Source organism: Xenopus tropicalis, chromosome 9 (assembly GCF_000004195.4).
Source record: "Xenopus tropicalis strain Nigerian chromosome 9, UCB_Xtro_10.0, whole genome shotgun sequence".
NCBI lineage: Eukaryota > Metazoa > Chordata > Amphibia > Anura > Pipidae > Xenopus > Xenopus tropicalis.
In genome coordinates this window covers 6,645,943-6,775,797 of record NC_030685.2, presented here as the reverse complement: position 1 = coordinate 6,775,797, position 129,855 = coordinate 6,645,943, and the positions used below count along the sequence as shown (strand labels likewise).

At 43.2% G+C, this 129,855-nt stretch overlaps 5 protein-coding genes across 13 annotated transcripts; 4 read left to right on the top strand and 1 right to left on the bottom strand.

Annotated features, from left to right (window-relative positions):
- Nucleotides 1-9,586: 9,586 nt before the first annotated feature.
- On the top strand, nucleotides 9,587-12,794 carry LOC100493300 (perforin-1). Its single transcript, XM_002941483.3, has 3 exons — nucleotides 9,587-10,122; nucleotides 10,949-11,315; nucleotides 12,102-12,794. Exons 1-3 carry the CDS (start codon nucleotides 9,587-9,589, stop codon nucleotides 12,792-12,794), a joined length of 1,596 nt encoding a protein of 531 aa, XP_002941529.3.
- Nucleotides 12,795-40,254: 27,460 nt separating this feature from the next.
- LOC100493140 (perforin-1) lies at nucleotides 40,255-47,252 on the top strand. The gene is made up of 3 exons (XM_012970775.2): nucleotides 40,255-40,799; nucleotides 44,267-44,633; nucleotides 46,481-47,252. Exons 1-3 carry the CDS (start codon nucleotides 40,270-40,272, stop codon nucleotides 47,189-47,191), a joined length of 1,608 nt encoding a protein of 535 aa, XP_012826229.2. The 5' UTR covers nucleotides 40,255-40,269; the 3' UTR covers nucleotides 47,192-47,252.
- Nucleotides 47,253-54,527: 7,275 nt separating this feature from the next.
- On the bottom strand, nucleotides 54,528-58,951 carry LOC100492973 (perforin-1). The gene is made up of 3 exons (XM_031893357.1): nucleotides 58,388-58,951; nucleotides 57,363-57,729; nucleotides 54,528-55,328 (listed from the first exon to the last, which is right to left on the bottom strand). The coding sequence occupies exons 1-3, from the start codon at nucleotides 58,924-58,926 to the stop codon at nucleotides 54,609-54,611; spliced, it is 1,626 nt and encodes a 541-aa protein (XP_031749217.1). The 5' UTR covers nucleotides 58,927-58,951; the 3' UTR covers nucleotides 54,528-54,608.
- Nucleotides 58,952-66,795: 7,844 nt separating this feature from the next.
- Nucleotides 66,796-91,235, top strand: LOC101734827 (neurofilament medium polypeptide-like). 3 transcript variants are annotated; one of them, XM_018097162.2, is made up of 13 exons: nucleotides 66,796-67,043; nucleotides 70,502-70,818; nucleotides 71,875-71,910; nucleotides 72,695-72,739; nucleotides 76,204-76,239; nucleotides 76,676-76,720; nucleotides 80,204-80,239; nucleotides 80,985-81,014; nucleotides 81,311-81,355; nucleotides 86,722-86,757; nucleotides 87,503-87,532; nucleotides 87,820-87,864; nucleotides 91,037-91,235. In XM_018097162.2, coding segments are annotated over exons 2-13 (660 nt in total). In that variant the 5' UTR covers nucleotides 66,796-67,043; nucleotides 70,502-70,544; the 3' UTR covers nucleotides 91,039-91,235. The 3 variants fall into 3 exon arrangements, with proteins under 3 accessions (XP_017952651.2, XP_017952650.2, XP_031749527.1); XM_018097161.2 differs by having other exon boundaries at nucleotides 66,797-67,043; nucleotides 70,505-70,818; XM_031893667.1 differs by lacking the exons at nucleotides 80,985-81,014; nucleotides 81,311-81,355; nucleotides 86,722-86,757 and having other exon boundaries at nucleotides 66,797-67,043; nucleotides 70,505-70,818.
- A 10,183-nt stretch (nucleotides 91,236-101,418) lies between these two features.
- Nucleotides 101,419-125,152, top strand: LOC108644487 (neurofilament heavy polypeptide-like). Of its 7 annotated transcripts, none has more exons than XM_031893278.1 (15): nucleotides 101,419-101,503; nucleotides 102,749-103,064; nucleotides 107,350-107,394; nucleotides 109,259-109,294; nucleotides 109,800-109,853; nucleotides 110,939-110,974; nucleotides 111,480-111,524; nucleotides 112,619-112,654; nucleotides 114,411-114,446; nucleotides 115,033-115,068; nucleotides 118,131-118,172; nucleotides 119,608-119,652; nucleotides 122,463-122,630; nucleotides 123,394-123,561; nucleotides 124,352-125,152. In XM_031893278.1, exons 2-15 carry the CDS (start codon nucleotides 102,791-102,793, stop codon nucleotides 124,612-124,614), a joined length of 1,284 nt encoding a protein of 427 aa, XP_031749138.1. In that variant the 5' UTR covers nucleotides 101,419-101,503; nucleotides 102,749-102,790; the 3' UTR covers nucleotides 124,615-125,152. The 7 variants fall into 7 exon arrangements, with proteins under 7 accessions (XP_031749138.1, XP_031749137.1, XP_031749139.1 ...); XM_031893277.1 differs by having other exon boundaries at nucleotides 111,480-111,533; XM_031893279.1 differs by lacking the exon at nucleotides 112,619-112,654 and having other exon boundaries at nucleotides 111,480-111,533.
- Nucleotides 125,153-129,855: the final 4,703 nt, after the last annotated feature.

Below are 129,855 nucleotides of genomic sequence, written 5' to 3'. Positions count from 1 at the left end.
CTAAGTCTGACATTTGCCTAAAACATGGTCCTTTGATCTAGAAACATCAACTAGATAAAAAGGTCTAAAGCAGAACTAAACAGCCACCAACAGCTTGGTGTTTGGTTCCTGCTGAAACATTGGGGTAACAGTCACCCTGCTATAGTTCCAGGGGTACCCAGGGCACAAATAAGCACTCACCCCAAATCCCCCCTAACTGGCCTTCAGGCTGGGCCCACTTAGCCCATAACAAGGTTACAGATATATAGAAACATTGGGGTAACAGTCACCCCGCTATAGTTCCAGGTTACCCAGGGCACAAATAAGCACTCACCCCAAATCCCCCCTAACTGGCCTTCAGGCTGGGCCCCCTTAGCCCATAACAAGGTTACAGATATATAGAAACATTGGGGTAACAGTCACCCTGCTATAGTTCCAGGGGTACCCAGGGCACAAATAAGCACTCACCCCAAATCCCCCCCTAACTGGCCTTCAGGCTGGGCCCCCTTAGCCCATAACAAGGTTACAGATATATAGAAACATTGGGGTAACAGTCACCCCCCTATAGTTCCATGGGTACCCAGGGCACAAATAAGCACTCACCCCAAATCCCCCCTAACTGGCCTTCAGGCTGGGCCCCCTTAGCCCATAACAAGGTTACAGATATATAGAAACATTGGGGTAACAGTCACCCTGCTATCGTTCCAGGGGTACCCAGGGCACAAATAAGCACTCACCCCAAATCCCCCCTAACTGGCCTTCAGGCTGGGCCCCCTTAGCCCATAACAAGGTTACAGATATATAGAAACATTGGGGTAACAGTCACCCCCCTATAGTTCCATGGGTACCCAGGGCACAAATAAGCACTCACCCCAAATCCCCCCTAACTGGCCTTCAGGCTGGGCCCCCTTAGCCCATAACAAGGTTACAGATATATAGAAACATTGGGGTAACAGTCACCCTGCTATCGTTCCAGGGGTACCCAGGGCACAAATAAGCACTCACCCCAAATCCCCCCTAACTGGCCTTCAGGCTGGGCCCCCTTAGCCCATAACAAGGTTACAGATATATAGAAACATTGGGGTAACAGTCACCCTGCTATAGTTCCAGGGGTACCCAGGGCACAAATAAGCACTCACCCCAAATCCCCCCCTAACTGGCCTTCAGGCTGGGCCCCCTTAGCCCATAACAAGGTTACAGATATATAGAAACATTGGGGTAACAGTCACCCCGCTATAGTTCCAGGGGTACCCAGGGCACAAATAAGCACTCACCCCCAATCCCCCCCTAACTGGCCTTCAGGCTGGGCCCCCTTAGCCCATAACAAGGTTACAGATATATAGAAACATATAAAGTCATGCTGCACATAACACATATTTATTTCCTATAAGAGAGTATCTGTGGTTGTGAAAGAAGTGGCTGATATACAGAGAAGCAAATGCTTGAGCAACATAATAGGTGAAACACCCAGGGAACTGACACCTTCATGAACGCCAGTTATATAAATAGCCTGCTGATTTAAAAAGAATAAAGTTAAATAATTTCAATAAAAATCCTCTTTTTTATTTCATAATAGATATAACCCTATCCTACCTTTTTGGAGCGAGTACCTGGCAAACTGGGTATTATGCAGAGAGCTTTGTAGAGGATTATTGTGCCTTTATCTAGAAAGCCAGTATTTTCTTGTTATCAGGTAGAAAGACCCATTGGCTTTTCTAGCAGTAAGAATACATACAGAATGTACAGTACAGGTATGGGATCCCTTATCCGGAAACCCGATATCCAGAAAGCTCCGAATTACGGAAAGCCTGTCTCCCATAGACCCCATTTTAATCAAATAATTCAGATTTTGAAAATTGATTTCCTTTTCCTCTGTATAAATAAAACAGTGCTTTGTATTTGATCTCAACTAAGATATAATTAATCATTACTTGATGTAAAATAATCCTACTGGGTTTAATTAATGTTTTATTGATTTCTTAGTAGACTTAAGGTATGAAGATCCAAATTACAGAAAGACCCCTTATCCGGAATACCCTTGGTCCCGAGCATTCTGGATAACAGGTCCTATACCTGTACAAGGTTTCTGGTTGCTCAATAAACCCTTATAATACACTAATCTAATCTAATGGAAAAAAAATGAATACAATAAAACAGTAATTTTTTCCCCCCCAAAATATATGTTATATATCTCTATCATCTAGTTAAAACGAGGCATATTATATTTCTGGAGTTACAGTAAAACATAATGGAAATGACAGTATATTAGTTGTAGTACCGCTTTATCACCAGATGTGGGCAGCAGCCATTTTTTTCTATTGAACTGCGGCAGAACTTCACTAAAGTTCAGTTTCTGCAGTGAAGGCATTGATGGAATAATGGAAGCATGTTCCTAAAATCGAAAAAAAAATGAAAAAAACCCAAGTTTATTTAAAGGGGAACTAAAGCTTAATAAAGAAGTAGGGTTGATGAGCTACACATTAAGCTTCTGTACCAGCCCAAGGCAACCACAGCCCTAGGCAGGGAAGATCTGTGCCCCTGAAGATGCCCCCAGTAGCTCCACATCTTCTTTTACCTGAGCTTAAGCACCCACTCGCAATTTAGTGTATATATAGAATATAAAAGTCACTGAAAGTTCTGAAGACTCTTAAGCTCAGCTTCTCAACTACAGCTCAGAGCCCACTGAGCATGTGCAGTGCCACAGACGCACATACAATGGCCTAACAAGATCCATGATGGGGAACTGCTGTGCACAACTATGGAAGCCTAGGTCATGGGGCTTCTAAACCTCTCAGTAAGTTCAGTAGATAAAATGCAACATTTTAAGATACTGTATATTCATGTTTAATATGTAGTTCCCCTTTAGATACAAATTCAGGGCATAGAAATGGTTAAATTTATAGTTTTGAAAAGCCAATGTATCTCATTGTCACTTAGTGATCAGCATTGAGGATACTCAGGATCTGAGATTCCATTTCATTCCAACCTGGACACTATCTACAAGGGGTTCTCCTCAATGTGAGTTTTCCACAAATATATACAGAAAGGTTAACTGGCTTGTGATAATATTTACCTTAGTGTTAGTTATGGGATGGGACATAAGATTGTAAGCTTCACTGGGGCAGAGACTGTCTACATTGGGTAAATGTGTCATCAACTGCACTGGAGCCCTATCGGAAACAGAAAGCCACCAGTGTCCATAGGGGCAAGGCCAAATTTACCATACAGGCACTAGGGCAGCAGCTGTAGTAGGGTGGCCCTTGGATGCCTATATGGCAGGGGTCCACAACCTTTCTTACTCGGGAGCCACAGTCAAATGTAAAAAGACTTGGGGAGCAACACAAGCACCATAAAAGTTCATGGAGGAGCCAAATAAGGGCTGTGATTGGCTGTTATACAGCCTCCATGCACCCTATCAGCTTACAGGGGCTTTATTTGGTAGGAAATCTTGTTTTTATTCAACCAAAACTTGCCCCCAAGTCAGGAATTCAAAAATAACTCCCTGGTTTGGGAGCACTGAGAGCAACATCCAAGGGGTTGGTGAGCAACATGTTGCCCCTGAGCCACTGGTTGGGGATCACTGCTATATGGTAAACACAATCCACTGAGCAGTGAATGACCCCAATGTATGTATTTCTGTAATGAATGGTTGCCTAGGTAACACAGCAATACCAGGAACACAAAGAATGGTTATTTCCAAAGTCCTTTCTTCTGTAAATGGCTCAGTTAAACAATAGCCCTATAGACAAAATGAATTTCTTGTAAAACCCAACGTGAAACGAACCTTCTTCCTTTCCTCCCATATTTCTCCTTTTTACTTATTTATAAAGCCTATGTCTGTGATAAATACATTAAAGAAACTCTTTGCTGTTGTACTTTGGTTGTAATTAGAAATAAAACTCAGTACAGATCCAAAAATCAAATTAATTTTGCAAGGAGACAATGTTATCAGCAGTCGTTTGATGAAGCACCACACAAAACAATTCCAATGCCGCATCAGAATGCATAGATTTTTTGCATTGCAATGAAATCTCCTTCCCCCAGGCTCCATCTTCCATTATCCAGGATCTAGAACAACGGTTCTCAACCTGTGGGTCGGGAACCCTTTGGGGGTGGAACAACCCTTTCACAGGGGTCGCCTAACACCAATGGAAAACACATATTTCCGATGGTCTTAGGAATAATTTTATGGTTGGGGGTCACCACAACATGAGGAATAGCCGCGTGACAAAAGAATAGCCACGGGCGACAAAACAATAGCCACGGCCGACAAAACAATAGCCACTGGTGACAAAAGAATAGCTGCGGGCGACAAAAGAATAGCCGGGCGACAAAACAATAGCCGCGGGCGACAAAACAATAGCCGCGGGCGACAAAAAAATAGTCACGGGCGACAAAAGAATAGCCACGGTTCGCGGATAGAATATTGGGGACATTCCTATGGCCTGGCAAAATATACTAATTTGGTAAGGAACAATGAAGAATTTCAGTTTCACAAGGAAGAGAGGTTGTCGTTCTTTTACCAATTGTTTGGCTCTGCACTTCTCCAGTTTGGCGATATGGTATACAAATCTAGTGATGGGCAATGTTAGTGATGTTTCGCCAGGCATGGTTACATGGCGAATTTCCACATTTCACCACTGGCTGATTGTTTCGCGAAACGGATGAAAAAATTTGCAGCGGAAAATTCACTGCGCATCAAAAACTTGTTGACTGCGTCAAATAGTCACGTGTCAAAATAAATAGTCACGGGCGCCAAAAGAATAGTTGCGCATCAAAGCTAAATATGACATCATTATCTCTATATGTAAAATAATATCAAAATGGCTGATATAGTGCTGGGAATCTAATTAGCATTCTCATTGGTCAATGCTCTTGTGTATATATTTTTTTTCCTTCAACCTCCATAGAGAACTAGGTGGAACCTACAAATGATCCCATTGGCACAGAGACACAGGTGCATCATGGGTACAGGTACATATAAACTAGCGCTGCCCTATTATACACATTTTATTACAGGATATCAATAAAAACAAGCTTTAGCTCAGTATTTAGACATAACTTGTTTACAACAGACTCCCAAATATTCCCATATCCCCATCCCCCAAAATATCAGCTCAGAAGATAATTGTGGCTTTTTCTAACTGAAACACATTCTGAATTCTATCCTTCTACAAAGACACTTTCATTACACTGACAACCACAACACAACCAAAGCAAAGGGTTGCTGAGCAGCCTGGGGGTTCCATACACAGCCTGTTTATAATAGTGAGAGCCCAAACTCTGAGCTCAGTGTCAGTCACTTTGCATCCTGGGAAGGAACATAGTGTTTGTGCAGAGGTTCCCCTGTACATATCATGTTGTTCTGCCTATACACCTACTGGCACAGTTTGGCCTCTCCCCGTGTGTAATGCACACAAACCCCCATGCAACTGCTTCATAAACACTTTGAGAGAAATTATTGGTGTGTTTAGTCAAGGGGGGGGGGGTTGTAAGGTGCATTTGCAAGTCATTGTATTACATACAGAAAAGCCTTTATAATGTAATAGCAAAGTGACTAAAGCTTTTGTCACAGCTTCTGCCTCTGTTTCCAACCTTTGTAACTTATATTTGTTACACAGCTCAGTATTTGGAATCATGACAAGGGGGAAAGAACAGTCACACTAAGGATTCAGCTAAAGTCTCGCCCCAAGCTCAAAGTGCCAGAGCAGGACTTGAGTTTTTTAGAGAGCAGTCAGACAGGACTGTGATTGGTTGGCCTGTATGCATGTTTAATAGTGACCAGGCAGAGACTAGAGCAAGCAGGCAGGGGAAAGAAGAATATTGTGAGTCAATCCCTAAGCTCAGGTCACTGACATCAGCCAAGAGCAGACTGAGCATGTGCAGTAGTTGGGTAAGGCAAAAGATGGAGAGCTACTGTGGGCATCTTCAGGGGCATGGGGCTTTATTTCTATAGAGCTTTGGTGGCTTTGGGCTGGTACAAGAGCTCAAAACACATAGCTAAACATTTCTAGCCATATTCTTTTTTAGGCTTTAGTTGTCCTTTAATTTTTAAACTCTGTACTTCTCCAGTTTGGCAATATGACAAAGAAGTATGTAACCCCTTATAAGTGAGGAAAGACTACACAGCGATGAAGCCTTATCATGTGTATAAAGGCTCAAAAAGTGCTTTATATAAAAGTGTTAAGAATAATACTTTCATTCAGTCCCTGTGGCCTGAGTGTGTTCAGTAAAAAGATTTCACTTTCCCTTTTCAATAAGGCAGTATCGAGGTCACTTCCCCTAATGCCAAGAGAGATTCTAAGGCACAAAACCTTAAGTCCAGAACTTTTTCCATTGTGACATTCTAAAAAGTGCCTACTAGTGATTGGCGGATTGTTTGGCGAAATGGATGAAAAAATTCGCCATGGAAAAATTTGCGCGACAAAATAATAGCCGCAGGCAACGAAATAAAAGCCGTGCGACAAAAGAATAGCCGCGGGCGACGAAATAATAGCCGCGCCACTAAATAATAGCCGCAGGCGACGAAATAGTAGCTGCAGGCGACGAAAGAATAGCCGCGGGCGACGAAATAATAGCCATGCGACAAAAAAATAGCAGTAGGCGACAAAATAATAGCCACGTGACAAAAGAATAGCCGCGGGCGATAAAATAATAGCCGCGCGACGAAATAATAGCCGCGGGCAACAAAATAATAGCCGTGTGACAAAAGAATAGCCACGGGTGACAATTTCTTTTTGCGAGCGTCATTTTCGCCGTTTCGCGAATTTTTCGCTGTTTCGCAAATGTTTTGAAAGATTCGCAAATTTTTCGCCGAAGCGAAACGGGACAGATTCTAAATAAGATCTGGGATTCATAGTTACCCCCTCCATCCCCTACAAGGCCTGCTGAAGGTTCATTTAGGCACAGCCCTTCAACCAATGAACTTGCCCCCCTCTATGGCAAGAGAAGGAATGTATTAGGGCAGTAGCAGTGAGATTCTAAACATGAGATTACCCCTCTGTCAGTACTTCCCATACTAAATAAGATCTGGGATTCATAGTTACCCCCTCCATCCCCTACAAGGCCGGCTGTAGGTTCATTTAGGCACAGCCCTTCAACCAATGAACTTGCCCCTCTCTATGGCAAGAGAAGGAATGTATTAGGGCAGTAGCAGTGAGATTCTAAAGATGAGATTACCCCTCTGTCAGTACTTCCCATACTAAATAAGATCTGGGATTCATAGTTACCCCCTCCATCCCCTACAAGGCCGGCTGTAGGTTCATTTAGGCACAGCCCTTCAACCAATGAACTTGCCCCTCTCTATGGCAAGAGAAGGAATGTATTAGGGCAGTAGCAGTGAGGTTCTAAACATGAGATTACCCCTCTGTCAGTACTTCCCATACTAAATAAGATCTGGGATTCATAGTTACCCCCTCCATCCCCTACAAGGCCGGCTGAATGTTCATTTAGGCACAGCCCTTCAACCAATGAACTTGCCCCTCTCTATGGCAAGAGAAGGAATGTATTAGGGCACTAGCAGTGAGGTTCTAAAGATAAGATTACCCCTCAAGCCACCACCACTACCACCAAAATATCAGAAATGGTCATTATTAGCCAGAGGGTGTTTTTTTAAGACCTTGATCAACAAATTGACTACATTCCCTGGAAATTTTACTTGACTACATGTTTGTAGGTGGTATCATTCCTGAAAATGGATTAGTTATATCAGAGGAACCCAACTGTTCAACTCACTGATACCCAGAAGAGTCTTTAATATTCCTATTGGTGCCAAAAAAGTTCAGAGGGACCCAACTTGCTCTGTTTCAACTGTTCAACTCACTGATACCCAGAAGAGTCTTTAATATTCCTATCGGTGCCAAAAAAGTTCTAAAATGTCACAGTAAAGGCTCTATTTTTTAATTGCAACAGTCTGTAAGGTTTTAGAGCTAAGTACTAGCTTGAAAAAAGACTATTTCCTATTTCAAACAATATTCTCCTAGCACCAATGCTATTTATATTTCATATTGAGAAGAACTGACAAAAATGCGTTGTGTGTTTAGTCCATAAATAACGTGCCTTACCGGATCCCTCTGCTCTCACTTTATTTATGGCATGTATTATACAATAACAATCATTATATTTCCTTGTTTATGAATGGGGGTTTTCTTTAGGTTTTTTTGTCGAACCAGATATTTGATTTGCTCCTCCCAGGCTGTCATTGGTCAAACCTCACCCATGTAGTACATATAGGATAGAATGCTTTTCCCTGTAAATGTTTCTGGGCCGGAGACAGTGGAATTACTACTAAGGTGAGTTGAATTGTCTCTGTATTGCCCATATCTGTTAGTATTTTTGTGTAACAGTGTGCAGTAATGTTGTGATAACACAAAGCCATAGGTTAAACATCCATTCCATATATTCAGCCATTCTAGGATAGAACCTGACATACCGTGATCACATTTGTCTTGCTTTGTTATCATTTAAACACGTGAGTTTGAGTCATTTCTATAAAATTTCTTGATTGTACAAAGACACCAAGAATTATTAGGAAGGTAAAGGCTTGATAGGAGTTTTTAAATTACAATTTGTTGACATAAATGTAAAATACTCTCAGCTTACAAGTTTTCCATTCTACAAATGTTCAGATAAAGCATTAGCTTGGTCAGCAGTGGGAGCCAATTGTGTCTGTATGTTTGTGTTTATACAGTATAAGAAATCGTAACTACGGTTTAAAGTCGTCTAAAACCAACAGTGGTCTCTAGTGGCCTAATCATCCGCCCAACTGACTCTCCCTAAAGTGACAATAAATGAGTTTTGAAAGCTGAACGCTCTCGTTGTGAGTGTTCTATGGAGAATGTGAGCTTGGACTTCACTATAGCTTTTCAAGATATGTTGCCCATTGTGATACCTTCTGTTATTGCCATAACTGTACTAATTGTAAATGTCATAGCATAGAGGTGACTTTAGGTGGGTCAGATTGGTCGTGACACACTAGGCCTTAGTTACAATGCCCCACACAGTGTGCAAAGTGCAAATAAAGGCTGTATTTGGCCACAGGCCTCTGCACTCCTTTTGCTTCTGCCCTTGCACCCCCCGGGATGGTAAATGACCCCTACATTGTGGCAGAACAGCTGTTGTAGGTTAAAAGATCAATGAAACACTCAACACCCGTCAATGAAACACTCAACACCCATCAATGAAACACTTATCACCAAAGGCAATAGAGGATGTAGTAGTTTAATTACAGCCAAATGGCCATTGTTTCTACAACCTTAGATTTCTATGCATAATGGGACCCACAAGCTGGGTCCCACAACCACTAAAGGTGGGTCACACAATGATCTTTAATATTTATTGGTGGCATAATATTCCCCACAGCACTGGCCTTAGGGTAAGTCAAGGGCAAGTACCAGTTTCTCTCTTGCCAAACCTCATCGGAATTTTTCCCGGTGTCCCGGCGGCCCAGTCCGACCCTGCACATGTTTGGTGAATGTGTGTTGGGCATAACTATGATAAAAGACTTCTACGGTTTGCACATAAGGTTTTCTATAAAATACATACAAACTATTCCCTTTATGTCAACATTGTTCTCTGTTTCCAGGCAGATTCCCGCTTCTGATGTAAGATGCTCCATTTCTTCATGACCACCTGTTTCATCCTTGTAATATGCTCTTCCAGTCCCACCCTTCACACTATTAGCTGTAAGCAAGGGACAAAGCCAGAATGTCTCAAGGCCTCCCACGTGCCAGGGCGCAACCTCTTGGCAAGAGGAATAAATATAGTGACCATGAAGAGCGCTGGTAATGTTCTGTTCAACACCCAGCAGTACATGAAAAATAATACCTGCAAATTGTGCCAAGATCCTCAAAATAAAGACGCATGGTGGAAAGTCCCTAGTACCCTGAAGCAATGGAATATGCAAAGTTCCTGCAGAAGGATGATGGCGAGCAAGGTTTTACAATCTCCAGTCTTAGTGGCCAAGGAAGTGGCATCAAGTGCGCAGAATGACTGGACATATGATCTGAATATAACATGTAAAGAACTGCAAGGAGGCATAGTCATGGCTGGTGCCCAATCCAAATTGGCTGAGTTTGCTGTTGAGAAATGGCATTTGGACAAGTATTCCTTCCTCAACCACAAGTTTGAATGTGAATATTACAGGTAATAGCAAACATGGACACCCTACAGGTAGACCAAGGAGCAGGCACATTTATAAAAATAATGGAACAGTCTTAGGTTAAGCAGTCTTAATATTCAACATATAAAACTACAGATGTGGTTCAGGTTGTGTTCATGTAGGGATACTTTGCAGTACGTAAGAGATGCTCCAACAGTGTGCAGAACCCAACATGCAGATCTCAATATGAGGAGTTGTTCATCTCTAGATATGATTGCACATTTATTCACGAAACACCCCAACAGACACATCAGCAACATTCCCCCATATCATTAGCTTCTTGTAGGAGATAATAACCACCCCTTTATATATCTCAACACATCTTGCCCACTCGTGTTTTTCTACTCTTTCATGGCCCTCTGTTTATTTCTCCTATATCTCAAGACTGAGGCAAGATTGAGACAAGGATAAATGACATGTCTTTGCCTCAACCTTCTAGTGACTCAATTGTAATGCAAAGGAAACTAAATGAAGTCAGCATTTCAATTCTCATGTTCTCTAATCATTCACGGGTCCATCAGAATCCTTCATTCTTTGACTAAACTTCTAGCCTATCTATTTGGCTTCACTTGGAGACCCAGGGCTGCTATATATCAAATTCATTTAGAATATATTTTCAGCACGGATAATGTCAATAGAAAAAGAGAACAAGGAGATGTTTTCAGGACACCTGAGGTCCTAGGAGGACCTGCGGACTAGGGGCACAGGGCAGACTAGAGTTGCAAAGGACAGATTTAGGAAAATGGCCCTACTGTTGGAAAAAGGACCTTGCAAGGAGGATACCTGTTTTAATGCTGTTGTCTATTTCAGTTTTCAGATGTCTAAGGATCAGGATCTAAGTCCACATTTTTTGAAAGCTGTGGTCCAGCTCCCTAACATCTATAACCAAAGAACCAAACTTCAGTATCATCAACTGATAGCCTCCTATGGGACACACTATATCACCGAGGCAACAATGGGGGGACGGCTGTGGGAAGTGACTGCATTAAGAACCTGCGAGGTGGCTTTGAGTGATGTCACGGTGGAAGAGGCGAAAGAATGCTGGGAAGCAGAGCTGATGGCTGCCGGGGTTGGTTCAAACAGCACAATGCAAAGAAATCAGAAATGTATGGTTTCAAGCAGAAAATATATTTATGTAAAAAACTTCCATCAGAAATTTAATGAGAGGTTCCAGGAGGTAAGGTACCACAAATAATATAGTGGGCTTATATGCTGTATTGGTATTGGTTGCAAGAAGGCTATTTCTTGTCAAAGCCTGCTTTCATAGTGGGCATCTAGATATTACAGATGTAAAAGGATTCTCCAGTGAGGGTCACCAGAGCAGGGAGGATTCTCACTGGAAGAGCTTTTTGTATTATTGTACAGTCTAACCTGCACTCCAAACATTCTGAAAAATGCTTAGAGTTATAGTCCAGCAACATTAGAGTTACACAACACTGCTCTGGAAGGTTTATGTCCTCTTTAAGAATAGAATGTTACTAGGGGCTGGTGGAGCCAATTTACAGACTTGGTCTTGGGGACTTCTTCCTGCCACCCACGCACCCATGTCCTGCTGCTCCCTCATTCCTCCCATAACCCAGCACTGGGCCAAACATTTAATGTGCCCAAGGCAGGACCCAGACCCTCTTATCACCCTCCTGCATCTCCCAACTAAAAACACTTCTTCCTGATTTCCCCCACAACCAACCGGTCAAAGTGCCTCCCGAAGGCCTGCCACATACTGTTACTGTTAAAATATACAAGATCAGCCAGTTTCATAAAGTTATGGCCACTTTCAAATAAGCATTTATGGGATAAATTTACTAGACCTAGACTTTCCATTCAGCATTTTGTCCATAAAACATGGTGGGTTAAACAAAAGGTTGATTGCCCGTGTAGAAAAATATGAAGAATTGAAGAATTGTAGAAGACACCTGTGGTCAGAGTGTAAAACAATAAAATTCATTGGATTTCTTACTTTCAGGTGGTAGGAGGAAATGGAAGATTCGATCTTCCTGATTCGTCTGGAGAAAACAAGTGGTTGAAAAGTGCTAAGAAGGTTCCTGCTCTACTGAATTACTCCTTGATGCCCATACACACCTTAATTAGGGCCAGAAGTCCCAAGAGAGAAAGCCTAAGGATTGCTATCAGTGAATACATCAAAAGGAGGTCCATGAAGATTGAATGTTCATGTTTAGGAAATGCGAATCCTAGCCATAGGGACGATTGCTCCTGTTCTTGTCCTCCATCCAAATACACCAACTCAGACTGCTGCCCAACAAGGAAAGGATTAGCAAGGTTAATTATTGAGATTAGATTTGCCACGGGTCTATATGGAGACGTTTGGACATCAACAGACAGCTATGTAAACTTCTACTACAACGGATATGAAAAAGAGACTCAAACTATATGGGACAATAATGATCCCATGTGGGGTGAAAAGCTTGATTTTGGGATGGTGGAGCTTGGTTCTCAGAGAAAGTACACTTTAGAGGTGTGGGATGAAGATATGACGGATGATGACCTACTCTTGCAGTGTAAAGGGATTCTAAGAGCAGGGAATACAACAAGAGTATGTCATTACAGCGATATGAAAATAGTGTTCAGTCTTTACACAACCTGTGCCCCTTTCCTTGGAGGTGAATATTGTGATGAATACATTCCCAGCCCACCATGACTACTTTCTTCTCTATACCTTTCCTTAAAATCTGCATCTGCTGAAACCAACTCAAGTTGGTTAAGGCTACATTTAGGGCTTTTCCTTTCTTACTGGGGTCTTCATCTTTCCCAACTCTATCTACTATCTGGATTCAAGAGAGATGTAAGTAGACCCATACAACTCAGCAATAGGTGGCAATAAGGCACCCCATTAAGCCACAGGTTCCACTGGAGTTGGCATGGAGGGGTATGGAGAAGGATTGTGGTCAATGGAGAAAACCTGCACTAAATTCCCTTCTTTATATAAATATTTACATCTGCTACTTCTAACAGTAACACATTAAATCTTTTTAATGATCATGTTGTATTCTGTGATGGTCCCTACAAGAAATATAAAATGCTTAACTATTCATTTTTTTTTCATTAAGACCCTTCTATTGTATCAAATTTTAGATCCACTTTGGTAACACCAGGGCATAAACAATACATAAAGGAATACCTATGTAACACTTGTTTGGCTTAATAGGGGTATTATTACCAGGCTAGTTTGGGCTTAGAGCATGTGTTACATGCAATCCCCCTTTCCCAGGATGGGCCTCCGCTATATGGGAGCTATGTCAGGGGCTAGATGATGTAGTAGAACTACAACTCACACTGGTGTTGTGCATAGGTTAAAGTAATAGGACGCCAGGAGCTCTTGCAGAATAACTGGATAATACTTTATTGTCCAAGACAATGGTAGAATAGTGCAACAGGGTATTATACTCACAGACACAGCAGGTATAGATGATCACAGTAGAGAGTAACAGTTGTGACCCTTAGGAAAAGTTAACCCACTGGTGGAGAGGTGCAGAGTATTAGCTGGATACCTGAGATGAATACCCTCACTGTAGAGAATGCTTCCGGCCGACTATGGTCCAGGGGCACAGCACCTGCCTGAATCCTGCGTCTAAACCGGTCCCTTCAGAAAGGCAAACAGAGCCGGGGTAGGCTAAACCCTTAACAACTCCTTTGATGGGGTTAAATAACTGCGCTTTCTTGCTAAGCTGACTATGCTCACTTCTCCTAGAGAGTGCTATGAAATAAAACTCACTGTGCTGGCTTGTTCTCATTCACGGGGCCCTGTCCCCGACTTAATTTGGGTGGATGTGGCTACTGGGCCGGATCTGTACCCAGGCTCAATGGAGTGCTGCTTCAGGTAGCAGCCAAAGTGGAAGACACTCTTCCTTACATGACACTATATCAGTCTGCAGGGGGAGTGGTCAACCTAGCTAAACCTATAAGGGATAGCTTAAGAACTGCAACCTGAGTGTAGAGGGCTCTGCCCTATAACAGTACAGATAAGAAAGATAGGGATATAAAGCCACAGGGCACTTAACCCTATGGGTCCCTACACCTATATAATGTCGTTGGTTTCCATGATTTTTGTTCAAAATATGCCAATCCCTCTTTATAATATTCTCAATGGTCTGTACTATACGGTACTTAATGTCTCTTCCAGTTCATGCCCTAAATTCATCATTTTATCCATCACTTCTAAGGGCCCCACCAGGGCTGGTAGACTCGGGACAAGCAGTAAAAAGAGACATTTTAGTGGCAGTAAAAACCCAATGGAAAAGGAATTCCAATCTATGACAATTTTAACTGTTGTTAATATAGAACAAACATTACCCTTCAGCAACTTTTTATTTGATAGTGAAATTTTATTGACAACTGAAGGATGATTGGTTTGGCAATGGCAAGTGTTGATTCGGCCAACTTTCCCTATGGTCTATATTTTGCCAAACTGTCAATATTATGCACTGCCTTCATCATAATCTTGCTTTACTGTCACCCTTACTGTCACCCTCTTAAATTTCTGTCTCCACCTTTCCTACGAATAGGGATGTAGCAAACCCGTTCGCGAACTTACGCCAAAAAGTGCGAATATTCGCGAACTTTGCGAACCCCATAGACTTCAATGGGAAGGTGAACTTTAAAACTGGCCAGAAAACTGATTTTAAAGTTGTTTAAAGGGTGCCACGACCTGGACAGTGGCATGCAGGAGGGGGATCAAGGGTAAAAATTTCTCTGAAAAATACTTTGTTGACACAGCGTTGCGTAAAACCGCAAAGGCAACTGGGATTTGCTTACACCAGTACTAGGCTGAAAAACGCCATGTGTAGCTTGTGCGTTGTTTTTAGGCCGAGAAAAGACGCAGCGAAAAAACGCCGCGGAAAAAAAACGCAGCAAACCCAAATTGCGAACATACGCGAAAAGTTCGCGAACTTCCGAACTTGAGCACCTGATGTTCGCGCGAATTAGTTCGCCGGCGAACAGTTCGCTACATGTCTAGTAACTTACAATTTTCAAAAGATTTTGCTTCATTTCTTCTTTCATGATATTTTTACTATTCAGTAGTGATGAGCAAATTTTTTTCGCCAGGCATGGATTCGCAGCGAATTTCTGCATTTCGCCATTGGAGAATTGTTTCGCGAAGCTTCCGTGAAAATTCGTCGCAGAGAAATTCATTGCGCTGAATTTTTTTTTTTTTTGCCGTCCACAAAAAAGGGTTGCGGGGAAAAAAAGGTGCGTCCACGTCAAAAATGGGCGTGGTCGCGTCAAAAAAAAGCATTGTCGCGTCAATATTGGGCGCGGTCACATAAAAAACCCGTGGGCGTCAAAAAATAGATCCGGGCATCAAAATATAGATGCGGGCATCAAAAAATATTTTTCACCAGGCATGAATTCGCAGCAAATTTCTGCATTTCGCCATTGGAGAATTGTTTCGCGAAACTTCCGTGAAAATTCGTTGCGGAGAAATTCGCTGCGCTGAATTTTTTTTTTTGCCATGCGTCAAAAAAAGCATTGTCGTGTCAAAATTGGGCGTGGTCACATAAAAAACCCGTGGGCGTCAAAAAATAGACCCGGGCATCAAAATATAGATGCGGGCATCAAAAAAATGTTTTCGCCAGGCTTGGATTCGCAGCGAATTTCTGCATTTCACCATTGGAGAATTGTTTCGCAAAACTTCCGTGAAAATTTGTTGCAGAGAAATTCGCTGCGCTGAATTTTTTTTTTTTGCCGTGCGTCAAAAAGGGTTGCGGAAAAAAAAGGTGCGTCCGCGTCAAAAATGGGGATAGGTCGCGTAAAAAAAAGCATTGTCGTGTCAAAATTGGGCGCGGTCACATAAAAAACCCGTGGGCGTCAAAAAATAGACCCGGGCATCAAAATATAGGTGCGGGCATCAAAAAATAGATGTAGGTGACAAAAAAGATGCGGGCGTCAAAAAATTGACGTAGGCGACAACAAAGACGCGGGCGACAAAAAAAAATCACGCAACAAATGCGTTTTGCTAATTTTTTACCGTTTCGTGAATTTTCCTGCCGTTTCACAAATTTTATGGCGAAGCGAAACGGGACAGATTCGCTCATCGCTACTATTCAGCATGTTTTGTACTAATGTAGTAAATCTTCATGATTTGAGTCATAAACATTGATTGCGTAATTTTCCACTGAACACATGAGACATTTTGAGAACATATATAGGCAAAAACATGAGCTTGTGGCCAACGCTACAGTAAAAATTAGGATTTCTGCTTAAAAGAAAATATTTTTACATGGATGGGAGAGATCACTGCCGTCTATATCTTCAAATGTCTATCTTTGTATATTGGCCATTTATAATCCAAGAGTACATGGAAATGCTGCCGGAGACTGGGACTGGGACTGGGACCCACCATTCCCATCCACAGGCATTACACTAATACTTACAATCTACGCTCTCAGTGGGATCACATGATGTCTGTACATACAATAGATACATTATAGACATTAAGGGGCACATTTACTAACCCATGAACGGGCCGAATGTGTCCGAATGTGTTTTTTTTGTAATGATCGGTATTTTGCGGTTTTTCACAAAATTTTCGCGACTTTTTCGTAGCCATTCCGAATGTTTTGCAAAATGTCGCAACTTTTTCATAGCGTTACGACTTGCGCGAATTGTCGCAACTTTTTCGCAGCCTTCGCGCCGGGTACGAAAGTTTCGGATTCATTCAAGCTTCAGTATGGTGACTTTCCTTGGGCCGGGTTGGAGCTGCAGAGTGCCATTGAGCCCTATGGGAGACTTTCCTTGGGCCGGGTTGGAGCTGCAGAGTGCCATTGAGCCTTATGGGAGGCTTTCCTTGGGCCGGGTTGGAGCTGCAGAGTGCCATTGAGCCCTATGGGAGACTTTCCTTGGGCCGGGTTGGAGCTGCAGAGTGCCATTGAGCCCTATGGGAGACTTTTCTTGGGCCAGGTTGGAGCTGCAGAGTGCCATTGAGCCCTATGGGAGACTTTTCTTGGGCTAGGTTGGAGCTGCAGAGTGCCATTGAGCCCTATGGGAGACTTTCCTTGGGCCGGGTTGGAGCTGCAGAGTGCCATTGAGCCCTATGAGAGACTTTCCTTGGGCCGGGTTGGAGCTGCAGAGTGCCATTGAGCCCTATGAGAGACTTTCCTTGGGCCAGGTTGGAGCTGCAGAGTGCCATTGAGCCCTATGGGAGACTTTTCTTGGGCTAGGTTGGAGCTGCAGAGTGCCATTGAGCCCTATGGGAGACTTTCCTTGGGCCGGGTTGGAGCTGCAGAGTGCCATTGAGCCCTATGAGAGACTTTCCTTGGGCCGGGTTGGAGCTGCAGAGTGCCATTGAGCCCTATGAGAGACTTTCCTTGGGCCGGGTTGGAGCTGCAGAGTGCCATTGAGCCCTATGAGAGACTTTCCTTGGGCCAGGTTGGAGCTGCAGAGTGCCATTGAGCCCTATGGGAGACTTTCCTTGGGCCGGGTTGGAGCTGCAGAGTGCCATTGAGCCCTATGAGAGACTTTCCTTGGGCCAGGTTGGAGCTGCAGAGTGCCATTGAGCCCTATGGGAGACTTTCCTTGGGCCGGGTTGGAGCTGCAGGGTGCCATTGAGCCCTATGGGAGACTTTCCTTGGGCCGGGTTGGAGCTGCAGAGTGCCATTGAGCCCTATGGGAGACTTTCTTTGGGCCAGGTTGGAGCTGCAGAGTGCCATTGAGCCCTATGGGAGACTTTCCTTGGGCCAGGTTGGAGCTGCAGAGTGCCATTGAGCCCTATGGGAGACTTTCCTTGGGCCGGGTTGGAGCTGCAGGGTGCCATTGAGCCCTATGGGAGACTTTCCTTGGGCCGGGTTGGAGCTGCAGAGTGCCATTGAGCCCTATGGGAGACTTTCCTTGGGCCGGGTTGGAGCTGCAGAGTGCCATTGAGCCCTATGGGAGACTTTCCTTGGGCCGGGTTAGAGCTGCAGAGTGCCATTGAGCCCTATGGGAGGCTTTCCTTGGGCCGGGTTGGAGCTGCAGAGTGCCATTGAGCCCTATGGGAGACTTTCCTTGGGCCGGGTTGGAGCTGCAGAGTGCCATTGAGTCCTATGCGAGGCGTCAATACGAAAAAATTGTGACTTTTCGCGCAAGTCGTAATGGTTACGAAAAAGTTGCGAAAATTTCCGAAAAATCGTAATGGCGACGAAAAAAATCGCAAAAAATACGAAAAAATCGCAAAATGTTCGTTTTCCAATCGGAATTTTTCGGATTCGGATTCGTGGGTTAGTAAATGTGCCCCTTAGTGTAGCAGTGAAGGAGTGGTGCCTATGAAGATTCTCATTCATCCAGGTCAGTATATAGAATTAAGTCTAAAACAACTGGGGGCCGATTCACCAAGATGAGTTTTAACGCGCGCTATTTATAGCGCGCGTTAAAACTTTTATCGCGTCTTAATTTTCGCGACTTTTCACACGATTCGCTATCAGTACACTTACTATTTTACGCGCGGTATTTCATGCGATATTTTTGACGCGATAAATAACGTGCGCAGTATTTTACGCATGCACGCTATTTATCGCATGCGCTAATTGTCGCGACATTACGCACGCGACAATCGGCAGCATAAAACTGGCGACATTTTGCCCTGGGAGAGCACAGAGTGCTAGAGAGGTGCTGTATAAATGTTTATTTGCAAAAAAAACCCCCAAAAACCAATAAAAATATAAGTAAGAAAAAAAAAGAAGTGCTAGAGTTATCACACTCGGCAGAAAATCCGCTACGTACTTATTTTGAAAGATCCACGAAACGGCAAAAATGTTGTGCGGGGAAAAAATTTGTTGCCCGCGACTATTATTTTTTGAAGCCTGTGTAAATTTTTGGACGTGCGGGGAATTTTCACGTGGCAAATTTTTTTATGCGTTTTGCCATTGGCGGATTGTTTTGCGAAACACATGAAAAAAATTGCTGCACGTCCAAAAATTCGCTGCGAATCCATGCCTGGCGAAACATTTCATCACTTGTAACCGCATATAAATAGTCGCGCAAATGAACGCACGCCATGTTAGCCAATACTTGCGGAAAATTACTGGATTAAAAATGCCCATTTCCCTGCAAACTGGCGGCTGCATCACTCTAGGGGAAACACAGACTTGAATAAATAACACTGTAAGTCCATATTTTATTGGCAAAAGCTCATTTACTGTACTTTTCTATAATTTTTCGCCTGCCTGAAGTAGTTGTTAATTTTCGCATAGCCGAATGCGATATTTAGTGCGCCTAAGTGATAGTGAATCATGTGATCGTATTCTTTTCAGCGCAGAAATTAACGCATGCGTTAAAACTAGCACGAAAAATACCGCATGCGAAAATGGCGACCTAACGCATGCGATAATACTGTGGTGAATCGTGCGCTAATTATCGCGACTTATTTAACGCAAAAAAGCGTGCGATAATTTTTATCGCACTTTAGTGAATCAGGCCCTTGGACTTTTCTGAGTTTTTTTCTTCACCACTCATCCGATTGGCTTCTTCAGTTCATATAACTGGTAGGTAAGTGAAGGAGTGGATTCTTCTATAAGTGGCATCTGATTAAGGCTACTCTTGGCACCCAGTTCTTTAGGGACAGGCTTGTAGTCTGGTGAGGCCATGGATTATATGGTATCATGTTCTTGTCAGGTTCTATTAGCAGGTCCTATTAGAGGTTATGGTTGAATGTGATGTGTATGGTTGAACGTGATGAACGTACGTCTTTTTTCAACCTAACTTACTATGTTACTATGTAGGACTATGGAGGTTAGTACTGTACTGGGAAATATCAGATGTCTATATGTGATAAAACATCTGGTGCCATCAGTCTGAATAAGCCCTATGGTATATACTACAACCTATGACTAGTGATGAGCGAATCTGTTCCGTTTCGCTTCGCCAAAAAATTCGCGAATCTTTCAAAAGATCCGAGAAACGGCGAAAAATTCGCGAAACGGCAAAAATGACGTGTGACCAAAAAAATTGTCGCCCGTGGCTATTATTTTGTCGCGCAGCTATCGTTTCGTCGCCCGCGGCTATTATTTTGTCGCGCGGCTATTGTTTCACCGCCCGCGGCTATTATTTTGTCGCGCGGCTATTGTTTCATCGCCCGCAGCTATTATTTTGTCGCGCGGCTATTGTTTCGTCGCCCGCGGCTATTGTTTTGTCGCACGGCTATTGTTTCGTCGCCCGTGGCTATTATTTTGTTGCGCGGCTATTATTTCGTTGCCTGCGGTTATTATTTCGTCGCGCAGCTATTATTTCGTCGCCCGTGGCTATTATTTTGTCGCACAGCTATTATTTCGTCGCACGGCTATTCTTTTGACGCCAGCGACAATTCTTTTTTGACGCCGGTGACAATTTTTGGACATGTGACGAATTTTTCCGCGGCAAATTTTTTCAGCCATTACGCGAAACAATCCGCCAATGGCGAAACGCGAAAATTTGTCGCGAATCCATGCCTGGCGAAACATTTCGCCCATCACTACCTATGACCCAAAGAAAACAGAAGGTTTTCATCTAAACCTTTCATTGCCCAGGGTCCTATGGGAGGGGTAAATAGAGCCCCAGGTAGAACATAATTAGATGTTCCTTTAGTTAAGTCAAATACACCATTTAGTGATGAGCGAATTTTTTCACCAGGCATAGATTCACAGTGAATTTCCGCATTTCGCCATTGGCAAATTGTTTCGCGAAACTTCCAAGAAAATTTGCTGCCAAAAAAAAGTCGCAATCACCTCAAAATCACCTCAACGTTTCACGAATTTTTCGCCGTTTCACTAACACCATTCCCTTGAGTTGCTCTAATGGTATAGGACTGCTTAATGACACCCAGTGAACATGAGATCTGTACAGTCAGTGCCCAACCAACCTTCTCTGGCCTTTCTCCGTGGCTAGTGCTTGTTCAGTTTGTTTGTTTGTGGGAATTGTAGGTAGAACCAGTGTAAATTACTAAACTCCAATAGGCGATGAAACGCCCAAAATTGCCCAATAACTATGTGAACAAAGGCTAAAATACTATATCAATGTATTCTGATTCGTATGAAGGTAAGTGTACCAAACAGAAAGCTAAGGTCCGGGTGTAAAACCCCAAACCTTTCACCAGTGCTACACAAGAACACGGAAATCAATCAAGTTAACTCAGGTCAGGAATCCCTGGTTGGTCCGGGTGTTCGGGGCCCCGAACCCGCAGCTGGAGGGAAAATTCCAAATTCAAAAACGAAGAACACCAAGTGCTCCGGACTCTGGGGTCTCACTTTAAAAGCAGGTCTTTATGAATCCATTAAAAGAAATAAACACCTGACGCATTTCGTGCGCTTGCGCACTTACTCATAAGCACACGAAACATGTCAGGCGTTTATTTCTTTTAATGGATTCATAAAGACCTGCTTTTAAAGTGAGACCCCAGAGTCCGGAGCGCTTGGTGTTCTTCGTTTTTGAATTTAGAACCAGTGTAAAACTCACGCAATGTGGGGAATTCACTAAAATTGTTGGTAAAGGAAAACGTTGTAAAAATGTTGTATAAAAATGTAATTATGGAAACAGAACAATTTTCCGTCATTTTTTCTGCCTCTACCGACAATTTTCAAAAAAAATGTTGTTTAAAAGTGGGCACAACCTTTTTGAGAATTACCCACATTTTTTACCCCAAAATGTCTCCACCATAACAAAAATGTAGGGGAAATGATGATGATAGGTTAACTTGGCTTAAGTCTGTAAAAACAAAGTTATTTTGGCGCACAAACAACTTTTTCATGGAGCAATAACTACAATTTTTTACTGTGTAAATGACACTTTTTGACATTTGTCAGCATTAGGAAAAATCCATAAAACTATAAGATACATGTGATCTAAGTGTATAGCAGGCGTTAAAAACAAAAAGGCGTTGGGGGTTACTGTGCATGCTGGGAGTGCTGGGTGAAGTGCAATTAACTGACTGCTGTGTGTTTTCTAAGTGCTACCTGGCTGACTGAGCATACTTATTAAGGGGGAGGAGTAAATCTGGTAAATTCTCAGCAGACTTTTGGCTGTTTGGTTTGAACCTCAATAAGTTTCTGACTGCACAGCGAGTGTGGGAGCTGCTAAGCGAGTGTTGCATGTGAGCCAGTGGGCCAAGTCCCGCCCAATAGCTGCACTGTTGCCTCAGCTCCAACTACACAGTGGTTGGCACAGGATATGGTGCTTAAAGGGTTACACATGATAAATGTAAACAAGGCACCTGGGCCAGATGGAATACACCCTCGGGTACTGAGAGAGCTAGGGGCAGAATTGCAGTGGCCCTTGTTTCTGATATTCTCAGACTCTCTTTCATCAGGTATGGTACCTAGGGATTGGAAGAAGGCGAATGTCACTCCCATATTTAAAAAGGGAGTAAGATCTCAGCCTGGCAATTATAGGCCTGTAAGTTTGACATCGGTGGTGGGCAAGTTATTTGAAGGCTTGTTAAGGGATCACATACAAAATTATGTAGTGGAGAATGGCATTATGAGCAGTAATCAGCATGGCTTTATGAAGGACAGGTCATGTCAGACCAATTTAATTGCTTTTTATGATGAGGTAAGTAAGAAGCTGGACAGTGGGGGGCAGTAGATATAATCTATTTGGATTTTGCCAAAGCATTTGATACCGTTCCCCACAAACGACTGCTTTCTAAGCTAAGGTCTATTGGTCTTAGTGAAGTCGTTTGCACATGGATAGAAAACTGGCTACAGGATCGGGTACAGAGGGAGGTTGTTAATGGCACATTCTCTACTTGGAGTAAGGTTCTCAGTGGGGTCCCTCAGGGTTCTGTACTGGGTCCACTTTTGTTTAATTTGTTCATAAATGACTTAGGGGAGGGTATTATGGGTAATGTATCAGTGTTTGCAGATGACACAAAACTCTACAGACCAGTCAATTCTATCCAGGATGTGACATCCCTGCAGCAGGATCTTGACCAACTGGCAATCTGGGCAGCTAAGTGGCAGATGAGATTTAATGTGGATAAATGTAAGGTCATGCACCTGGAGTCCTTGTAGATAATAAACTTGGCTGTAGCAAGCAATGCCAGGCAGCAGTTGCAAGGGCAAACAAGGTTTTGAGCTGTATTAAATGGGGTATAGATTCACGGGAGGGGGGTTATTCTTCCCCTTTACAGAGCGCTGGTAAGGCCCCATCTAGAATATGCTGTTCAGTTTTGGTCTCCAGTGCTCAAACGGGACATTATTGCAGCTCTCAGTACAAGTGAGGGAATACAGGGGTAGGGGAGATAGCTCTCAGTACAAGTGAGGGAATACAGGGGTAGGGGGGATAGCTCTCAGTACAAGTGGGGGAATACAGGGGGAGGGGAGATAGCTCTCAGTACAAGTGAGGGAATACAGGGGTAGGGGAGATAGCTCTCAGTACAAGTGAGGGAATACAGGGGTAGGGGGGATAGCTCTCAGTACAAGTGAGGGAATACAGGGTTATGGGAGATAGCTCTCAGTACAAGTGAGGGAATACAGGGGTAGGGGAGATAGCTCTCAGTACAAGTGAGGGAATACAGGGGTAGGGGGGGATAGCTCTCAGTACAAGTGAGGGAATACAGGGGTAGGGGAGATAGCTCTCAGTACAAGTGAGGGAATACAGGGGTAGGGGGGGATAGCTCTCAGTACAAGTGAGGGAATACAGGGGTAGGGGAGATAGCTCTCAGTACAAGTGAGGGAATACAGGCGTAGGGGAGATAGCTCTCAGTACAAGTGAGGGAATACAGGGGTAGGGGAGATAGCTCTCAGTACAAGTGAGGGAATACAGGGGTAGGGGAGATAGCTCTCAGTACAAGTGAGGGAATACAGGGGTAGGGGGGATAGCTCTCAGTACAAGTGAGGGAATACAGGGGGAGGGGAGATAGCTCTCAGTACAAGTGAGGGAATACAGGGGTAGGGGGGATAGCTCTCAGTACAAGTGAGGGAATACAGGGGGAGGGGAGATAGCTCTCAGTACAAGTGAGGGAATACAGGGGTAGGGGGGATAGCTCTCAGTACAAGTGAGGGAATACAGGGGTAGGGGAGATAGCTCTCAGTACAAGTGAGGGAATACAGGGGTAGGGGAGATAGCTCTCAGTACAAGTGAGGGAATACAGGGGTAGGGGAGATAGCTCTCAGTACAAGTGAGGGAATACAGGGGTAGGGGGGATAGCTCTCAGTACAAGTGAGGGAATACAGGGGTAGGGGAGATAGCTCTCAGTACAAGTGAGGGAATACAGGGGTAGGGGAGATAGCTCTCAGTACAAGTGAGGGAATACAGGGGTAGGGGGGATAGCTCTCAGTACAAGTGAGGGAATACAGGGGTAGGGGGGATAGCTCTCAGTACAAGTGAGGGAATACAGGGGTAGGGGGGATAGCTCTCAGTACAAGTGAGGGAATACAGGGGGAGGGGAGATAGCTCTCAGTACAAGTGAGGGAATACAGGGGTAGGGGAGATAGCTCTCAGTACAAGTGAGGGAATACAGGGGTAGGGGAGATAGCTCTCAGTACAAGTGAGGGAATACAGGGGTAGGGGGGATAGCTCTCAGTACAAGTGAGGGAATACAGGGGGAGGGGAGATAGCTCTCAGTACAAGTGGGGGAATACAGGGGGAGGGGAGATAGCTCTCAGTACAAGTGAGGGAATACAGGGGTAGGGGGGATAGCTCTCAGTACAAGTGAGGGAATACAGGGGTAGGGGGGATAGCTCTCAGTACAAGTGAGGGAATACAGGGGTAGGGGGGATAGCTCTCAGTACAAGTGAGGGAATACAGGGGTAGGGGAGATAGCTCTCAGTACAAGTGAGGGAATACAGGGGTAGGGGAGATAGCTCTCAGTACAAGTGAGGGAATACAGGGGTAGGGGAGATAGCTCTCAGTACAAGTGAGGGAATACAGGGGTAGGGGAGATAGCTCTCAGTACAAGTGAGGGAATACAGGGGTATGGGAGATAGCTCTCAGTACAAGTGAGGGAATACAGGGGTAGGGAGATAGCTCTCAGTACAAGTGAGGGAATACAGGGGTAGGGGGGATAGCTCTCAGTACAAGTAAGGGAATACAGGGGTAGGGGGGATAGGTCTCAGTACAAGTGAGGGAATACAGGGGTAGGGGAGATAGCTCTCAGTAGAAGTGAGGGAATACAGGGGTAGGGGGGATAGCTCTCAGTACAAGTGAGGGAATACAGGGGTAGGGGGGATAGCTCTCAGTACAAGTGAGGGAATACAGGGGTAGGGGGGATAGCTCTCAGTACAAGTGAGGGAATACAGGGGTAGGGGAGATAGCTCTCAGTACAAGTGAGGGAATACAGGGGTAGGGGGATAGCTCTCAGTACAAGTGGGGGAATACAGGGGGAGGGGAGATAGCTCTCAGTACAAGTGAGGGAATACAGGGGTAGGGGGGATAGCTCTCAGTACAAGTGGGGGAATACAGGGGGAGGGGAGATAGCTCTCAGTACAAGTGAGGGAATACAGAGTTATGGGAGATAGCTCTCAGTACAAGTGAGGGAATACAGGGGTAGGGGGGGATAGCTCTCAGTACAAGTGAGGGAATACAGGGGTAGGGGGGATAGCTCTCAGTACAAGTGGGGGAATACAGGGGGAGGGGAGATAGCTCTCAGTACAAGTGAGGGAATACAGGGGTAGGGGGGATAGCTCTCAGTACAAGTGAGGGAATACAGGGGTAGGGGAGATAGCTCTCAGTACAAGTGAGGGAATACAGGGGTAGGGGAGATAGCTCTCAGTACAAGTGAGGGAATACAGGGGTAGGGGAGATAGCTCTCAGTACAAGTGAGGGAATACAGGGGTAGGGGGGATAGCTCTCAGTACAAGTGAGGGAATACAGGGGGAGGGGAGATAGCTCTCAGTACAAGTGAGGGAATACAGGGGTAGGGGGGATAGCTCTCAGTACAAGTGGGGGAATACAGGGGGAGGGGAGATAGCTCTCAGTACAAGTGAGGGAATACAGGGGTAGGGGGGATAGCTCTCAGTACAAGTAAGGGAATACAGGGGTAGGGGGGATAGCTCTCAGTACAAGTGAGGGAATACAGGGGTAGGGGGGATAGCTCTCAGTACAAGTGAGGGAATACAGGGGTAGGGGAGATAGCTCTCAGTACAAGTGAGGGAATACAGGGGTAGGGGAGATAGCTCTCAGTACAAGTGAGGGAATACAGGGGTAGGGGAGATAGCTCTCAGTACAAGTGAGGGAATACAGGGGTAGGGGAGATAGCTCTCAGTACAAGTGAGGGAATACAGGGGTATGGGAGATAGCTCTCAGTACAAGTGAGGGAATACAGGGGTAGGGAGATAGCTCTCAGTACAAGTGAGGGAATACAGGGGTAGGGGGGATAGCTCTCAGTACAAGTAAGGGAATACAGGGGTAGGGGGGATAGGTCTCAGTACAAGTGAGGGAATACAGGGGTAGGGGAGATAGCTCTCAGTAGAAGTGAGGGAATACAGGGGTAGGGGGGATAGCTCTCAGTACAAGTGAGGGAATACAGGGGTAGGGGGGATAGCTCTCAGTACAAGTGAGGGAATACAGGGGTAGGGGGGATAGCTCTCAGTACAAGTGAGGGAATACAGGGGTAGGGGAGATAGCTCTCAGTACAAGTGAGGGAATACAGGGGTAGGGGGATAGCTCTCAGTACAAGTGGGGGAATACAGGGGGAGGGGAGATAGCTCTCAGTACAAGTGAGGGAATACAGGGGTAGGGGGGATAGCTCTCAGTACAAGTGGGGGAATACAGGGGGAGGGGAGATAGCTCTCAGTACAAGTGAGGGAATACAGAGTTATGGGAGATAGCTCTCAGTACAAGTGAGGGAATACAGGGGTAGGGGGGGATAGCTCTCAGTACAAGTGAGGGAATACAGGGGTAGGGGGGATAGCTCTCAGTACAAGTGGGGGAATACAGGGGGAGGGGAGATAGCTCTCAGTACAAGTGAGGGAATACAGGGGTAGGGGGGATAGCTCTCAGTACAAGTGAGGGAATACAGGGGTAGGGGAGATAGCTCTCAGTACAAGTGAGGGAATACAGGGGTAGGGGAGATAGCTCTCAGTACAAGTGAGGGAATACAGGGGTATGGGGGAGAGCTCTCAGTACAAGTGAGGGAATACAGGGGGAGGGGAGATAGCTCTCAGTACAAGTGAGGGAATACAGGGGTAGGGGAGATAGCTCTCAGTACAAGTGAGGGAATACAGGGGTAGGGGGGATAGCTCTCAGTACAAGTGAGGAAATACAGGGGTAGGGGGGATAGCTCTCAGTACAAGTGAGGGAATACAGGGGTAGGGGGGATAGCTCTCAGTACAAGTGAGGGAATACAGGGGTAGGGGAGATAGCTCTCAGTACAAGTGAGGGAATACAGGGGTAGGGGGATAGCTCTCAGTACAAGTGGGGGAATACAGGGGGAGGGGAGATAGCTCTCAGTACAAGTGAGGGAATACAGGGGTAGGGGAGATAGCTCTCAGTACAAGTGAGGGAATACAGGGGTAGGGGGGATAGCTCTCAGTACAAGTGAGGGAATACAGGGTTATGGGAGATAGCTCTCAGTACAAGTGAGGGAATACAGGGGTAGGGGGGGATAGCTCTCAGTACAAGTGAGGGAATACAGGGGTAGGGGAGATAGCTCTCAGTACAAGTGAGGGAATACAGGGGTAGGGGGGATAGCTCTCAGTACAAGTGAGGGAATACAGGGGTAGGGGGGAAGCTCTCAGTACAAGTGAGGGAATACAGGGTATGGGGATAGCTCTCAGTACAAGTGAGGGAATTCAGGGGTATGGGAGATAGCTCTCAGTACAAGTGAGGGAATACAGTGGTAGGGGATAGCTCTCAGTACAAGTGAGGGAATACAGGGTTATGGGAGGATAGCTCTCAGTACAAGTGAGGGAATACAGGGGTAGGGGGATAGCTCTCAGTACAAGTGAGGGAATACAGGGGTATTGGGGGGATAGCTCTCAGTACAAGTGAGGGAATACAGGGTATTGGGGAGATAGCTCTCAGTACAAGTGAGGGAATACAGGGGTAGGGGGGATAGCTCTCAGTACAAGTGAGGGAATACAGGGGTAGGGGGGATAGCTCTCAGACAAGTGAGGGAATACAGGGGTAGGGGGATAGCTTCTCAGTACAAGTGAGGGAATACAGGGGTATGGGAGATAGCTCTCAGTACAAGTGAGGGAATACAGGGGTAGGGGGGATAGCTCTCAGTAATAGTGAGGGAATACAGGGGTAGGGGGATAGCTCTCAGTACAAGTGAGGGAATACAGGGGTTATGGGAGATAGCTCTCAGTACAGTTGAGGGAATACAGGGGTTATGGGGGATAGCTCTCAGTACAAGTGAGGGAATACAGGGGTAGGGGAGATAGCTCTCAGTACAAGTGAGGGAATACAGGGGTAGGGGGATAGCTCTCAGTACAAGTGAGGGAATACAGGGGTAGGGGAGATAGCTCTCAGTACAAGTGAGGGAATACAGGGGTAGGGGAGATAGCTCTCAGTACAAGTGAGGGAATACAGGCGTAGGGGAGATAGCTCTCAGTACAAGTGAGGGAATACAGGGGTAGGGGAGATAGCTCTCAGTACAAGTGAGGGAATACAGGGGTAGGGGAGATAGCTCTCAGTACAAGTGAGGGAATACAGGGGTAGGGGGGAGAGCTCTCAGTACAAGTGAGGGAATACAGGGGGAGGGGAGATAGCTCTCAGTACAAGTGAGGGAATACAGGGTTATGGGAGATAGCTCTCAGTACAAGTGAATGAATACAGGGGTAGGGGGGATAGCTCTCAGTACAAGTGGGGGAATACAGGGGGAGGGGAGATAGCTCTCAGTACAAGTGAGGGAATACAGGGGTAGGGGGGATAGCTCTCAGTACAAGTAAGGGAATACAGGGGTAGGGGGGATAGCTCTCAGTACAAGTGAGGGAATACAGGGGTAGGGGGGATAGCTCTCAGTACAAGTGAGGGAATACAGGGGTATGGGAGATAGCTCTCAGTACAAGTGAGGGAATACAGGGGTAGGGAGATAGCTCTCAGTACAAGTGAGGGAATACAGGGGTAGGGGGGATAGCTCTCAGTACAAGTAAGGGAATACAGGGGTAGGGGAGATAGCTCTCAGTACAAGTGAGGAATAACAGGGGTCAGGGGGGATAGGTCTCAGTACAAGTAAGGGAATACAGGGGTAGGGGGGATAGGTCTCAGTACAAGTGAGGGAATACAGGGGTAGGGGAGATAGCTCTCAGTAGAAGTGAGGGAATACAGGGGTAGGGGGGATAGCTCTCAGTACAAGTGAGGGAATACAGGGGTAGGGGGGATAGCTCTCAGTACAAGTGAGGGAATACAGGGGTAGGGGGGATAAGCTCTCAGTACAAGTGAGGGAATACAGGGGTAGGGGGAGATAGCTCTCAGTACAAGTGAGGGAATACAGGGGTAGGGGGATAGCTCTCAGTACAAGTGGGGGAATACAGGGGGAGGGGAGATAGCTCTCAGTACAAGTGAGGGAATACAGGGGTAGGGGGGATAGCTCTCAGTACAAGTGGGGGAATACAGGGGGGAGGGGAGATAGCTCTCAGTACAAGTGAGGGAATACAGAGTTATGGGAGATAGCTCTCAGTACAAGTGAGGGAATACAGGGGTAGGGGGGGGATAGCTCTCAGTACAAGTGAGGGAATACAGGGGTAGGGGGGATAGCTCTCAGTACAAGTGGGGGAATACAGGGGGAGGGGAGATAGCTCTCAGTACAAGTGAGGGAATACAGGGGTGGGGGGATAGCTCTCAGTACAAGTGAGGGAATACGGGGTAGGGGAGATAGCTCTCAGTACAAGTGAGGGAATACAGGGGTAGGGGAGATAGCTCTCAGTACAAGTGAGGGAATACAGGGGTAGGGGAGATAGCTCTCAGTACAAGTGAGGGAATACAGGGGTAGGGGGGATAGCTCTCAGTACAAGTGAGGGAATACAGGGGGGAGGGAGATAGCTCTCAGTACAAGTGAGGGAATACAGGGGTAGGGGGGATAGCTCTCAGTACAAGTGGGGGAATACAGGGGGGGGAGATAGCTCTCAGTACAAGTGAGGGAATACAGGGGTAGGGGATTAGCTCTCAGTACAAGTAAGGGAATACAGGGGTAGGGGGGATAGCTCTCAGTACAAGTGAGGGAATACAGGGGTAGGGGGATAGCTCTCAGTACAAGTGAGGGAATACAGGGGTAGGGGAGATAGCTCTCAGTACAAGTGAGGGAATACAGGGGTAGGGGAGATACAGGGGGGGAGATAGCTCTCAGTACAAGTGAGGGAATCAGGGGTAGGGGGATAGCTCTCAGTACAAGTGAGGGAATACAGGGGTAGGGGAGATAGCTCTCAGTACAAGTGAGGGAATACAGGGGTAGGGAGATAGCTCTCAGTAACAAGTGAGGGAATACAGGGGTAGGGGGGATAGCTCTCAGTACAAGTGAGGGAATACAGGGGTAGGGGGGATAGCTCTCAGTAAAGTGAGGGAATACAGGGGTAGGGGAGATAGCTCTCAGTAGAAGTGAGGGAATACAGGGGTAGGGGGGATAGCTCTCAGTACAAGTGAGGGAATACAGGGGTAGGGGGGATAGCTCTCAGTACAAGTGAGGGAATACAGGGGTAAGGGGATAGCTCTCAGTACAGTGAGATACAGGGGTAGGGGAGATAGCTTCAGTACAAGTGAGAAAGGGGTAAGGGGGATAGCTCTCAGTACAAGTGGGGAATACAGGGGATGGGGAGATAGCTCTCAGTACAAGTGAGGGAATACAGGGGTAGGGGGATAGCTCTTCAGTACAGAGATAGAGAGAGGAATACAGAGAGGGAGGGAGATAGCTCTCAAGTACAAGTGAGGGAATACCAGAGTTATGGGAGATAGCTCTCAAGTACAGTGAAGGGAATACAGGGGTAGGGGAGGGATTAGCTCTCAAGTACAAGTGAGGGGAATACGAAGGGGTAGGGGGGATAGCTTCTCAAGTACAAGTGGCGGGAATACAGGGGGTAGGGGAGATAGCTCTCAGTACTAAAGTTGAGGGAATCAGGGGTAGGGGGGATAGCTCTCAGTACAAGTGAGGGAATACAGGGGGTAGGGGAGATAGCTCTCAGTAACAAGTGAGGGAATACAGTGGGTAGGGGAGATAGCTCTCAGTACAAGATGAGGGAATACAAGGGGTATGCGGGGAGACTCTCAGTACAAGTGAGGGAATACAGGGGGAGGGTGAGATAGCTCTCAGTAACAAAGTGAGGGAATACAGGGTATGGGGGAGAGCTCTCAGTACAAGTGAGGGGAATGCAGGGGTAGGGGGATAGCTCTCAGTACAAGTGAGGGAATACAGGGGGTAGGGGGGATAGCTCTCAGTACAAGTGAGGGAATACAGGGGTAGGGGGATAGCTCTCAGTAAAGTGAGGGAATACAGGGGTAGGGGGGATAGCTCTCAGTACAAGTGAGGGAATACAGGGTAGGGGGGATAGCTCTCAGTACAAGTGAGGAATACAGGGGTAGGGGGATAGCTCTCAGTACAAGTGAGGGAATACAGGGTAGGGGATAGCTCTCAGTCAGTGGGATACAGGGGTAGGGGGATAGCTCTCAGTAACAAGTGGGGGAATACAGGGGGAGGGGAGATAGCTCTCAGTACAAGTGAGGGAATACAGGGGGGGTAGGGGAATAGCTCTCAGTACAAGTGAGGGAATACAGGGGGTAGGGGGGATAGCTCTCAGTACAAGTGAGGGAATACAGGGTTATGGGAGATAGCTCTCAGTACAAGTGAGGGAATACAGGGGTAGGGGGGGATAGCTCTCAGTACAAGTGAGGGATACAGGGGTAGGGGGAGATAGCTCTCAGTACAAGTGAGGGAATACAGGGGTAGGGGGGATAGCTCTCAGTACAATGAGGGAATACAGGGGTAGGGGGGATAGCTCTCAGTACAAGTGAGGGAATACAGGGGTAGGGGGGGATAGCTCTCAGTACAAGTGAGGGAATACAGGGGTAGGGGGGATAGCTCTCAGTACAAGTGAGGGAATACAGGGGTATGGGAGATAGCTCTCAGTACAAGTGAGGGAATTCAGGGGTATGGGAGATAGCTCTCAGTACAAGTGAGGGAATACAGGGGTAGGGGGATAGCTCTCAGTACAAGTGAGGGAATACAGGGTTATGGGAGATAGCTCTCAGTACAAGTGAGGGAATACAGGGGTAGGGGGGATAGCTCTCAGTACAAGTGAGGGAATACAGGGGTATTGGGGGGATAGCTCTCAGTACAGTGAGGGAATACAGGGGTATGGGAGATAGCTCTCAGTACAAGTGAGGAACAGGGGTAGGGGGTAGCTTCAGTACAGTGAGGGATACAGGGGTAGGGGGATAGCTCTCAGTACAAGTGAGGGAATACAGGGGTAGGGGGGATAGCTCTCAGTACAAGTGAAGGAATACAGGGGTAGGGGGGATAGCTCTCAGTACAAGTGAGGGAATTACAGGTGGTATGGGAGATAGCTCTCAGTACAAGTGAGGGAATACAGGGGTAGGGGGATAGCTCTCAGTACAAGTGAGGGAATACAGGGGTAGGGGGATAGCTCTCAGTACAAGTGAGGGAATACAGGGGTTATGGGGATAGCTCTCAGTACAGTTGAGGGAATACAGTGGGTTTATGGGGATAGCTCTCAGTACAAGTGAGGGAATACAGGGGTAGGGGAGATAGCTCTCAGTACAAGTGAGGGAATACAGGGGTAGGGGGATAGTCTCTCAGTACATAGGTTGTGTGTAAAGGGTATGTGTGAGATAGCTCTCAGTACAATGTGATAGGGATACATGGGGTAGTTGTTGTGAGATAGTCTCGTACAAGTGATGGGTAATACAGGCGTTATGGGGAGATAGCTCTTCAGTTACAGTGAGGGATATCAGGTGGTAGGGGAGATAGCTCTAGTACAAGTGAGTGGAATACAGGGGTGGGGATGATAGCCTCAGTCAAGTGTAGGGAATCAGGGGTAGGGGGGAGAGCTCTGCAGTACAGAGTGAGGGATAGATGGGAGGGGAGATAGCTCTCAGTTACAAGTGAGGGAATACAGGGTTTATGGAGATAGCTCCAGTACAAGTGTAATGAATACAAGGGGTAGGGGGATAGCTCTCTAGTACTAGTGGTGAATACAGGGGGAGGGGAGATTAGCTCCTCAGTCATAGTGAGGGAATACAGGGTAGGGGGATTAGCTCTCTAGTACAAGTAGGAATACAGGGGTGGTGGCGGATAGCTCTCAGTAAGTGAGTTGGAATTACAGGGGTAGGGGGTGGATATAGTTCTCTCAGTAATAGTGAGGGGGAATTACAGGGGTATTGGAGATAGCTCTCTAAGTACATAGTTATATGGGATATCAGGGTAGGGAGATTTGCTTTTCAGTACAAGTGAGGGAATACAGGGTAGGTGGGGTATAGCTTCTCAGTAGCAAGTATGGGGAATACAGGGGTAGGGGGGATAGCTTCTTCAGTACAAGTGAGGAATACAGGGGTAGGGGAGATAGTCTCTCAGTACAAGTGGGGATACAGGGGTAGGGGGGATAGCTCTCAGTACAAGTGAGGGAATACAGGGGTAGGGGGGATAGCTTCTCAATACAAGTGAGGGAATACGGGGGGGGATAGCTCTCAGTACAAGTGAGGGAATACAGGGGTAGGGGAGCTAGCTCTCAGTACAAAGTGAGGAATACAGGGGTAGGGGAGATAGCTCTCAGTACAAGTGAGGGAATACAGGGGTATGGAATGCTCTCAGTACAAGTGGGGAATACAGGGTAGGGGAGATAGCTCTCAGTACAAGTGAGGGAATACAGGGTAGGGGAGATAGCTCTCAGTACAAGTGAGGGAATACAGGGGTAGGGGAGATAGCTCTCAGTACAAGTGAGGGAATACAGGGGCGTAGGGGAGATAGCTCTCAGTACAAGTGAGGGAATACAGGGGTAGGGGGGATAGCTCTCAGTACAAGTGAGGGAATACAGGGGGTAGGGGGGATAGCTCTCAGTACAAGTGAGGGAATACAGGGGTAGGGGAGATAGCTCTCAGTACAAGTGAGGGAATACAGGGGTAGGGAGATAGCTCTCAGTACAAGTGAGGGAATACAGGGTAGGGGGGATAGCTCTCAGTACAAGTGAGGGAATACAGGGGTAGGGGGGATAGCTCTCAGTACAAGTGAGGGAATACAGGGGTATGGGGTAGCTCTCAGTACAAGTGAGGGAATACAAGGGTAGGGGGGATAGCTCTCAGTACAAGTGAGGGAATACAGGGGTAGGGGGGATAGCTCTCAGTACAAGTGAGGGAATACAGGGGTATGGGGGTTAGCTCTCAGTACAAGTGAGGGAATACAGGGGTAGGGGGGATAGCTCTTCAGTACAAGTGAGGGAATACAGGGGTAGGGGAGATAGCTCTCAGTACAAGTGAGGGAATACAGGGGGTAGGGGAGATAGCTCTCAGTACAAGTGAGGGAATACAGGGGTAGGGGGGATAGCTTCAGTACAAGTGAGGGAATACAGGGGTAGGGGGGATAGCTCTCAGTACAAGTGAGGGAATACAGGGGTAGGGGGTAGCTCTCAGTACAAGTGAGGGAATACAGGGGTAGGGGGATAGCTCTAGTACAAGTGAGGAATACAGGGGTAGGGGGGATAGCTCTCAGTACAAGTGAGGAATACAGGGGTATGGGGTTAGCTCTCAAGTACAAGTGAGGAATACAGGGGTAGGGGGGATAGCTCTCAGTACAGTGAGGGAATACAGGGGTAGGGGAGATAGCTCTCAGTACAAGTGAGGATACAGGGATAGGGGGATAGCTCTCAGTACAAGTGGGGGAATACAGGGGTATGGGAGATAGCTCTCAGTACAAGTGAGGGGATACAGGGGTAGGGGGAGTAGCTCTCAGTACAAGTGAGGGAATTACAGGGGTAGGGGAGATAGCTCTCAGTACAGTGAGGGAATACAGGGGTTATGGGAGATAGCTCTCAGTACAAATGAAGGAATACAGGGGTAGGGGGATAGCTCTCAGTACAAGTGAGGGAATACAGGGGTATGGGGGATAGCTCTCAGTACAATGAGGGAATAACAGGGGTAGGGGAGATAGCTCTCAGTACAAGTGAGGGAATACAGGGGTTATGGGAGATAGCTCTCAGTACAAGTGAGGGAAGTACAGGGGTAGGGGAGATAGCTCTCAGTACAAGTGAGGGAATACAGGGGTAGGGGAGATAGGCTCTCAGTACAAGTGAGGGAATACAGGGGTAGGGGGGATAGCTCTCAGTACAAGTGAGGGAATACAGGGGTAGGGGGGATAGCTCCTCAGTACAAGTGAGGGAATACAGGGGTAGGGGGATAGCTCTCAGTACAAGTGAGGGAATACAGGGGTAGGGGAGATAGCTCTCAGTACAAGTGGAGGGAATACAGGGTTATGGGAGATAGCTCTCAGTACAAGTGAGGGAATACAGGGGATAGGGGGGATAGCTCTCAGTACAGTGAGGGAATACAGGGGTATGGGAGATAGCTCTCAGTACAAGTGAGGGAATACAGGGGTAGGGGGATAGCTCTCAGTACAAGTGAGGGAATACAGGGGTAGGGGAGATAGCTCTCAGTACAAGTTGAGGGAATACAGGGTTATGGGAGATAGCTCTCAGTACAAGTGAGGGAATACAGGGGTAGGGGAGATAGCTCTCAGTACAAGTGAGGGAATACAGGGGTATGGGGGGATAGCTCTCAGTACAAGTGAGGGAATACAGGGGTTAGGGGGGATAGCTCTCAGTACAAGTGAGGGAATACAGGGGTAGGGGGGATAGCTCTCAGTAGAAGTGAGGGAATACAGGGGTAGGGGAGATAGCTCTCAGTACAAGTGAGGGAATACAGGGGTATGGGAGATAGCTCTCAGTACAAGTGAGGGAATACAGGGGTAGGGGAGATAGCTCTCAGTAGAAGTGAGGGAATACAGGGGTAGGGGGGATAGCTCTCAGTAGAAGTGAGGGAATACAGGGTAGGGGGGATAGCTCTCAGTACAAGTGAGGGAATACAGGGGTAGGGGAGATAGCTCTCAGTACAAGTGAGGGAATACAGGGTTATGGGAGATAGCTCTCAGTACAAGTGAGGGAATACAGGGGTAGGGGGATAGCTCTCAGTACAAGTGAGGGAATACAGGGGTAGGGGAGATAGCTCTCAGTACAAGTGAGGGAATACAGGGGTAGAGGGGATAGCTCTCAGTACAAGTGAGGGAATACAGGGGTATGGGAGATAGCTCTCAGTACAAGTGAGGGAATACAGGGGTAGGGGAGATAGCTCTCAGTACAAGTGAGGGAATACAGGGGTTGGGGGGATAGCTCTCAGTACAAGTGAGGGAATACAGGGGTAGGGGGGATAGCTCTCAGTACAAGTGAGGGAATACAGGGGTAGGGGGGATAGCTCTCAGTACAAGTGAGGGAATACAGGGGTAGGGGAGATAGCTCTCAGTACAAGTGAGGGAATACAGGGGTAGGGGAGATAGCTCTCAGTACAAGTGAGGGAATACAAGGGTAGGGGAGATTGCTCTCAGTACAAGTGAGGGAATACAGGGGTAGGGGGGATAGCTCTCAGTACAAGTGAGGGAATACAGGGGTATGGGAGATAGCTCTCAGTACAAGTGAGGGAATACAGGGGGAGGGGGGATAGCTCTCAGTACAAGTTGCCCCAGGGACTGGTCCGATTGCCATCTTGGAGTCAGGAAGGAGTTTTTTCCCCTCTGCGGCAACTTAGAGAGGCTACAGATGGGGTTTTTTGCCTTCCTCTGGATCAACTAGTAGTTAGGCAGGTTATATATAGGCATTATGGTTGAACGTGATGGACCTATGTCTTTTTTCAACCCAACTTATTATGTTACTATATTACATTCCGTGCTTGCGACATTTTTACTATTTGGCAATCGATACTTCGGGAACTGTGTATTTACCGAAACTTTTGTGAATTCCCCCCCATAGTCTTATTTTTACATAAAAACCCCAAACAAACCCCAAATAATTGGAAAGGAAGTTAGGGTGATTTCCATTTGTGTCCACAAATATACAAAAATAAACTTGGTGAGACAATAACCCTGTAGTTTGCAACTTCATCTCATTTATATACTTTGTGTGCAAATCTGATGACAATAAAGCTTGACTTTTTTCAGAATTTTTCTTTTAGCATTGTATAGCTGAGTTGCCTTTATGAAACTCACCGAGCAAATGTTTTTCCTAATAAATCTCCCTGCCTTGCCCCAGCAAAATGCTCACTGCTGATTTGTGCCAATGGTTCCTGGACTGAAGCAAATCAATGCCATTGTTACATAGTTACATAGGGTTGAAAAAAGACCAGTGTCCATCAAGTTCAACCCATCCAAGTAAACCCAGCACACTTAACCCACACCTACCAATCTATACACTCACATACATAAACTATAAATACAACCACTAGTACTAACTGTAGATATTAGTATCACAATAGCCTTGGATATTCTGCTTGTTCAAGAACTCATCAGGCCCCTCTTATAGGCACTAACAGAGTCTGCCATTAACCCATCACTAGGAAGGGCATTCCCCAACCCCCTCACTGCCCTCCCCGTGAGGAACCCCCTACGCTGCTTCAAATGGAAGCTCTGTTCCTCTAATCTAAAGGGGTGGCCTCTGGTGCGTTGATTGTTTTTATGGGAAAAAAGAACCCCCCCAACTGCCTATAATCCCCTCTAATGTACTTGTACAGAGTAATCATGTCCCCTCGCAAGCGCCTCTTTTCCAGAGAAAACAACCCCAACCTCGACAGTCTCACCTCATAGTTTAACCCTTCCATCCCCTTAACCAGTTTAGTTGCACGTCTCTGCACTCTCTCCAGCTCATTAATATCCTTCTTAAGGACTGGAGCCCAAAACTGCACTGCATACTCAAGGTGAGGCCTTACCAGGGACCTATAAAGGGGCAAAATTATGTTCTCATCCCTTGAGTCAATGCCCTTTTGTTATTTGTTACTTATACAGCCCCTTTATTTCCATAGTGTACCACCTAATACCGGTAAAAACAAGATTTATTAATACTAAAATGATATATAATTACAGTCTAAATGACTAAATTCCATTATGAAGTTTAAAAATATTTGACATCATTTTATCATAATGATATAAAAATATATAAATAATTGAATAATGTATAATTGTTACTTAGTGTATTTATTTTATCCTTTCTTGCATTTTTATTGTTTCAAAATACCAAGTAGTTCCGTTATTTGCAGTAACACAATTGTCATTATGCTTCCCTATTTAACACAAAGAGACAGTTTATATCCGTTTATAGCCTCAGGCAGCCTGGGATACATAAAGGGCAAATTAGCCGCCTCCTATCTAAATCCTTCTTTGACACATATATTGGTTGCTGCATTATTAAGTGATTACCGGCAAAAGGTGAGTAGAGATCTGTATTGTCTGCAAAGCCATTGTAACTATAAAGAATCAACTATTTATTTAGAAAAAAGCACTATTATATTTGACATAATGTGTTGGGGGGCTCTACTGTTTCTTCTATGTATTTCCTGTACTAAATATTCATTGATATCAGTATTACTGATTATCTGTTGAGCCAAACGTCTTGTACAGGTATGGGATCCCTTATCCGGAAACCCGATATCCAGAAAGCTCCAAATTACGGTAAGCATGTCTCCCATAGACCCCATTTTAATCAAATAATTCAGATTTTTAAAATTGATTCCCTTTTTCTCTGTAAAAATTAAACAGTGATTTGTATTTGATCTAAACTAAGATATAATTACCCCTTATTGGGGGCAGAACAGCCCTATTGGGTTTATTTCATGGTTAAATGATTCCCTTTTCTCTGTAATAATAAAACAGTACCTGTACTTGATCCCAACTAAGATATAATTACCCCTTATTGGGGCAGAACAGCCCTATTGGGTTTATTTCATGGTTAAATGATTCCCTTTTCTCTGTAATAATAAAACAGTACCTGTACTTGATCCCAACTAAGATATAATTACCCCTTATTGGGGGCAGAACAGCCCTATTGGGTTTATTTCATGGTTAAATGATTCCCTTTTCTCTGTAATAATAAAACAGTACCTGTACTTGATCCCAACTAAGATATAATTACCCCTTATTGGGGGCAGAACAGCCCTATTGGGTTTATTTAATGGTTAAATGATTCCCTTTTCTCTGTAATAATAAAACAGTACCTGTACTTGATCCCAACTAAGATATAATTACCAGTTATTGGGGCAGAACAGCCCTATTGGGTTTATTTAATGGTTAAATGATTCCCTTTTCTCTGTAATAATAAAACAGTACCTGTACTTGATCCCAACTAAGATATAATTACCCCTTATTGGGGGCAGAACAGCCCTATTGGGTTTATTTCATGGTTAAATGATTCCCTTTTCTCTGTAATAATAAAACAGTACCTGTACTTGATCCCAACTAAGATATAATTACCCCTTATTGGGGGCAGAACAGCCCTATTGGGTTTATTTCATGGTTAAATGATTCCCTTTTCTCTGTAATAATAAAACAGTACCTGTACTTGATCCCAACTAAGATATAATTACCCCTTATTGGGGGCAGAACAGCCCTATTGGGTTTATTTAATGGTTAAATGATTCCCTTTTCTCTGTAATAATAAAACAGTACCTGTACTTGATCCCAACTAAGATATAATTACCCCTTATTGGGGCAGAACAGCCCTATTGGGTTTATTTCATGGTTAAATGATTCCCTTTTCTCTGTAATAATAAAACAGTACCTGTACTTGATCCCAACTAAGATATAATTACCCCTTATTGGGGGCAGAACAGCCCTATTGGGTTTATTTCATGGTTAAATGATTCCCTTTTCTCTGTAATAATAAAACAGTACCTGTACTTGATCCCAACTAAGATATAATTACCCCTTATTGGGGGCAGAACAGTCCTATTGGGTTTATTTAATGGTTAAATGATTCCCTTTTCTCTGTAATAATAAAACAGTACCTGTACTTGATCCCAACTAAGATGCCTGTATTAATAGATAGCCTGTATTAATTAACCTCTCCTGCTGTTCCTATCACCGTCAAGGCTCCTGCTACCTTATAGGTATGGAACACCCTTCTTAATATTTAGTCTTTGGAAATGTTTTCTTCCTATTCAATGAATTTTACTCTTTTTGGATACATTAGAACTGGTTCCAATAACACTTGTGATTTTTTTAATCTTTCCAGGCACAATTTTCCACTGTTACGATGGTCCTGCATCTTGTAGTCATCATGGTGCTTCTCGTCTCTCCCATAATGCCACTGTACCACAACAGTGTATGTAAAGAAGGCTCTAAGATGGAATGTGACGATGCGCCCTTGGTGCCAGGGCATACGCTCTTGGCGGGGGGAATCGATATAGTCACCATGAAGCATATGGAGGCGTTCCTGCTTGACATGACCGAGTATATGAAGAATTCAAGATGCACATTGTGTAAAGATCCTCAACATAATGCAAAATGGTGGAAATTGCCAAGAGCCTTGGAAGGCTGGAAATATCATGGTCCATGCAAAACAGAAATTGAAAGCAAAACCTTACGATCTACTGTCTCTATGGCAAAGGAAGCTGCTTCTATTGTGCAGAATAAGTGGGACATGATGAATTTAACCAGTGCAACAACTCAAGGCAGCCTGTTATTGGCCGGCTCACATTCTAAAATAACTGAGTTTGCTTTGGAAAAATGTCATTTTGACAAATATACCTTCATCCAACACCAGCTTGAGTGTGAATTATACAGGTACTGAGTAAGCCGGATCTGGGTAGGAGTATACAGGCTTTTTATCCATGATTTTCAGTTACAGCTAGAAGATAATAAGCAATTCAGTCTTCTAACAGGGATTATTATGTAAAGCAAAGCATGTCTTCTAGGGTGTCTTTGTTTTGTACAGGATTGTACCATAGTGATGTTTACCATAATTGTGCATGTATGGGACCTGTTATCCAGAATGCTCGGGACCTGGGGTTTTCCAAATAAGGGATACTTCCATACTGTAAGTCTACTCAAAAATAATGTAATCATTAAATAAACCCAATAGGATAGTTTTGCTTCCAATAAGGATTAATTATATCTTAGTTGGGATCAAGTACAGGTACTGTTTTATTATTACAGAGAAAAGGGAATCATTTAACCATGAAATAAACCCAATAGGGCTGTTCTGCCCCCAATAAGGGGTAATTATATCTTAGTTGGGATCAAGTACAGGTACTGTTTTATTATTACAGAGAAAAGGGAATCATTTAACCATGAAATAAACCCAATAGGGCTGTTCTGCCCCCAATAAGGGGTAATTATATCTTAGTTGGGATCAAGTACAGGTACTGTTTTATTATTACAGAGAAAAGGGAATCATTTAACCATGAAATAAACCCAATAGGGCTGTTCTGCCCCCAATAAGGGGTAATTATATCTTAGTTGGGATCAAGTACAGGTACTGTTTTATTATTACAGAGAAAAGGGAATCATTTAACCATGAAATAAACCCAATAGGGCTGTTCTGCCCCAATAAGGGGTAATTATATCTTAGTTGGGATCAAGTACAGGTACTGTTTTATTATTACAGAGAAAAGGGAATCATTTAACCATTAAATAAACCCAATAGGGCTGTTCTGCCCCAATAAGGGGTAATTATATCTTAGTTGGGATCAAGTACAGGTACTGTTTTATTATTACAGAGAAAAGGGTATCATTTAACCATGACATAAACCCAATAGGACTGTTCTGCCCCCAATAAGGGGTAATTATATCTTAGTTGGGATCAAGTACAGGTACTGTTTTATTATTACAGAGAAAAGGGTATCATTTAACCATGACATAAACCCAATAGGACTGTTCTGCCCCCAATAAGGGGTAATTATATCTTAGTTGGGATCAAGTACAGGTACTGTTTTATTATTACAGAGAAAAGGGAATCATTTAACCATGACATAAACCCAATAGGACTGTTCTGCCCCCAATAAGGGGTAATTATATCTTAGTTGGGATCAAGTACAGGTACTGTTTTATTATTACAGAGAAAAGGGGATCATTTAACCATTAAATAAACCCAATAGGGCTGTTCTGCCCCAATAAGGGGTAATTATATCTTAGTTGGGATCAAGTACAGGTACTGTTTTATTATTACAGAGAAAAGGGAATCATTTAACCATGAAATAAACCCAATAGGGCTGTTCTGCCCCCAATAAGGGGTAATTATATCTTAGTTGGGATCAAGTACAGGTACTGTTTTATTATTACAGAGAAAAGGGAATCATTTAACCATGAAATAAACCCAATAGGGCTGTTCTGCCCCAATAAGGGGTAATTATATCTTAGTTGGGATCAAGTACAGGTACTGTTTTATTATTACAGAGAAAAGGGAATCATTTAACCATGAAATAAACCCAATAGGGCTGTTCTGCCCCCAATAAGGGGTAATTATATCTTAGTTGGGATCAAGTACAGGTACTGTTTTATTATTACAGAGAAAAGGGAATCATTTAACCATTAAATAAACCCAATAGGGCTGTTCTGCCCCCAATAAGGGGTAATTATATCTTAGTTGGGATCAAGTACAGGTACTGTTTTATTATTACAGAGAAAAGGGAATCATTTAACCATGAAATAAACCCAATAGGGCTGTTCTGCCCCCAATAAGGGGTACTTATATCTTAGTTGGGATCAAGTACAGGTACTGTTTTATTATTACAGAGAAAAGGTAAATCAATTTAAAAAATTTTTGATTAGAATTGAGTCTATGGGAGATGGCCTTCCCATAATCCAGAGCTTTCTGGATAACAGGTTTCCGGATAATGGATCCTATACCTCTACTATATTTAGATGGGTTCTTTGTAGAAGTCAGCTACATGGTACAGTATATGCCTACACACCTTTCCTTAATAGAGAAATGTTATGGTGCTAATGTTACCTGGATATCAGGCTAGGCATCACTATTACAACAAGAAATGTCACATACAGATTATTGCTGCACCTTTCACAATTATTTAAAAAAGAACTAAAGTTAAAATCACTTTATCAGGTAATATAACCACTTACCTGATACCCAGGGGGGATAACTATAGAAGATCCTTGTTGCCTTCTTCTTTTTGTTCTGGTCAAGGCAGTCAAAGCCTACTGTATGCCCATAGAGAAGAAGACAGAAGAGGAAGGAAGATTGTGCTGATAAGCTTCTATAGAACTACCCTGAGCCGATGCTGTTTTTTTATTAAATCATGCCCAGGGTATCAGGTGCTAACATTTGCCACCCCCCCCCATTGATTTTATCATTAGCACTGGTGGCGTGCCAAGCCTCACTCTGAATATCAAGCCGTGTTTTGGAACCATTTTGAGACTCTTAGGGGCACATTTACTAATCCACGAATCCGAATCACAAATGGGAAAAAATCACATTGGAAACAAAAATTTCGGAAGATCGCATATATCACGAAAATGCTTACGAAAAAATCATATTAGTCACAATAATATCGTATTGGGGAATCCGAAAGTCCCGAAATTTTCGTACTGAACAATTGTAAACAGTGGTAAAACCTTCCCGATTTTTTCGTGCAAACGTAACGAAAAAGTTGTGCGCCGTACGAAAAAATCGGCGAAAATACGCTCGGAGCGTTCGCATGAACGCTCGAGCGTTCGTGCTTTTGTAAATGTGCCCCTTGGAGTAAGGTGGAACTTTGTATGCTTTAAAGGTGATTTTGAAGTCAAAAAGTGGATTCGGTGCATCCCTAGAAAAAAATATCAAAACTTGCCACCAGGTGGCACATTGTCTATGGCATTTTCTATTTTACTGGCAAGTCTTTGGACTCTAGCACCATCTTAAGGCAGGATTTAATGCTCAAAAGATGGTGAGATAAAATGTGAAAACTTGCTGGCTGCATCTGTACTTTTCTTTTTAGCGAAACAGGCTTGTAGCCACTTTATTTCAGCCCTAGATCTGTGGAAGAAGCTAAGCTAATCCAATATATAGCAATCAAGGAGTCAGGTCAAGCCTCAGCAGATTCCTGGGAAGCACTGTACTGCACAATAATTTAATAGGTAAAGACAGTTAATATGAATAGTGTAAATGAACCCCAAAACTGCTGTGTGAAGTTGAAGGCCTAGACTACACTGGTATAGTTCTTGGATAAGGTCAAATGCTCTGCAGAGTATATCTAGAGTAAATGAACTGTAATACTAATGTTATTCCATGTTTTTAATATTTTTCTCCATTTCAGTTTCCAGTTGTCTAAAGATTATGAAGTCTCTCACCATTTTATGGAAGCATTAGAACAGCTCCCTGGCGACTATAATGCTAACACCAAAGTAAGCTACTTCAATTTGATATCCACCTATGGAACACATTTTATCTCCAAGGCAACAATTGGAGGCAGAGCCCAAGAAATAGCTGCTGTCAGAACCTGTGAGGTGGCCTTGAGTGGCATGACTATGGAACAGACAAAGGGCTGCCTGGATGAAGAGGTGGCCACTGCTGTACACAACATGGGAAGTCCATCATTAGGAAGCAAGGAGTGTGCAGACTTAGCTGTAAAATACAATTTTATAAGGAACTTCCACCAGGCATTCTCTGAACGAATATGGCAGGTAAGGCACAGTGATGGGTTGCACAGCCAGCCTCCGGCAATATTGTACCATATGGCATAAGGGATACTATTAACTACACCTAAAAAGGTGTATGTTGCACCAAATAGGTCCACGTTTGGCCTTTGTAAAATTCTCTCCTTACATCAATCCATTTCTCTCTATTGTGTAAATGTCTACTTGGGTTCTGTTCTTGGAAAATGGCCCAAATTATGTTTTGCGCTCACTTGAAGTTGCTCTCAAGATCTGGTAAAGTAATTGTTGGTTAATATCTTGGACCTGGCTCTAAAGTACTTGACCTCAGCTAGTGTACCTACTCCTAGAATTGATCCTGAGAAAATGGCTCTGTTATATGCATCCAGTTCTTCCAGTAACATTGGCAGATGGATGGTGAACCTCCATTTTCATGCAAGGGGAGGGGAGTTATGTTTGTACAAGTTGTCTGTCCATTCCCATCTCTAATAGTTTTCTATTCCTTCTCCCATAGAGCATTGGGGCTTCTTCCTGCAAACCAGCTGGAACTATTTCATAAAGAGGCATTGTTCTGTCCATCATGCACATTGTTTATCATAGCATATAGTCCATTGCCCCATGCTAAGAGTTACTTTACCCATTTTCGTGTTTTCATAAGATTTATTTCCAACGGGAGTGTGGGCCCCTTAGGTGGGTTCCCATTTAGACAGGCACTAGAGGGTGGCCTCATGGGATTTGGACACCTAAAGGTGGTCCTAGATGTTTATGTGCTAAAAGGGCATTTCCCTGCAAGTTAACAGCAACCACTAGGTGGCGCTGTGATAAAAGTATAAAAGGGAATGACACACACTTCTGTGTGGTTTTTCTCCTGGAACCCAACCTCTTTACAGAGGATAGCTACAGGCTGGAGTTTATAGTTCAGGAGATATTGTAATAGGTCACTCTAGGAGTGAAAGGCAGGATAGCAAGAATGGGCAGATATAGCCCCACCAGGAGTAAGAGGGGTTAAGACTCCCCAGCAATCTATGTGCTGGAGTTCAGGGCATGTAGTGTCTAGTTAGGTGGAGCAAGTGGCCACCAGGGAGATTCCTAATCAAGGGGTGCAAGAGTACTGGGGTGAGTCCTTGTGGAGGGTCAGCCTGGTGTTAGTACCAGGGAGAGCCCTAAGAGAGGGTCTCCTGGCGAGAGTACCGGGGGGAGCTCCTAGATAGGATCACTTGGCGGGAGTACAGTGGGTAGCCCCAACAGAGAGGTTCTCTAAGAGAGGAGTAAAGGAGGTGTAACCTGAACTGTTTGTGTAACATATCCTGGAAGTCCTGCCTGCATTTAATAAAGTAAGTTCATGTGGTTCATCATCAAAACCAGTGTCTTGGCTGTTCATACACAGAGGATCCTCAACTGCCTGGTAAGCAGCTACCCCAAGGGAGGGGCAAGCTACCGGGAGTTGCAGGGAGTCCCTACACAAGGAGGACAGAATAGAGTTTCACAGAGAGGGGTGTTACAGTTCTACCTGTCCCTGCCCTGGGTGGAGGCATGCCAGGTAACAGCAATATTATACCTGCCCCCCATAGTAAGCGGGGACACAGGGCTCCCATAGCACCAAATGCATACAATTGCGTGTTAGAAGTAGCAGCTCCGTCTAAAGTGGGCTACAGGAGTCTTCACTTTTCATTACAGTACGGGGGCGAGGGGAGGCTACAGACTAAATGATAGGGTTGACTGGATAAAGATATGGACATTTATAGCTGCAAACAAAGGATGTTGTAAAGCTATAAATCCCATTACAAACTAAAATGGGAAACTTTGCCAAAAATCTAAATGTCATTTATGACTTACATCTGTTTATTAATCATTTACATTGATTTCATTTTTTTCAGGTAACAGGAGGAAATTCAACATTCAATCTCCTTGATATCAATGCAGGAGCCAATCAAGACGCTGCAACCAGATGGATCAACAGCACTGAGAGATTCCCTGATCTGCTTCGTTACTCACTAATCCCTATTGACGCTTTATTAGATTCTGAAAGCCCTGAGAAATATAATCTAAAGATGGCTATTAGAGACTATATCAAAGAGAAGTCCATGAACCTGAGATGTCCTTGTCCAGAAAAAGCCCACCTTGACCAAACAGAGACTTGTACTTGTTCCTGCCCCCCTTCCCAGTACACAAACTCAGACTGCTGCCCAACAGTGAAAGGATTAGCCACTTTAAAGGTGAAGATTAATTATGCCTTGTACCTAACGGGGGACCTACTGGCGGCCGATGGCTATGTGAAGTTCTTTTTCGACATCCTCGAAAAGAAGTCACGGACTTTATGGAACACTCAGAATCCCATGTGGAACGAATGGCTGGACTTTGGAACGGTGGTGCTCAGCCCTGAGAAAAAGTACAGATTAGAGGTGTGGGATGAGGATTTCATATCTCGTGATGATTTAATTTTCGACTGTGAGGGCAGTTTAACAGCAGGAAATACTGAAAATATAAGATGCTCTTTTGGTAGGATGGTGACATATTTCTCTCTGTACGTCACCTGTGGTCCATATCTTCACGGGCAGTTTTGTGAGAAGCATTACAGGGCGGCCTGACCATGACTGCCCAACTCTCTACTGATGCCTACTAGTGATGAGCGAATCTGTCCCATTTTGCTTCGCCATAAATTTCGCAAAACGGCAAGAAGATTCGCGTAACGAAGAAAATTTCGCGAAACGCATTTGTCTCGCAATTATTTTTGTCGCCCGCATTTTTTTTGTCGCTTGTGCTTTTTTTGCCGTGACCGTGTCAAATTGGGCCCTTTTTTGATGCGGCCACACCCTTTTTTGACATGACCATGCCCAATTTGATGCGGCCATGCCCCTTTTTACACGACCACACCCAGTTTGTCACGCAACAAAGTCTTTTTTTACATGTGACAAATTTTTCAGACGTAAATTTCGTGAAACGCATTTGTCTTGCAATTTTTTTGTCGCCCGCATTTTTTTTGCCGTGTCAAATTGGACCCTTTTTTGATGCGGCCATGCCCTTTTTTGACATGACCATGCCCAATTTGATGCGGCCATGCCCCTTTTTACGCGACCACACCAAGTTTGTCACACGGCAAATTCTTTTTTTACGCGCAACAAATTTTTCTGATGTAAATTCCGTGAAACGCATTTGTCTTGCAATTTTTTTTGTCGCCCGCAGTTTTTTTGTCGCTTGTGCTTTTTTTGCTGCGACCGCGTCTAATTTGACACGGTTGCACCCTTTTTTGACACGGTTGCGCCCTTTTTTGACTCGCCTGCACCTTTTTTGACGGCAAGAAGATTCGCGAAACGGCGCCCAATTTGACGCAACCATGCCCTTTTTTATGCAACCACACCCAGTTTGTCACATGACAAATTCTTTTTTTCAGCGCGACAAATTTTTCTGTGGTTAATTTTCACAGAAGTTTCGCGAAACAATTCGCCAATGGCGAATCCATGAATGCCGAAAAAATTCGCTCATCACTAATGCCTACCATATAAAGGCCAAATGCTGGAAAACCCTGTTTTGGTATAGCTTAACCTTTATTGCTTGGCTCCACTTTAGCTCTATCACTGTTTTATCAGCCATGATTTTCCTTCATGGTAAAATGTATTGCGATGGCATCATTTTACACATGGTCTGTATAACTAATAAAGCATAATAAAATTAAATCGTGCTCTATCAGTGTCTACAAACACATGAAATAAATCTATCCTGATAGAAATTTTGGATGGTATATAACGTAAGGTGTCAATGACACAAAGTAGGTCATCTTCTCACTACCAGGTTAGCACCTAAACCATAGAAACAGCCAAGTACTTCAGGGACATCTACAAGGTTATAGAGAGTAATTCTCACAGCTATTTTTGATCAGCACCTTCTAGAGCAAGGATTCCCAACCTTTCTTACTCGTGGGACACAGTCAAATGTCTTGGGGAGCAACGCAAGCACCATAAAAGTTCATGGAGGATGGAAATAAGGGCTGTGATTGGCTATTAGGGGCCTCTATGCACCCTATCAGCTTACAGGGGGCTTTATTTGGTAGGAAATCTTGTTTTTATTCAACCAAAACTTGCCCCCAAGTCAGGAATTCAAAAATAACTCCCTGGTTTGGGGGCACTGAGAGCAACACCCAAGGGGTTGGGGAGCAACATGTTGCCCCTGAGCCACTGGTTGTAGACAATAAACGTAATATTCGGTGCAAGTCACACAATGGCCACATTCATCCGATCCTCCAGTATCCTTTCAATGGGCAGCACCACTAAGGCAATATCTTCTTCTAACCCGGGCACTAGCAATGTTTCAGGTCTTTTATCAAGGCCGATGTTGGTCTGAAACATTGCCCAGGGCAGAACCCTTACTTCAATAAAGGCTTTTTAGGAAAGGGTAATTAGTAGAGACACATTCCAAATGAGATTTTTTTTTTTCAGCAACAGTCCAATCACTTTTGATCAATGGGCATTAGACATATCATCTGCTATGACGTCTGCATGAAGTATCCCCCACAAATGGAAGACCCCTTGTTGGAATCAGCTGTCAGAGACCTACAACTAATTTCTTTAACTATGATTTACTTCTACTATCTATCGCAAAACCTTCCCATATGGTCCTTCTTATGAAGGTATGAAAGTTGGTATCATTAGTGGAGATGTTTTTCTTGTGGGGTCCCATGCAGGGTCCTGCTAGTTTGTTTTCCAGCAATGAGCGCACAATGAGAAGATCTCTTGGTTGCTAACTTTATAAAATAGTGCTGCCATATATTATAGATAAGTTGTAGAGATCCACCAGTAAAATTTTTGCCCTGGGCTTACAGGTACCTTAACGTGGACATAAAAATGTATTAGTTTGGTTCTTCATATTTTGACGCTGGCAAATAAACCAAACTCTGCTGGGTATCTTCTAACCTTCCTACATCTTTAATGGCAGAATTTGGTGGGACACGGGGATGGAACTAAGATACGTACCTCAGCATAGTCATAATGCCCCCGTGCTATTGGCTAAAGGTTAGTTGTTCTATAGAGTAAGGCTTCTGGATAATTTAACTGTGCTTTATGTAAATATAAGAAAACCCCTAAGTGCAGGGTGTTGTAATATATCAGTAACAGGTCTTACCCACCGATGATACTATATAGCAGTGATCCATAACCAGTGGTCCTTGAACATGTTGCTCCCCAACCCCTTGGATGTTGCTCCCAGTGGCCTCAAAGCTGGGGCTTATTTTTGAATTCCTGACTTGGGGGAGTTTTGGTTGCATAAAGGCCATGGGTACTGCCAAACAGAGCCTCCTGTAGGCTGCCAGTCCCCATAGGAGCTATCAAATAGCCAATCACAGGCCCTGTTTGGTACCCTCATGAACATTTTTCATACTTGTTGCTCCCCAACTCATTTTACATGGCTCACAGGTAAAAAAAAAAAGGTTGGGGATCCCTGGTATATAGGGTACAGCCTTCAGAAGACTTTTCCCTAAGATGTCCCTACTAAAGTCTCTCTGATCTTCACTATAACAATACAGTTACCTTCCCACTGACCAAAATATGGACAAGTTAATAAATCAGCCCTTAAGTATAAAACAAACAAACTTATTATTCTTTGACAATTTACCCTTTTGGGGTTTTATTGTACATGGTAATGCTAAATCTGTTTCAGTTGAAGTTGCTTATCCTTCTATCGCTTACATCATGCTCACAAACCCTGGTATGGTTGTGTTTCTGCTTGTGTATTAAATAATTAAGCTATTTTTACTGCAACATCATCATCATACAAAATGGGCTACTAATACACTAAAGCAAATATCCAAAGATCAATGCTGCATTCTATTTGGCAAGGAATAAGGTTAGCTCTATTTCATTGGTGGGGGTGTACTGATTAAAAATCATAGGGGATATACATATAGAAATGGTCCCTAGAGGGCTCTCCCTTCCAGGGATCCCAAGGAGGAGGGCCATAAATTGCACACCCAAACATTCTCAATTGAATACAAAACATGCTCAAGGCTAACACACCCCCTGCAAGCCCTGCCCCCTTTGCAACCAACAAATTGGATCTTTGCATCTCTTAGGTTCCCCCTGCCCTTTCTGTTCTCCCCTCTGTCCCCACGGGATGGTAGCCCTTGCTGGTGTGCAACAAAAAAATGTGCCTTTTTACTAAATATATGTCCTACAGTATCTTGTAAGTGCCCAGAGAAGCATTGGCTTTGGACACCCTTCTCCAGATGACCTTGTTGACATAATACACCCACTCCCCACCCAAACCATAAGTGGGAAACGAGTCACAAAGTGAAAAGCGAGAGTGAAAATGAATGGGGTGGAACTGAAAGTCTGAGTGAATCCGCAGAAGAAATGAGGAAGATGGGGGAGCAGAACCCAAGAAGGTCATAAGAGTTTGCAAGGTGAGAGCAATGGAGAAAGGGTCCAACGTTATGATGGAAGATGGCTGATCAGTTTAATGGCCCATGTTTGGATTGGTGCTTATTATATTTACCTCCAGTTACCCCCTGTATTATCGATGCTCCCCAATATCCCTTCCCCTTGGTTATTTATCCTTTTTTACCATATAGATCCTCTGAGTCTTGACCCATGGCAAAGCTGAAGGCTACAAGGTCCATGTAATGGAACGCTCAGAGGCCAAATTACACATGAATACAGTTCCTACTAAGGGGCACAGAGGTACATAGGGGGCTCATAAAGACATGGTTCTGTCTTGTGTGGTTCTTGGGTACATCTGATTGTCCCACCCCATTTGACTTCAGCTCACACTTCATAGATAAAGGGAGCCCCGAGAATCAACACCATCAATGAGAATTGGGGGATTCTAGGGCTTCTACCTTATGGTGGCCAAAGCAGCAGTACGTATTGGCAGAAAGGAAAATGGGGGGCTACCGGGGGGCATCTCCTGGGGCACAGACCTTCCCTGCTAAAGGGCAGTGGTAGCCTAAAACACAAGCATTTCTACTCTAGCATTTTCTACTTCCGTCACTACATATTAGGAACCAAATAATTGCTACCGATATCTGTTTCTGTAGGGGAAATGAATCTATTCCAACTACTTTGTGGTTGCCATGGTCACTGTCTCTAGCAACCTTGAAACATTTTAGTTTCACATTGGACAGATTCAGAAGGGGAAATACTTAAAAACCCACAAAATGAACAAACCACAAAATGACTTCCCCTCTACAGCTTGCAAGAGTCATTTAAAGGGCCACCGCCCAAATAAGAGAGCCTTCCTTATGTACAGACACTACTGTGTGACAAACAGGAATCTGCTGTAACGGCAGCATCAACGTGGCTGGGTGTATTTACCTATGGCAGCAGCATTACGTGTGGGTGGGGCCATGCTGTACGTTAGTTACAATTTCAACTTCGCATGTTTAATAATATGCATTAATATTGTTTTGTATTGTTTGTATTATAAGGGATAATGTACCCCCTACTGTAAATGATAAGGATATTAGCAGTCACTGAGGGGTTCTGTGCCCATATAAAGGCACAAGGCTGCAGGCTGAGTTATACAGGGAACTCTGAGTATCACTCATGTATTATAAGGGATAATGTACCCCCTACTGTAAATGATAAGGATATTAGCAGTCACTGAGGGGTTCTGTGCCCATATAAAGGCACAAGGCTGCAGGCTGAGTTATACAGGGAACTCTGAGTATCACTCATGTATTATAAGGGATAATGTACCCCCTACTGTAAATGATAAGGATCTCACAATAACAATAACAGAAGTCAGAATTAAAGGGACACTAAACCCTGCCGCACAGCGCGGCTCAACCAAACGTTACTCAGCTGTTGCTGGACTACAAATCCCAGAATAATGTAACATATAATGAAGGGTGAGGCATGCTGGGAGCTGTAGTCCAGCAACATCAGGGTTGTATTCTTAAAGCAATATTGCACAATAAAACTTTCCCAGCTCTCTAGGGCCCGCATTGGCAGCATTGAAATGCAAAAGAATCCTCCAATGAGAATCCCAGCTGATCTGTATAAATCTGGCTCCCTGTTCTCTGTTCCTGCAATTGGAGTTGGGAGCATTAAGCACAGTTTCCCAGCACTGAACAAGTCTGTCCCTTTATCCCCATGTCTGATTCCTGTGCCATATAATGACGGGAAAATGACATCATTATCTCTATATGTAAGGTACCAGCAAGGGGCCTGACACAGTGCTGGGAATCAGCATTCTCATTGGTCACTTCTCTTGCATCTATAATTAAGTTTTGGGTCAGTAGAATTCTCATTGGTGAATTGGTTTCCATGTGTAATTACGTTTTTCATCAACTTCTATAGAGAACTAGGGGGCGCAGTGGGGCAGCTTTATAGTTGGGTTTAGTGTCCCTTTATCTCAGTGTTTCTGTGCAGCTGCAAAGCTGAGAGATCTCCTGTTATGTCTGTGAGCGCTGATAACCACAATCCGGTTGAACACAATTCTGTATAAATAGAGTGCGACTCACAGAATGAGAGGCCGAGTCTCTGCACAGACCCTTGTGTTTTGATACTCTGTGGATCTACAACCAATTAGATCTTTGCTTTCATTTTCCAACTAATAATAGACTGTTGAATGTTAAATTGTACATTATATATGTTTGTGCTTTTTTTATGACTCATCGAGTTATAGGAAATGTATATTTTTAGTTCATAAACATTTATGGCTGAGATTCTAGCTATCTGTATAACAGAGCATTCTGTCACAGTGGCACAGATCCTATCTGATCCCCCCATTGTAAGCAGCAGTCCTGCCCTGCTTTATGGCTGAGATTCTAGCTATCTGTATAACAGAGCATTCTGTCACAGTGGCACAGATCCTATCTGATCCCCCCATTGTAAGCAGCAGTCCTGCCCTGCTTTATGGCTGAGATTCTAGCTATCTGTATAACAGAGCATTCTGTCACAGTGGCACAGATCCTATCTGATCCCCCCATTGTAAGCAGCAGTCCTGCCCTGCTTTATGGCTGAGATTCTAGCTATCTGTATAACAGAGCATTCTGTCACAGTGGCACAGATCCTATCTGATCCCCCCCATTGTAAGCAGCAGTCCTGCCCTGCTTTATGGCTGAGATTCTAGCTATCTGTATAACAGCATTCTGTCACAGTGGCACAGACTCAAAGACCAGTTTAGTTCTCTGCTATAGTCTATATCATATTATATATATATATATATATATATATATATATATATATATATATATATATATATATATATATATATATATATATATATATATATATATATATATATATATGTTTATATAAGAACTGTACTATTGCTGTAATCTAAATGAAACATTGGACACTACTTCTGCTCCATTTCTTTATTTCATCTTTTAATGATAAAATGTGAATGAGCATTTGTTTTTTGTATATTAATATTATATATATAATAAATTATATTATTATCATTATAAGATAAATTGGACAATGAAGCTTTGCTTTCATACTGCTACAATAGATATTGTTCTCATGTACAAGTAAAAACACATTTGATCAGTAGTGATGAGCGAATCCATGCCTGGGGATAAAATCCGCTCATTATTATTGATCAGAAGATTAATGGCTTTATAGTGGCAGGAATAACAGAAATCAGGGTTTTTAATAATAAAACAGTACCTGTACTTGATCCCAACTAAGATATAATTACCCCTTATTGGGGCAGAACAGCCCTATTGGGTTTATTTAATGGTTAAATGATTCCCTTTTCTCTGTAATAATAAAACAGTACCTGTACTTGATCCCAACTAAGATATAAATACCCCTTATTGGGGCAGAACAGCCCTATTGGGTTTATTTCATGGTTAAATGATTCCCTTTTCTCTGTAATAATAAAACAGTACCTGTACTTGATCCCAACTAAGATATAATTACCCCTTATTGGGGGCAGAACAGCCCTATTGGGTTTATTTAATGCTTAAATAATTTTTGAACGGATTTAAGATATGGAGATATAAATTAAGGAAAGCCCCAGGTCTGGATAACAGGTCCCATACCTGTGTATATACAAGTTGGGGGGCTATTCTTTAGAAGGGGCATAATCTTGGCAGTAGGGCCCGGAGAGGTGAGGAAGACAAGCCACGTGCAGAGTATAATCTAGGCGGCCATGGTCACAGTAGCAGATTTGTTTGTTTAAGTCGCTGGTCAGGGTACGTTTACAAAACCCAATGCGGTCATCGTCATATTTATTATCTTCGTCCCAAACTTCGATCTTCAGCTCTTCCCCGGGGCTCAGTTCCACGACTCCCAGATCAAAGCGTTCGTTCCAGACGGGGTTATTATTGTTCCACGTGGTGGGTGTCACCGCCTTTGTAGAACGGAACAGGACTTGCACATACGCGTCGGTTTTAGACCCATAATCCCCCCAGAGACCTGAGGCTCGATTGATGGTCACCGCCAGCTTAGCAAGCCCTCTTCTGGTTGGGCAGCAATTTGCATTTCTGTCAGGGCTTTGGCTACAGACACACGAACACTCCGCCCCCTGGTTTGGGTAAGTGCCCCCTGGGCAGGAACAGTTCTTCCTCAGAGCCTTCTCCATGATGTAATCACTGATAGCTTTCCTCAGATTCTCCTTTTGTGGCCCTTTGAATCTCACTAGGTTGTGAACGGACTCCAGGGAGTAGGTGACAATATCTGGGTGGGACTTCAGGCTCTCCATCCATTCTCCGAAAGCGGCCGTACTGCCATCTTTACTGACGTCGAAGGAGAGGAGATCAAAGGTCACTTTGCCACCAGATATCTGAGATGCGGAAAAGAGAGAGAGTACATTTTTTTTACATACTTAATTGATATTTAAAGGGGAACTACGACTTCCAAACCAAAAAGAGCCCCACACAACACAGAAACCCCCAATATACCTGTCACTGTAACCAGTTCCTTCAAAAAGTAGGAATAAATCCCATTTTTATCCAGCTACAAAATGGTTCTTCTCTTTCTGTATCATTTGAAATCCTGGCAGGGGAGGAGGGACTAAAACCCTGATGTTACAAATTGTAACAACTTCTCCACAGCTTACAGACAGCATGCAGGAACTACTAACCCACAATGCATTGCACTGGGATGTTCCTTTCCTTATTGACATCACGTGTGCAGCAGGGGATTGTGGGATTGGGAGGAGGCAGGCTGAAGGCAGGCTGAGGGACAGGCGACTACTGTTACATTTTATTTGAGTCACAAAGTAGTCAGCCGGACCAACAGGGGGCGGGGCTTATGGAACTGTTCCAAACCATATTATCATGCAAAATTGCTTGAAATTATGTTTATTTTTCAAAAGTTTACATTGTGTTTGGGTGGAGTTCCCCTTAAAGGATAAAGAAACCTCCCGTAGACCGTTTTTTTTTTCATTCCCCAATTCTTCGCCCATAAAGGGCCTCTTTCCATCACCCCAACCCCATCTAATGTTCCCCCATAGGTTGCCCCGTTGCCTCTTACCTGGCCCAACAAAGCAGAATAATGGTGTAAGCCCGTGCCGGAACTGATTGGTTAGATGGACCATTCCGACTGGAAGCTGATTGGGGTCTGGTTTCTATTGGACAAGTTCCTGGTCTGCAATCAGTGCCATGCAGATGGATGTGTTGCACCCCAAAAATGCTGGGGCATCAACCCCATTGCTCTACTGCTTATTGGGCTAGGAATGCATATTTCATTCTTTTCCCCTATAAATGGATAATACTCATCCTTGGTCTGGTAATTCCGGGACTTTTAAAAAAATAATGGCATTTTTTTTCTCTATGAGAAGCTTAATGCATTTTGTTGATATCAGTGGTATCAGGCTGCCAATTACTTTCTTATCTGTGTTCATTCAAACCCAAAAAAACATCATTTATGTCTATACCACAAAGCCACGAGAGATGATAGAGACCCAGATAAGAGAAGTCAACATTTAATCTCTGTGGTATCACTTGGCTTAGGTTCAGCCTTAATTATATCAGTTTATTCATCTCTGAAAAGGGCTTAATGACAATTTATATGGGGGCAATAGCTGGAGCACTGAGATGTATTAAATTGACCCCCCTACGGGTCATACACAGTACTTTCCCCATCATGCAGAACCGCCCTATTGGGTTTATTTAATGGTTAAATGATTCCCTTTTCTCTGTAATAATAAAACAGTACCTGTACTTGATCCCAACTAAGATATAATTACCCCTTATTGGGGGCAGAACAGCCCTATTGGGTTTATTTAATGGTTAAATGATTCCCTTTTCTCTGTAATAATAAAACAGTACCTGTACTTGATCCCAACTAAGATATAATTACCCCTTATTGGGGGCAGAACAGCCCTATTGGGTTTATTTCATGGTTAAATGATTCCCTTTTCTCTGTAATAATAAAACAGTACCTGTACTTGATCCCAACTAAGATATAATTACCCCTTATTGGGGGCAGAACAGCCCTATTGGGTTTATTTAATGGTTAAATGATTCCCTTTTCTCTGTAATAATAAAACAGTACCTGTACTTGATCCCAACTAAGATATAATTACCCCTTATTGGGGGCAGAACAGCCCTATTGGGTTTATTTCATGGTTAAATGATTCCCTTTTCTCTGTAATAATAAAACAGTACCTGTACTTGATCCCAACTTAGACATAAATAATCCTTATTGGATGCAAAACAATTATATTGGGTTTAATTAATGTTTTATTGATTTTTTAGTTGACAATGTATGGAGATCCAAATTACAGAAAGACCCCTTATCTGGAATACCCTTGGTCCCGAGCATTCTGGATAACGGGTCCTATACCTGTACTGTATCTTTTGTTATTACTAACCTGCCAGTCTTTTTCATTGAAGGTCTTGTGGAAGCTCTCACCACGGGTGGCTTTCTGGCTCATTTCCTTGCAGGTTTTGGCTTCAGCGTTGGCCTCCATTTTGCCTGTGACAGAAGCAGAGGCCTCCAAGCTGAGACAGTCCTTCAGTTCATCCAAAGACAGGCCATCCATGGTCGCTTGGCAGGTTCTGATGGCTGTGACCTCTGACACTTGGCCTCCCACCTCAGCTTGGCTGATATAATGAGTGCCATAAACTCGAATGAACCTGTAAAACGTTTGCTGTGTGCCGGTGTCGTAAGTCTTGGGCAGGTCTTGTAGCTCCTTCCAGAAATGATTGCTTAATGGAGGCTTGGGTGTGAGGCGTAAGCTAGTGATTGGAAGAACAATATCACGTGTCACTATATCTATCTGCATTTCTGTTCTGGGGAGCTGTAGTCCAGCAACCTCAGGGTTTTATTCTTAAAGAAATAAGCACAATAAAACTTTGCCAAAAATTTTCCCCAAATCTCCAGCTTTAAATTTGAAAAAATCCTCCAGCTGAACTGTGTAAATCTGCAAAAAAGTTTTATTGAGCAATATTGCTTTAAGAATACAACCCTGATGTTGCTGGACTACAGCTCCCAGCATGCCTCCCCCTTCATTATATGTTACACTATTCTGGGATTTGTAGTCCAGCAACAGCTGAGTAACGTTTGGTTGAGCCGCGCCAGGGTCGGACTAGGGGGTGAAGGGTCCACCGGCGCTCCTGCCCCTCCCCTAATTCCCCCCCCCCACAGGGGCCCCCTAATCCCCCTTGCAGGGCCCCCCACCCAACGTTCTCCCCCTAGCACGTGTAATTTAACATGTCGGGAGGAGCGATCGGGCAGGGGGAGCACCGGCAAGAGTCAGGTCTGGGCCCAGTAGAGCCGGGGCCCACCGGGATTTTTCCCGGCGGCCCGGTCCGACCCTGAGCAGCGCTGTGCAGCAGGGTTTACATCCCCTTTATCCAAATTAATAGATTATTTTGCAAGGGTTGAGGAACTTACCTGTAGTAGAGACATTTGAGCTGATGTCGAAGAAAACTGTAACGGTCACGATTAGTTTTACTCTCCACAAACTTGGCCAGCTGGGAGTGGGATCCGGCTAGCACTGCTTTTACATTTCCCACGGGAGCCTGAAGCTCCAAACCTGCCTTCCAGTCATTTTGCACTCCTGATGAGGCATCCTCGGCCAATGAGACGGAAGAACGGGAGACGTCACTGGTAATCTTCCTAGAGCAGGAGCTGTAAGGCCTCCAATCGGCAATAGCAAGGGGCAGCTTCTGCCGGGCATTGTTCTTGTGTGGGTTATTGCACACCCTACACTTCTTGTTCTTACCGGAAAACCTATGCATGTCTATTACGTAGGCCTCTGTCCTCTTCAAGGTTACAATGTCAAATCCTATTCCCAAAAGGCTGTGGCCGGGAATGAAGGTTGATTTGATGCATTCATCACCTTTGGCAGGTTGACATCCGTAGGTAAGCGGTGGTGGAGTAGAAGAGACACATGGATGTAGGCCCAGAAGGATGAGAAGGAGAGGAAACATGCTTTGGTGGTTGTCTGGAAGGTTCTGTGCTAGAATAAGAGAACACAGATATCGTGTTAGGGACGTCTATCAGAAGTCTAAGGGTGAAAAACCAGCAGTTTGTTCATTTATTATCTGATGCTTGGTTGACATTTGCAACTTTCATAACCACTGTTGTGATAAGTCACCATGGTCTCGTGAATAAGTACAAATGTACAACTCTGAGTAGATGCTGTCCAGATAGAGGCTCCAAAACTCTTGATGCATCAAGTGCACCTTTAGGTTGTGGGTATAGAGGCGAGACATTTTGATATTATCTTCTTTAATCATTGGTTTGAAAATAACCATAAAATACTGTCAGTAGATGTATATGTATGTATAGTTTCATTTATAAAGTGATGTACAGTCTTACTAAATACACACAGGGAGGACAAGGGTTATAATAAATACAATAAATAAGTATAAATACTCAGGGAGTAAGTGCCATGGGGTATGAGACACAGTAGGAAGGAGGTCCCTGCCCCATAGAGCTTACAGTCTGTGGGTGGGTAACATACAGGCACAAACTGGAAGGTAAGAGTGCACCAGGTATGGGCATTTGCCCTTAAGTGCAGAACTGGGCAAAATAATGTTTTAGTGCTCCAGAAGGTACAGTCTGAGTTTTATCTAAAAGAGAGTGGGTGAGTGTTCCCTACGGAGGGATCAGGGATAGAGTTCCAGAGGGAAGGAGCAGCGAGATAGAAAGGGTTAAGCCGAGAGAGTGCAGTGGGTGTGGATGGTGTAAAAAGATGAAGGCTCTGAGAGGAGCGGAAGAGACAACCAGGAACGTGCAGGGAGACCAGTGAAGAAATGTAGTGAGGAGCAGGGAGACCAGTGAGGGAATGGAGTGAGGAGCAGGGAGACCAGTGAGGGAATGTAGTGAGGAGCAGGGAGACCAGTGAGGGATGTAGTGAGGAGCAGGGAGACCAGTGAGGGAATGTAGTGAGGAGCAGGGAGACCAGTGAGGGAATGTAGTGAGGAGCAGGGAGACCAGTGAGGGATGTAGTGAAGAGCAGGGAGACCAGTGAAGAAATGTAGTGAGGAGCAGGGAGACCAGTGAAGAAATGTAGTGAGGAGCAGGGAGACCAGTGAAGAAATGTAGTGAGGAGCAGGGAGACCAGTGAAGAAATGTAGTGAGGAGCAGGGAGACCAGTGAAGAAATGTAGTGAGGAGCAGGGAGACCAGTGAAGAAATGTAGTGAGGAGCAGGGAGACCAGTGAAGAAATGTAGTGAGGAGCAGGGAGGCCAGTGAGGGAATGTAGTGAGGAGCAGGGAGGCCAGTGAGGGAATGTAGTGTGGAGCAGGGAGACCAGTGAGGGAATGTAGTGAAGAGCAGGGAGACCAGTGAGGGAATGTAGTGAGGAGCAGGGAGACCAGTGAGGGTATGTAGTGAGGAGCAGGGAGACCAGTGAGGGTATGTAGTGAGGAGCAGGGAGACCAGTGAAGAAATGTAGTGAGGAGCAGAGGAGTGAAGGGCTTTGAACATTAGCAGAGGGATTTTTTAGGCTAACCTTTGCTTAACAGGCAGTCAGGCTATAGAGAATATGGGGGGCTGAACAGGTTCCCTCTTAGGAGAGAACAGGAGAAGTCTAGCAGCAGAGTTTAAGGAGTCTGGGAGGCCGGTTAGTAAGAGATTGCAGTAAGCGAAACAGGAAAGGATAAGGGCATGGATTAGTGTTTACTCGTGAAAGAAAAGGGCGTATTTGGCAATATTGTGTAGGAACAAGTGGCATACTGCAAAAGAAGCATTGGGGGTATGGAGAAGATAGTGGATGGGTAGTGTAAAGGACAGAGGAAAAGTAGATAGGAAGAAAAAAATGGAAGGAATTTGGAAGAGATAATAGGAGAACAGAAGAAACGGGAATACAAGAGGGGAAAGGAAGGGAGGTTAGGGCAGAAGATGGCATGGAAGGCAATAAAGTTATGGAGAGAAGAACAGAAGAAAACAATATGAAAGGAAGGGAAATATATGGCAAGTATATGGAAGACTTGAAATGGCAGAAGGGAGGAGCAAGATGTGTGGGGGGTAAACTAAGAATGGGTTTCAGAATGAATTAGTCGAACACTGGTGACCCTTATTGTTGGCTTTCAGAGGCAGAGCAAAAGGAAAATATATATATATATCTCAGCAAGGATTATGCATAATGAAAAATGTTCAAGATGAGATCAGCCCACTAGTGGCCCAGCTGGGGGAATAACACGTAGGCTTCTGAGGTATTACTCGGTAGCATTCAGCTGTGGGAAATGGTGAGGTTGGGGGCATTACACACATCCTTCCCAGAGGTGATGGGAAATATAACCCCCAGCTCAGGATGTGGCTGGATTTCCTTGCTCTCGGGCTCACTCAGTGGTTGACATAGATGCGACATAGAGCAGATCTGATTCATTCTAAATGGGTAAACATGGTTTTCTGATCCAAACTACCAAACTGAAAAGCTTCCCCACATCCTTGGGCGCTAGGATAAAACATCCTACCTGCCAATAAGATGAGTCTTCTGAACAGTTTAAGGACTAATACGTATAGAATTACACAACTGTGTTACATGGAAAGGCTCCCAAATGATTATAGCGCACACAAAATATTTACTAGCAAATACTTGTACAGATATGGGATCTGTTATCTGGAAACCTGTTATCCAGAAAGTTCAGATTTCGAAAAGGCCATCTCCCTTAGACTCCATTATAAGCAAATCATTTTTAAAAATGATTCCCTTTTCTCTGTAATAATAAAACAGTACCTGTACTTGATCCCAACTAAGATATAATTACCCCTTATTGGGGCAGAACAGCCCTATTGGGTTTATTTCATGGTTAAATGATTCCCTTTTCTCTGTAATAATAAAACAGTACCTGTACTTGATCCCAACTAAGATATAATTACCCCTTATTGGGGCAGAACAGCCCTATTGGGTTTATTTAATGGTTAAATGATTCCCTTTTCTCTGTAATAATATAACAGTACCTGTACTTGATCCCAACTAAGATATAATTACCCCTTATTGGGGGCAGAACAGCTCTATTGGGTATATTTAATGGTTAAATGATTCCCTTTTCTCTGTAATAATAAAACAGTACCTGTACTTGATCCCAACTAAGATATAATTACCCCTTATTGGGGGCAGAACAGCCCTATTGGGTATATTTAATGGTTAAATGATTCCCTTTTCTCTGTAATAATAAAACAGTACCTGTACTTGATCCCAACTAAGATATAATTACCCCTTATTGGGGCAGAACAGCCCTATTGGGTTTATTTAATGGTTAAATGATTCCCTTTTCTCTGTAATAATAAAACAGTACCTGTACTTGATCCCAACTAAGATATAATTACCCCTTATTGGGGGCAGAACAGCCCTATTGGGTTTATTTAATGGTTAAATGATTCCCTTTTCTCTGTAATAATAAACAGTACCTGTACTTGATCCCAACTAAGATATAATTACCCCTTATTGGGGGCAGAACAGCCCTATTGGGTTTATTTAATGGTTAAATGATTCCCTTTTCTCTGTAATAATAAAACAGTACCTGTACTTGATCCCAACTAAGATATAATTACCCCTTATTGGGGCAGAACAGCCCTATTGGGTTTATTTAATGGTTAAATGATTCCCTTTTCTCTGTAATAATAAAACAGTACCTGTACTTGATCCCAACTAAGATATAATTACCCCTTATTGGGGGCAGAACAGCCCTATTGGGTTTATTTAATGGTTAAATGATTCCCTTTTCTCTGTAATAATAAAACAGTACCTGTACTTGATCCCAACTAAGATATAATTACCCCTTATTGGGGGCAGAACAGCCCTATTGGGTTTATTTAATGGTTAAATGATTCCCTTTTCTCTGTAATAATAAAACAGTACCTGTACTTGATCCCAACTAAGATATAATTACCCCTTATTGGGGCAGAACAGCCCTATTGGGTTTATTTAATGGTTAAATGATTCCCTTTTCTCTGTAATAATAAAACAGTACCTGTACTTCATCCCAACTAAGATATAATTACCCCTTATTGGGGGCAGAACAGCCCTATTGGGTTTATTTAATGGTTAAATGATTCCCTTTTCTCTGTAATAATAAAACAGTACCTGTACTTGATCCCAACTAAGATATAATTACCCCTTATTGGGGCAGAACAGCCCTATTGGGTTTATTTAATGGTTAAATGATTCCCTTTTCTCTGTAATAATAAAACAGTACCTGTACTTCATCCCAACTAAGATATAATTACCCCTTATTGGGGGCAGAACAGCCCTATTGGGTTTATTTAATGGTTAAATGATTCCCTTTTCTCTGTAATAATAAAACAGTACCTGTAATTGATCCCAACTAAGATATAATTACCCCTTATTGGGGCAGAACAGCCCTATTGGGTTTATTTCATGGTTAAATGATTCCCTTTTCTCTGTAATAATAAAACAGTACCTGTACTTGATCCCAACTAAGATATAATTACCCCTTATTGGGGCAGAACAGCCCTATTGGGTTTATTTCATGGTTAAATGATTCCCTTTTCTCTGTAATAATAAAACAGTACCTGTACTTGATCCCAACTAAGATATAATTACCCCTTATTGGGGGCAGAACATTATGTGTACATAGTAAGACCTCTTATATGTACCCCATTCCCTGACTCTCTACCTACTCTAGGCCAGGAGTCCCCAACTTTTATACCTGTGAGCCACATTCAAATGGAAAAAGTGTTGGGGAGCAGCACAAGCATGAAAAAAGTTCTAGAGGTGCCAAATAAGAGCTATTTGGTAGCCCCTATGGGCACTGGCAGCCTACAGGAGGTTCTGTTTGGCATTATACTGGGTTTTTATGGAACCAAAACTTGCCCCCAAGTCAGGAATTAAAAAATAACTCCCTGGTTTGGGGGCACTGAGAGCAACATCCAAGGGGTTGGGGAGCAACTTGTTGCCCCCGAGACACTGGTTGGGGATCACTGCACCTGTATATAACTGTATGTATGGATCTGCTCTCTTGCCCCCCCCCCCCCACAGATACCCAGTGTCAATAGCCTGATTCTATAAGTTCTATGGTCTCTAAGCAAACCCCCAAGTATATTTATATATAAAACAGAGAAGCAGACCTACCTGAGCCTCTCTCTGCGCTTCTGCTAAAGGGAAGATAATGTTCTTTGTAAATGGACCTGAGACAGGATGTGGACGGGGTGTCAGTTTGTGACGTGATATTCAGACACTGAAACTACGGGGGCTGCTCTGAGGGGCCCGGGTTCCTAGTGAATAATACTGATACAAACAAATAGCAGAGAGGATTCTAAGTGTTCCAGGGTGCAGACCTACCTACCTGCCTGAGCAACTTCCCCTGCTCTATAAATGTGTTACATAGAATATAGCACCTTTCTTATTTGCCCTGAGCTGTTACAGATACTGTTAGCCACAAACGGCTTTGTCTTAATTCTGTTTGTGAGATGGCAGTAGGTACAGAGCCACAGAACCAGGCAACGCCAAAGGCTATTTACATTCTGTGGGGCTGATTTTTTTTAAATTAAATGGGCACTAAACCCTGCTGTACTGCACTGTTTAATCAAACTTTACTCAGATGTTGCTGGACTACAGTACAAATCCCAGAATAATGTAACATATAATGAAGGGTGAGGCATGCTGGGAGCTGTAGTCCAGCAACATCAGGGTTGTATTCTTAAAGCAATATTGCACAATAAAACTTTCCCAGCTCTCTAGGCCCGTGGCAGGAGAAGTCAAAGATCTGAAGGAAAATCTTTCCAAATCCAGTATTCCAGTTCAGCTAGCTCCTTCAGGCAGGCTGTGCTCCTGTTGTAGCACTAATTGCATGTAGACATCATATAGGATAATGGAGGACACCTGACACTGCAGGGCTTTGCTGCACATTAGTGTTTATTAGTGGGTTCCACTACATGTTCCGGGCAAAGCGCTTTTTCAAGTGAACAACATAACATCTAAACAAATAACATTTAAGTGTTTACAAGACTCAAGTCCAACCTCCCCTATCACAGCATTGGTTCCAATCCATCCAAGGGAGGGGTTACTGCTCCAGGGTAGTGATGGGCGAAAAGTTTCGCCAGGCATGGATTCGCGGCGAATTTCCACGTTTCGCCATTGGCGGATTGTTTCGCGAAACGGATGAAAAATTTCGCCGCCGAAAAATTCGCCGCACGTCCAACAATTGTCGCCGGCGTCAAAAAAGAATAGTCGTGGGCGACGAAGCAAGAGCCGCGCGACGAAACAAGAGCCGCACGACGAAACAAGAGCCGCGCGCGACGAAACAATAGCCGCGCGCGACGAAACAATAGCCGTGCGACAAAATAATAGCTGCGGGCGACGAAATAATAGCCGCCCGACAAAACAATAGCCGCGGGCGACGAAACAAGAGGCGCGCGACGAAACAAGAGCCACGCGCGACGAAACAAGAGCCACGCCTGACGAAATAATAGCCGCGCGACAAAATAATAGCCGCGGGCGACGAAACAAGAGCCGCGCGACGAAACAAGAGCCGCGGGCGACGAAACAAGAGCCGCGCGCGACGAAATAATAGCCGCGCGACAAAATAATAGCCGCGGCCGACAATTTTTTTTTGTCGCACGACATTTTCGCCGTTTCGCGAATTTTTCGCCGTTTCGCGGATCTTTTCAAAGATTCGCAAATTTTTCGGCGAAGCGAAACGGAACAGATTCGCTCATCACTACTCCAGGGCACTCAGTTAAGAGCCTGAACCCCAAGAAAGTCCAAAGTTATTTTTTATACATGGCCCAGGAACTACCAAGCAGCTTGATCATGGATACCAAAGAAGAGAAACTTTATGATAAAATCCTAGTAGGATAAACAGAGGATAAATCCAGGGGAAGGAGGAATTGAGTACTGTCCTTTGGCTTTGGGCATCTGGAGATCATTTGCAACTCTACCCAAGAGGGCCAGAGAGGCTGAAACGTCAGACTTAGTGACATGAAATTGAACAATTAAAGAATACACAAGAAGGATTTATAATTAGATTTATTCTGAAGATGTTTGCACTGTGAAGAATGACTGAATTTGTAAGGGATGTAGAAGGGATTCCATTGTAGGCGCTTCATGCCTTCTTAGGAAATCCAGCGCACTAAAGGGACACTAAACCCAACCATAAAGCTGTCCCACTGCGCCCCCTAGTTCTCTATAGAAGTTGATGAAAAACGTAATTACACATGGAAACCAATTCACCAATGAGAATTCTACTGACCCAAAACTTAATTATAGATGCAAGAGAAGTGACCAATGAGAATGCTGATTCCCAGCACTGTGTCAGGCCCCTTGCTGGTACCTTACATATAGAGATAATGATGTCATTTTCCCGTCATTATATGGCACAGGAATCAGACATGGGGATAAAGGGACAGACTTGTTCAGTGCTGGGAAACTGTGCTTAATGCTCCCAACTCCAATTGCAGGAACAGAGAACAGGGAGCCAGATTTATACAGATCAGCTGGGATTCTCATTGGAGGATTCTTTTGCATTTCAATGCTGCCAATGCGGGCCCTAGAGAGCTGGGAAAGTTTTATTGTGCAATATTGCTTTAAGAATACAGCCCTGATGTTGTTGGACTACAGCTCCCAGCATGCCTCACCCTTCATTATATGTTACATTATTCTGGGATTTGTAGCCCAGCAACAGCTGAGTAACGTTTGGTTGAGCCGCGCTGTGCAGCAGGGTTTAGTTTCCCTTTAACTTAGCATATTGTGGTAACCAGGGGCTTTCTCGGAATGATTCAAACATTAATGTTTATGAGTAAAGATTGGAATTGACTGTATTTACAATAAATGTGTTTAAAGCATTTACACTGGATGCCAATAAGGAACAGTATGTATGTGCCAGATAGGGATGTATGAGATACAGGTCCCCGCTTTGTACTTGTGAGTAAAGGAGTTTTGCAGGTTTTTTCTGCTGTTGCTGAAATTCTTCTGCCCGTGGGTTGGTTTAAAAAAAAGGCGCAAAAATAGAAAGAAGCAGCCGGAAATCACTGTGTAACGGCAGAGAGAGAGAGACAGAGAAAGAGGGACAGAGAGACAAAGAGAGAGACAGAGAGAGACGGCTGCTACGGAGTCTCCCTGAAGACTGACAACCAGGTGAAACCTTTATTGTTTTTCTGTATCTCAGGCACCATTGTGGCCTCAGGGGAAGTGCAATAAACAACCAGGTTCCTTCTAAAGAGAGACCATCTCAGCGCCACCGGCGAATCATTTCCTCCTCTATCTGCAGCACTCCCTTCTTATTTACTTGCCGTTAACATCACTTGCTCGTCTCCATATATTACAAGAAAAAAAAAATAGAGATAAAAACTAAAAGGCCAAAATATTTCTTATAGTGTTTTATTATTTAGACTAATTGCAGTTTTGCCCCGTGCCCTTCAGATCAGACTCACAGGGGAGAAGGTTGTTATAGTTCAGCACAGACGGTGCACATTTCCTTCCATTGATTGGAGAAGGCCTTCTGCTTATGGTCCTCCTTTCAAAGAACTTGAACACTCGCTTGTGTTCCCTTAATGCAATTAACTACCTGCACTTTCTTAAGTTCTAACCAAGTGCTTGAGTACCAACGTAATACCAACCGTCGGTAGATTGGCTGCAATTGCTCAGATATAGTTGTTCCTTGTTCACCGACATCAGAACCCAACCTTCAGGGATGCTCCCCAGACTCCAATGTGCATTCAATTTCTTTATTCGGCTTTAAAGTTTAGATCAACGCGTTTCCTGCCCCCCTGGGCACTTTCTCCATACGAATTGCACTTGGGATGGAGATCTGGGTTAGACGATCCCTTATCTTCAGTTATCATAATTGATGCATTCCAAAGTTTTTTCTTCATATTCAGAGTCTGCGTGAGAGATTTGCGTTAACTACAAGTGAATAAGAAGGAAACGGTTTGGCTCAAAGACATTATTCATGCTGTAGAAAAATAAGTGGCTCTATATGCTGGCAGCTTCCTTGGGAAGATATTCTTGCTATAATATAGTGGATAATGCACCCCTTATTGTAAAATACAGGGATATTATAAGTCACCAAAGAGTTCCTTATAATATATAGTGAATAAAGTACCCCCTATTGTAACATATAGGGATATTATAAGCCCCCGAGGAGTTCCTTATAATATATAGTGAATAAAGTACCCCCTATTGTAACATATAGGGATATTATAAGCCCCCGAGGAGTTCCTTATAATATATAGTGAATAAAGTACCCCCTATTGTAACATATAGGGATATTATAAGCCCCTGAGGAGTTCCTTATAATATATAGTGAATATAGTACCCCCTATTGTAACATATAGGGATATTATAAGCCCCCGAGGAGTTCCTTATAATATATAGTGAATATAGTACCCCCTATTGTAACATATAGGGATATTATAAGCCCCCGAGGAGTTCCTTATAATATATAGTGAATAAAGTGCCCCCTATTGTAACATATAGGGATATTATAAGCCCCCGAGGAGTTCCTTATAATATATAGTGAATAAAGTGCCCCCTATTGTAACATATAGGGATATTATAAGCCCCCGAGGAGTTCCTTATAATATATAGTGAATATAGTACCCCCTATTGTAACTTATAGGGATATTATAAGTCCCCGAGGGGTTCCTTATAATATATAGTGAATAAAGTGCCTCCTATTGTAACATATAGGGATATTATAAGCCCCCGAGGAGTTCCTTATAATATATAGTGAATAAAGTACCCCCTATTGTAACATATAGGGATATTATAAGCCCCCGAGGAGTTCCTTATAATATATAGTGAATAAAGTGCCCCCTATTGTAACATATAGGGATATTATAAGCCCCCGAGGAGTTCCTTATAATATATAGTGAATAAAGTGCCCCCTATTGTAACATATAGGGATATTATAAGCCCCCGAGGAGTTCCTTATAATATATAGTGAATAAAGTGCCCCCTATTGTAACATATAGGGATATTATAAGCCCCCGAGGAGTTCCTTATAATATATAGTGAATAAAGTGCCCCCTATTGTAACATATAGGGATATTATAAGCCCCCGAGGAGTTCCTTATAATATATAGTGAATAAAGTGCCCCCTATTGTAACATATAGGGATATTATAAGCCCCCGAGGAGTTCCTTATAATATATAGTGAATAAAGTACCCCCTATTGTAACATATAGGGATATTATAAGCCCCCGAGGAGTTCCTTATAATATATAGTGAATAAAGTGCCCCCTGTTGTAACATATAGGGATATTATAAGTCCCGGAGAAGTTACGTGGCCATATAAAGGTACGAGGCTGAAGGCCTTTATACAGGTCATGGATCTCCAAGGTGCCTTCTAATATCCTCATATTTTACAACAGGTGGTACTTTATTCTGCAAGTCATGTGGCAGAAATTACATCCCTAAACTCCAATTCTAACTGATGACATCACTAAGCACCGTTTATAAGGATATAATTTACAGTTTGGTCCCATAGGGAAATGACCCAACTGTATATTATATTGAGATATTGTATAATTCATACAGGAAGAGGCACACAGATTGTATGAAAAGTTTATTTTATAGTGAGTTAGCTGTTAATCTGGGCAAAGCCACAGGCTGAGAGAATAAATACAGGCACCTTGGTGTATAGGGCTTTGTAATGGCTGAAAAGGGACAAGATGAAAATCACTTTATGGGAGTTATTCCTGTGGCTCTGTAGCAGATAATGACATTTAGTAGCAGTGATATGGCACTGACTTGAGTCATAGTGAAACTGCCTGTTTTGCATTTCCCGTCAGTCCGAGGGGCTTAATATGAGCAGAGGGCGGAGCCAAGCAGCTAGTGACATCCACCTTAAAGGGGCACTAAACCCTGCTGCACAGCGCGGCTCAACCAAACGTTACTCAGCTGTTGCTGAACTACAAATCCCGGAATAATGTAACATATAATGAAGGGTGAGGCATGCTGGGAGCTGTAGTCCAGCAACATCAGGGCTGTATTCTTAAAGCAATATTGCACAATAAAACTTTCCCAGCTCTCTAGGGCCCGCATTGGCAGCATTGAAATGCAAAAGAATCCTCCAATGAGAATCCCAGCTGATCTGTATAAATCTGGCTCCCTGTTCTCTGTTCCTGCAATTGGAGTTGGGAGCATTAAGCACAGTTTCCCAGCACTGAACAAGTCTGTCCCTTTATCCCCATGTCTGATTCCTGTGCCATATAATGACGGGAAAATGCCATCATTATCTCTATATGTAAGGTACCAGCAAGGGGCCTGACACAGTGCTGGGAATCAGCATTCTCATTGGTCACTTCTCTTGCATTTATAATTAAGTTTTAGATCAGTAGAATTCTCACTGGTGAATTGGTTTCCATGTGTAATTAGTGCCCATTAGGAGCATTTTTTGCACAAAATGGTATTGTTTCCCCCAACCAGAGTGTGGGCTCTATTAACCTGCACTTCCAGTGGGGTAAACAATGTTCCACTGATAGGTGCCCAAGTTTTTGTTCTCTCTAATCTGTTTTTGGAATTTTATATTGATAAAATAGATAATATCTTGGTTTTATTTGCATTTAATCTTTCTTTGCTTTGATTCAAAGCAGACTCCCCCCAAATCTGAGTGATACAAATACTAAATAAAAGATGGAGGCGACTAGAAAGCTGGAGACCCTACTGGGGAGAACACTGATGAATCTGCCGAGCAGCAGCTTAAAATCCTTCATAAACAAGCTCATAGGGTACAAAGAGATCACGATGCACGATTTAGGGGGTGCAGGCCCAGAAGAGGTGGTAAAGCAAATCATCCGTTACTACACAACAAAGCGGGGACCAAAGTTAGTTATACAGATACTGGAAGAAATAAATGAAAATCAGGCTGCTCTAGAACTGAAAACGGAACTGAAGACAATAAGTACAGGTAAGTACAAAGCTTTCTGTAGGTAATGAGGCCTCCTGCTCTATGGGGCATTTCAGTTTAAAGGGGATATAAACCCAGCCATGATTCTGTCCCACTGCGCCCCCTAGTTTTGCTATAGAAGTTGCCAAAAACCATAATTATAGATGCAAAAAGAAAAAAATCACCCATATTTTCACCTATAATAATTATATAATTCACCTATAATTAGTGATGGGCGAAATGCTTCACCAGGCATTGATTTGCGGTGAATTTCTGCGTTTCGCCATTAGCAAATTGTTGTCGCGGGTGTCAAAAGAAGAGTCGCATGTCCAAATTGTCGCAAGAATTGTCGCAAGAATAGTCGCAGGCTTCAAAAGAATAGTCGCACGCCCAAATTGGCGCAAGAATAGTCGCAGGCGTCAAAAGAATAGTCGCATGTCAAAAGAATAGTCGCAGGCATCAAAAGAATAGCTGTGCGTCCAAATTGTCGCAAGAATAGTCGCAGGCATCCACAGAATAGTCGCACATCCAAATTATTGCAAGAATAGTCGCATGTCAAAAGAATAGTCGCAGGCGTCAAAAGAATAGTCGCGTGTCAAAAGAATAGTCGCGGGCGACAATTTTTTTCCGTGCGACATTTTCGTTTCGCGAATTTTTCTCCGTTTCGCAAATCTTTTGAAAGATTCGCAAATTTATTGGCGAAGCGAAACGGGACAGATTCGCTCATCACTACCTATCATTACAGTTTATCAACTTCTATAGCAAAATTAGGGGGCGCAGTTGGGTTTACAACCCCTTTAACTTCGGAACACTAGCCCCAAGCACACTGAGCATATGAAAGATTCCCAGTTCTCATCTCGCTGTCAAGATGGCAGCCTCCTGTGGATAGTATTAAACGGGATGAGTTATTATTTGTATAGGGCTGCTAAACCTTTGGGCTGGTGCATTATGTTCTGTGTATAGCTTACACCATTTGTAGCCTTGTTCTATTTAGGTTTGAGTTAGGTTTTGCCTGTGCATAAAGCTCTGCTACTCTCTAAAGTAACCATTACTTTGCTCTACGGTTCTGTTTTACAGTTACTGCTACGAAAAAGAAAACCCCAGTGACAGCATGTGAGTTTGGGGGATTATGGGAAATAATGTACATTAAAATATGTTGGCCAGATCTTGGGTGGGATGAGATTTTGAGTGCATGTTAGAACATATTCTGCTCACCACAGACTAAGGGGAACATTTTTCAAAATGGCAGCAAAATTGTCATGGAACACGCCACTCCCAGACGCACGTGACACCGGGACGGGGAAACAAGGGGTTACACTCAGTCACCTTTCACACAGGTTAGACTAACGTCAGGCACCCCCAAACACACCCCCCCAAATAACTATTTGCTGCCACCATCTATCATAAACACCAACTGGTGTCTTTGCAAGAAGCCCCTACACAACCAATAGAGAAGGCACAGGACCTGTGCTGACATGGAATTTATCCAGAAAAACAAAATCATAGCACTTTATGTAGACTCATCCATGTCAGCAAAGCTCCTCCCATAATGGGAGGGTCCAGGGAAATAGTCTTTAAATTTAAACCATAATTCTTCATGTCTCTACATGAAGAATTCTGTAAGACTGGAACCCCCAGGAAGGACCAGGAACAAATATACAGTATAGATATGGGATCTGTTATCCAGAATGCTTGGGACCTTGGGTTTTCTGGATAAGGGAGAATAGCAAAATACTCTTTAAAAATTAGAATTATTCGCTTCAAATTGGCTATATGTGAGATGGCCTTCCCATACATTAGGACTTTCTGGATAATGGGTTTCCTGTTGTGTCTGTGCATGAAGCCCTGATGCCCTTTAAGCAACCAGCAGTTTGATTTTCCATTTTTGTGTTTTTAGCTGCTGCAACTAAAAAGAAAACCCCTGGGAGCCAGAAGAAACCACGTAAGTTGGGGAAATAACGAACATGGAAACAGTTGGATCTCGGGTGGGATGAGAAAGTAAGAGACTTGCCTGATACACTGAGAGGAGCAACAGGGAGGCACAAATAAGGCCCAAACCCTAAATCCCCACACACAGTTACACACTGAGGCACAGCATTACCGGATACACAAAATTAGGATCCCTAAGGGAGACTGGAACATGAGACCTACCCTGGGTGAGAAGCTGATGCCCAAGGTGAGAGGGGAAGAGCATTAAATTCACCCAAATAAACACTGATTAGAAGTACTTGACTTCCTCCCTGGGACAGTTTTCTTACACCGAAACAGAACCTTGAATGGACAATACACCATACAGCACATACGGCACATACAGCACATACGGCACATACGGCACATACAGCACATACGGCACATACGGCACATACATACGGCACATACGGCACATACAGTACATAAGGCACATACGGCACATACATACGGCACATACATACGGCACATACGGCACATACAGCACATACGGCACATACGGCACATACGGCACATACAGTACATACAGCACATACAGTACATACGGCACATACAGCACATACGGCACATACAGCACATACGGCACATACATACGGCACATACGGCACATACAGTACATACAGCACATACAGTACATACGGCACATACAGCACATACAGCACATACGGCACATACGGCACATACGGCACATACGGCACATACAGTACATACAGCACATACAGTACATACGGCAAATACGGCACATACGGCACATACATACGGCACATACGGCACATACATACGGCACATACGGCACATACAGTACATACAGCACATACAGCACATACGGCACATACAGCACATACAGCACATACAGCACATACGGCACATACATACGGCACATACGGCACATACAGTACATACAGCACATACAGCACATACGGCACATACAGTACATACAGCACATACAGCACATACGGCACATACATACGGCACATACGGCACATACATACGGCACAGACGGCACAGACAGTACATACCAGGGCCCATAAGAATAAGGGACCCGGAGTCTGTTAAGAAGGGTCGAGGCTTTAGTAGCTCAGGGGTGGAACTGGGATGAGCCAGGGAGGAGCCAAGTGTGTCAGAGGAAAGGCAGGGAACTACACAGGGAGCCATCACAATGGATAAAGCCTTACAGCTCTCTATACTAACCAGCAGTTCACACTATTTTGGGGGGGATTATGGGAAATAATGTGCATGGAAATATGTTGGCCAGACCTTAGGTGGGATGAGAATATTAGCTAATTTCTTATGTTCTTGGCAGTTTCTGAGCCATACAGTTCCTTAGTAAACGTACAGCCTTTCCATAGTGATTAATAGCATTCCTTAGGCCAGTAGATGTCTGGCAATGAGACCCATAGAGCTTTTCATCGACTAAAGGGCACGTTTTTCAAAAACTGCTGCAAAAGGTTGAGGTAGACTATGACTATTCATATATCAGCAATAAGTGTCAGGGGTACTCATCCAACATTTCCTGCTACTCAAAAAAGTGGATATATAATAAATACAAAATGTATTCAAAATATCTCATGAATCCAGAAAAAAAGCCTTTATATATACAGATGCACATGGTGCCCCGCCTTATGTGTTTTGTACCCCCTGGTACTTATTCATAGGCAGTAGTTACTTTCAGGAAAGAAAAATCACTGTAATTACAATTCCCTTTTGCATGGACTCCTCCATGTCAGGAATCACTGGGATGTAGCAAGCTCCTCTTTCCTCAATCAGAGGGTAATAGGCTTTATACAAAAAGCCCTGGGATAAAGAATTCCATAACATTGCATGAAACAAGCCACAAGTATCAGACTTCTATAGGTGAATAGAACAGATAGGAACTCCTAGACAATAGTATTGTTAGTTACCGATTAAATACAAGGTACTGTTTTATTATTACAGAGAAAAGGGAATCATTTAACCATGAAATAAACCCAATAGGGCTGTTCTGCCCCAATAAGGGGTAATTATATCTTAGTTGGGATCAAGTACAGGTACTGTTTTATTATTACAGAGAAAAGGGAATCATTTAACCATTAAATAAACCCAATAGGGCTGTTCTGCCCCCAATAAGGGGTAATTATATCTTAGTTGGGATCAAGTACAGGTACTGTTTTATTATTACAGAGAAAAGGGAATCATTTAACCATTAAATAAACCCAATAGGGCTGTTCTGCCCCCAATAAGGGGTAATTATATCTTAGTTGGGATCAAGTACAGGTACTGTTTTATTATTACAGAGAAAAGGGAATCATTTAACCATTAAATAAACCCAATAGGGCTGCTCTGCCCCCAATAAGGGTTAATTATATCTTAGTTGGGATCAAGTACAGGTACTGTTTTATTATTACAGAGAAAAGGGAATCATTTAACCATTAAATAAACCCAATAGGGCTGCTCTGCCCCCAATAAGGGGTAATTATATCTTAGTTGGGATCAAGTACAGGTACTGTTTTATTATTACAGAGAAAAGGGAATCATTTAACCATTAAATAAACCCAATAGGGCTGTTCTGCCCCCAATAAGGGGTAATTATATCTTAGTTGGGATCAAGTACAGGTACTGTTTTATTATTACAGAGAAAAGGGAATCATTTAACCATGAAATAAACCCAATAGGGCTGTTCTGCCCCAATAAGGGGTAATTATATCTTAGTTGGGATCAAGTACAGGTACTGTTTTATTATTACAGAGAAAAGGGAATCATTTAACCATTAAATAAACCCAATAGGGCTGCTCTGCCCCCAATAAGGGGTAATTATATCTTAGTTGGGATCAAGTACAGGTACTGTTTTATTATTACAGAGAAAAGGGAATCATTTAACCATTAAATAAACCCAATAGGGCTGTTCTGCCCCAATAAGGGGTAATTATATCTTAGTTGGGATCAAGTACAGGTACTGTTTTATTATTACAGAGAAAAGGGAATCATTTAACCATGAAATAAACCCAATAGGGCTGTTCTGCCCCCAATAAGGGGTAATTATATCTTAGTTGGGATCAAGTACAGGTACTGTTTTATTATTACAGAGAAAAGGGAATCATTTAACCATTAAATAAACCCAATAGGGCTGCTCTGCCCCCAATAAGGGGTAATTATATCTTAGTTGGGATCAAGTACAGGTACTGTTTTATTATTACAGAGAAAAGGGAATCATTTAACCATTAAATAAACCCAATAGGGCTGTTCTGCCCCCAATAAGGGGTAATTATATCTTAGTTGGGATCAAGTACAGGTACTGTTTTATTATTACAGAGAAAAAGGAAACCATTTTTAAAAATTGGAATTTTGGAATTAAAGTGGACTCTATGGGAGATGGTCTTCCCCTAATTTGGAACTTTCTGGATAATGGGTTCAGATTGTGTGCACTTTGGAATCATTTGTTTCTCTTGTTCCATGTTTCAGCTACTGCCAAGGAAAAGAAAACTACAGTGAAAACATGTGAGTTGGGGACTGTGGGAAATGATGTACATGGGAATATGTCGGGCAGATCTTAGGTACGATTCCCAAATAAGAGAGACGCCTAAAAAATGCAAATAGCAAGGGGCAAGTACTTAGCAGAAGTGAGGAATGTACCCTAATATATAACTGGCTTTCAAGATGGCCACCCCCTGTGGAAAATATTAAAGTAATTCATTATTATTGTTATCGTGTTGCTAAACCTTGGGGCTGGTGCAATAAACTCAATATATCAAATACACCATTTGTAGCCTTAACCTACCCTGTGTGGGAGAAGCAGATGTCCAAGGTGGGAGGGGAAGAGCACAAAATTCACCTCAATGAACGCTAGGTTTTAGTTCTCCTTTAAATGCCAGGAAGCCCTGGTGTTCTTTGTATTATTTTGTATTATTTTGTTTCTCTTGTTCTGAATTTTCAGCTACTGCTACAAAAGAGAAAACCCCTGGAGAACAACAGGAAGCATGTGAGTTGGGGGCTATGGGAAATAATGTACATGGAAACATGTCAGCCAGCTCTTGGGTGGGATAAGAAAATAAGAGATATGCCTAAAACAATGTGAAGAGCACCCATGAGGTATGTACTCAAAATCCCCACCAAAAGCTAGACCATGATGTCTATTATTACTAAATCTTCTACACTTAAAAAGGAAAAAAAAATTCAGTAAAAGACCTGAAAACCGACCCTGGGTGAAAAGCAGGACCACAAGGTGAGAGGGAAGAGTATATAGTAAGCGGAGGGAAGCACAACTAATCAAAGAAACAAAACCTTAAATGGACAGTAGAACTAACATACCAGGTCCATAAGAATAAGAGACTCAGCATCTGTAAAGAGGGGGAGGGGCTTTGGCAGATAGAGGGGTGGAGCTGGGGTGGGCCAAGGGTGGAGCTGGGCAGAAACTTCTACCAAATTAAACAAATAAAAGAAGATTGCATCTCTGGCAACCTGTGCTGCATGGCATTCCAGAAGGATTGTTAAAAGTAAAACAGATACATAAAGTAGTATATTTAATAATAAAACAGAAGCAAGGCCCGGCTCCACCCCTGGCCCACCCATCTATCTTCCCAAGCCCCTCCCCCATTCATACGTCACATAAGATATCCTAAAATGGTTAACGATTGATTAGGACTTCAACCAATTGTACAAATATCAAAATATTACTTCTGATAGCAAAGAAAAAAGTTACAGACTAGAAAGCAGATATCATGGGCCAATACCACCATATGTGGGAAAAGGTTCCCGCCTGGTTACAATTTCTCCAGCATTTATTGGATGATGTGGCAAGGAAAATTCAGAAAATTTTTGTGGGGGTCATATACCATCTGTACATTAATTTCACGCTGGATTCCCAGAGGTGAATTGATTTCACAGATAAGTGAAGTAATCAAAACGCATTTTTCCAATCTATTGGGTCAATTGAAGAATCCCATTTTTTAGTATGGGGATCAACTTCTTGTAGGTTTATATAAAATTGAGAAATTTTTGATGGTTGTTGTATTAGAGGAGAAGCCGGATTTGGTCTTTTAAGTAGCTTGATAATTGTAAGTAAGAAAAAAAAAATTGGAACATTAAATTTTTTCCTTAGGTAAGTAAAGGGTTGAAATACTGCTTTTTGAAAAAAAATCAGAGAAGATATTAATATTCATTTGTTTCCATAAGGTTTAATTCAGGTTGTCAATTAGTCTGTGAAATCCAAGTAAGGGAAAAAACGGGTGTAGACTGTTCTTTCGATGGTCTGAATGTTGATATAAGTCCCAAATTTTCAGTGAAGTTATGGTAGAAGGCAAATAGGTTTTAGGTATCTTTCTCAACTGGGGGGGAATCCAGATCATAGAGGTAATGGGAAGTTCCAGTTGGAGTATAACCAAAAGTTCTGGTAATGTCCATTGAGGAGGATGTTCTGTGTAGAAAATTGAGATGGCATGCTTGGTAATACTTCATAAAAATGGGAAGAGCTAGCTCCACTTTTCTTTTCAGTTTTGTCATTTCTGTTATACAATCTGTTATATGAAATTCTAGGTTTCCGTTTTTGCCAAATGAATTTGGATAGTAGTCCTTGTAGGGATAAAAAATTGCTAACCAATTGATAAAAAATTACTTTTAATTGCTGCTAAGCGACCAAGCTATCAGATATCTTTATACATCCAGTTTGTGTATGTTTTTTAAATAATGAGAGAATGGGAAATTTTCTTTAAAAAGGCCCTTAACAGAAAGATTTAAATATATACCCAGGTATTTTGTGGAGGACTGCTGCCAATCAAACCTATAGGAGATTTCAGGTGTTACAAACATTTGTTCAGAATCCAAATGGGAAGTGCTTCTGTCTTTGTAGTATTTATCTTATAGTAAGAGACTGCAGAAAATTGTTGGAGCGTTTGAAATAAGGTTGGTGAAGAATTGGTAGGATCAGTGATTGTCAGGATGACATCATCAGCAAATTATTACGTTTTGGGTCCCGATTGTATAACCTTGAATTAATGGTGACTGCCTAATTGTTTCAGATTATGGTTCCATAATCAGTGCAAATATTAGAGGGAAAAGAGGGCAGCCTTGTCTAGTGCCATTGCTTAAAAAAATGAGGAAGAACTAAATCCATTTGTGTACATTTTGGCTGAAGGCTTAGTATATAAAGATAAAAGAGGGGACAAGAGGGCAGCCTTGTCTAGTGCCATTGCTTAAAAAAATGAGGAAGACCTTAATCCATTTGTGTACATTTTGGCTGAAGGCTTAGTATACAATGATAAAAGAGGGGAAAAGAGGGCAGCCCAATAGGGTCAATTATATCTTAGTTGGGATCAAGTACAGGTACTGTTTTATTATTACAGAGAAAAGGGAATCATTTAACCATTAAATAAACCCAATAGGGCTGTTCTGCCCCAATAAGGGGTAATTATATCTTAGTTGGGATCAAGTACAGGTACTGTTTTATTATTACAGAGAAAAGGGAATCATTTAACCATTAAATAAACCCAATAGGGCTGTTCTGCCCCCAATAAGGGGTAATTATATCTTAGTTGTGATCAAGTAAAGGTACTGTTTTCTTATTACAGAGAAAAGGGAATCATTTAACCATGACATAAACCCAATAGGGTTGTTCTGCCCCCAATAAGGGGTAATTATATCTTAGTTGGGATCAAGTACAGGTACTGTTTTATTATTACAGAGAAAAGGGAATCATTTAACCATTAAATAACCCCAATAGGGCTGTTTCCAGATCACTGTGCAATTTGATGCAAACAACTGCACCTGGTTTATTAACTTTCAAGACTCTTAGGCAGTTGTTCTTCTAACATCAGTATTTCACAATTCAGTTGCACACAATTTACGGATCCCACCCCCAGTATATTCTTAACAGCTTCCTTGGAGGTTGCACAGACCTGCCCGGTGTCCCTGTCTCTAGAATAAGCTGAGGTCTTGCTCCCTGGCAAATCTCCTGCCCCTGAGCTCACACACATGTGTCCCTTTTCTGGCGGCCTTGACCACCCAGGGTGCTACCCCTCTAATCTCCTTGGTGGGGAGATTAACTGCCCAAATACCTTGTCTGCCTATCTCTTGCTCCTAGAGCAACTCCTTTCAAACTGCCCTCTCTCTATCTGATGCTGACTAGCACTCTGACCTGTAATCCTCTCCAGCAGAGAGGTGAGGTCCCAGGCAAAAGACCTCTTGAACATGTGACACATCCCTTTTATATTAGAGAACATTGCTCCCTAGTGGGCATTTCTGAACTGCAAGGGAAGCTCTCTTTAAACCTGGGAAGTCTAACTTCAACAAGCACACAATTAGGACCAATGAAAATCGTGGGTTGCTACACAGGGATTTGTCATCCAGAAACAACTGAGTTTGATTGAGCAGTGCAGCAGGGCTTAGTTTCCCTTTAATGCTACTCAAGTGAGAACTACCAGAGTGAGGAAAACTATAACTATATTTGAACAATTCCTCTGTGTTTCAGCTACTGCTACGAAAAAGAAAACCCCCGTGGAAGCATGTGAGTTGGGGACTATGGGAAATTATGTAAATGGTAATATGTTGGCCAGATCGTGGGTGGGATGACAAAAAAAAGTATGTCAAAGACACTGAGAAGAGCAAGGGGCAAATATTTAGCACAAATGAGACATGTACCCAAAGTCTAAAACTAGTGTTACCACATTCTCTACAAGTTTAACTGTGGTACCTGACTCAAGAGGCCATCCCTGCTCCATGCTCCACCCCCAGCCAGCACGTCTCCAGCTCCAGGGGAGCCTAACACCTATCCTGGGTAAGAAGCAGCACCCCAAGATGAGAGGGGAAAAGCACCAAATTAAACTAAATGAAATTGTAACAAAATTATCCAAGGGAGGAAGTCAAGAACATCTAATCAAAGAAAGAGAACTTTCAATGGACAATAGAACATACACATGAGTAACCATAAGAATAAGAAAGCCAGCATTGCAGGCATGGACCAATCAAAGCAAGGAAATGGGCTAAGTCAGGGTGGGAAGCAGGTGTATCAATCACCAATCATTAATCAGCCCTTGCATGACAGGAATACATGGTTAAATACTGTATAGGTCAGGTCCTACTAGCACTCTGGACCTCTAGGCGGGTTCCGTATATAATACAGCATTTGTAGCCTAATTCTTTTAGGTTTTAATTATATTTTATTTGATGTTGTGTCAGTTTATAAAGCCTTTTATGCTCCCTAAACCTACCACCACTTTGTACTATTGTGTTTCTCTTCTTCTGTGTTTCAGCTACAAAAAAGAAAATGCCAGTGAAAGCATGTAAGTAGGGGATTATGGGAAATAATGCTCCATGGATAGAATCCCTTAGGCCAATAGGTAGAAGGATAGACACTGATGCCTAGCATTACCCAATCTGCTACATCAAAAAAGAGAAACATTCCCAAGGAGAGAGGGTAAACCCAAACCTACCCTGAGTGGGAGAAGCAGATGTCCAAGGTGGGAGGGGAAGAGCAACAAATTCACCTCAATGAACGCTAGGTTTTAGTTCTCCTTTAAATGCCAGGAAGCCCTGGTGTTCTTTGTATTATTTTGTTTCTCTTGTTCTGAATTTTCAGCTACTGCTACAAAAGAGAAAACCCCTGGAGAACAACAGGAAGCATGTGAGTTGGGGGCTATGGGAAATAATGTACATGGAAACATGTCAGCCAGCTCTTGGGTGGGATAAGAAAATAGAGAGATATGCCTAAAACAATGTGAAGAGTACCCATGAGATATGTACTCAAAATCCCCACCAAAAGCTAGGCCATGATGTCTATTATTAATAAATCCTACTAAAACCTACCCTGGGGGAAAAGCAAAACCACAAGGTGAGGGGGAAGAGTATATAGTAAGAAGCACAAATAATCAAAGAAACAAAACCTTAAATGGACAGTAGAACAAACATACCAGGCCCATAAGAATAAGAGACTCAGCATCTGTAAAGTGGGGGAGGGGCTTGGGCAGATAGAGGGGTGGAACTGGGGTTGGCCAGGGGTGGAGCTGGGCAGAAACTTCTACCAAATTAAACAAATAAAAGAAGATTGCATCTCTGGCAACCTGTGCTGCATGGCATTCCAATTTCATGCTGGATTCCAAGAGGTAAATTGATCTCACAGATAAGTGAAGTAATCAAAACGTATTTTTCCAATCTATTGGGTCAATTGAAGAATCCCATTTTTTAGTATGGGGATCAACTTCTTGTACTTTTATATCCAAAAGTATAATATAAAATTGAGCAATTTTTGACGGTTGTTGTATTAGAGTAGAAAGCCGGATTTGGTCTTTCAAGTAGCTTGATAATTGTAAGTAAGAAAAAAAAAATTTGGAACATTACATTTCTTCCTTAGGTAAGTAAAGGGTTGAAATACTGCTTTTTGAAAAAAAATCAGAGAAGATATTAATATTCATTTGTTTCCATAAGGTTTAATTCAGGTTGTCAATTAGTCTGTGAAATCCAAGTAAGGGAAAAAAACGGGTGTAGACCGTTCTTTAGATGGTCTGAATGTTGATATAAGTCCCAATGAAGCTATGGTAGAAGGCAAATAGGTTTTAGGTATCTTTCTCAACTGGGGGGAAATCCAGATCATAGAGGTAATGGGAAGTTCCAGTTGGGGTATAACCAAAAGTTCTGGTAATGTCCATTGAGGCGGATGTTCTGTGTAGAAAATTGAGATGGCATGCTTGGTAATACTTCATAAAAATGGGAAGAGCTAACTCCACTTTTATTTTATTTTCAGTTTTGTCATACTGTTATATGAAATTCTAGGTTTCTGTTTTTGCCAGATGAATTTGGATAGTAGTAGTAGTAGTCCTTGTAGGGATAAAAAAAAAAATGTAGCGGGAATAGAAATTGGAATGGTTCTAAATAAATATAGTATTTTCGGTGACAAATTGCTTTTAATCGCGCTAAGCGACCAAACCATGAGATATCTTTATACATCCAGTCTGTGTACGTTTTTGATAATGAGAGAATGGGAATGACATTTTCTTTAAAAAGGCCCTTAACAGAAAGATTTAAATGTATACCCAGGTATTTTATGGAGGATTGCTGCCAATCAAACCTACAGGAGATTTCAGGTGTAACAAACATTAGTTCGGAATCCAAATGGGAAGTGTTTCTGTCTTTGTAGTATTTATCTTATAGTAAGAGACTGCAGGAAATTGTTGGAGCGTTTGAAATAAGGTTGGTGAAGAATTGGTAGGATCAGTGATTGTCATGATGACAACATCAGCAAATTATTAAGTTTTGGGTCCCGATTCTATAACCTTGAATTAATGGTGATTGCCTAATTGTTTCATCTTATGGTTCCATAATCAGTGCAAATATTAGAGGGAAAAGAGGGCAGCCTTGTCTAGTGCCATTGCTTAAAAAAATGAGGAAGAACTAAATCCATTTGTGTACATTTTGGCTGAAGGCTTAGTATATAAAGATAAAAGAGGGGAAAAGAGGGCAGCCCAATAGGGTCAATTATATCTTAGTTGGGATCAAGTACAGGTACTGTTTTATTATTACAGAGGAAAGGGAATCATTTAACCATGAAATAAACCCAATAGAGCTGTTCTGCCCCAATAAGGGGTAATTATATCTTAGTTGGGATCAAGTACAGGTACTGTTTTATTATTACAGAGAAAAGGGAATCATTTAACCATTAAATAAACCCAATAGGGCTGTTCTGCCCCCAATAAGGGGTAATTATATCTTAGTTGGGATCAAGTACAGGTACTGTTTTATTATTACAAAGAAAAGGGAATCATTTAACCATGAAATAAACCCAATAGTGCTGTTCTGCCCCAATAAGGGGTAATTATATCTTAGTTGGGATCAAGTACAGGTACTGTTTTATTATTACAGAGAAAAGGGAATCATTTAACCATTAAATAAACCCAATAGGGCTGTTCTGCCCCCAATAAGGGGTAATTATATCTTAGTTGGGATCAAGTACAGGTACTGTTTTATTATTACAGAGAAAAGGGAATCATTTAACCATGAAATAAACCCAATAGGGCTGTTCTGCCCCCAATAAGGGGTCATTATATCTTAGTTGGGATCAAGTACAGGTACTGTTTTATTATTACAGAGAAAAGGGAATCATTTAACCATGAAATAAACCCAATAGGGCTGTTCTGCCCCCAATAAGGGGTAATTATATCTTAGTTGGGATCAAGTACAGGTACTGTTTTATTATTACAGAGAAAAGGGAATCATTTAACCATGAAATAAACCCAATAGGGCTGTTCTGCCCCCAATAAGGGGTAATTATATCTTAGTTGGGATCAAGTACAGGTACTGTTTTATTATTACAGAGAAAAGGGAATCATTTAACCATGAAATAAACCCAATAGGGCTGTTCTGCCCCAATAAGGGGTAATTATATCTTAGTTGGGATCAAGTACAGGTACTGTTTTATTATTACAGAGAAAAGGGAATCATTTAACCATGAAATAAACCCAATAGGGCTGTTCTGCCCCAATAAGGGGTAATTATATCTTAGTTGGGATCAAGTACAGGTACTGTTTTATTATTACAGAGAAAAGGGAATCATTTAACCATGAAATAAACCCAATAGGGCTGTTCTGCCCCAATAAGGGGTAATTATATCTTAGTTGGGATCAAGTACAGGTACTGTTTTATTATTACAGAGAAAAGGGAATTATTTAACCATTAAATAAACCCAATAGGGCTGTTTCCAGATCACTGTGCAATTGCTCCCGTTTACCTTGTCCTTTTTTCTCTCTGGGTGAATCCTCTTGCCGGGGTGTCTGGCACTTTAAAAATGAAGCACCAGAACCACTGGACTTTGATGCAAACAACTGTAACTGGTTTATTAACTTTCAAGACTCTCAGGCAGTTGTTCTTCCAATATCAGTATTTCACAATTCAGTTGCACACAATTTACAGGTCCCACCCCCAGTATATTCTTAACAGCTTCCTTGGAGTTTGCACAGACCTGCCCAGTGTCCCTGTCTCTAGAATAAGGTGAGGTCTTGCTCCCTGGCAAATCTCCTGCCCCTGAGCTCACACACATGTGTCCGTTTTCTGGCGGCCTTGACCACCCAGGATGCTACCCCTCTAATCTCCTTGGTGGGGCCAATAACTAAAACCAATAGAAGTATTATCACATGTTACTAGATGTGCAAATATCTCTTACCCACAGTTATGGTGGGTCCAGGTGCTCATGCCCCAGACCTTTCAGCATAGGGAGCCATCATAGGAAAATAGAAATAGAAACAGGTAGGCACTCTGGATTTTTTCAAAACGTAGAAAAAGGCAGCCAAAGGAAAATTTACATTAAAAAAGTGTAAATTTTATTTGATCCATATGTAAAAACAAGAAGCCTTACGCGTTTCGTACCATGGGGTACTTAATCATAGGCTGAATTCATTAAGCACAGTACACATTATTTAAAGGCAAATTAACCAATACAAAGGGTTTTACAATTAACCAATCAGACCAAAGGGTCATGTGGCTAGGGATAGTGAATAAAAAGTCACTAATTCACATGTTCTTCCTTGGATACCCTCTGTCAAGTAATCTATAACAGAGATCAGTGGATTTAGACATGAATTCTGAATCCTCAGAACAAACCCGTCTAATACGCAAAAATTGGCTATATGGAATATAGCGTATTAGACGGGTTTGTTCTGAGGATTCAGAATTCATGTCTAAATCCACTGATCTCTGTTATAGATTACTTGACAGAGGGTATTCAAGGAAGAACATCATAAAAGCCTTTGAGAGGGCCGCATCCGTAGACAGATCCTGCCTTTTCGATAGATATCAAACAAGTGATCCAAAAATAACTAAATATAAGAAAAATGTGCATAAAAAGGATAATGAATTTTTGACCAGTATCTTAACCTATAGCCCTCAACAAAAAATGATAGAAAAAATTATTGATAATAACTTAACTATCTTAAAAACAGATCCCATTTTGAGACAAATACTCAATAATGGACATAGGTTTGTCACCCGCAAAACAGAAACTCTGAGTAACTTATTATCACCCAGTTTGGTCCACACTAACGAAACTACCAACACATGGCTGTCTACAAAGGGGTGTTTCAAATGTATAGCCATACAACTGTTGCAAAACATTTTCTTGAATGCTCCAATAGATCCCTATCATTCCTACAGGTTATAGGGATAGACAGAGTAACTCTTAACCCTAGAGGGGGCAATATCTCTTCAATTCTAATTAGAAAAGAAACTAAATGGATTTTCTTTTTAAAAACTCGACAACCACATGGCCTAAACTTTGACTATGATGTCACTTGTTACGTTTGAATTGAACTAGCCTTTGTATCTATACTGTTATTCTAACCTAATGTGTACAGTGGTTAAATGTATCCTTATGTGAATTAGTGACTTTTTATTCACTATCCCTAGCCACATGACCCTTTGGTCTGATTGGTTAATTGTAAAACCCTTTGTATTGGTTAATTTGCCTTTAAATAATGTGTACTGTGCTTAATGAATTCAGCCTATGATTAAGTACCCCATGGTACGAAACGCGTAAGGCTTCTTGTTTTTACATATGGATCAAATAAAATTTACACTTTTTTAATGTAAATTTTCCTTTGGCTGCCTTTTTCTACATTTTGAAAAAATCCGGAGTGCCTGCCTGTTTCTATTTCGATTTTCCTATGGGGCCAATAACTGCCCAAATACCTTGTCTGCCTATCTCTTGCTCCTAGAGCAACTCCTTTCAAACTTCCCTCTCTCTCTTGCCCCCTAGTAGGCATTCCTGAACTGCAAGGGAAGCTCTCTTTTAACCTGGGAAGTCTAACTTCAACAAGCACACAATTAGGACCACTCTGAGGCGTCCAATGAAAATCGTGGATTGCTACACTGGGATTTGTCATCCAGAAACAACTGAGTTTGATTGAGCAGTGCAGCAGGGTTTAGTTTCCCTTTAATGCTACTCAAGTGAGAACTACCAGAGTGAGGAAACTATTAATATACTTGAACAATTCCTCTGTGTTTCAGCTGCTGCGACGAAAAAGAAAACCCCCGCGGAAGCATGTGAGTTGGGGACTATGGGAAATTATGTAAATGGTAATATGTTGGCCAGATCGTGGGTGGGATGACAAAATAAAGGATGTCAAAGACACTGAGAAGAGCAAGGGGCAAATATTGAGCACAAATGAGACATGTACCCAAAGTCTAAAACTAGTGTTACCACATTTTCTACAAGTTGAACTGGGGTACCTGACTCAAGGGGCCATCCCTGCTCCATGCTCCACCCCCAGCCAGCACTTCTCCAGCTCCAGGGGAGCCTCACACCTATCCTGGGTAAGAAGCAGCACCCCAAGATGAGAGGGGAAAAGCACCAAATTAAACTAAATGGAATTGTAACAAAATTATCCAAGGGAGGAAGTCAAGAACATCTAATCAAAGAAAGAGAACTTTCAATGGACAATAGAACATACACATGAGCAGCCATAAGAATAAGAAAGCCAGCATTGCGGGCATGGACCAATCAAATCAAGGAAATGGGCTAAGTCAGGGTTGGAAGCAGGTGTATCAATCACCAATCATTAATCAGCCCTTGCATGACAGGAATACATGGGTAAATACTGTATTGGTCAGGTCCTACTAGCATTCTGGACCTCTAGGCTGGTTCCGTATATAATACAGCATTTGTAGCCTAATTTTTTTAGGTTTTAATTAAATTTTATTTGATGTTGTGTCAGTTTATAAAGCCTTTTATGCTCCCTAAACCTACCACCACTTTGTACTATTGTGTTTCTCTTCTTCTGTGTTTCAGCTACAAAAAAGAAAATGTCAGTGAAAGCATGTAAGTAGGGGATTATGGGAAATAATGCTCCATGGATAGAATCCCTTAGGCCAATAGGTAGAAGGATAGACACTGATGCCTAGCATTACCCAATCTGCATTCCCATGGAGAGAGGGGAAACCCAAACCTACCCTGAGTGGGAGAAGCAGATCGCCAAGGTGGGAGAGGAAGAGCACCAAATTCACCTCAATGAATGCTAGGTTTTAGTTCTCCTTTAAATGCCGGGAAGCCCTGGTGTTCTTTGTATTATTTTATATTATCTTGTTTCTCTTGTTCTGAATTTTCAGCTACTGCTACAAAAGAGAAAACCCCTGGAGAACAACAGGAAGCATGTGAGTTGGGGGCTATGGGAAATAATGTACATGGAAACATGTCAGCCAGCTCTTGGGTGGGATAAGGAAATAGAGAGATATGCCTAAAACAATGTGAAGAGCACCCATGAGATATGTACTCAAAATCCCCACCAAAAGCTAGACCATGATGTCTATTATTACTAAATCTTCTACACTTAAAAAGGAAAAAAAAAATTCAGGGAAAGACCTGAAAACCTACCCTGGGTAAAATTGTTACCGATTGATTATGACTTCAACCAATTGTACAAATATTAAAATATTACTTCCGATAGCATAGAAAGAAGTTACAGACCAGAAAGCAGATATCATAGGCCAATACCACCATATGTGGGAAAAGGTTCCCGCCTGGTTACAATTTCTCCAGCATTTATTGGATGATGTGGCAAGGAAAATTCAGAAAATTTTTGTGGGGGTCATATACCATCTGTACATTAATTTCACGCTGGATTCCCAGAGGTGAATTGATTTCACAGATAAGTGAAATAATCAAAACGCATTTTTCCAATCTATTGGGTCAATTGAAGAGTCCCATCTTTTAGTATGGTGATCAACTTCTTCTAGGTTTATATCCAAAAGTATAATATAAAATTACCGTTCTTTCGATGGTCTGAATGTTGATATAAGTTCCAAATTTTCAATGAAGTTATGGTAGATGGCAAATAGGTTTTAGGTATCTTTCTCAACTGGGAGGGAATCCAGATCATAGAGGTAATGGGAAGTTCCAGTTGGGGTATGTATATGTATGTATATCTTTATTTATAAAGCGCTACTTATGTACGCAGCGCTGTACAGTAGAATTCATTAATACAGACAGGGGGGTTAAAGATAATGGATAAATACAAAGTACAACAATAAATACAAATAAATACAAGGTACAGTTGCAATAAGAGTCAGAAACACAAGATGAAGGAGGTCCCTGCCCCGTAGAGCTTACAATCTATATGGATATATAGGGTATAACCGGAAGTTCTTGTAATGTCCATTGAGGAGGATTTTCTGTGTCAAAAATCTTTGTAGAAAATTGAGATGGTATGCTTGGTAATACTTCTAAAAATGGGAAGAGCTAGCTCCCCTTTTCTTTTCAGTTTTGTCATACTGTTATACGAAATTCTAGGTTTCCATTTTTTGCCAAATAAATTTGGATAGTAGTCCTTGTAGGGATAAAAAAACATTTAGCGGGAATAGAAATTGGAACGGTTCTAAATAAATATAGGATTTTCGGTAACAAATTGCTTTTAATCACTGCAAAGCGACCAAGCCCTGAGATATCTTTATACATCCAGTCTGTGTACGTTTTTGAAATAATGAGAGAATGGGAATGAAATTTTCTTTAAAAAGGCCCTTAACAGAAAGATTTAAATATATACCTAGGTATTTTAAGAAGGACTGCTGCCAATCAAACCTATAGGAGATTTCAGGTGTAACAAACATTTGTTCGGAATCCAAATGGGAAGTGCTTCTGTCTTTGTAGTATTTATCTTAAAGTAAGAGACTGCAGAAAATTGTTGGAGCCTTTGAAATAAGGTTGGTGAAGAATTGGTAGGATCAGTGATTGTCATGATGACGTCATCAGCAAATTATTAAGTTTTGGGTCCCGATTGTATAACCTTGAATTAATGGTGACTGCCTAATTGTTTCAGCTTATGGTTCCATAATCAGTGCAAATATTAGAGGGAAAAGAGGGCAGCCTTGTCTAGTGCCATTGCATAAAAAAATGAGGAAGACCTAAATCCATTTGTGTACATTTTGGCTGAAGGCTTAGTATACAATGATAAAAGAGGGGAAAAGAGGGCAGCCTTGTCTAGTGCCATTGCTTAAAAAAATGAGGAAGACCTTAATCCATTTGTGTACATTTTGGCTGAAGGCTTAGTATACAATGATAAAAGAGGGGAAAAGAGGGCAGCCTTGTCTAGTGCCATTGCTTAAAAAAAAATGAAGAACTAAATCCATTTGTGTACATTTTGGCTGAAGGCTTAATATACAATGATAAAATACTGTTCAGAAAAGGTCCAGAAAAAACAAATTTAGTTAATGCTGCTTTTATAAAGAGCCACGCTACTCTAGCAAAAGCTTTTTCTTATCATTTTTTTATCATTGTCACCTTTTGAGAATTAGCTTCGGTGGGTTTTCTTTTCAATTGGGATAATTCATTTGATAATTGGGAGTGAAGTTCAAGTAAAATCCTTTGTTTTTTCCTTTTTAAATCTGAAGTCAAAGAGATAATATGACCTCTTATATAAGCTTTGTATGTACACCATAATAAATTAGGACTATAATCAGTCTCAATCAGTCTCATCACAACCAAATTTGTGCTGACAAAATAAGTTTTTATATTGTGTTTATGAAATTACTGGCCTGATGAAGACACTGTGTTCCCTCAGCAGGTTGCGTTAAGAATTACGCAAGAGGTGACACCATTCCCACTATGAAAGTAGTAGTCACAACTTGCATTCAATTTATAAAAGAACACTCATGTATTTTTGTTAGTTTGATGGCTGCAAAGACAAAATTATGGGGAAAATGCTACATTGTGGTAAAAAAAGGCATGATCCAAAATTTCACTTGTGATTTTGAACCAGAGAAAAGTATAGATAAAGATTTGGAAAGAGAGAAGGGAAGGTGGGGAACAGAACAGAGAAGATAAGGAAGATATATATGAATAAGGACAGAAATGGGGAGAGAATATGTTCTCCTGGGTCTAAATATATTTCTTTTTGGATTTGGGTTTACAGAAAAAAATTATAATTAAATAAATAATAAATAAATTCAGTCACTGTGATGAACCAGCAACAACCAATTATGACTCCCATCAGCAAGTATGGTGCCCCATACAAACTATTTAAAAGGGTCTTCCCCCAGGGGGCCCCAGTTATTAGTCTACCACCTGTCTGAACTAAGTAGAATGGGGCAATAAATATTACACATCTGGTCATGGCCCAATCCACGTCAGGCATGTTCCATGCAACACTTCAACGCTCCACCCAAACGTTCCCTTTATGCAACATGCCGACCCCCATACAGCCCAGGCATGCGTTGCCAATGGGACCCTAACTAGGCTGCAATTAGGCATAGACCAAAACTGAAACTGTTTGAAATAGGAAGAAAGCTTTGACTTCTTGTAGTTACTTTGCATTTTTTCTTTTTTTTTTAGAAAACCGTAATCCGCCAAGAACTCAGGGGCCCAAAAGTAAAAAGCTCTGGGGAGCCACCCAGTGGGCCCATGCAGAACAATAAATTGCAACTGTGAAGATATGAAAGAAGTGCAACACATGAGTAGTATGAGACTATTAGTATGGACCAAAAGGACTCATTTAGGTGGAATTTGATACCATTTTTTAAAAACAAAAACCTGTGTTGCTATACCAAAAACAACTTTCCATCGGTGACAGAAATAAGAAATACAATAAATTGTCTTTCGTCAGTGATAAGTACCAAATGTTGGTATGATCTCATGTAAACATACTACCCTTAAATACAGAGTCATAAAGAGCAGTGCAAGTGTGTTATTCTTACGGCTTTGGGTAAATCTATCAGTCATGGATCTTTTCTTTATTCTCTGGATAGCAAACTGTCTTCCTCCTCATATTGTAGTTTGGGGTGCCAAAGGTGGTGCCTAAGGCTGTGTGAAGGAAAAACCAATAGAAAATCAGTAGGGGTACCTAGGGGGTGGGGTCAGGGCCCATTTATATACAGTGTACTTGGTGGGTTATTTTTTTCCTTTTGTTTCCCAGAGCAAGGTTAAGATGCCTCCTCCCACCCTAACTCCCGGTTACTCACATCATTTTCTGGCTTATTTACTAAAGGATTCCATTGCATCACAATTATGTTATAAATTGTTCTCAAAGGAACACTGAACCCCTAGTTCTCTATAGAAGTTGATAAAAAAAAAAATTACACATGGGAAACACACCAAAGAGAATTATTCTGACCCAAAACCTAATTATAAATGCAGAAGAATTAACCAATGACAGGAATCCTGCTGGTGAGTTACATTATTCTGGGATTTGTAGTCCAGCAACAGCTGAGTAAAGTCTGAGCAGTGATGCTAGGCAGCCATTTTCTCTTTGTCTCTGTGAATGTGATGATGAAGGAGGTGCTCCGGTGAGAAGTAGCATCGTTACTCCAAACAGCTACTGTGAATAAAAATAATAATAATAAGAAAATAGTATTTTTTTCATAGATCATCTTGAAACAGGATGTGGTGTCATTTGTGACATTTGTGTCTAAAACGCTCAGTCATCGAGGCCAAACAGCCTTGTCTGCCTCAGATTGTGTCGAAAGAAAACCCTCATAGCAATTGTACAAGCTCATTACGGACCCCTCATAATGAGTTCCGTGAAAGCCAACTGCTAACAAACTCCCAGAACAAACCCCTGCCATGTTCACCTCCCACAGGCAGCATAGGGCAGGCAGAGTATGGCACACACAGGCAGCATAGGGCAGGCAGAGTATGGCACACACAGGCAGCATAGGGCAGGCAGAGTATGGCACACACAAGCAGCATAGGGCAGGCAGAGTATGGCATACACAGGCAGGGTAGGGCTGGCAGAGTATGGCACAAACAGGCAGCATAGGGCAGGCAGAGTATGGTACACACAGGCAGGGTAGGGCAGGCAGAGTATGGCACACACAGGCAGCATAGGGAAGGCAAAGTATGGCACACACAGGCAGCATAGGGCAGCCAGAGTATGGCACACACAGGCAGCTATGGGCAGGCAGAGTATGGCACACACAGGCAACATAGGGCAGACTGTGTATGGCACACATAGGCAGCCTAAGGCAGGCAGAGTATGGCACAAACAGGCAGCATAGGGCAGGCAGAGTATGGCACACACAGGCAGCATAGGGCAGGCAGAGTATGGCACACACAGGCAGCATAGGGCAGGCAGAGTATGGCACACAAAGCCATACTCTACCTGTCCTATGCTGCCTGTGTTTGCCATACTCTCCCTGTCCTATGCTGCCTGTGTGTTTCATACACACAAGCAGCATAGGACAGGCAGTACATACAGTGACAATTACAGTCTGAATCTGAGGTGTGAACAATGCAGGGGGCCTGCAGTAAATCAGTAAATTTAGAATTTACACAAAGGTAAGCAGTCACAGCAGCCAGACAGGTGGGGGCCACACAGAGGGGGGTTGGACAGCACTGACATAAAGGACTGAGCTCCCCACATTTACATTCCTCTCTTCATTCCTGATTGGAAACGCCATATGCACCATCCACACTGGCCCCTCCCTGATACGACAAACTATCCTATTTCCAGTTCAACCCACATACTGTACATGTTCTGATCCACAGTTGGGGTCTGTAATGCCTGTGCATGTGTTTAACTACAGACTAAATGCACCAATCCCGTATCAGTACACGGGGCCTATATGACCCTAATGGCCTGTGCCAGTGACTCCCAGCCTTTCAGATGGTTGGCTCCCCAACACATGGTCTGGACATTCTGAGCCGATGTACAGAAATGTGGCATTCAAAATGTTGTTCTTAGCAAAATGAGGTTAAACCTAAAGGGTCACGTTGTAATCCATGAATGGATCTAAATTAGTATCAAACCTCTTCCTGCCACTGATCTGTGTAACGACTCCCTCTCTGGGGCAGAGTCACCAGATTATCCGCTTATAACTAAACCCCCCAATTACACACGGTGCACAACTGATGTTAAATGAATTCACACCATATGGTTAGACAAGTAGTGGATAGGAATGCACCTCTTGTTATTTACTGTTTCTTATTGTGGGAAGAGATTTCACTGTATTAAAGGGAATCATGGAAACCCAGCCATAGGGCTGCATGTGAACATATCTGTCTTGTTTCTTATCTTTCTGTATGTATTTTATCTGTCTATTAACTAATGTCTGCCTATTTGGCTAAATTATCTCTCGTCTCCCACAGACGGGCAGCACTTTGTGGATCGGTACCGAGCAGCTCTGATTGCCAGGGTGCCCCACATTGATCCAGTCCTGGATGGGCTGCTGGGTGATGAGATCCTGACCCAGGAACAGTACGACACAGTGAGAAGCAACAGAACCTCCCAGGAGAGGATGCGGCAACTCTATGCCTATGTCAGGGCCTGGGGGGGGATGAGAAGGACAAGTTCTACCGGCACCTGTTGGCGAACAATGGGCCACTGGTCAGGGACCTACAGTACATGTAGCCAATTTGAAGTTAAAAACAGTGTCTTCCAACTGTCGGCCCTTCTCGGAATGCCACCCTCTCATGCTGCCAGTCGGACTGTTAGCTTCTGTATCTGAAAACCCAAGTGCCAAATTTCATAAAGTGATGCTTTTGTTCCATATGGGCACAACATGGGAGACAATAGTGACATATCATTTACTTAGATAGGAACATTTTCTACATTTTGTACCATTAATGAAATAAAACTACCTTTTCTGGTTAACATTCATTTTGTTGTGAATAAGTCCCACCTCCTGAAATCAAGCTGAGGGCTCATTAGGCTGCTGTACCTGTGGGTGTCTGTAGCAGCCCTGTAACAGACTGGATATGATTTATCCACTGGAATTACTAGTAGCACACCAAATGCCAGGGTATTTCAGGCACTCTTTTGCCCTCTGGCAAAGCTGCCTGTGTGCTATTGCCCTTAATGTTTTGTGCCCTATAAACCTGTGTAGCCCACTTTAAACGGTGCTACTACTTCTACCACGCATTTAGTGCGTATGGCGCTTACAGGAGCCCTGTGTCCCCACTTACTATTGTTCACATATATAGAGATCTTAATAAGTGCTGCCATCTACTGTCTGGGCCAGCACTACAGTTAATAAGGTTTGCTATATTGTCTGTTTGTGTCTCAATAAAGTTTGTTGTTACAAGCAAGCAAGGCCTCAGGAAACATGGTGTCAGAAGCTGGCAGAAATTTTGGTGTTTATTAAGCAACTAAAGTTCAGTAAAAAGGATAGAAAAGGCATAATCTGACTATCTCAGCAACAGGCAGACACTGGGAGAGAAAATGGCTGCAAACACTTTCCCTACCCCAAGTCCCATGGACTGCACAGGAGATCTGGCAGTAAACTGGACTTTCTTCAGATCACAGTGGGAGGATTATGAGGTGGCTACAGAACTGGACAAAAAAGACCCCAAGGTAAGGATGGCTACCTTACGTTCTGTTATGGGGAGAGACTGTCTGCGTATCTATCAGCACCTTACACTCTCTGATGCTGACAAGCAGGATGAACAGAAAACTCTGGATGCATTACAGAGCCACTTCATGCCTGCTCGGAACATCATATATGAGAGATACATATTTAATAGCACACACCAAGGCCAGTCAGAGACCATAGACCAATATGTCACTAAACTGAGACAGCTAGCAGCAACATGTGAATTTGGAGCACTGCATGATGAGCTTATTAGAGACAGAATTGTACTGGGAGCAAAAGATGTCAGTGCCAAAAAGAGAATGCTAAGAGTGCCAGAACTAAACCTGCAGAAAGCTATAGACATGTGCAGAAGCCATGAGCTCACAGAACTGCAAATACAAACAATGCAGGACAGTAAGGCAGAGATGGAGGGTGTCTACTACACAGCAAAAACACCACCTAGAAGGGAACACAAGCCTAAAACAAAAGTGCAAGGCTACAAAGGTGAAACCATAAATTGCAAATATTGTGGAAGCAGCCATCCCAGGGGTAGAGAGCATTGCCCTGCATATGGGGAAACTTGCAGCAAGTGCAAAAAGCAAAATCACTTTGCCAGAGTTTGTATGCAGAGGGCAAATGACAAAGTGCATCTGACTACAGAGACAGAAAACAGCTACTCAGACGAATCAGTGCTTACTGTCATACATCAAATAGGATCTGTGAGAACCCAAGGGTCACAGTGGTTTGTACAACTACAGCTCGGAACAAGTAAGCAAATAGGAAGACAAATACTTTGTCAACTTGATTGTGGGGCCACATGTAATCTTATGACATTCAGGGATTATTGCAAAATCACTAAAGAAAGAAACCCAATGTTGCAGAAAAGCCATGTTAAGCTAAAGTGGTACAATGACACTTATATGATACCAAGGGGACAGTGTACTCTAAACTGCACATATAAAGGCAAAGCTTATCGCCTTCTTTTTCAGGTTGTTGAAGGTACTCACAAGCCACTTCTTTCAGCAGACACTTGCAAAAAATTGGGACTATTAACAGTAAATACAGAGCATGAGGTGCTAACAACAGCACAATTTAACACTCAAAATGTTAAAAGGCCACCCCTATCATATGAACAGATCACAAGTGACTATAAAGATCTCTTTCAAGGACTTGGATGTCTACCCAGAGAATATCATTTAGAGGTTGATACTACAGTGACCCCAGTGCAACACCAGCCACGGAAAGTACCAGCACCTCTTAAAGCAGAACTAAAAGAGGAGATCACTCGATTAGAAAAACTAGGAGTTTTGAAAAAGGTTACAAGCCCAACACCATGGATAAGCAGCATGGTTGCAGTCAAGAAACCAGGCAAGTTACGAGTATGTATTGATCCGAAAGATTTAAACAAAGCATTAAAAAGATCACATTACCCAATGCCCACCATAGATGAAATACTGCCAAGCTTGGCAAAAGCAAAAGTCTTTTCAGTTTTGGATGCGAAAGATGGATTTTGGCAAGTTAAACTAGATAAAAGCAGCAGCTATCTCACCACATTCTGGACCCCTTTTGGCCGTTACCGGTGGCTACGCATGCCTTTTGGGATTGCCACTGCTCCAGAGGAATACCAGCGTAGACAACATGAAGCAGTAGAAGGCCTGCCAGGAGTGGAGGTTATTGCTGATGACATCTTGGTGTATGGGTGTGGAGACACCACAGAGGAAGCATCAGGGACTACTGGGGTTTTAGAGATGAAATCACTATACAGAATGGAATCCTGTATAAAGGACATAGAGTCATTATACCCAAGACTCTGTGCCCAGAAATGATAGCAAGAATACACTCAAGTCACCTGGGAATAGATGCATGCCTTCGCAAAGCCAAAGATGTGCTATTCTGGCCACATATGGGACCAGAGATAATTGAGGCAATAAAGGACTGTGATACCTGCAATGAATACCTCCGCAAGCAGACAAAGGAACCACTGATGACTCACAAACTGCCTACTCTACCATGGAGTAAATTAGGAATGGACCTCTTTTCCTTACCAGGCCAGGATTACTTAATAATAATTGATTACTATTCAGACTTTTGGGAGATAGATGCTATTTCTGATACCACCTCCAAAACCATAATTGAATGCTGCAAAGTACATTTTAGTCGGCATGGGATACCTGACACCGTTATCACGGACAATGGACCACAATTTGTCAGCTCAGAGTTCACCCATTTTTCCAGAAATTGGGAATTTGAACACCTTACCTCATCCCCCTATCACAGTCAGTCCAATGGTAAAGCTGAGGCTGCTGTAAAGATAGCAAAAACCATCATAAAGAAAGCTAAGAGAGATGGCAAAGATCTCTGGAAAGCAATACTTGACTGGAGGAATACTCCCACAGAAGGTACTAACAGCAGTCCTGTCCAAAGACTTATGTCACGAAGGACAAGAACTCTCCTTCCTACAGCTCAAAAGCTGCTCTTTCCAAAGGTGATAGAAGGAGTGGTTGATCAGCTAACAGAGAGGCGCCGAAAAGCAAAAGCATTTTATGACAGAGGAGCCAAAGAGCTTCCAGAACTAGACATTGGTCAAACAGTGCGTATGCAACCTTCCCCTGCTGCATTAGATGGAAGGTGGCGCAAAGGTATTTGTTTGGAGAAGGTTGCTCCACGTTCATATATAGTGGAGGCTGATGGTCACCTGTACAGAAGAAATAGGAAATTTCTCAGAAGCACCAATGAAACAAGTGATGCCAATGCCAGTGCAGAGGCCACGCCAATTACAGAGTGCTCTGATGGTATTCCAGACCAGACATCACCAACAGACCCAGAGGTGGAAGCAAATGTAGAGAATAATGATACTACATCTTCACCACGTTGTACTCGCACTCGAGTAATCAAAACACCTGCAAGATACAAAGACTTTGTTCTTTAAAAAAAAAAAAAAAAAAAAGGGGAGATGTTCACATATATAGAGATCTTAATAAGTGCTGCCATCTACTGTCTGGGCCAGCACTACAGTTAATAAGGTTTGCTATATTGTCTGTTTGTGTCTCAATAAAGTTTGTTGTTACAAGCAAGCAAGGCCTCAGGAAACAACTATAGGGGGCAGGTATAATTTTGCTGTTACCTGGTGTGCCTCCACCCAGGGTAGGGACAGGTTGAACTGTAACACCCCTCCCTGGGAAACTCTATTCTGTGCTCCTTGGACAGGGACTCCCTGCAACTCCCGGTACCTGGCATGTAGGGGCTTGGTATCAAACATCAAGAAAGCATTATTTACCTGTATGTGACTATTGCGTAATTACTTTATAAATGTATAATCTGCTAGAAATTGGTAGAAGCTTTGGGCAGTACTGAAGGAATCATAGTAATAAAAGGTTAATAACACGCAAAGTTAAAGAGAGGTTCTAAGTTATCTGTAAATGTAAATGTTTATTTTACTGTGCCTAATTGTGAAGAACAGCAGAGGGGTAGTGGAAGGTATATTTAAGATCCTTGATCCCAGAGGTGTACGGAACAATATGCCACCCTACTAATACAGCTGATCTGAGTACTAGTGCTGGGGAGGCTGCAGGGGATCAGCCTATGGAAGGGGCACATGGGCAGACTCGGGAGCAGCACGGGCAGAGGGAGTGTCAGGGTGCTGACAGGAGAGCTGAGAGGCTATCAGGGGAGTTACCTGTACCTGGGGGGAGGGTCTCTCTCTGGAACAGCTGACAGGAAGCAGCAGAGGGAGGACACGCCCACCAGTTGCTTTGCAGGAGATAGAGCAGAAGGGACCAGCTAAGAACAGGGACACGCCCACCAGCTGCTTGTGAAGGAGACAGGGGAGAATGGCTGAGCAGCAGAAAGAGGAGAACGGACTGCACTGCCTAAACAGTAGAGGGCCCTCCAGCATCAGGAGCAGGTAGAGAAAGAGAATATTTCAGTCTATCTGGGGAATGTTGATCCTGAGGAGCCCTGCTAGCAAGTGAACAACTAAACCAAATTTGTATCAACAGACTGCAATAGCTTACTGCATTAACCCTTGCTGCCCAAAGCTGCACCAAGGCTTCAAGGCTTGCCTAGTTTATTTGCATAGTGCATTAACTTCAGTTCTGGCCAGAACATTAAACTGCCCCATCAGCAGCATCCCTCCTTCCTGTTCTTCAATAATTTCATCCTGACTTATCCATGTACTGGGACCAATTTATGGGCCAGTTCCAAAAAACCATTTTTTTTTTGGCAAAAGTTTTTTCCAGGAAGATTACCTGGATATACAAATTCCCTAGGCACTATTTTAGGAATTCCTTGTGGACTCCAGACTTTATAAGTGCCTTCTTCAAATGCTCCATAAACATACACCTCTGCTGTTCTGATCCCATAACTGGAGGCTGCTACATCCAGTGAGTTTGGTCCTATAGTACACACGCTGTACACCAGGTTCCTGAGTAGTTTTATGTAAATAATACGGTATTTACTGCAGTTTATCCTCTCATAAAAAGGTCAATTTATGAATATTACTTCTGTTAAGGTACATTAGGTTTAATTGGTATTATTGTAATGTTGTACATTGCTATTCGTTAAACAAAAAGAAAAAGTTACTCAAAATTCTCACTTTAACCAAGTGTAATGATAAAGAGAAGTTAATTGCTTTGGGCTACTAAGTGTGATGTATAGAGTGTCTAACTATCAAACGTAATTAATGCAAAATGGTCAGAGAGTACTGTGAATGTTAACAGTAAAGGTCCTGTCTATGTGCTATAAAGGTAAAGAGTTACTTCTTTTGTTTTGTGGAAACCTACAAATAAGTAAACTTATTTGTAAACCTATCCACCACCTGGTACAGCAGCAGTTGTGGCCCTAACATATTGAGAACTCAATGTTGCAATACTGCATCCATATGTAAGACTTCACAAGGGCATTTGGATTACCCATGTTCATAATTTAGGGTGCTAATACTTTCCACCAAGGGATAAAGCTTGGCAAGACAAACAGCCACCAAAACTGAGGAGTGCCTGGTGAAATAGGCCTTACAGGCAGGTTGAGGATCCTCTGTGTATGAATAGCCAAGACAGTGGTTTTGATGATAAACCAGATGAACTTACTTTATTGAATGCAGGCAGGACTTCCAGGATATGTTACACAAACAGTTCAGGTTACACTTCCCCTTTTACTTCTCTCTTAGAGAACCTCTCTCTCAGGGCTACCCACGGTACTCCCGACAGGTGATCCTATCTAGGAGGTCGCCCCGGTACTCTCGCCAGGAGACCCTCTCTTAGGCCTCTCCCCAGTACTCTCGCCAGGCTGAGCCTCCACAAAGACTCACCCCAGTACTCACGCCTAAGCACCCCTTGATTAGGAATCTCCCTGGTGGCCACTTGCTCCACCTAATTAGACACTACATGCCCTAAACTCCAGCACATGGATTGCTGGGGGGGTCTTAACCCCTCTTACTCCTGATGGGGCTATCTCTGCCCATACTTGCTATCCTGCCTGTCACTCCTAGAGCGACCTATTACAATATCTCCTGAACTATAAACTCCAGCCTGTAGCTATCCTCTGTAAAGAGGTTGGGTTCCAGGACTAAAACCACACAGAAGTGTCTGTGTCATCCCTTTTTTTACTTTTAGGCACAGCGCCATCTAGTGGTTGCTGTTAACTTGCAGGGAAACTCCCTTTTAGCACATAAACATCTAGGACCACCTTTAGGTGTCCAAATTCCATGAGGCCACCCTCTAGTGCCTGTCTAACGGGAACCCACCTAAGGGGCTCAAATCTGGGGATCCCTACATAACGTTTAAATGATTCCCTTTTCTCTGTAATAATAAAACAGTACCTGTACTTGATCCCAACTAAGATATAATTACCCCTTATTGGGGGCAGAACAGCCCTTTTGGGTTTATTTAATGGTTAAATGATTCCCTTTTCTCTGTAATAATAAAACAGTACCTGTACTTGATCCCAACTAAGATATAATTACCCCTTATTGGGGGCAGAACAGCCCTATTGGGTTTATTTAATGGTTAAATGATTCCCTTTTCTCTGTAATAATAAAACAGTACCTGTACTTGATCCCAACTAAGATATAATTAATCCTTACTGGAGCCAAAACAATCCTAGTGGGTTTAATTACGGTTTAAATATTTTTTTTTAGCAAACTTAAGGTAGGAGATCCGAATTATGCTAAGACCCCTTATCTGGAAAACCCCAGGTCCCGAGCATTCTGGATAATGGGTCCCATACCTGTATTTACAGTAAATGTGTTTAAAGCATTTAGGCTGGTTGCCAATAAGGAACAGTATGTATGTGCCAGGTAGGGATGTATGAGATACAGGTATCTGCTTTGTGCTTGTGAGAAAAGGAGTTTTGCAGGTTTTTTTCTGCTGTTGTTAAAATTCTTCTGCCCATGGGTTGGTTTAAAAAAAAGGCGCGGAAATAGAAAGAAGCAGCCGGAAATCTCTGTGTAACGGCAGAGAGAGAGAGAGAGACAGAGAGAGACGGCTGCTACGGAGTCTCCCTGAGGACTGACAACCAGGTGAAACCTTTACCCTTTTTCTGTATCTCAGGCACCATTGTGGCCTCAGGGGAAGTGCAATAAACAACCAGGTTCCCTCTAAAGAGAGACCATCTCGGCGCCACCGGCGAATCATTTCCTCCTCTATCTGCAGAACTCCCTTCGTATTTACTTGTCGTTACCATTATTTGCTCATATACCGGCCTACTAAGTTCTAACTAAGTGCTTGAGTGCCTGTAATCCCAACGGTTGGTAGATGGGCTGCAATTGCTCAGATATAGTTGTTCCTTGTTCACCAAGATCAGAACCCAACCTTGTGCTTCAGACTCCAATGCGAGAGTGCATTCAATTTCTCTATTTGGCTTTAAAAAAGTTTAGAATAAGTTTAGTCAGTAGCAGTGATATGGCACTGACTGGATTCATAGAGAAACTGCCTGTTCTGTCAGTCTGAGGGGCCGATATGAGTAGAGGGCAGAGCCAAGCAGCTAGTTACATGTATTACTCAGTGGGTATCATGACAGATCTAAACTATCAATAATATTGTCTCTCTGCCTCTTTCTTCTCTATTGAACCTGTCCAAAAACATACAGTAATTACAAAAAAACAACAGATATACAGACAATTCCATTAAAAAACAAAACAAAACAAAAACTTAACCATAGGTGCAAGAGAATTGACCAATGAGAATGCTGATTCCCAGCACTGTGTCAGGCCCCTTGCTGGTACCTTACATATAGAGATAATGATGGCATTTTCCCCTCATTATATGGCACAGGAATCAGACATGGGGATAAAGGGACAGACTTGTTCAGTGCTGGGAAACTGGGTTTAATGCTCCCAACTCCAATTGCAGGAACAGAGAACAGGGAGCCAGATTTATACAGATCAGCTGGGATTCTCATTGGAGGATTCTTTTGCATTTCAATGCTGCCAATGCGGGCCCTAGAGAGCTGGGAAAGTTTTATTGTGCAATAAAGCACAATAAAACAATAAAATGCCTCACCCTTCATTATATGTTACATTATTCTGGGATTTGTAGTCCAGCAACAGCTGAGTAACGTTTGGTTGAGCAGTGAGCAACAGTGTTTAGATCTCTTATAAGAGTATAAGTTTAAGGTCAGTGAATTATTCATTACAGTTTTTGTTTTTTCTAATCTGGTTTCGATGATATTTTGGAATGTTTTATTAATAAAATAGATATCTTGTTTTTTTATTGCAATCCGCACCTCTTATTTGCATTTAATCTTTCTTTGCTTTCATTCAAAGCATACCCCCCCCAATCTGAGTGATACAGAAACTAAATAAAAGATGGAGGCGACTAGAAAGCTGGAGGCCCTATTGGAGAAAACACTGATGAATCTGCCGAGCAGCAGCTTTAAATCCTTCAAGAACAAGCTCATAGGGTACAAAAAGATCACGGTGCACGATTTAGAACTTGCAGGTCGAGAAGAGGTGGTTACAAAAATAATCCGTTGCTACACAACAAAGCGGGGACCAGAGATAGTTATAAAGGTACTGAAAGCTATAAATGAAAATCAGGCTGCTCTAGAGCTGAAAACAGAATTGGAGACAATAAATACAGGTAAGTACAAAGCTTTCTGTAGGTAACGAGGCCTCCTGCTCTATGGGGCATGTCAGTTTAAAGGGGATATAAACCCTAGTCTTACTATAGAAGTTGCCAAAAACTATAATTATAGATGCAAAAAAAAAAACCTCACCTATATTTCCACCTATAATAATTATATAATTTAACAATAATTACAGTTTGTCAACTTTGTCATGATGCAGGCCTCTAAGGGTTAATCAAGCAGGCCAAGGTATCCCAAAAATCTTCCCTAATGTGCCAGAAACAGATATACAACAGGCCTCTGGTCACTAGGGTCTGGAACCAGTCATGTGTAAAGGCCTCACACCCTGGGATGCCCGGCTCTAATCCCCGGCTGATAAGGGCCATGCCATGTGGGGGAGGGGATGCCTGGCTCTAATCCCCGGTTTATAAGAGCCATGCCATGTGGGGGAGGGGATGCCTGGCTCTAATCCCCGGCTGATAAGGGCCATGCCATGTGGGGGAGGGGATGCCTGGCTCTAATCCCCGGCTGATAAGGGCCATGCCATGTGGGGGAGGGGATGCCCGGCTCTAATCCCCGTCTGATAAGGGCCATGCCATGTGGGGGAGGGGATGCCCGGCTCTAATCCCCGGTTTATAAGAGCCATGCCATGTGGGGGAGGGGATGCCCGGCTCTAATCCCCGGTTTATAAGAGCCATGCCATGTGGGGGAGGGGATGCCCGGCTCTAATCCCCAGCTGATAAGGGCCATGCCATGTGGGGGAGGGGATGCCTGGCTCTAATCCCCGGTTTATAAGAGCCATGCCATGTGGGGGAGGGGATGCCCTGCTCTAATCCCCGGTTTATAAGAGCCATGCCATGTGGGGGAGGGGATGCCCGGCTCTAATCCCCGGTTTATAAGAGCCATGCCGTGTGGGGGAGGGGATGCCCGGCTCTTATTCCCTGCTTTATAAGAGCTATGCCATGTGGGGGAGGGGATGCCCGGCTCTAATCCCCGGCTGATAAGAGCCATGCCATGTGGGGAAGGGGATGCCCGGCTCTAATCCCCGGCTGATAAGAGCCCTGCCATGTGGGGGAGGGGATGCCTGGCTCTAATCCCCGGCTGATTAGAGCCATGCCATGTGGGGGAGGGGATGCCCAGCTCTTATCCCCGGCTGATAAGAGCCATGCCATGTGGGGGAGGGGATGCCCGGCTCTATTCCCCGGCTGATTAGAGCCATGCCATGTGGGGGAGGGGATGCCCAGCTCTTATCCCCGGCTGATAAGAGCCATGCCATGTGGGGGAGGGGATGCCCGGCTCTATTCCCCGGCTGATAAGAGCCATGTCATGTGGGGGAGGGGATGCCTGGCTCAAATCCCTGGTTGATAAGAGCCATGCCATGTGGGGGAGGGGATGCCCGGCTCTATTCCCCGGCTGATAAGAGCCATGCCATGTGGGGGAGGGGATGCCTGGCTCTAATCCCTGGCTGATAAGAGCCATGCCACGTGGGGGAGGGGATGCCTGGCTCTAATCCCCGGCTGATAATAGCCATGCCATGTGGGGGAGGGGATGCCCGGCTCTATTCCCCGGCTGATAAGAGCCATGCCATGTGGGGGAGGGGATGCCTGGCTTGAATCCCCGGCTGATAAGGGCCATGCCATGTGGGGGAGGGGATGCCCGGCTCTATTCCCCGGCTGATAAGAGCCATGCCATGTGGGGGAGGGGATGCCCGGCTCTAATCCCCGGCTGATAAGAGCCATGCCATGTGGGGGAGGGGATGCCCTGCTCGAATCCCTGGCTGATAAGAGCCATGCCATGTGGGGGAGGGGATGCCTGGCTCTAATCCCCGGCTGATAAGAGCCCTGCCATGTGGGGGAGGGGATGCCTGGCTCTAATCCCTGGCTGATAAGAGCCCTGCCATGTGGGGGAGGGGATGCCAGGCTCTAATCCCTGGCTGATAATGGCCATGCCATGTGGGGGAGGGGATGCCTGGCTCTAATCCCTGGCTGATAAGAGCCCTGCCATGTGGGGGAGGGGATGCCTGGCTCTAATCCCTGGCTGATAAGAGCCCTGCCATGTGGGGGAGGGGATGCCTGGCTCTAATCCCCGGCTGATAGGAGCCCTGCCATGTGGGGGAGGGGATGCCTGGCTCGAATCCCCGGCTGATAAGAGCCATGCCATGTGGGGGAGGGGATGCCTGGCTCTAATCCCCGGCTGATAAGAGCCCTGCCATGTGGGGGAGGGGATGCCTGGCTCTAATCCCCGGCTGATAAGAGCCCTGCCATGTGGGGGAGGGGATGCCAGGCTCTAATCCCTGGCTGATAAGGGCCATGCCATGTGGGGGAGGGGATGCCTGGCTCTAATCCCTGGCTGATAAGAGCCATGCCATGTGGGGGAGGGGGTGCCCGGCTCTAATCCCTGGCTGATAAGAGCCCTGCCATGTGGGGGAGGGGAAGCCCACCTAGTGGGGACTTAGAGTTCACATCAGGACCCATCATAGGTGATGTGGAGGTCACACCTAACCTCACATTTATTGTCCCAGATCCCATACCATTTATACTAGAGGTACCAAAACCCGAGTATATGTCTAATTTAATATGATGTTTAGTCTGTATGGGACCAGTGGGATTATGTAAAACTGATGAAGGACTCTGCTTGGTACAGTATAGGGCTTCTATATTTTTCCCTTTTATTTACAAACTGTTTGTACTTATTTTACCGTATGTCCTATTTGTACACACACACTGTTATACCTTTTATAATATTAAATACAAAGTTTGTCCTTGGTGCTCTAACGCGTACCAACCCCCCGAGTGTGTAACTGGGTGCCTTACCCTCTGCATGCTGTATGCTAATTAACCCTTTGACTGCTGGTAAGGAGAGTGTGTGTCAGTTCCTTACATTAACCCTTTCTCTACCAGTGTGCGTGGCATCTCTCATCACCAATGTAAGAAGTGAAAGCATGTGAGTTTGGGGGATTATGGGAAATAATGTACATTAAAATATATTGGCCAGATTTTGGGTGGGATGAGAATCTGAGTGCACATTAGAGCATATTCTGCTCACCACAGACTAAGGGGAACATTTTTCAAAATGGCAGCAAAATCTTGAACAAAACCGAGGCTGTGATGGACAGTGACCATTGTTTCCTTCCCTATGGCAATTAAAGGTTATAATAAATCAGGAATTAGTGTTGTACAAAAGGAAAACTGTTTCATATTTAATTTAATTTTTCTTTACAAGATGAAGCTTTTGTCAGCACTCACTGAATTCACCCCCCCCCCCCATTCCCATTAGCAGGACCCTCCCAAAATCATTAAAAGGCCAAACCCAACCCCCAACTGTGTAGAAGCTCCTACACCTCTTCCATGTCAGCAAAGCTCCTCCCATAATGGAAGGGTCCAGGGGAATAGTCTTTAAATTGAAACCTGGCATAAAGATTTCCATAAGATTGTATGAAACAACCCACTCATCAGACTCCTATAGGTGAATAGAACAGACGTCTCTACATGAAGAATTCTGTAAGATTGGAACCCCCATGAAGGACCAGGAACAAATATACAGTATAAATATTGTTTTACAAAGGGAAAACTCAACAGGACCCTCTCAAAATCTTTAAAAGGCCAAACCCAACCCCCAACTGGTGTCTTTGCAAGAAGCTCCTACACAACCAATAGAGAAGGCACAGGGCCTGTACTGACATGGAGTTTATCCAGAAAAACAAAATCATAGCACTTTATGTAGACTCATCCATGTCAGCAAAGCTCCTCCCATAATGGGAGGGTCCAGGGAAATAGTCTTTAAATTTAAACCTGGCATAATTCTTCATGTCTCTACATCAGCAGTTCTCAACCTGTGGGTTGGGACCCCTTTGGGGGTCGAACAACCCTTTCACAGGAGTCGCCTAAGACCATCAGAAAACACATATTTCCGATGGTCTTAGGAATAATTTTATGGTTGGGGGTCACCACAACATGAGGAACTGTATTAAAGGGTCGCGGCATTAGGAACGTTGAGAACCATTGATCTACATGAAGAATTCTGTAAGACTGGAACCCCCAGGAAGGACCAGGAACAAATATACAGTATAGATATGGGATCTGTTATCCAGAATGCTTGGGACCTTGGGTTTTCTGGATAAGGGAGAATAGCAAAATACTCTTTAAAAGTTAGAATTATTTGCTTTAAATGCTATATGTGAGATGGCCTTCCCATATATTAGGACTTTCTGGATAATGGGTTTCCTGTTGTGTCTGTGCATGAAGCCCTGTAGCCCTTTAAGCAACCAGCACTTTATATTTTCCATTTTTGTGTTTTTAGCTGCTGCAACTAAAAAGAAAACCCCTGGGAGCCAGAAGAAACCACGTAAGTTGGGGAAATAACGAACATGGAAACAGTTGGATCTCGGGTGGGATGAGAAAGTAAGAGACTTGCCTGATACACTGAGAGGAGCAACAGGGAGGCACAAATACAGCCCATACCCTAAATCCCCACACACAGTTACACACTGAGGCACAGCATTACCGGATACACAAAATAAGGATCCCAAAGGGAGACTGGAACATGAGACCTACCCTGGGTGAGAAGCTGACGCCCAAGGTGAGAGGGGAAGAGCATTAAATTCACCTAAATAAACACTGATTAGAAGTACTTGACTTCCTCCCTGGGACAGTTTTCTTACACCGAAACAGAACCTTGAATGGATAATACAACATACAGTACATACAGCACATACAGCACATACAGCACATACAGCACATACAGCACATACAGTACATACAGCACATACAGTACATACGGCACATACGGCACATACGGTACATACGGCACAGACGGCACAGACGGCACAGACGGCACAGACGGCACAGACGGCACATACGGCACATACGGCACATACGGCACATACGGCACATACGGCACAGACGGCACAGACGGCACAGACGGCACAGACGGCACATACGGCACATACGGCACATACGGCACATACGGCACATACAGTACATACAGCACATACAGTACAGACAGCACATACGGTACATACGGTACATACGGCACATACGGCACATACGGCACATACGGTACATACGGTACATACGGCACATACAACACAGACAGCACAGACAGCACAGACAGTACATACGGCACATACAGTACATACAGCACAGACAGCACAGACAGCACATACAGTACATACAGCACATACAGTACAGACAGCACAGACAGCACATACAGTACATACAGCACATACAGTACAGACAGCACATACAGTACATACAGTACATACGGCACATACGGCACATACAGTACATACAGCACATACAGCACATACAACACATACAGTACATACAGTACATACAGCACATACAGCACATACGGCACATACAGTACAGACAGCACATACAGTACATACAGTACATACGGCACATACAGCACATACAGCACATACAGTACAGACAGTACTTACGGCACATACAGTACATACAGCACATACAGTACATACGGCACATACGGCACATACGGCACATACAGTACATACAGCACATACAGTACATACAGTACATACGGCACATACAGCACATACAGCACATACAGCACATACAGTACTTACGGCACATACAGTACATACAGCACATACAGTACATACGGCACATACGGCACATACGGCACATACAGTACATACCAGGGTCCAAAAGAATAAAGGACCCAGAGTCTGTTAAGAAGGGTCGAGGCTTTAGTAGCTCAGGGGTGGAACTGGGATGAGCCAGGGAGGAGCCAAGTGTGTCAGAGGAGGGGCAGGGAACTATTTTTTCAAAAACTGCCACAAAAGGTTGAGATTGTCTATTTATTTATCAGCAACAAGTGTCAGGGGTACCCACAATGACAGGGTAATAGGCTTTATATAAAAAAAAACCTGGGATAAAGAATTCCATAACATTGCATGAAACAAGCCACAAGTATCAGGCTTCCATAGGTGAATAGAACAAGGTGGCTCTGTATGAAGAATTCAGTGAGATAGGAACCCCTAGACAATAGGATTGTTAGTTACTAGTTAAATACAAGGTTCTGTTTTAGTACTACAGAGAAAAAGGAAACAATTTTTACAAATTTGGAATTTTGGAATTAAAATGGACTCTATGGGAGATGGCCTTCCCCTAATTTGGAACTTTCTGGATAATGGGTTCAGATTGTGCACTTTGGAATCATTTGTTTCTCTTGTTCCATATTTCAGCTACTGCCAAGGAAAAGAAAACTCCAGTGAAAGCATGTGAGTTGGGGACTGTGGGAAATGATATACATGGGAATATGTCGGCCAGATCTTAGGTACGATACCCAAATAAGAGACACACCTAAACAATGCAAATAGCAATGGGCAAGTACCAAATCTTATACACCTAAAGGTAAAAAGATCCCCAAAGAGGGAGGAGAGCCTAAACCTGCCCTGATTCAAGTACGAATAACCCGGAGAGTACACATGTTCTCAGTGAAACAGTGTAATTTATTGAGACATCACAGCACAGTATAGTATATATACAGTATAGATATGGGATCTGTTATCCAGAATGCTTGGGACCTTGGGTTTTCTGGATAAGGGAGAGTAGCAAAATACTTTTTAAAAATTAGAATTATTTGCTTCAAATTGACTATGTGTGAGATGGCCTTCCCATATATTAGGACTTTCTGGATAATGGGTTTTCTGTTGTGTCTGTGCATGAAGCCCTGACACCCTTTAAGCAACCAGCACTTTATATTTTCCATTTTTGTGTTTTTAGCTGCTGCAACTAAAAAGAAAACCCCTGGGAGCCAGAAGAAACCACGTAAGTCGGGTAAGTAACATAATAAACATTGTAAGAAAACTGTCCCAGGGAGGAAGTCAAGTACTTCTAATCACAGAAACAGAACCTTGAATGGACAATACAACATACAGTACATACAGTACATACAGCACATACAGTACATACAGTACATACAGCACATACAGTACATACAGTACATACAGCACAGACGGCACATACGGCACATACAGTAAATACGGCACATACAGTAAATACGGCACATACAGTAAATACGGCACATACGGCACATACGGCACATACAGTAAATACGGCACATACGGCACATACAGTAAATACGGCACATACAGTACATACAGTACATACGGCACATACGGCACATACAGTAAATACGGCACATACGGCACATACGGCACATACAGCACATACAGTACATACAGCACATACAGCACATACGGCACATACGGCACATACAGTACATACAGCACATACAGTACATACGGCACATACGGCACATACGGCACATACGGCACATACAGCACATACAGCACAGACAGTACATACAGTACATACCAGGGTCCAAAAGAATAAGGGACCCAGAGTCTGTTAAGAAGGGTCGAGGCTTTAGTAGCTCAGGGGTGGAACTGGGATGAGCCAGGGAGGAGCCAAGTGTGTCAGAGGAGGGGCAGGGAACTATTTTTTCAAAAACTGCCGCAAAAGGTTGAGATTGTCTATTTATTTATCAGCAACAAGTGTCAGGGGTACCCACAATGAGAGGGTAATAGGCTTTATATAAAAAACTTGGATAAAGAATTCCATAACATTGCATGAAACAAGCCACAAGTATCAGGCTTCCATAGGTGAATAGAACAAGGTGGCTCTGTATGAAGAATTCAGTGAGATAGGAACCCCTAGACAATAGGATTGTTAGTTACTAGTTAAATACAAGGTTCTGTTTTATTACTACAGAGAAAAAGGAAACAATTTTTACAAATTTGGAATTTTGGAATTAAAATGGACTCTATGGGAGATGGCCTTCCCCTAATTTGGAACTTTCTGGATAATGGGTTCAGATTGTGCACTTTGGAATCATTTGTTTCTCTTGTTCCATATTTCAGCTACTGCCAAGGAAAAGAAAACTCCAGTGAAAGCATGTGAGTTGGGGACTGTGGGAAATGATATACATGGGAATATGTCGGCCAGATCTTAGGTACGATTCCCAAATAAGAGACATGGCTAAACAATGCAAATAGCAATGGGCAAGTACCAAATCTTATACACCTAAAGGTAAAAAGATCCCCAAAGAGGGAGGAGAGCCTAAACCTGCCCTGATTCAAGTACGAATAACCCGGAGAGTACACATGTTCTCAGTGAAACAGTGTAATTTATTGAGACATCACAGCACAGTATAGTATATATACAGTATAGATATGGGATCTGTTATCCAGAATGCTTGGGACCTTGGGTTTTCTGGATAAGGGAGAGTAGCAAAATACTTTTTAAAAATTAGAATTATTTGCTTCAAATTGACTATATGTGAGATGGCCTTCCCATATATTAGGACTTTCTGGATAATGGGTTTTCTGTTGTGTCTCTGCATGAAGCCCTGACGCCCTTTAAGCAACCAGCACTTTATATTTTCCATTTTTGTGTTTTTAGCTGCTGCAACTAAAAAGAAAACCCCTGGGAGCCAGAAGAAACCACGTAAGTCGGGTAAATAACATAATAAACATTGTAAGAAAACTGTCCCAGGGAGGAAGTCAAGTACTTCTAATCACAGAAACAGAACCTTGAATGGACAATACAACATACAGTACATACAGTACATACAGCACATACAGCACATACAGTACATACAGTACATACAGCACAGACGGCACATACAGTACATACAGCACAGACGGCACATACAGTACATACAGTACATACGGCACAGACGGCACATACGGCACAGACGGCACAGACGGCACATACGGCACATACGGTACATACGGTACATACAGCACAGACAGCACAGACAGCACAGACAGCACAGACAGTACAGACAGCACAGACGGCACAGACGGCACATACAGCACATACAGCACATACAGCACATACAGTACATACGGCACAGACGGCACAGACGGCACAGACGGCACATACGGCACATACGGCACATACGGCACATACAGCACATACAGCACATACAGCACATACAGCACATACAGTACATACGGCACATACGGCACATACGGCACATACGGCACATACGGCACATACAGCACATACAGCACATACAGCACATACAGTACATACAGCACATACAGCACATACAGTACATACAGTACATACGGCACATACGGCACATACGGCACATACGGCACATACGGTACATACGGTACATACGGTACATACAGCACAGACAGTACATACAGCACAGACAGTACATACAACACAGACGGCACATACAGCACAGACAGTACATACAGTACATACAGCACAGACAGTACATACAGCACATACAGCACAGACAGTACATACAGTACAGACAGCACAGACAGTACATACAGCACATACAGCATATACAGCACAGACAGTACATACAGTACATACCAGGGCCCATAAGAATAAGGGACCCAGAATGTTTTATGAAGGGTCAAGGCTTTAGTAGCTCAGGGGTGGAACTGGGATGAGCCAGGGAGGAGCCAAGTGTGTCAGAGGAGGGGCAGGGAACTACTCACAATGAATAAAGCCTTACAGCTCTCTATACTAACCAGCAGTTCACACTATTTTGTTCCTCTTGTTCTGTGTTTCAGCCACTGGTACAAAAAAGAAAGCTTCCATGAAAGCATGTGAGTTTGGGGGGGATTATGGGAAATAATGTGCATGGAAATATGTTGGCCAGGCCTTAGGTGGGATGAGAATATTAGCTAATTTCTTATGTTCTTGTCACTTGACAGTTTCTGAGTCATACAGTTCCTTAGTATAAATTAAACCTTTCTATAGTCATTAAAGGGGCTGTAAACCCAGCCATGATGCTGCCCCTAGTTTTGCTATAGAAGTTGCCAAAAAACATAATTTTAGATTCAAGAAAAATCACCAATGAGAATTCTACTGACCAAAATCTTAATTACAGACACGAGAAGTGACCAATGAGAATGCTGATTCCCAGCACTGTGTCAGGCCCCTTGCTGGTACCTTACATATAGAGATAATGATGGCATTTTCCCGTCATTATATGGCACAGGAATCAGACATGGGGATAAAGGGACAGACTTGTTCAGTGCTGGGAAACTGTGCTTAATGCTCCCAACTCCAATTGCAGGAACAGAGAACAGGGAGCCAGATTTATACAGATCAGCTGGGATTCTCATTGGAGGATTCTTTTGCATTTTAAAGCAGTTGTTGGCTGTGGGGATTTGGGGATGTAGCAAGCTCCTCTTTCCACAATCAGAGGGTAATAGGCTTTATATAAAAAGCCCTGGGATAAAGAATTCCATAAAATTGCATGAAACAAGCCACAAGTATCAGACTTCTATAGGTGAATAGAACAGGTGGCTCTGTATGAAGAAATCAGTGAGATAGGAACTCCTAGACAGGACCAGGGAAATACAGGGAATACAGTGCAGGTATAGGCTCTATTATTCGTAATGTTTGGGACTTCTGGATAATGGATCTTTTGGTATTATGGATCACCATACCTTATATCTGCTAAAGTTATTAAAGTATAAAATAAACCCAATATTATTGTTAGTTACCAATTAATACAAGGTTCTGTTTTATTATTACAGAGAAAAGGGGATCATTTAACCATTAAATAAACCCAATAGGGCTGTTCTGCCCCCAATAAGGGGTAATTATATCTTAGTTGGGATCAAGTACAGGTACTGTTTTATTATTACAGAGAAAAGGGAATCATTTAACCATTAAATAAACCCAATAGGGCTGTTCTGCCCCCAATAAGGGGTAATTATATCTTAGTTGGGATCAAGTACAGGTACTGTTTTATTATTACAGAGAAAAGGGAATCATTTAACCATTAAATAAACCCAATAGGGCTGTTCTGCCCCAATAAGGGGTAATTATATCTTAGTTGGGATCAAGTACAGGTACTGTTTTATTATTACAGAGAAAAGGGAATCATTTAACCATGAAATAAACCCAATAGGGCTGTTCTGCCCCAATAAGGGGTAATTATATCTTAGTTGGGATCAAGTACAGGTACTGTTTTATTATTACAGAGAAAAGGGAATCATTTAACCATGAAATAAACCCAATAGGGCTGTTCTGCCCCAATAAGGGGTAATTATTTCTTAGTTGGGATCAAGTACAGGTACTGTTTTATTATTACAGAGAAAAGGGAATCATTTAACCATGAAATAAACCCAATAGGATTGTTCTGCCCCCAATAAGGGGTAATTATATCTTAGTTGGGATCAAGTACAGGTACTGTTTTATTATTACAGAGAAAACCATTTTTAAAAATTGGAATTTTGGAATTAAAATGGACTCTATGGGAGATGGCCTTCCCCTAATCTGGAACTTTCTGGATAATGGGTTCAGATTGTGCACTTTGGAATCATTTGTTTCTCTTGTTCCATATTTCAGCTACTGCCAAGGAAAAGAAAACTCCAGTGAAAGCATGTGAGTTGGGGACTGTGGGAAATGATATACATGGGAATATGTCGGCCAGATCTTAGGTACGATACCCAAATAAGAGACATGCCTAAACAATGCAAATAGCAAGGGGCAAGTACTTAGCAGAAGTGAGGAATGTACCCTATGTACCAAATGTCAGACACCGATGACTATCATTACCAAATCTTATACACCTAAAGGCAAAAAGATCCCCAATGAGGGAGGAGAACCTAAACCTGCCCTGGTTGAGAAGGGGATCCCCAAGGGGAGAGGGGAAGAGTATCCAGTTCCCCTAAATGAACATTGTAAGAAAACTGTTCCAAATGCACGAAAGAATCAGAACCCACTGAGCATGTACACGATCATCAATATTCAAAATATCATATTACTGGCTTTCAAGATGGCCACCCCCTGTGGAAAATATTAAAGTGATTGCTAAACCTTGGGGCTGATGCAATAAACTCAATATATCAAATACAGCATTTGGAGCCTTATTCTTTTCAGGTTTTAGTCATACTTTAAAATTTGATGTCTGTGCATGAAGCCATAATACTCTCAAAACTAACCAGCACTTTGCTATATTGTGTTTCAGCTACTGCTAGAAAAAAGAAAACCCCAGTGAAAACATGTGAGTTTGGGGGATTATGGGAAATAATGTACATTAAAATATGTTGGCCAGACCTTGGGTGGGGGTGAGAATCTGAGTGCACGTTAGAACATATTCTGCTCGCCATAGACTAAGGGGCACTTTTTTCAAAATGGCAGCAAAATCTTACACAAAATCGAGGTTTTGATGGACAGTGACCATTGTTTCCTTCCCTATGGCAATTAAAGGTTATAATAAATCAGGGATTAGTGTTGTACAAAGGGAAAACTGGTTCATATTTAATATAATTTTTCTTTACAAGAAGAAGTTTTTGTCAGCACTCACTAAATTTACCCCCCCATTCCCATTAGCAGGACCCTCCCAAAATCTTTAAAAGGCCAAACCCAACCCCCAACTGGTGTCTTTGCAAGAAGTTTCTACAAAACCAATAGAGAAGGCACATAGTAACAGAGTAAGTTAGGTTGAAAAAAGACAGTATCTAGTAGAATTATGTTTGTTGAGTTTTTCTTGGATGTCTGTGACTGTACTACCCTTAAGGGTTTAAATGTTGGGGAATTCCCTACCAGTCATTGGAACTGAAAAGCCACTCGGATGAGTGATGAAAGATTTTCAAGAAAAACTCAGAAAAGTCCAGTTGTTTTAGACTTAATTCTACTAGATACTGTATATCATGGACTGGATGAATGAGAATCTTCATAGACACGTTGAAAAAAAGACAAATGTCCATCACGTTCACCCATAATGCCTATATATAACCTGCCTAACTACTAGTTGATCCAGAGGAAGCAAAAAAACCCCATGTGAAGCCTCTCTAATTTGCTGCAGAGGGGAACTCTTAAACTCTTAAGCGCCTCTTCTCCAGTGTAAACAGACCCAACTGGGCCAGTCTTTCCCCATAACTGAGACTTTCCATACCCTTTACCAGCTTAGTTGCCCTTCTCTGGACCCTCTCTAACTCAGTAATGTCCCGTTTGAGCACTGGAGACCAAAACTGAACAGCATATTCTAGATGGGGCCTTACCAGCGCTCTGTAAAGGGGAAGAATAACCCCCTCCTCCCGTGAATCTATACCCCTTTTAATACAGCTCAATACCTTGTTTGCCCTTGCAGCTACTGCCTGGCATTGCTTGCTACAGCCAAGTTTATTATCTACAAGGACTCCAAGCTCCTTCTCCATTATGGATTTGCCCAGTGCAGTCCCATTAAGGGTATAAGTGGCTGCATATTTTTACATTTATCCATATTAAATCTCATCTGCCACTTAGCTGCCCAGATTGCCAGTTGGTCAAGATCCTGCTGAATTGATTGGGCTGCAGAGTTTTGTGACATCTGCAAACACTGATACATTACTCATAATACCCTCCCCTAAGTCATTTATGAACAAATTAAACAAAAGTGGACCCAGTACAGAACCCTGAGGGACCCCACTGAGAACCTTACTCCAAGTAGAGAATGTGCCATTAACAACCACCCTCTGTACCCGATCCTGTAGCCAGTTTTCTATCCATGTGCAAACGACTTCACTAAGACCAATAGACCTTAGCTTAGAAAGCAGTCGTTTGTGGGGAACGGTATCAAATGCTTTGGCAAAATCCAAATAGATTATATCTACTGCATCCCCACTGTCTGACTACTGCCCCCCCACTGTCCAGCTTCTTAGTAACCTCATCCTAAAAAGCAGTTCAATTTCATGACATGACCTGTCCTTCATAAAGCCATGCTGATTCCTACCCATAATGCCATTCTCCAGTACATAATTTTGTATGTGATCCCTTAACAAGCCAAATAACTTGCCCACCACAGATGTCAAACTTACAGGCACTCTGGCTCCCCCTACTGTATACACAGAAGAAAAGAACTGGTTAAGCACATCTGCCTTTTCTGTATCCGCTGTAACCATATTGTTATTATAACTCAATGGGGCCACACCCTCAACCTGCATCTTTTTACTATTAATATACTTAAAAAACTTTTTGGGGTTAGTCTTGGCCTCGGCCGCGATGCGCTCCTCATTTTCTATCTTTGCCTTCCGGATTGCTGTTTTACAACACTTGTTATAGTGTTTATAATCATTAAACGCAGCTACTGTCCCCTCTGACTTATATTTCTTAAAAGCTTTCCTTTTTCTCCCTATTAACTTCTTTACCTCAGAGTTAAGCCACATAGGGGGATTCTTAACACTTCTACATTTACTTAGTAATAGAATAAATCAAGAACAGTAATGATTTAATATCATTTTAAATGACAACCATTTCTGCTCTGTGTTTTTATCAGAAAACATAATGCCCCAATCTATGCCCTGAAGCGCTGCCCTTAAGGAGCTAAAATTTGCCTTCCTAAAATTCATTGTCTTTGTTGCCCCCGTGTAAATTTGTTTCCTGCACCAAACATCAAATGAAATAACATTATGGTCACTATTACCCAGGGGTTCAACCACTTGCACATTTGCTATACGTTCTGGGTCATTAGAGATCACTAGATCTAGTATAGCAGGTTCCTGGTTGGCTCCTCAACAACCTGTGACATAAAGTTGTCATGCAGCAAGTTTATAAACTTGTTCCCATTTACTGTCCTGGCAGTACTATTGCCCCAGTCAATTACCTGTACTGACATGGAATTTATCCAGAAAAACAAAATCATAGCACTTTATGTAGACTCTTCCATGTCAGCAAAGCTCCTCCCATAATGGGAGGGTCCAGGGAAATAGTATTTAGATTGAAACCTGGCATAAAGATTTCCATAACATTGTATGAAACAACCCACTCATCAGACTTCTATAGGCGAATAGAACAGATGTCTCTACATGAAGAATTCTGTAAGACTGGAACCCCCAGGAAGGACCAGGAACAAATATACAGTATAGATATGGGATCTGTTATCCAGAATACTTGGGACCTTGGGTTTTCTGGAGAAGGGAGAATACAGAATTATTACAGAATTATTTGCTTCAAATTGGCTATATGTGAGATGGCCTTCCCATACATTAGGACTTTCTGGATAATGGGTTTCCTGTTGTGTCTGTGCATGAAGCCCTGATGCCCTTTAAGCAACCAGCCATTTGATTTTCCATTTTGTGTTTTTAGCTGCTGCTAAGAAGAAAACCCCTGGGAGCCAGAAGAAACCACGTAAGTTGGGGAAATAACGTACATGGAAACAGTTGGATCTCGGGTGGGATGAGAAAGTAAGAGACTTGCCTGATACACTGAGAGGAGCAACAGGGAGGCACAAATACAGCCCATACCCTAAATCCCCACAGACAGTTACACACTGAGGCACAGCATTACCGGATACACAAAATTACGATCCCCAAAGGGAGACTGGAACATGAGACCTACCCTGGGTGAGAAGCGGATGTGCAAGGTGAGAGGGGAAAAGAACTAAATTCACCTAAATAAACATTGTAAGAAAACTGTCCCAGGGAGGAACCCCTTAATCACTTTTGGCAACTTCTCTGGGATCCCCATCCTACTTAAAACAGCAAACAGAAACTTATTTGAGACCTTCTCTAGATCTATCGAAGCCACAAACATGGAACAATTTCTCTCACAAACATAAGAGATAATTTCATGTAACAAAAACCACAGTGACAGCATGTGAGTTTGGGGGATTGCGGGAAATAATGTACATTAAAATATGTTGGCCAGATCTTGGGTGGGATGAGAATCTGAGTGCATGTTAGAACATATTCAGCAAAATCGAGGCTGTGATGGACAGTGACTTTTCAATCAGCCCCCAAGTGTCAGTGGGCCATAAAATGCACCATAGTTGCCTTCCCTATGGCAATTAAAGGTTATAATAAATCAGGGATTATTGTTGTACAAAGGGAAAACTCAGCAGGACCCTCCCAAAATCTTTAAAAGACCAAACCCAACCCCCAACTGGTGTCTTTGCAAGAAGCTCCTACACAACCAATAGAGAAGGCACAGGGCCTGAGCTGACATGGAGTTTATCCAGAAAAACAAAATCATAGCACTTTATGTAGACTCATCCATGTCAGCAAAGCTCCTCCCATAATGGGAGTGTCCAGGGAAATAGTCTTTAAATTTAAACCTGGCATAATTCTTCATGTCTCTACATCAGCAGTTCCCAACCTGTGGGTCGGGACCCCTTTGGGGGTCGAACAACCCTTTCACAGGGGTCGCCTAAGACCCTCGGAAAACACATATTTCCAATGGTCTTAGGAATAATTTTATGGTTGGGGGTCACCACAACATGAGGAACTGTATTAAAGGGTCGCGACATTAGGGAGGTTGGGAACTACTGCTCTACATGAAGAATTCTGTAAGACTAGAACCCCCAGGAAGGACCAGGAACAAATATACAGTATAGATATGGGATCTGTTATCCAGAATGCTTGGGACCTTGGGTTTTCTGGATAAGGGAGAATAGCAAAATACTCTTTAAAAATTAAAATTATTTGCTTTAAGTTGACTATACGTGAGATGGCCTTCCCATACTTTAGGACTTTCTGGATAACGGGTTTCCTGTTGTGTGTCTGTGCATGAAGCCCTGATGCCCTTTAAGCAACCAGCACTATATTTTCCATTTTTGTGTTTTTAGCTGCTGCAACTAAGAAGAAAACCCCTGGGAGCCAGAGGAAACCACGTAAGTTGGGGAAATAACATACATGGAAACAGTTGGATCTCGGGTGGGATGAGAAAGTAAGAGACTTCCCTGATATAATGCGAGGAGCAACAGGGAAGCACAAATAAGGCCCATACCCTAAATCACTATGGAAAGTTAGACACTGGGGCTTAGCATTACCATATCAGATACACGAAATTAGGATCCCCTAAGAGCACTAAATTCACCTAAATAAACATTGTAAGAAAACTGTCCCAGGGAGGAACCCGTTAATCACTTTTAGCAACCTCACTGGGATCCCCATCCTACTTAAAACAGCAAACAGAAACTTATTTGAGACCTTCTCTAGATCTATCGAAGCCACAAACATGGAAACATTTCTCACAAACATAAGAATAATAAGAATTTCGCGAAACAAAATTAAATCCTCCGTAATTATCCGCCCAGGCACCACACACACTTCACCAAGATTCACCAACTAATTTATCCACAATCAGCCGTAAACTGTTTGCCCTTCCTTCATAGATCTAGACAACACTCCATTCCTCCTTAATTATATCCCAGTATTTCACATAAGATTCACTGATTAGCCTGTCACTACTCAGAGTTTTATTTAAGGCCATCCACTTCTGGAACAAGATTTAGAGCTCGAAATACAAAAAAAAAAAGAAATTTATATTTTTCATGATATAGGTTTTTTTTGGATTTATACCAGAAACATTTTATTTTATGGACAAAAATTCAACTGATTTGGAAAGCCTCATGTCTCCCGAACGTGCCAATACCTGATATGTATAGTTTTATGGAGATTTCTGACTTCTATAGATCAAAAACTCCCAGTAGTAAATTACCACATTTTCAAAGCATCACAGTAGAATACGGCATACTTTAGATTCCAAAGCCAAACATCCTGGAACATTAGGTTTACGCCAGGAAACCATATATTTTTAAAAAGTACACATTCTGCCGAATCCAAAATGGGTAACTATGTCTTCCAACTCCTAAGTACCAAACAGCAATGCTTTCCTGAATTTAGCAGTTTCTATAAAAAATTATGAAAATTCTAAAAAATCGCCTCAAAGTTTCCACTTTCAAGCATCATATCTCCCACATAACATTAGGTACCAAGAAAACACATCCTAAATAGCCAAGGGTCCGCTGAACAGTTTGATGCCCATTGTGCATAGGATCACCGATGTATCTGGCATTTACTGACCCCAAAAGGAAGTTAGTGTATACAAAGTGCATACCCTGCAATATAAGCTACCGTCATGTGCATTATGTGCCGTAAGACCCCCTAAGACTTCTATAGATCAAAAACTCCCAGTAGTAAATTACCACATTTTCAAAGCATCACAGTAGAATACGGCATACTTTAGATTCCAAAGCCAAACATCCTGGAACATTAGGTTCTAGGGAGACCCTAGAAAACCATACATTTTCTGAAAGTACACATTCTGACAAAACAAAAATAGGTAAATACATCTTTCTACTGCAAACTACCAAACTACAAAGCTATGCTAAACAGAACGGTTTTTATGAAATTTCTGAAAATTGTCACAAAGCTTGCATTTTGCCCCATTATGTACCCCACATTTTGTAACGTATCAACATAAAACATTCTAAATATGAACCCCGGGGGTCTACTGAACAGTTTGATGCCCTATATGCTTAGATTTACCAAACTATGTGGCGTACAGGGGCACCCAAAGAAACATAATGCATATGAATTTTCACATATGATGCTCCGGCTCATGCAGTTTTTGCACCCGGTATATGTATTATGTTCCATAAGACCCCCTAACAGTATAGAGACCCTAGAAAACCAAATTTTTTTCAGAAAATACACCTTCTGACAAAACAAAAATGGGTAAATACATGTTTCTACTGCAAACTACCAAACTACAAAGCTATGCTAAACAGAACGGTTTTTATAACATTTCTGAAAATTGTTACAAAGCTTGCATTTTGCCCCATTATGTACCCCACATTTCATAACATACAACATAAAACACCCTAAATATGAATGCCAGGGGTCTACTGAACAGTTTGATGCCCAATATGCATAGATTTACCAAACTATGTGGGGTACAGAGGAAGCCAAATTGAAATACAGCAGACAAAATGTCCATATGCAAAGATAAGTAACAAAGAACAATATGAAATGCAATAAAATTGCTAAAATCCAAAAAAATCACTAAAATCAATGTTTTTGCCTAGTGATATCTGCAGTCACAGATACTCACAGTTTGAGTATTTTGGCCTGGGCAAATTAGTTTTACAGACAAAGTCAAGTGAAAAACAACTATGCATAACTGAAAATACAAAAATGCAAAAAAATACAATACAAAAATACTAAAAAATGCACCAAAATCACAGAAAATGTAATAAAAACACATGAATACACTATCTGCAATGTTAATAAAACATTTATTTCAGGCAAGAAAAAAAACGGAAAAAAAAAAAAATCAAAATTGTATAAGTGTGTAAGTGTGCGTGTACATGTCTCTTTAGAGACATGCAAATGTGCAGTTGTTACATCAGGCAGGCATATTAGGATTCTATAGAACTACAGCTGAAGAAACAAACATTCTGCAGGTTCCCCACACTCTTACTTTCTAAGTAGCTTTGGTCAGGCGATTGTACAGAGTCCCTGAAAATTGCAGGAGTCTCATGGCTGGAACATGAAGCAACCCCCTCCCCCAAATCCCAAGCAGTACAGAGAGGAGATGGTTTAGCTCTTTTAGCCGGATTACATACTTCATGCACAGCAAGATTTTTGTTACCACTTTGCACATCTATTGACTCCTCCATCACTTCCTCATCCCCAGCTCTGTCCCAGATGATTTCTCCAGCGATATTTCCACCACCACTTTCAATCAAGAATTCCTCCAATAGACCTGCAGTTTGGTTCCCATCAGGGGCCGCACCCTCTTCCACTCTAGGCACTTCCCCCACATTCTCCGGCGTATCCTCCTCAGCTGTTGGCTCAATCACAGGTAATAATTCAGTTTCAGCAACAACATTTACAGAATTGTCACTCAGAGACAGCCCACCCCCCAGATTCCCTCACCCCTTCAGCCTCAGGTGGTTCAGCCCTTCTCACAATCTCTGCATAGGACTCCCTAGCTGCTGAAACTCTTGGGCAGTTTCTAGCCAGATGCTCCTGGCTTCCGCATGTGTCACACCACCTTGGCTGCATGCAAGCGCCAGCTTCATGGCCCACATTAGCACAATTGTGGCAGCACTTACCCTTAGGGCAGTCATCACGGATATGGCCATAAGTGAAACATTGCCTACAGTACTTAGGTTGGCCAGGGTAATACAAAAAAAAACCCTGTTCCAAGCAATAGAAAAATTTGCAGGAGGGTGCTTAACCCCTCTAATGCCATCCAGGTCAGGCCTGAGCTTCACCCAAAATGTCAGGTTTCCATTAAATATTGTAAAGCAGTTTGTTTGCCTTATACCTCTTTTAATTTTACTGCAGTACTTTTTCAAAAAGGCCAGAATCAGACCTAAATCAGTAAACGGGTTAAATGTGCAGAATAAGAGGTTTTTTTCTCCATAAAGTTTAGCAGGAGTACATAAAAAACCTCCAAAGGAGCCATGTTTCTCTTTGTCTTAAATCTTTCAAAAATATCCACACACACAGATTCACAGATGGTTTAGCTCTTTTAGCCAGACTACACACTTCGTGCACAGCAAGATTGTTGTTACTACTTTGTACATCCATTGACTCCTCCATCGCTTCCTCATCCCCAGCTCTGTCCCAGATGATTTCTCCAGCGATATTTCCATCACCATTTTCAATCAAGAATTCCTCCAATAGACCTGCAGTTTGGTTCCCATCAGGGGCCGCACCCTCTTCCACTCTAGGCACTTCCCCCACATTCTCCGGCGTATCCTCCTCAGCTGTTGGCTCAATCACAGGTAATAATTCAGTTTCAGCAACATTTCCAGAATTGTCACTCAGAGACAGCCCACCCCCAGATTCCCTCACCCCTTCAGCCTCAGGTGGTTCAGCCCTTCTCACAATCCCTGCATAGGACACCCTAGCTGCTGAAACTCTTGGGCAGTTTGTAGCCGGATGCTCCTGGCTTCCGCATGTGTCACACCGCCTTGGTTGCATGCAAGCGCCAGCTTCATGGCCCACATTAGCACAATTGCAGCAGCACTTACCCTTAGGGCAGTCATCACAGATATGGCCATAAGTAAAACATTGTCTACAGTACTTGGGTTGGCCAGGGTAATACAAAAAAATCCTGTTTCCAGCAATAGAAAAATTTGCCGGAGGGTGCTTAACCCCTCCAATGCCATCCGGGCCAGGCCTGAGCTTCACCCAAAATGTCAGGTTTCCATTAAATATTTTAAAGCAGTTTGTTTGCCTTATACCTCTTTTAATTTTACTGCAGTACTTTTTCAAAAAGGCCAGAATCAGACCCATATCTATAAACGGGTTAAACATGTGCAGAATAAGAGGTTTTTCCTCCATCAAGTATAGCGGGAGTACATCAAAAACATCCAAAGGAGCCATGTTTCTCTTTGCCTTAAACTAATCACAGGCACCCAGCCTAAACTTCCCTGGCAGATTTTTCGGCTCCAACCCATAGCGCTGCATGTGAACATATTTGTCTTGTTTCTTATCTTACTGTATATATATTTTATCTGTCTATTAACTAATGTCTGCCTATCTGGCTAAATTATCTCTCGTCTCCAATAGGCAGGCAGCACTTTGTGGATCGGCACCGAGCAGCTCTGATTGCCAGGGTGTCCCTCATTGATCCAATCCTGGATGAGCTGCTGGGTGATTGGACCCTGACCCAGGAACAGTATGACACAGTGAGAAGCAACAGAACCCCCCAGAAGAAGATGAGGAAACTCTATGCCTATGTCAGGGCCTGGGGGAGGGATGAGAAGGACAAGTTCTACCGGCACCTGTTGAAGCACAATGGGCCACTGGTCAGGGACCTAGAAAACAACTAAGCGTCCTTCCCAGAATGCTCCAGTTTGTACATGTAGCCAAGTTGAAGTTAAAAACAGTGTCTTCTGACTGCCGACCCTTCTCGAAATGCCACCTTCACATGCTGCCAGTCGGACTGTTAGGTTCTGCATCTGAAACCCAAGCTTCACATTCCATAAAGTGGTGCTTTTGCTCCATATGGGCACAACATGGGAGACACTGGTGTCATATCGTTTACTTAGATAGGAACATTTTCTACATTTCATACCGTTAATGGTTCACATTAATTTTGTTGTGAATAAGTCCCACCTCCTGAAATCAAGCTGAGGGCTCATTAGGCTGCTGTACCTGTGGGTGTCTGTAGCAGCCCTGTAAAAGAGCAACAGTTTTACTTGCCCTTTTTTTCCATCTTTGCAGGATTACATAATTCATATGATTTACCCACAGCAATTACTGCACACTAAATGTTGTGGCCTATAAACCTGTTTACCAATTAAGATTGCAAAAATTGTAATTGCCCCTCGGTGTGACCCCCCTGCAGTAAATATCTCTAATCTTTCAGCTCATCCTCTCTATCAGACTGACTATCAGTACAGCACAGATCTGCGCATACCTGGGGGAAGGGGGGAATTTGAACATAAGAGTAAATTTGTGACAGGCAATAATATATCCATGTTGCAGTGGTATTTACACTCCCCCTCGGGATGGGCCGGACATATTCACTGCTGCCAATACTCATTCCTGGCCCATACTCCCCTTGCCAGCCCATAGTCCCGGTGCCTGATAGCCATACTCCCCTTGCCGGCCCATACTCCCCGTGCCTGATGCCCATACTCCCCTTGCCGGCCCATACTCCCCGTGCCTGATGGCCATACTCCCCTTGCCGGCCCATACTCCCCTTGCCGGCCCATACTCCCCGTGCCTGATGGCCATACTCCCCTTGCCGGCCCATACTCCCCGTGCCTGATGGCCATACTCCCCTTGCCGGCCCATACTCCCCGTGCCTGATGGCCATACTCCCCTTGCCGGCCCATACTCCCCGTGCCTGATGCCCATACTCCCCATGCCAGCCCATACTCCCCGTGCCTGATGGCCATACTCCCCTTGCCGGCCCATACTCCCCGTGCCTGATGGCCATACTCCCCTTGCCGGCCCATACTCCCCGTGCCTGATGGCCATACTCCCCATGCCGGCCCATACTCTCCGTGCCTGATGGCCATACTCCCCTTGCCGGCCCATACTCCCTGTGCCTGATGGCCATACTCCCCTTGCCGGCCCATACTCCCCGTGCCTGATGGCCATACTCCCTTGCCGGCCCCATACTCCCCGTGCCTGATGGCCATACTCCCCTTGCCGGCCCATACTCCCCGTGCCTGATGGCCATACTCCCCTTGCCGGCCCATACTCCCCTTGCCGGCCCATACTCCCCGTGCCTGATGGCCATACTCCCCTTGCCGGCCCATACTCCCCTTGCCGGCCCATACTCCCCGTGCCTGATGGCCATACTCCCCTTGCCGGCCCATACTCCCCGTGCCTGATGGCCATACTCCCCTTGCCGGCCCATACTCCCCGTGCCTGATGGCCATACTCCCCTTGCCGGCCCATACTCCCCGTGCCTGATGCCCATACTCCCCATGCCAGCCCATACTCCCCGTGCCTGATGGCCATACTCCCCTTGCCGGCCCATACTCCCCGTGCCTGATGGCCATACTCCCCTTGCCAGCCCATACTCCCCGTGCCTGATGGCCATACTCCCCATGCCGGCCCATACTCTCCGTGCCTGATGGCCATACTCCCCTTGCCGGCCCATACTCCCCGTGCCTGATGGCCATACCTCACTTTCATATGGCATATGACCACAAAGCAACTGGGAGTTAAAGGGGCAGTAAGCCCAACCATAGAAGTTGCTGAAAACTGTAATTATAGATGCAAGAAAACTCACCAATGAGAATTCTACTGATAAATATTATTTGCATTATAAATGCAAAAGAATCCACCAATGAGAATGCTGATTCTATGACACTATGTCAAGCATCTTGCTGTTTTCTGTCCCCCTGTGCCACCTAGTTCTGCTATAGAAGTTTCCAAAAAACATAATTATAGATGCAAGAAAATTCACCACTGAGAATTTTACTGACCCAAAACTTCATTATAAATGCAAAAGAATTGCCCAATGAGCTGATTCCCAGCACTGTGTCAGGCCCCTTGCTGGTACCTTACATATAGAGATAATGATGTCATTTTCCCGTCATTATATGGCACAGGAATCAGACATGGGGATAAAAGGACTTGTTTTGTAAAGTTGGGTTGAGCAGTGCAGTGCAGCAGCGTTTACATCACCTTTAAAGATCAGTAGAGAAACCTACAGAGTAGGATAGTATAGTTTGTATTCTTTCAAAATTTATTTTGATGGGATAAGAACACAATGATCTAGCCTGTCTGGTGCCACTAAAGGTTATGGTTAATGATATGCAAGACCAGGACCGGGACCCAGACCCTAACCTTTCTAAACTTGCACCCGAACTGGCCCGCGACTCTGTTTATAGACCCCAGTCTGCTCCATCCCAGCTATAATATCAGAGGGTGCCGGGCAGGGCAGGCTCGGGCCTATAAATAGATGCAGCCGGGGCTCATTTAAGTTATGGGCAGGGAGAAAGGCAGAAGGCCTGGACCTACCCCCTCTGCAAAATACTTTTGATGGATGTCGGGCCGAGCCGGGCGACTTTCTGCTGCTTTGTCATACTGCAGCTTCTTTAATGCTTCTCAAAATTTTACTGAATATTAGAGTCATCATATTTTTAATTAATGACCTGCCAACTGTGCCACTCTAAGGAAAAAAAAACTATAAAAAGAGGATTGATTATAAATCAGCCTCGTTACTCAGCTGTTGCTGGACTACAAATCCCAGAATAATGTAACATATAATGAAGGGTGATGCATGCTGGGAGCTGTAGTCCAGCAACATCAGGGTTGTATTCTTAAAGCAATATTGCCCAATAAAACTTTCCCAGCTCTCTAGGGCCCGCATTGGCAGCATTGAAATGCAAAAGAATCCTCCAATGAGAATCCCAGCTGATCTGTATAAATCTGGCTCCCTGTTCTCTGTTCCTGCAATTGGAGTTGGGAGCATTAAGCACAGTTTCCCAGCACTGAACAAGTCTGTCCCTTTATCCCCATGTCTGATTCCTGTGCCATATAATGACGGGAAAATGACATCATTATCTCTATATGTAAGGTACCAGCAAGGGGCCTGACACAGTGCTGGGAATCAGCATTCTCATTGGTCACTTCGCATTTATAATGAGGTTTTTTTTATCAGTAAAATTCTTATTGGTAAATTTTCCTGCATCTATAATTATATTTTTTGGCAACTTCTATAGCAAAACTAGGGGGCGCAGTGGGACAGCATCATGGCTGGGTTTACATCCCCTTTAAACCTTTCATTGCCTCAGCCACTGTAAATTGCAGTGTCTATTTTACTCCTATTTGTGTTTGTAAGTGACCCAATATTGCTTTAAGAATACAGCCCTGATGTTGCTGGACTACAGCTCCCAGCATGCCTCACCCTTCATTATATGTTACATTATTCTGGGATTTGTAGTCCAGCAACAGCTGAGTAACGTTTGGTTGAGCCGCGCTGTGCAGCAGGGTTTATATCCCCCTTTAAATACACTAAAATGTTACAGTGAAAGTAAGACACAGAGACAGCGGTGTAACTATAGAGAAATGTACCTGGGGGACAGGGTCAGCTTCCCTTCTAGTTGTATAAAAGCCCCAGCTGCTTCCCTACCTGAGAGTGGGCAGTCGGACAGGCCATGTAGTTGCTGTAGATGCCAGGCCTCTCAGAAGATTCTTTTGTGGGGGTGTGTGGGATTTTTTGTTTGTTTGTTTTTTATGTTTTTTTCTATGGTCATGGTATTTAGGGGTGCAGCTAAAAGGTGGGCATGGTTGAAACTTCACTGCCACCACAAATTGATTAAAATGTTTAGCACAAAAAGTCGCAGAGAGAAAGCGTTGCAATGTTGCCACGATTTTAAGCGTCTAAATGGCTAAAAAATCCCAATTTGACAATTTGCCAGGTTTGACTTGCCGAGTTAATGTAGAAGCCGATGGCAAATAACCCTTCCCTTTCCTTGAAGTTTTTTCTTTTGTCTTGAAACTTAAGAGATTTTGGTTTTTTGAAGATCTTTTTTGTCCAAAATCTCAACATTTTTGTCTCCTGAGAGATGGTACACACACACCTCGGGGCCCATTCACTAAAGTACGAGTCCGAAACATGAAATATGGTCATTTCTGTTTTCACAAAAATTCTTTTCGTTTCAATACGAAAATTTCTTACTTATGTAGCCCACTTTATGAACGGTTGTGGCACTACCCGTTGGAGCACGATACTTTGGCGCTACAGGAGTCCTGAGCCCCCGCTTACTATGGGGGTTTACAGGGATTTTTCCCCTTAATGGCGTGCCTCCACCCAGGGATGGTGTTGTGGAACTGTAATCCACCCCCTGGGAAACGATCAGGATTCTATGCCCCTTTGGGACCCACGTACTCCCGGTTTGATGTACTCACTCTTTGAGTTATTCCTTACCAGCGGAGTAGTGGTCCTCTGGGCTAGGTAGATATTCACAGCAGACGCAGTTGTATATGAAAGGAATGCTATGGTTTATTCAGGCAGAAACCTCTCCAGGAGCGGCATATCATTTATACACACGGCAGGGCATATCTCCTTACTTCTCATTGAGAACCTTTTCCTGTTGGTACTACCTCACGGGTTTCCCAGATGTGCTCCCATCTAGGTGCTATCCCCGGTACTATCGGTGAGACCCTCCCCTATGGAGTTCTCAGTACCCATGCTAGGAGTTACACCACAAGGACCCACACCGGTACTAACGTATGGCACCCTCAGATCCAGACTCCAGGACTAGCGGGGAATTGTCCACCTACCTAGTCACTTAATGCCCTGCACTCCAGCAGATGTAATGCTGGGGGATCTTAACCCCACTACCACTCCTGGAGGGGCAATATCCGCCCATTCTAGCTTGGTGTCCTACATGACACTCCTAGAATGTCCTATTACATAAACTATTATCTAGTAACACTATCAGGGGAAGCTCCTGGTCCCAGGAGCTATCCCAGCCTAAGGTGGCTCAAGATGGCCCACAGCACATGGCTGCAACCCTTTATATGGGCCTATGCACCACCCCGTGGCCATAACCCGAACTACAGGTATACTCCCTGTTAACTATGTAGAACCAAGTCATCCC

Excerpts from the sequence above, each read along its gene's own strand:
- LOC100493300 (XM_002941483.3), top strand. The coding sequence starts at position 9,587 with ATGCTCCATTTCTTCATGACCACCTGTTTCATCCTTGTAATATGCTCT. Across the intron at positions 10,123-10,948 it reads TTTGAATGTGAATATTACAG|TTTTCAGATGTCTAAGGATC; the intron begins GTAATAGCAAAC and ends TGTCTATTTCAG. Across the intron at positions 11,316-12,101 it reads TTAATGAGAGGTTCCAGGAG|GTGGTAGGAGGAAATGGAAG; the intron begins GTAAGGTACCAC and ends TCTTACTTTCAG.
- LOC100493140 (XM_012970775.2), top strand. The coding sequence starts at position 40,270 with ATGGTCCTGCATCTTGTAGTCATCATGGTGCTTCTCGTCTCTCCCATA. Across the intron at positions 40,800-44,266 it reads CTTGAGTGTGAATTATACAG|TTTCCAGTTGTCTAAAGATT; the intron begins GTACTGAGTAAG and ends TCTCCATTTCAG. Across the intron at positions 44,634-46,480 it reads TCTCTGAACGAATATGGCAG|GTAACAGGAGGAAATTCAAC; the intron begins GTAAGGCACAGT and ends CATTTTTTTCAG.
- LOC100492973 (XM_031893357.1), bottom strand. The coding sequence starts at position 58,926 with ATGTTTCCTCTCCTTCTCATCCTTCTGGGCCTACATCCATGTGTCTCT. Across the intron at positions 57,730-58,387 it reads CTCAAATGTCTCTACTACAG|CTTACGCCTCACACCCAAGC; the intron begins GTAAGTTCCTCA and ends TCCAATCACTAG. Across the intron at positions 55,329-57,362 it reads TCAATGAAAAAGACTGGCAG|ATATCTGGTGGCAAAGTGAC; the intron begins GTTAGTAATAAC and ends TCCGCATCTCAG.
- LOC101734827 (XM_018097162.2), top strand. The coding sequence starts at position 70,545 with ATGGAGGCGACTAGAAAGCTGGAGACCCTACTGGGGAGAACACTGATG. Across the intron at positions 70,819-71,874 it reads ACTGAAGACAATAAGTACAG|TTACTGCTACGAAAAAGAAA; the intron begins GTAAGTACAAAG and ends TCTGTTTTACAG. Across the intron at positions 81,015-81,310 it reads GAAAATGCCAGTGAAAGCAT|CTACTGCTACAAAAGAGAAA; the intron begins GTAAGTAGGGGA and ends CTGAATTTTCAG.
- LOC108644487 (XM_031893277.1), top strand. The coding sequence starts at position 102,791 with ATGGAGGCGACTAGAAAGCTGGAGGCCCTATTGGAGAAAACACTGATG. Across the intron at positions 109,854-110,938 it reads GAAGAAACCACGTAAGTCGG|CTACTGCCAAGGAAAAGAAA; the intron begins GTAAGTAACATA and ends TCCATATTTCAG. Across the intron at positions 112,655-114,410 it reads GAAAGCTTCCATGAAAGCAT|CTACTGCCAAGGAAAAGAAA; the intron begins GTGAGTTTGGGG and ends TCCATATTTCAG.